The following is a 144,179-nucleotide window of genomic DNA, read 5'->3' as shown; positions in this document are numbered from 1 at the left end:
AAGAGGAGCAATTGTCTCTCCCTGGCGTTCGCCCACATACGTCATTTTAGAGTAACACTACTCCCCTCCCTCCCCTGCACACATACATGAGAGCACTGTTTACAAGAAAACCATTGTTCGTTTGCTTATGCAATAACTGTAACAAATCATAGCACCATCAAATCTGAAAAGAACGTGCCTAGCTTCACAGAGAACAAAGTGAGTGACAAAATGAGCACCTCTCCCATGTGGCCTTTGAAGAGGATGAGGGGCTTTGAGTAATTCTACAAGGCACAGCCGTGACGTGTTGCCCACCCCACTATGGCTGTCTTTAAAGAGCTACACAAAGCATGAGCAATGTCACAATTGCAAATGGCGTGCTTCTTTCTCTTTTCCCATGTCCTGAGACATTTTCAGTAGCATAATTTCAGAGGGACAGCTGAAGCGTCTCTGAACTCCTCAGAGGTAGTCAGGTACATCAGCACCTCAGGAGCTATTGGTCCATTTCCCCCCCACTTTCTGAGTGTATACTTCTGAGGTAAAAAGTGAAGCTCCTCTGCGCTCTCCTCTGTGAGTGGGTTAAGGAGCTAAGGCACACAGAGGTGTAATGGTCCTACGGCTACAAACCATCTCAGAAGGAATGCTCTGAACTCAGTAGAACTTACTTCGTATGCTTTGCTATGCCCGATGCCGATAACCAGCCTTCTCCCCGCATCCCACAATAGCAGGGGAGATTGTTTATCCTCATTACAAAAGCCATAGCCATAGTATATGTACAGAGTGGAGTGGAGGAAAGCCAGACCCTTCTGACCATGAAGCCCACATTTCCATTCAGCCAGTTGTGGTAAAGTACCACTTTGCTTCATCAAACAGCTAGGAGGTGCAGATGGGAGATTTCTATGTGCTTGGTGAATCTGGTGGAACTCCCTAATCCTGCCCTGGCCTGTTTGTGATGCGAATAAGGGATGAAGGATTTTTTTGGGGTGGGGCTCACAGTTTCTAAGGGATCACTTCGTATTTGCTTGGCCCCATGCATTTGAACAGAATGCATCTTCCACTGTGATGGCAGAAGGGCATGGCAAAGGATTGTCTTCACTACAGAGAGAGAAGACCCAGTGACCTACTTCCTGTAGCTGGGTTCCGGTCTTTGAAATTTCCAGAACTTCCCAAAGCAGCAGCAGCAGCTAAGGACCAAGTATCCAACACATGAGTCCATGGGAGATATCCCCTACTTAAGCCAAAATGGTAACTGTAACATGTACGGTGATTGACAAAAACCTTATCTCCCACCTCCCGGCAGATTGTAGCTCTGTGGAAGATGGCTTTCAGGACAGTCAACAATGACTTTTATCTCCTGGCATCTATATCTGTGGGTAGTTCCCTCTTAACACCAATTAGGGCTGACCTTGACCAATATGAGGAATTCCAGAGTGTGGTTTCTGGGACAAGAAGCTAAAACTTATCTAAGCTCCTGTCTTACTCTCTCTTAGTAGTCCATGATATGGTGTAGTCAGATGTCATGATGCTTCAGCAGTCCCATAGAGGATTCCATGAGGCTAGGCTTCCTCCCCACAGCCAGTATCAAGTCACTATTCTAAACAGCACGTGAGTTCTCCATGCTGGAGGCCAACCCTCCAGTCCCGGTTTAGTTTGTGATCTTGACTCACACGTCAGCCAGCCCTCAACTTCTGACCTACAAAACTGTAGGAGATAGATATTTACGGTTGTCTTAACCAGATAATTTTGATAGAAACTTGTTCCAAAGCTAGAATGAATAGGTTATTCTGAATGGTGAGATGGCTCTCAGTAAAGAGATGTGTCTTGCTTACGGTCTGGCCTTTGACTGGTTTTAGGCCACAGAAGCTATGGGATGAGAGAGTTGGCTGACCAAATTAGGACTTTCCTATTCTTGGATGTGTAGCAGTAACTGAAGTAGATATTTGCATCCACAGACCCCTCTGGTTCCTTACCAGACACAAGGATGATGAGAAGAGTGTCTTAGTGTCTGTTAGCCACAGCAAACAAACTTTCCAGGACAAACACCAAATCATGTCTTTTGTTGCTATGTAACTGCGGTGGGCATGTGGGTAATTCCTCCGCATGGTAGGGCAATTCTGATCCCAACAGCTTATGCTGGAGTGCCCCTGTGTCCCCCGACCACACAACAGCTTTCAGAGTTCCCAGACTAATGTGTTTGAGCTCACCATCCTAAATCTTTCACATCCCCAAACGAGTGGAAATGGTGGTGTTTTCACAGGAGCCAATGTTTGAGCAGCAATTCACAGGAAACCTTGTCTGTGGGTACTGCACACCCCGTACTGATATTCAAAACTTGGTGGATGGGCACAAAGGATCTGGGCCCTGAGTCCCCACAGGGTTGTATTTCTGTAACAAAAACCATGTCTCCTCCTTTCCCCCACTGACCTCTGCCATCTCCTCCTCCCAGCCCTACTCATCCACCTCTGTCTGCTACTCCTCCTAGAGTTTTCTAGTCCTCAACAATTGCTTTCATTCTTGACTGCTGTCCCCAGTCATCCTCAGTCCCTGCCTTATTCCTGTCAGAGCTAGAAAGTTTCGACCCTGGCCCCCATCTCAAACAATTTCAGTTTTTGCAGATAACCTTGAATTCTCTGAACCCTGAGTAACCAGAGATTTTTACAGCCCTTTGACATAGTCATCACATAGGAATCTACAAGTTCCTTGGAATGAGACATATCTCTTTGTTGTGCTCAAAGATACCCCATTTGCTATGAAAAAATGAGTGTCTCAGTTTGGGCACTGTAAACTGTGTCCCTTCACTGCTCTAGTGAGAGAATTCCATGCTCCCTGAGGGCTCCTCCTTCTGTGAGATTGGCACAGACCTCCTCTCCTTGTTCAAGAACCTCAAACTTCCTACTGATTACTTTTCACCCCAAGGAGTTTAAACAACAACAACAACCCTTAGTTCTGCTGTGACTGGTCTGCCCTGGATTTTAAAGTTCTAAGACGCACAAATGCATACAGGAGACCCTACCTGAACCTCCCTGGGTTTGAACTAGTTACCACTAGCACAATACAGAGAGTTTACTCTGACCAAGTCTGTTCTGTTCTCTGTTTTTACTTCCTATAACTCCTACCTAAAACTCCACCAAGTCTCGCTATGACAGGGCCAAGAAGAAGACATGGTGACCTTAATCGTCAGGTTACTCCAGTCATCAGGACTGAGGCATTAACGACAGGTTAACAACAGGTCCTCATGCACACACAACACTGGAGCACTTTGACTTGCTAGTCAAGCATTTGCATCCACATGGTCCTTAGACATGTGTCCTTTATAAATCCATGTATATAGAGTCTAATGGCCCAGGCTTTGATCATTGGGGATGCTAGGTGCTGATTTTAAAACTGGGTTGAGGAAGTTCTGGGTAATTTGTATCCTCGGAGTCTTTAAATGGCATTGGATATTTTAACCACTCACCCCTACTTCACTCAGGGTTCTGTTATCACAGCCATTGAGCTCGTCTGAAAAGGTTCTCTAGAGCTTGCTTTTAAGCACAGTGGCGTGCACACCAAGGCTAGTGGCATACGCACGAAGGCAAGCGGCTTACACACTGAGACTAGCCGATTCGCACTTCTCTTTCAACGTTGCTACTGTTTCATCAGATGGGGGTTGACTTGTACACAAAAACTAACTGCCAACCCCCGCCCCCCCATGGCCTTGTCAAAGTTACAAGTTGGGTTCATTAAAATACGTCAAGGAAGAAAGGCTCCAAATTTTGCCTACAACAAAAAGGCACATGAGTCTGTCACCATTTTGATTTACTAGCTTTGCAGCTACATGATTACTGACCTCCTCGGGGGTCTCAAGATTAAAATCCTTCATCCTCTCACCAAGAAAGCTGACAGACTCCCCCCCCCAAACTTCAGAGGTATTCCCCAGTGACAGAACTATGTACTTCAAAGGCAGTACTGTTTGTGTTCTTGGTGTACCATACCCAAACCACATGAACAGCCTCTGTGGCTGCGGAATGCACATAGAAAAATGAAATTTGCTTATTTGGCTCATCCTCCCACAAATCCACAAGCAGAGTGGCCGCTGCTGCGACAGTCTTACCATTCCTTGGTCATTTTACTCTGGAAAGAAAAAGGAGAAGTAGAAGGTAGAGTCCTAGGAACTTCTCCTTTATCTTAACCATCTCTCTTCTCACACTCGAGCGACAGGAACAGAGAGCAGGGATGGAAATGGTGTGATTGATACAGATACAAGATCGCATTCGTGGTTAAGACTTTCAGGGGAAATTTAGACCACAGCCTCGGCTTCTCAGTACTTGCTACCCTTCAGAGTAGTTCTGTTTTTAAAAATCAAAACTCGATTTCGGGGGGCTGGGGAGATGACTCAGTAGGTAAAGTGCTTGTGTGTGAGCACTAGGAGGACCTGAATTTGATCCCCAGATCCCAGGTAAGAAAACTGGGAATCGGGGTCCTTGTTTGTAATCCCAGTGCTGGGAGGCAGAAACAGGCAGGTCCACGGGCTCATTAGCCCTCAACTAAGCCAGCTTGGTGAGTTTATGGCTAGTGAGAGACTATCAGAAAAACAAGGTGGATCTTATTTTAAGGAATACATAGCCCTAGATGACCTCTGACTTCCACGAACACATGTATACATACACCAGTACACATATGTGCGTGTGCATATGCACACACACGCACACACGCACACACACACACACACACACACACACACACACACACACACTACATGCTCCCCTAAATCACAATTTTAGAAGCTTCTGGCAGGATTTATTACAAGAAATTACAATTATTTCTGATTGTTGTTGTTCTTTTTCTCAAGACGTGTTCATTATGTAGCCCTGGCTGTCCTGGAACTCACTCTGTAGACAAGGCTGGCCTTGAACTCAGAGATCTGCCTGCTTCTGCCTACAGAGTGCTAGGATTAAGGGTAGGCACTACCACCATTTCTAATTACCAGCATTTCTCTTAATTAAAAGAGATACTGTGTAACAGAGTTCTGCCTCTAACACAGAGAATTGACAATTCCAAGCTCATGAGTGTCACAGAGAAGAAACTTGAAGAGGCTTGGAACAGCCTTGGGAGTGTGAAACCAATTGTGAATTGTTCTCTGAGATTCGAAGAACCTCTCGAAGACTCCATCCAGCAGCTTAATGAACCATGTGAAGACCCAAAGCCAAACACTGGACAGAGCTTGGGACTCTTGTGGAATAATTGGGGGAAGACTGAGGGACTTGGAGGAGATAGGAACTCCACAGGAAGACCAGTCCTGGACCCTTGGGGGCTCCCAGAGGCTGAACCCCCAACCAAAGAGCAAGCATAGACAGCACCTATGCCCTCCACACTTATGTAGCAGATGTGCAGCTTAACCTTCAACTGGAGCGGGGGCTGTCCCTAAATCTGTTGCCAGCCTGTGGATCCCATTTCCCTAACTGAGCAGCCTTGTCTGGCATCAGCGGAAGCGGATACACCTAGTCCTGCAGTGTCTTGATGTAGAAGGGTGGAGTGATACCCGGGAAGGCCTGCCCTTCTCAGAGGAAAAAGGAAAGGAAGAATGTGAGGAGGACCTGGGTGGGGGGAATGAGTAGGAGGTGGGGGACTTTAACTGGGCTTTAAAGTGAATAAATAAATTAATAAAAAATAAAAAATGTCATCTAGAGTTGCATGCCTAAATCACCTTTAGCTTTTCCTAGTCCACTCTGTGTGACACCTGTCTCCAAACTAATCTTTTAATCCAAACAGCTGCCTCAGAGACATCATTTGTGCCTTGTCTTCTGTGACTGCCCATGGCCTCCAAACACGTCAGTGACACTTTAGCCTATCCTTTCTATTGTGCAGAATCTGACTGCCACGGATGTGTGTACTCACTCAATCTCTCTGGGCCCTCACTGAGAATCTGGTCCATTGGTGGCCACTGTTTGTTCATCTCTACACCCTGACCTGATACACTCAACATGTGTGTGTGTGTGTGTGTGTGTGTGTGTGTGTGTGTGTGTGTGGTGGGGGGCTGGGATATTTTCTTTCTTCTTGGTTGTCCAGTCTTAAGAGTCAATGCACAGAATGGGATTGGGAGTTGGGCAGATCTAAGCTCATTTCCGGCTTTTCTCCCTACCCTTTGCAAGTTGTAACCTAATCATTTTCCTCATTAGTGCAACGAGACTCTCACACCAGACTGATGCTTAGTGAGCATGAAACCCCTCTTCTGTTTCTCAATGACTTCCTTGTATCCTCTTAAGATCCTAAGCCAACGAGCCTCTATCAGGGACCTTAGGACAGTTTGTATGTGAGTATAAAGTTCTGGTATAGTACTCTAGGAAAGATGCCATCAAGGGGTGGCCCAGTTAGGAAGTCACCAGACCTTGGCCAAAGCTCAGAGGCCAGGATACATGGATCCACTCCCTTCCAGAATCAGGCTGAAATTTCAGCGTGAGGGGGGTGGAAGCCAATATAGATTCTTGGAAAAGTGCCAACGGCCTCACAGATGGGAGCAGTGTTGCTGGAACTCACAGTTAAATAAAGAGTTTCTGAATAACATATTTGTATAAATCAGGAGGAATTTCCCCCCAAAAAAATACCAATTAAGAAATTCAGTTCCAGAAGATTAAAACAAAACAAACAAATGCTTTGGACATAAAATGTCTCTGCTTCTTTTAAAGAAATCACCTCATCAGTAGAGCCTTAATTTACTGTGTGATAGGAACCATCTTTGACTGGTGTTAAGGTAGGCACTTGACCAACAGGCAGCCAAAGAGTATCTGTGACATATGAGCTGTTGAAAACAGTGAGGGGAGCCAATCGGATTCCTGTCCTTCAAAAGCGGGAATAAGGAAACAAAAAGGAATGGGCCCTTAGCAACGGGCCTAGAAATGGACTGTGCCATGATATTGTGAAATATGTACTTGTTCTCCAGCCTTGCTTCCTGGTATACAGCTCCTAAGAGCCTGCAATCTTCAAAATGGATGCCTTTTGAATAGATTGGCTCACAGCTTCTAGCAAGCTTCAAGATGAAGATTAGTCATGGATCATACCAAGACAGGGTTGGTACTTTGGGATGCTCAACTCCCATTCCCCAACCCCCAAACTTGGTGGAGTGAAGGTGGGGAGGGCTGACAGTTATCTTGATCACCAAAGGCCAAGCTATATAATAAAGCTTTCCTTAAAACCCCAACCAAAAAGGACTGAATTTTAGAGTTTCTAGATAGCCCAACATGTAGAGAGTCCTGAAGGCTGGTTGCCAGGAGAGGGCTAGAGGCCCAGTGGTCCTTCTCAGCTACCTTATCCTATGTGTCTCCATTCTGCATCCTCCAGGGTACCCTTTACATTCAAACAGTGAACATCAATGTTTCTCTGGGTTCTATAAGCCACCATTAGTCAAGTTCGATGCTGATTTACAGCCAATCGAAAGTGCAGTGCTAACAACGTAAGAGTTTAAAACTGGCATCTAAACCTGGTAGGGGTAGGAGTGGGGGTGGGAGTGCGGGTGGGGGTACTGTCTCACAGGGCTTTAGCCTGGAATCTGATGGCGTGTTCCAGTAGACATCGTCAGGACTGAGCTGGTATGGGCCTCCGTGCTTGGTTGGTTGCAAGGCAATGAACGTCCCATGCCCTTACACATTTGATTAGAGCAGAGGTCTGTGTTGTGGAAGCATAGTAGGGGAAACAGTTTGGCTTGTCCTGTATCCTTATAGGTGCACAGTCGGGGATAAGACAAGGGAAACCTGTGCAAAGCCATAATCCAAGAAGTTTAGAAACCTCTAACAGGCAGCCTCAACCAGGTAGTAGAGAGAGGAAATTGAACCCAAGCAGCAGGGGACACAAGAAACCATGAGAAAGAGACAGGTAGTGGGTCCTGCATTTGACCAGTTCCTTAAGCCCTGAAACTGAGGGTTGGGGATTTAGCTCAGTGGTAGAGCGCTTGCCTAGCAAGCGCAAGGCCCTGGGTTCAGTCCCCAGCTCCGAAAAAAAAAAAAAAAGCCCTGAAACTGTCTCAGTTCCTAAGGCAAAAGCCCCGACTCCAGCAAAGTTACATCAAGTGACCTCCACAAACCCCTCTGCAATGGCGGAGAAGCAGAGATACTTTAGTGCTAGGAAAATACAATGTAACTACTTTGAAAATAATGTATAAGATCACAGAAATCACAAGCCCTCTAGCCCCAAAGGGATGCCTTTTTAGTAACTCAAGGTGACACCACTTTAAAGGACAAACTAATACTTTCTCGGTGATACAGGGAGCAGGGAGCTTCCTTTTATTTTACCTCCATGGACACTTAGAGATGTTTCCAACCATCCCTGGGGGTGAGATTCCAAGAGAGCTAGAAAGAGCCTGCCTTAGCAATAAGGTAACAGACCAAAGAGCCCTGTGATTGGCATGCCCCTTTGATGCCTATGGCCCCAAACAAATAATTTAGACTCCCCGAGAATCAGTTTGTCCTTCGAAATGGCTGTGATTTAAGTGTTTGTGTGTTAGAAGCTTGGTTCTTAGCATGGTGAAGTTAAGAGCCTACTTTAAAAAGGAGGGCCTAGGGAAGGTGCACAGGTAACTGCTAGCATGTCATCAGGGGTGATTACCGTAGCTCTCCTGAGACCCCAAGTTACCTCTAGAAAAAGCAAGCTCTTTGTATGTCCTCCTTGCCCTCTGTTCTCACCGTGTGGTTCCTCTCACCTTTTTTCCTATCCTTGTAAGACAATCTACAATGAGGAGATCAGTTGGGAGTGCCCTCCCCGGAGTTAGCTGTTTGGACTTTTAGTCTTTGAAATTCTGAGCTAAAGAAACCTTAATTTTTTTTTATAAAGTATTCAGCTTTGGGTGTTTTATTATAGGGACTTTGACTAGAGCAGTCACTTCTGGGAAAAACAAACAAACAAATTTCTAAGGAAAGTTCTTCCAATTAGATTAGAAAAGGAGGAAGCCTAGAAAGAGAAAGACTGAGCCAGAGTCACGGATCTTTGGATTGAGCTCTGTCACTCGATCCGGCACAGCAGGCACAGGCACGGCAGGCACAGCCGCTCCCTTACCTATGGGATTAACTCATGGAGCAAGGAGTTTGGTTTATTCTTGTCACAGGAACATTTCCATTACAAATTTTGTGATTCTTTTTTTTCTATTTATTTATTTATTTATTTATTTATTTATTTATTTATTTATTTATTATATATAAGTACACTGTAGCTGTCTTCAGATACACCAGAAGAGGGCATCGGATCTCCTTACAGATGGTTGTGAGCCACCATGTGGTTGCTGGGAATTGAACTCATGACCTCTGGAAGAGCAGTCGAGTGCTCTTAATCGCTGAGCCATCTCTCCAGCCCAAATTTTGTGATTCTTAAGACCTCTGTATGCCTCTCAGTCTATGAGTTCAATGGCCCTTTACATCTGTCCTTAGTATTCTGTATATATATGGAAATGTTACAATAACACCTTTTTCATTTACAAAAATTTAGTATGTGCTGAGAGAAAAGCTTTGCCGCCCAACCCCATGTGTGGTGTTTCCTTCTCTGTGGGGGAGGAGCCATCTGGTCTTTCTTCATGCCCACTTTCCCCCTCACCACCCTTCCTATGTTTCTACCTTCAGGAGCATAGAATGGCTTTTCCCTTGATAAATATGAATAAAATTAGCATATGTGCAAAAGTCTGACCCTGTTTTTATTGCAGGCAGGTTCGCTTGCAGAAAGTGAGATTTTTCTCGAATCCCAAAGTCAGGTTTCCTTCACGGTCAGTGTCTTCTTCTCCCTCACCTGCCATTAAGTCCAAGCCCTATACCGTGAGCCATCTTTATCAGAGATAGAAGTGCCTATTGTGGCTTTCCAGCTGCTCTCATTTAGTCACACAACCTCTGATTGTTCACCAAAGCTAATGCCCCTTCTCCCAGCACTAGGGATTAGCCATCCTGGTTGGTCTGGGACCAAAGGCTTTGCTGGGATGAAGATGGTGTCACATGAGGTCAGACCCACCTGCACCAACATGGGTGGTCACTCTCGTTAGCACAAAGGAAGAAGATAACATCTCTGTTTCCCTTGTAGATGGATGAAACCAGATGACTGAGGTCTATCCAATGGGATGTGGGTAGAAGCAAGGTTCTGTAAGGCCCCCTCTTCCTCCTCCCTGCCCACGTCCCCCTCACTCACATGCCTGAACATTGAAATCTCTAAGGTGGTAGAGCCATGTATTGACAGGAGCCCAAGTCCCTGTATCCCCTGAGGAGGAAAGCCTCCAGACCTGTCTCAGATATGATGAGAAGAGTGACTGAAGCCTGAATTGCATTAAGCCCATCGCCACATTAGCTGGGTATGAGTGGAACAGTCAGTGAGCTGCTCTGAACCTCCGTTGTTACAACAGGGATGCTGTAAGGATGGACTCAAGATATGAAGGTAGAGCTTAGCAGAGAGCCTGCCACTGGCAAGCACCCAATAACTGCCAGAGGGCACTTACTAATGTAACGGGAGTGGACTATAGGACCCTTGTGCTGCCTTTCCCTCAGATTTAGCTCTTGGAAGGCTGAGGTGTGTCCTGAGGCTTTGTAGAGAGTCAGCGGTTCATGCCAGCATCGGGGTAGTGCAGCAGCAAGGTTTATAATGAGCCTCTGTCTTAACTGGCCTTCCATTCTGTCTGCAACAGTCAGGACCTTTTCTCTTTCAAAACCGGAACTGTTTGACCAAGATAAAATGTGTCTAGTAGTAGTTTGTGGCTTGAGTTTTTGTATTTAAACCCAAGTCCCTATAAAACAATTATAGCTCTAGTTTTGACTAAATTTCCACAAGCATATAAATAAACCTTGTTATTAAAAAGGAAAAACTTAAGCTCCGGTGGTTTATATAAGGGAAAGGGCATAGTTATGCAAAGAGTTTAAGGGAAGGTTAAAATGCTCACCCTATTTATTTCTGTCTCAAATAAAGTAGTAAGGTCAACATGATGTGCTCAGGGTGTGAGTTGGGAGAAAGGAGTGAGCTTTCTACATCCTGCCCTAAAACTATATCTGAATCTTTCCCCCATCACAAAAATTGGCAACATATCCCTCAAATTGGTGGACAGTCCACTGCATCCCTATTTCCCAATGTCCACTGGCTTCTGTATGTTAGTTGATCAGAATACTATTTGTATTGAAAACTAGCTTGTGATAACTTGCCCTGGGGACAGGGTACACCTTCTAAGCTGGCCCTAAGCCTGCCTCCACAGGAAGTTGTGATATGCTGGGATAGGCAGTCAGTCGACAACTGTGGGGATGCTAAGTGTGAAGAAAGAGAAGAGGAAGAGGTTGTAGAGAACAGAGAGCACCTCTCCTGTAGGCTAGTGAGGAGGCGTCTCTAAGGAGAACTTGAGGAAGCAGAAGAAGTGAGTCCAGTGAAGAGCCCTAGAAATTAAGTCTCAGGCAGGGGGTGGAGGGAGAGCATGTCAAAGTGCCAAGGCAGGGTGAGCCTGGGACGTAGCAGCTGAGGTATAGGGGCAGTGCCAAGTCCAGGAGGTGGGTGTTAGGGGCTGGGGAGGTGGCCCATAGTGGGAAGATAACAGGTTCAGGGGGAAGTTTAGGATTGGGTCTGATTTACATTCTTAAGTTTATGTGGAGAATATGGATATAGTGGGACCCAATGAAAGCAGGAGACAATCAGGAAACAATGTAGCAGGCCAGAGAAAGAAAGGCAGAGGTGGCTTCACGGAGCTGGGGGCAGCAGAGCTCTCTGGAGGAAAGGTGGGCCAAATCTAGATATACATTAATAAAAAGTCTTGTAGTTAGACCATCATTTTCCAAATCTGAGAAGCAGGTATTTTCGGGGCCACGTTGTTTCCAGGAAACACACTTACTGTAGGATGATAAACAAAGACTCCATCTCCCAGGGATGTGCAGACGGGACAAGCATTTTCCACTGACTCACCACCACATCTGGGCAGAAGACAGGGCCTACCCTAACCCTAAACATAGGAACTCTGAGGCACGGAGCCATTGTCCTGTCAGGAAAATTAGCAGTCTTGGTCACATGACAATAGAATTGTTTGTGGATAGTTGTCTTTAGGCAGATCAGCAGCAGGAAGTGGAAGGAAATTAACATTCTCAGGGTTTTCTTACTAACTTCCTCCTCAGGCATTGGAGGCAGGGGAAAGGTTCTCTCCCAGAGATGTATCAGGTTGTGTGGGGAGGGTGCAGTGAATGAAGCTTACATGGCTATGCCATTAGTGTTTTAAAGCAGCCACTGCTGAAGGATATATTTTCAAAGGAGACTAAAATAATGCCTGTTAGGGAAGAAAACTTATTTTAGTAGTTAAAACCTATTAGTAAATCACTATCCCAGGCCTTCTAAGATGGTTAAAATAGGTGTGGTTAAGTTATTAAGCGGATGCTGATTTAAGAGAGTCAAACATTTAGAAGTATACAGTCAGAAAGTTAATTTCCTTCCCTATTCATCTGACTCTGCCTCCCACTCAAGGTAAATGCTTCTGTGTGCCACTGAAATTATTCCAGATTCTTTTCCAGCAATGGTCAAATGGCATTTAATTAAAAAAAATGTGGATTACTGGGGTCGTATTGTTCTACAAATGACTTTAGAGCGTGGTCATTGTTCTATGTCAGTAATTAAGAAACTACTCTATGCTTTTTAATGAAATTATTAGAGCTTTGGACTTACTTTATCACTCACGATCCCATTGGTAAACACAGAGAAAGTTACCTTCAAACGCACACAGTGTCCATGTAACAGAATTTGCTATTGTAGGTTATTGTCTGAGTCCTCTAAAAAGAATGACGAACCCTTGCAGGAGTCTGTCTCTGCCTGGTGTCTCCCCTATGATCCAGTGAGTGTGCTGGTCCCCTAGGGAAGGACAGGACATTGCGAGGAGGAAGAAGCTTTCTGTGGAGAACATAATGGAAGGAAAAGAGACAGGAAAGTGGCAACCCACAGGGGAAGAGGCAAGAATGAGGGAGTGGGACATTTAACAGGAGGCACCTCTCTCTCATTGGAGGAAGTGACAGGGGCTTGGGGCGCTCAGAGTTCCAAGGAATTCATGAGTTCATGGAGCTCATTTTTTTCCCCTCAAGGGTAATTTGTTGCCAAAATAAAATTTAAAGGCCAAGCCAGAAAGTTTCTAAATAGGAAGGACATTGCAAATGGTGAATAAGTCCTAGTAATGGACTCAGACCAGAGTAAAAAGGCGTGTTGCAAAGAAGTGGGCTGGGCTGGGCCAGGCTGGTTTTCCACAGTCAGACTCTGAGGCCCAGGTGCATTCTACTTCCAAATCTTAGGCGGTTTTCTTCAGCTGGGAGAGCTTAATTTGCATCTGTAATCCTGTATGAAAAGAATCTGAAGGTAATTGTTTTCATTTTAGTAAAGGAGAGACTGGAATCGATACTTAGGGCAAATTCATCAGACCCATATGCTGCGCAGAGCCCAGGGAAGGCCTGTGCAGAACAGACAATTGTGGAAATAGGCTGAGAATGAGATGCAGTTTCATTCCAAGTAAAGGAACCCAAGCAGGACGATACTATCCGTTTGCCACCACCCGTGGGCTTTTGTTGTTGTGTTGGGTCTTTTTGTTTTGTTTTGTTTTGTTTTGTTTTGTATTCTGTGTTTTGTTTGTTTGGGTTTTGTTTTGTGTTGTTTGTTTTTGTTTGTTTGTTTGTTTGTTTGTTTGTCTTTCCCTACTTCAGCTCTTTTCCGAGGTGGATGATTCTCATTACCAAACTAGCCCAGTTCTAAGCTGGCCACATGATGTCTGGGTGGCACTAGGGCAGCTGACAAACATTCCTGACCTGTTACCAACATGAAACCAGAGTCAGTTAATGCCCTCTTTGTGGGAGGAAGTCTATCCATCCAGGTAATTAAGAAGACCCAGACTCTGGTGACAAAGGTTGACCCCAATAAAATTAAAATATGTGTTCTCTTCTTAGCACTTAGCTTTTAATCTTTTAATTGAATGAACAAAGTGGAGCCTTCCTTTGAGTTAAAGAGTTAGCATTTCAAACAGATCTGCCTGGGAAATATTAGAGCCTGAAGACATTGCCTAACGCTGTCAGATTAAAACGGGGCCCTGATGGGAGACAACATATACTTCAAAGTCTGTCTGTAGACTCAGTTGCTCCGTCGTTAGGCGAGGGTAAAAGATGTCAGGCACAAAACAGTGACGGAGTTTCAACACTAGCAACACTAATTATCGTTGCTCATAAATGAATAAACATATTGCAAACTGAGGTGGGCTCACAGGTTCAAACAGCAATCAATAAGGTAAAGACAGAGGCTCTGCAGAGGTGAGACTGTAAAGGTCTTGAACATGTTTAATTTAAACTCTATAAAATGTGTCCATTGCAAATGTCCAATAATCTTTTTAAAATTTATTTTTGTTTATATGTATTCAAGTATGCCTGTGTATATGTGCATGTGTCTGTGTGGGTGTATGTGCACATGTGTCTATGTATATATGCATATGTTCCTGTGTACATATACATGTGCCTGTGTATATGTACACATGTGTCTGTGTACATATGCACATGTGCCTGTGTATATATGCACATGTGCCTGTGTATATGGACACATGTGTTATGTATATATGCATATGTTCCTGTGTATATATACATGTGTCTGTGTACATATGTACATGTGCCTGTGTGTATATGCTCATGTGCCTGTGTGTATGTGCACATGTGCCTGTGTGCATGTGCACATGTGCCTGTGTGTATATGCACATGTGCCTGTGTGTATATGCACATGTGTCTGTGTGTATGTGCACATGTGTCTGTGTGTATGTGCACATGTGTCTGTGTGCATGTGCACATGTGCCTGTGTGTATGTGCACATGTGTCTGTGTGCATGTGCACATGTGCCTGTGTGTATGTGCACATGTGCCTGTGTGTATATGCGCATGTGTGTGTAGGTACCTGAGGATGCCAGACAAGGGTGTTAGATTCCTGGAAGGTGGAGTTACAGGTGGTTGTGACTGATCAGATGTGAGTGTTAAGATCTCAATTCAAGCCCTCTAGAAGAGCAGCAAGCACTATTAACCACGGAACCATCTCTCCAGCCCTTCGATTATTTTATTTTTTAAGACAATGTCTTACTACATAGTCCTGGTTACCCTGGAGCTCCCTACGTTAGCTAGGCCAGCCTTGAACTCACAGAGTGAGCCTCTGCCTCCCGAGGTCTAGGATTAAAGGTGTGCAGCACCAAGTCCAGCTACCTCAATACTTTGGATAAATGCAGGGTCATGCAATGGGCAGCACAGCCTGGCTTTAGAACTTTTCCTCACCTCTAAAAATGGCCTCCCCTCTTTGATAGTAAATCTGTTTGATCCTTAGCTCCAGGCAATTCCTAACCTAGTATCTGTCTCTATAGATGTAAATAGAATAGAATGCCCAGCGGCCTCCTCTGTGACCTGGCTTTTCTCAGTTAGCATCATGGGTGGCTATTAGTAAAAGCACAGTGAGCGCTGCAGACAAGTCCTTGTACTGCAGCTTACTGCTGCTCCTCTGAGGCACTTACTTCAAAAGGGCTGGGGTGTGTTAGTCTGTTTTTAAACTCTCAAGCTGTTTCCCACGTGTCTTACCATGTTTCATCCCTGCCGATGAGGTCTGAACGTGGTCATTTTTCCAAGTCTGGTTCAACACGTGTTTTGGCTTTAGCCATGATGGTGGGAATGAGGAACGTAACTAGTGGACTGAGGGACGACTCAGTGGTTAGCAGCACCTGCTGCTCTCGCAGAGGACCAGGTTCCGTTCCCAGCACCCACATGGTGGGTCACAACCATCCGTAACTCCAGCTCCAGGGGGTCAGCCGTCCTCTTCTGACCCTCACAGGCTTGCAGGCAACGCACAAATCTACAAGCAGGCAAAACACTCGTGCACTCAGAAATAAAGTAAACGTTTTTAAAGAAATAGCCGTGCCTTTAACTTGCATTTTCCCAAGGTGCATGTACTTAGGATTATCCCCGTATCTTATCTAGTGAGATATTTATTTAGATCTGTTGACCACCTTTTGATTAGAGTAGTTTTCTTATTGTTGAGCTGTGAGTTCTTCATATGGTATGGAAACCAGCCCCTTATTAGATGTAAACTTTTCTCCCAGTGTATAAATGTTCCTTTTTCTTAGGAGAATCTCTTAAAATTCAAAAGTCTTCTAAGATGATTGCTGCTTTATGGTTGTGCTCTGGCTGTGGTCAGTTCCCCTCTGCTTCTCCCCTGAGCTGTGGTCTGAAAGCACTCATTCTCCTGTCTTCTTTACTTTGTCACCAAAGCTGTTCCAAAGGATTTTGCTGAAGGAAAACGGTGGCAAACCGTTCAGATGGTCACCGTAAAAGAATTCACTTTGGATAGAGGACTGGGGGAGCTAAAACACAGCACAGAATTGATTATGAGAGGAACGCGGCACCAAACATAAACTTGAATGGATCGCAACAAGGTGAAAATGTAGGAAAGAAGGGCGTGCCTAACTAAGGTCCAGCATCATTGGTTTCTTTCTGGGGATGACTGAAAAACACCAGATGGCCTACAGAGATGCAATCTCCTTGCCTTGACTCTCTCATCCCTTCTCCCCCTCCCCCGCAGGGGTGTGGCATGAGTATGGTTTGTAAATCATAAAAAAGGGAGAAAAACGTGAAGTTTGGTATTATATACAGAAAATAGTGACGTAAGGAAACATCTCTGGTGAGTAACGGTAAAGAATGAGGTTTATCTGGCTGCACATGGTTCTGGAAGTGCAAGGTGAGGAGGTAACATTGAATGTTGGCTTCTCGTTTCCAGTGTCCCAACACGACGCAGCTCCACGTGTTTTTCCTTCTGCTTATAAAGCCACCAAGACTTGATCTCCACTCAACGAACGCACTTAATCACAGTCTTTTCCCAGAAGCCCCATTTTGAAACATCACAGTGAGGTTTAAGTTTCCACCTTCTTAATGCTTCACAGCAGGGATTGGAGTCTTACACACCATTGTTGGGTAACACTGAAACCATACCTGTGGTATGAGAAATATCTCTCACATGTCTATCTATCCCGACACTTCGCTCTTAGTTGCCCACACTAGCTGGGATGGTTATGGAGCCTTTGGAAGATGGAGCCCTGATGGAGTAAGACTTTCACTGTTAGCCTGGCCCCACTTCCTGTTCTCTCTCATCCTGCATGTGGATCAAAGTGTGGTCAGCCAGCTTTCTGCTCGGGGGGGGGGTGGTGCGGGGGGGCGGCGCGTGCTTGCCCTGACTGCGGCTCTGCCTTCCCTGACATTACAGGTTCTCTCCCTCAGGAACTATAGGCTAAAACGAAAACGTAGAAGATAAGCATGCTGAGAGAAATGTGGACAGTAGAGTCTTGGTCTGTAGGTTTCGGAGGGGAAAGCCTCTGTGCGGGATACTCTTATGTCAGCTTGTCATACAAACTAGAGGAGGAAACCTCATTTGATAAAATGTGTCCTCCGTTGTAAGATCCAGTGGTAAGGCATTTTCTTAATTAGTGATCGATGGGGGAGGGCAAAGCCCATGGTAGGTGGTGCCGTCCCTGCACTGGCGGTCCTGGGTTCTGTAAGAAAGCAGTCTGAGCAAGCCAGGGGAAGCAAGCCAGTAAGCAGCACCCCTCTATGGCCTCTGTATCAGCTCCTGCCTCCGGGTTCCTTGTTCTGACTTCCTTCAACAATGAACAGTGCTAAGCCAAATAACCTTTTCCTCCCCAACTCGCTCTTTGGTCATTTTATTTCATCACAACAATAGAAACCCTAACTAAGACGCCCTTTATCATAAACAGAGCTGTAGGACTCTCTGTGATAATTTGACAAAAAGAAATAGGGTGGTATTTTGTCATCTCTGGAGAATTCGTGTGAGGCTGAATTTAAAAGCATTGGGCTAATTTCTTTGTTAGAGGAAATGTTAATACAGCATAACACTTGAGTCTGTGGGGTGGTAGTTACTGATAATGCTTATCTGTTTATATGAAAAAGTGCAACAAGTGGGCAGGGAAAAATGTGCCATCTGGGACAGTAAGGAGCACAGGAAGCTTGGGGTTGCAGACGTCCCAAGAGCAAGACATCACCAAGACAGGCCTCGAACTTGTGAACAGAGAGCCCACCGGATTTTCTGCTCTTAGAAAGCAGCAGCCCAGGGATGTTGTCCACCAGCTCCAGCTTACAGATGCTACTGCTACCGCCCTGGCTGCGACCTGAGAGACAGGGTCTATCCCAACATGGCAACCAAACGTGACAGAGCCGTTCGTACAGTCCTGGCTCCGGAGGCATGAAAGATGCAGGACTGAGGAGGCCATGGGCTCTTTCTCCACTGCGTTGGAGACCAGGCAACACGCAGCAGGGTCGGGCCTCTGCGAGGAAGCCTCAAAAGGTCACAGAATGAAGCTGTGAAGGTGAAGCCTGGATTGCGGCAGAGAGCTCAAGATGTTAGAGATAGCGAAGCCAAGCCAAGGGGAGCTGTACAGAGCCCAAGAGAAACACGAGTATTGTAGGCAGCCAAGCTGGAGTGGCAGGGTCCGCTATGACCTGTGAAACTGAGTCCCTGTGGGCTCTCTGTTCGCAAGTTCGCATGGAGCTACAAACGTGCTACAACCATCTAAGCTTATCCCCGTCTGGCTTACAAATAAGTGAGACTCAGATTCTGGTTATTTTCTTTGGATTTGACAGTTACTGGGGGGTCACCCCAATCTACTTTCCTACCTGCTGGCCTGGCTATTTCCCTAGTGATGCGCCCCAATTACTTGCTGTTTCTCCTGACCACAAGCTCATGGTTCATTTCCCCTAATGGTGGCTTCTTCCTCTCCTCTCATTCCTCCTCCTTCCCTCGAGGTCTCTTCTCGAAACCGGTTAACTCAAAACTCACCAACCTCTCATCCCTCCAGTAATCGGCTGTTGCCAGTTGTATTTAACCAGAAGTTTTAAATTAAGGAACAAGGTTTGCACAACAAAAGCTTGTAAATGTGAGAATTCACTCAGAGGCTTAGATCTTTGGGTACAGAATCTAGCTTTATAATGCATAGCAACGGACCAAACCTCCACATAAATAATTTAGAAATTGCCCAGTTGTGCTTCCAGCAGTATGCCCTTATACATACATACATACATACATACATACATACACATACATACACACGCATATATATACATGCACATACACATACTCATATACATAGTCATTACATATTCACATGCATATTCATATACATATCACATACATGTTCACATATATACACACATACACACATACATATGTATACATGTATGTGTGTATGTATGTGTATATTTAAACAGGGTGCCAGACCTGCCTTGAGTCTCAGAAGAAACTTTGGACTTTTGGACTTTTGAACAGTTAAAGCTGAGGGACTCTCTGAGTTCCGACGGAATCAGGATGTGGTTTGAATGAGAAACACCCCCTCGAGGCTTGTTTGTTTGAAATGTCATACCAGGTGAGCAGAGTTGTTTGGAAAAGCTGTGGGAACTTTAGGCAGTAGCGCTTGCTGGAGGAGGTCTGTCACTATGCGTTGGCTTTGAGTTGTTCATGGCTTGTCCCCACTTCCTGTTAGCTCTTTCTCTGTTTCCTGTGAGTGGATAAAAATGTGATCAACCAGCCCTGTCACCAAACTCTCCCTGTCCGTGGCTCTTTCTCTCCCTCCATGATGGACTTATCGATCCCTCAATCCCTCCGGAACCACTAGCCAGAATGAACCCTTTTTCTTCCCTTTGCTGTTTTTGGTCAGAGTATGTTATCAGAGCAGGATGTGTAGAATTGGCATATTTTCTGATTCTATCCCCAGCTGCCTAAATTATCCCAGGACACATGAGTTCAAAATCTTGCTTCTTTCCCTTTAAAATGAAGCAGTAATTCACTTTACGGTGGACCAGACTGGGAACAGGAGTGGAGATGGGCTTCTGAATGTATCAAGAACGCAGCAGATGCACCCCACAGATTCAGAAAAATTTTGTGCCAGAGTGCCTGCAGATGGAGTTACCGTGTGCTGGCATCTGGTTCCAGAAGCCTGGTGAGAAAATCAATGACCTAGTGAAAAAAAAAAAAGCTTTGCTACTGCCTACCAGCTCCGAGGACCCTGGCACCGAGTGATGCAGGGAGTGTCCGCTAGGGGGCGCTCTGGAGGAGGAAGAGTGGTTTTGCCCCTATCTTAAATTTAGCTAGATTGAGAGATGAATGAAAAGTAGAAGCGTTCAGTTTATATTTGGGGATTATAATTAAGAAAGAAAAAACAGGGAGATTTATATTAGTTAAATGAAGGCACTGGCGGGACCACCGGAGACTCCTTTTTGTTCATGATTCCGCCACAAGAGGGGTTTCATTATACAACTCTACTCACCGGGAGAACGTCTGAAAAAGACTGGAGGGTGGCTAATGAAATACAACGTTGTCCATTCGAGGTTGCCCAAGGCACACTTAGGAGAGAAAGCATTTTGAACGATGTAAGATGACAGGAATAAGGAACTCCCAGCTGAAGACACTGCCAGTGTCTTAAGAACTCCTACTACATTTTTGTTGTTGTTGTTGTTGTTTAGATTTTTTTTTTTTTGAGGCAGAGTCTTTCTTTGTAATCCTAGTTCTGGAACTTGCTGTGTAAAGCAGGCTGGTGTCGACTTTCAGAGATCTATCTGCTTCTGCTTCCTCAGTACTGGGACTAAAGGTATGTATCATACCCAGCTCACATTAAAAAATATTAAAGACAAGATTCGTTATGAAGATAGATTCTGTTTTCACAGAAACCCAGTTGTAAAAACAGACAAACAAACAGAAACCCAATAAAAAGCTGTACGGGGTGGATAACTTTGGATGGCCACATTAGACACAGCAGTGAAGTGTCGAAGGCTTTGAAATCTGTAAGTGGCTTACAGGAATTGGTAAGTGGACTGGGAGGCAGGTCACTTAACCTGGGCTGTCATCTGAGCTTAGAGCAATACCGTGGCCCACACCTGTTAGGATTAAATAAATGCCATTCAAAGAGTATTTCTAGAGACTAGAAGCTTCCTTTCCAACTCTCTAGGCTTACAAATCTAATTGTTTCCCCCCACCAGCTTAGACCCAGCAGGCAGATTTATTTGTGGCATACACCATGGCTGTCAATGAGTTTAAAAAATGCACACTTCAATCCTTGCCCGTGCTCGCATATTAAAAAGCAGCTATTAAAAATCTTAGGCATCCGTGCCTGTGCTGAATCCTCTCGTTCCATCTCTAACACCCACAGTGCTCATCCTAGAAGATGGGCCTGTATAGATGACAGTAGATGAGGTCAACCCATCCACTGGCCTCTGGTTTCCTGTGATGACCCTGACATTCCCACACGTTCGTGAGAGGTATGACCAAAGAACTCTAATTAAATCCATCAGCCTTCAATGAGGACAGGAGTATGGCTTGGTGTGTGTGTGTGTGTGTGTGTGTGTGTGTGTGTGTGTGTGTGTCTACAATAGCATCATTTACAGGTTTTGAAAATGTTTTACTTGTATGAGGAGGGGATGGCAAAGTGGAATTTTCATTAGGGTTTCATCAGCATAACTGCCCATTTGGTTTTTTGTTTGTTTTAAGATTTATTTATAGGGTTGGGGATTTAGCTCAGTGGTAGAGTGCTTGCCTAGCAAGCACAAGGCCCTGGGTTCAGTCCCCAGCTCCGAAAAAAAAGAAAAGAAAAAAAAGATTTATTTATTTTATTTATTTGAGTACACTGTAGCTGTCTTCAGACACACCAGAAGAGGGCATCAGATCCCATTACAGATGGTTGTGAGCCACCATATGGTTGCTGGGATTTGAACTCAGGACCTCTGGAAGAGCAGCCAGTGCTCTTAAACACTGAGCCATCTCACCAGCACCTATTTGCTTCCTTTTGAAGATGGAGTTTCTCGTGATGTTGCCAAAGCTAGTCTCAATCTTGTGGTCTTTCTGCCTCAGCCTCCTGGGTTCTGGAATTTTAAATGTGAATCACCACGCCCAGGTCAAAGTAACATAGCTTATCTTATTTCATAAGAATTTAAATTATTTCTGTACTCATCTTCCAAATGGTAATGGTCACAGGACACACATATATACACACAAGAGAGACAGAGACAGAAAGACAGAGACAGACAGAGAGACTGAGAGAGACAGACTATATCTTGCCCAACTAAAATGAGGAGAAGGGAATAGCATCTAAATAAACCGGATTTGAGGGGTTGGGGATTTAGCTCAGTGGTAGAGCGCTTGCCTAGCAAGCGCAAGGCCCTGGGTTCGGTCCCCAGCTCCGAAAAAAAAGAAAAAAAAAAAAACCGGATTTGACATGGGAATGGATACTCGAAAAAACAGGAAGAAAAAAGGAAAGGAGGTATGGTGGGAAAGATAAAGCAGAGGAAATGCACCCACAGAGAGGAATTCGACTCACTGGGGGGAACCTAAGAAGAGATTCAGTATTACCAAGTTTTAAGAATTGAAACTTCCAGAGAGAAGTAGAGATGCGTGTGGTTCACATCACATGGGACTGTGAGGGCTTCTGCAGGACATGATAGGGTCTCCTGCGGCTGGCAGTGGGATGACGCTCATTGCTGGGTACTCAATTTTAACCACAGCGGGTACCTTCTATCTATCCAGCGCTGGAAAGGAAACAGTGGGATGGGCTGAAAGCAATTGGTAACAAGGAGCTATCAGGCAGACAAGGAAAGGTCCTGGGAACAAGGCTGATACACGATACATTGTAGTTTAATAGTTGCAGGGGGTGATTATGTTTACAGGGCATGGCTAAGAAAGACCGAGGTATTCATCAAGTTCTGCACACAGGGAATTTTTAGTGTTTGGATTTATGAGTACAACTCTTCACAAGTTGTATCTTCTGAGGAGATTTACAACTAGTGCTCCTTCAGATTTCTTCCTCCAGACAACCAAAGCTAAAAGCACTCTAGAACCCATCTAGTCCTGGGATTGGAGCCCTACCTGCATTTGCATGAGAAAAAGAAGACGCCAGAACCCTGCTTAGCTTTCACAGGATTAATTATGGGCTGCAGCCCATTTAGGAAAGACAGAGAAATCTTCTTTAAGGGGAAGTGGGAAAAAAATGAGGAACAAAATGCAAGAAAGAGGTAGAGGAGGGATGTTCATGTTGGCTAACTTTGTGTTATTGGTTTCTCAGTGTGGTTTTTTAAAAAAAAGCAATAGACAGTGAGTGAACAGAAGAGATAAGAGAGGGAAGACTGGCTCCTCGATATTTAACTCCCACTGTTGACACATGGGTTTTAGTCAGGCTTGGAGATGGCTCAGTCAGTATGGTACCACATGCATTCAGACCTGAGTTCAGATCCCCACAACCCCTGGAAAAGCCGGACCTGGCAGTGTAAGCGGTAACCCCAGTGGAGCTTGGGGACACGGGAGACCAGCAAACCTCGAGGCCTGCTGGCCAGCCAGCCTGGCTGAGTCAGTGAGCTCCCCGTCCTGTGACGGACCCTGTTTCAAAAAAAATAAATGGAGAATAATCAAGGAAAGACATCTGATGTTGACCTCCGTGCCCTACATGCTTGCATGCAGATATACACATCTATCTGCAAGCACACATACTAAGAATTGTGTACACCGTACACACACAATACAACACGAACGTGCCACTCCCACCAAACCAAACCAGAACAAACACCAAACCGAACGAATGCTGCTAAACATTGGAAAATCGCCTTTCTTGGGTTAGGTGACCTAAATTTAGGGAGGCCGCTATCCAAGAACTTCCAAATAACCAAAGGGAGACCAGAAGCATGTTGAAGAGGGTATTTTAATGAAAGCAGACTACAGGAAGACACCAGCTAGCTTTGCATGAAGCAGGAGGGCAGGTGAACTAGGAAAACAGCAAAGAACCAACTGCCTATGCTCAGGCTTTTACTGACCTGGGCACGGTCTGTCCACGGATGTGCGATTCTTGAATGCCAAAATTTTGCTCTAGGAAGAAATAATTAACCACACTCTATCGTTTTAGTTTTAACTTTGCTGTTGGCTAATGGCCTTTCTGTGTAGCTCCAAAATGGGATGGGTGTCAGAGCAAGCCCAACCCATTTGCTCCTCTGCATCTGTGGTTAAGCTTGTGGTAGCTTTGTGCCAGGAAGGAATCATTACATCTACCTTGCAATGTCAGTTGACTCCTCAGCTTTGAACCGGCTGCTGATCGTCTCTCAGCTCACAGGTACAGGCCCCGGGCTGCTCTCCCAGTGAGGACGTGTTGTTGAATGCTTAGTGGCTGAAACTTTGGGCTGCCCCATGAGACTCGTCCTCCTTTCTGCCGTCCCAGAACTTTCCAACACTAGGTTTCTATCGCCCCCATTTAAGTATATGAACTAAGGAGCTGGGTATCCAAGAGGATAGAAGCTATCTGTATTGTTTTCTCTGAGTTCTTTTACAGAACACTTTCCTCAATAAAAACGTATTTCAACACCAGGCTAAAACTTCGCTTTGCAAAGTGGTAAGCCAGCCTTTCCCTCTAGTTACCCATTATAAATGGATGCTCACTGAGGGGCAGCAAACACCAGGAATTCAGAGCAAGCATTCCTCACATAAGCAGATAGAGGCCAGTGAATAGGGATGCACACTGTGACGTGCTGGGAAAAACGAGCGGCTTCCTTGCAGTCCTCAGTGGCTTAAATGTACCTAGATTATAAATGGTGAAGACCAGTTGATCTACCGGGCCCAAAGCATGCTCCCTCTCCCTCACTTTAGTTTTGTTTTCCAGTTATTTCGGTGGAGGCTGGCCTTGAACTCCTGAACTCAAGGGATCTTCTCCTCCAAGCCCCTTGAGTAGCTAGGATGGCAGGTACAGGCCACCAAATGGGCCTTTTTGGTGCATCTTACATGATTTAAAAATAAAAGGACCCACTTGCCTTTCAGCCCTTTGAACACCGAGAGCCCTTGCTAGGGTTCTATCTGTTCTAGCCGTGAGGGGCAACAAGACCACAGAAACCCCCAGCAGTCTGATTGCTAGGCCAAGGGGAGGTGAGAAGCAAGGCAGCTGTGGCTGTGGCCATCTCCTACACTCCTCAGTTCCTTCCTCCTCATCCTGCCCTGCCCGTCTTCTCTTCTCACTGTCTTGGAATTCTCTTCCTTTGTCTGCTCTGCTGGCCCCAACTCCTCTTCTCTCATCTTCCTAACCCTAAGCTGTATCTGACCTTGGGCTGTTCTCTCTTCTCCTCCCAGGCCCTGTTCTTAGGTGCAGCCACTTTCATTCAGATTCCCCCTCCCTCCCCTCCAGACTACAATGCTTGACCCCCCAGGACCACTATTATGAGTAAACGTTTCCACTCTGCATTGTAATTGTCAAATCTCCTCTCTCCCATCCCTCCTCTCTCTCTCTCTCTCTCTCTCTCTCTCTCTCTCTCTCTCTCTCTCACACACACACACACACACACACACACAAACACACAGGGGGAGGGGCTGGGACAGTCCTTTGTCTTCCAGTGTTATATACACAGCAGAGAAACCTCTGTGCATGGCCCCAGGGTGGTGCAGAGCCCCTGTGATGAGGGCTCTGTCAGTATTTCCTGAATGAAAGGACGGAGTGGCTGCTTGAATCAGCCATTTAGCCATCGCATGCCAGTTGTTTGTACCTTTTGTCCTACATGTGTCTCCCTTATTTACGACATGCGTCAGATTGGTTTGAGTCTAGACGGAGTTGAAGTTCAGAATGCTGTACAGCAAATTACTGCCGGTCTAGCACTAACTAAAACTCATAGCAACAGAGAAAGCCCTGGCTCACTTCTTGTCGTGCCTTACTGACCGAGAATTCCAATGGCAGATGTGGTCTCGGTTGGCGGGGAAACAGCACGTTTTCAGAGACAGCTTATAAAACTGGCTTTGTTCTTCCCCAGGAGGCAAGCTGTGCTTTGGTTGCCAAATGATTCACGAGTCCTCCGTCCTCCCCGAACATTCACTCCCCACTGGAGACACTCGCAGCAATGGCCTGCGATTCCCGTTTCCGTGATCTTAGGCGTTTTCCCAGAGGCACCTCTGTGCCCTTCACCAGCCTCTCAAACTTGGGCTTCACCTCAGCTCTTCAGTTAGACTTCAGAAACTGGTTTTAATGTCTCTGATTTGACTTAATCACAGTCTGTGAGCACCACGAACTAGCATGTGTTCACAATGTAAAAACAGTCCATTTTTATAGTTATTAGTTCCTCCAAGAAGCCCTTTCTATCCAATTCCAAGGCTCAGTCTAACTTGGAGAAGGAGGGCAAAGTGTGGTTTAGAACCTGGTATATTTCAGTCTAGTGTGGGCAGCCCCATTCAAGCTCCCTTTTCTAAGCACCAGATTGTGTTTCTGAGTTTAGCGGTCACAGCCCCAGGGAGGCTTGTTGTAAATTCTAGGCATGCCAACATCAAGCAAAGTATTCTGTCTCAAGCTGGGTGTAGAAGAGAGAAGCACTATCCCTTTAATAGGCAGTGGGGTTTCCAGTTCAATGCTCAGCTTTAGCTCACGTGATTTTGTCCTCACCGCTTCATGGGTCCAAATGTCCTTAAGTATTAGACCCCTGCTTCCAGTTGTTGAACTCTATGCCAGCTTAAGGATTAATTTTTCCCTTGGCTGGTTTCAGTACACTTGACCACAGGTTATATTTCTCACTCACTCATCCCTTACTCAAAATAAAATTAAAAAAGAAAACTCCACGAAAGCCTGAGGGACACTCTTAGATATATGCTAAGAAAATTTTCAAGAAGCAAATACAGTTCTGGGGTGGGAAGGGCAGAGACAGCATCAGATTAAGTCTTGATTAAATATGGCACTTAGAGGGCAAGCCTAAGAAACAGACAATTATACCAGATGCTTTGTTTATGATTGGGGAGCCATGTGGCTGGCTACTAAGTATTTTGTTTTATTAATTTCAACCTCTGCTTTTCAATTACAGATCCTCGTTTTGGATTTGTCAAAAGCTGAGAGGGGGAGGTGTGTAAATTGCAATTAAATTATTTCCTTTTATAGTATAAATAACCCAACTGGTAGCATGTTGGCTGATGGCCAACCCTACTTATGAAGACGCGAGCCAAGATTCGCTCTTTCCTGGGTTAAGATTTTTCCAGAACCCTGTTTAGGAGCAACTCCTGGCTTCTTCCCTTATAAAGCCTGGAGCTTTACAGGAAAGAAGGGAAAAAGGAAAACCTGTCTGTCAGCAGGATTGCAAAATGTTCCATTCCAGAAAGCCAACTGGCACTCAGTTGGCCATTCAGAGTGGAAAGGCCTTGAGACACCTGGATCAGGTGCACCCTTCCGGAGCTGACAGTCCAGGCATCACGTACTCAGCCTCTACCAACCACCTCCCAAATTCCTCGGCAAATTGCCCTCCAGGCACGGTCAGGTGGTGCCAAGAATAGCTTTTGACGCAAAAATATCCACTCCACTTTCCTGGCTCTCAAGCCCAAAATACCACCATTAAATATTTCCGTATTCATATGGCAGAGTCAAATTCACAAGCCAGAGGTGTGGGACCCTGCTTTGCAATTGTGGCAAGTCGAGTATCCCTTTCTCGTGTATAAAATCTGATTTATGATGTCATTCCTCAGGTCACTGTGAGGATGAAGGGAGATGCCAGTTACTTCCAAGCTCTGTCGAACATTATTTTGTGGGTTTGTTAATGTTGTTAATTATTAGGTTCTCACCAGATGACAGTGTAGAACAGCTTCTTTCGTAAGTGCAAAAAGGCGTTGATACTCAAGTAATTGTTCTTGTTGGGGGACTCCTAGAACGATCAGCATTCTGAGTGGCAAGTGGCTCATCTCATCCATGTAACAGAATACCTGTCGTATTTATGAAGAAGAGAAACTAACTCTGGAAGTTTTGGAGGATTGGGAGGGCTTCCACCTGGTGAAGGCTCTGTGCAGAGGCCAAGACAACAGAAGGCATCAGTGAGACAGAGGAAGCTTAGCAGAGGCCGTTCCTTCTTCTTACAAAGCCATTCTCCTCACAACCATCATTTCAATAATTCAAAATAGAGTATCAATCCATTCACGAGGATGTTGCCAGTTACCTTCAGTAGATCCAGCTCTTCAAATACCTTTAACATATGGCTTCGGGGGTTAAGGTTCTGAAGGACCCTAGTTCTTACTGAAGTCTAAGAGCTATTGAAAGGCTTGGCCTGATAGAAAGTAGGTAGGTTATAGGGACCTTAGGGATTTTTGCCAGCTTTACACCCACTGCCTCAGGTCAAGATTAAGCCAAGTACCAGCTTCCCGCCTTGGGTCAAGGCTAGGCCAAGTTCTATTCTCCACCCACAGTTCTCAGGAGAAGCAGGGACATTCTTGAAAATCCGAAGAATATACTGACATAGTCACCTGACCCTCTGGTCCCAGATAGAGTTAGAATGCATGTCATATGCTTGCTAGCCAATAGATTCAAAGGTCAATATGTTTAGCCACTAAGTTTAAACTGTAACCTTGCTGATGCAACCTGTACCCCTAAAAAGTAAAAAAGCTGCCTGTTATAGCCATTCCAGGTTGCCTTCCAGTCACTCGCCTCGAGGGGCTAACTGAAGGTTGACCCGGACGCACCGGAAAATAAACCTCTTGTGTTTGCATCAAACTCCGTGTCTCACTTGGGAGTCTCCTGGTAGTTAAGACTCACTTCGAGCCTTACAGTTCCACCATGTGAAATTGGAGGAGAAACATCCAGACTGTAGCAGAGTCCATGGCTCACCAGAAAAGAGTGTAGGGCTAAAGGAACAGCCCGTACCCTTGGTACTGTTGCTAATTGTATGAAGTAGGTGCCCATGCCCCCGTTTTACAGTTGAGGAGACTGAAAATGAGGCTGAGGGCAGTTGAGTCTGGCTCAGCATCATTGGTTGATGAAGCTCACAAGTGTCAAGATTAGCTGTGAACCCCGTTTCACAAATGAAGGACCCAAATACCCAAGCTCTTTCCATTTCCTAGAATTCATTTATTGATAAAACATACAGACTCTCTGGTTTTAAAAAAATTGTATTTATGTGTATGGGTATTTTTCCAGCGTGCATGTATGTGCACCACGTATATGCCTGGATGAGGAGGTAAGCAAAGGATCCCCTGGAACTGGAACTATGGATGGTTGTGTGTCAATGTGTGGGCGCTGGGAATCGAACCCTGGTCCTCTGCAAGAGCAGCCAGTTCTCTTTACTGCTGAGCCGCCATCTCACCAGCTCCATTGAACCTTTCTAAGAAAAACTCTTTAGATGTTTTTCAAAGATTAAAGAATTATATAAACAAGAGGGTCTCAAGTATGGTTCCCGTGTCCTTGATATCCTGCCAGAGGCTTGTTAGAAATGATAACTCTTGAGTCCCACCTGAGACCCTCTGGATCATAAACTGGATGTGTGGCTCAGAGATGGGGCCTTAATAAGACCATACCAATGTTTTCAATACATACTCATGTCTGATGACAGCTGCTACAGACATGAGACACTGAGGGTAAGTGTGTGTCCATGTTGTGTGCACAGTGTGTGTGTGTGTGTGTGTGTGTGTGTGTGTGTGTGTGTGTGTTTTCATGGAAAGCAATATGAAGCAGAAGTCACTCTGAGCAGAGAGAAGGTGAATGAAAATGGAGGTGGGCACCTCCAAGTAGGATCGAGGATCAAGTTCTGGTCTATGCATTGCACGATGAGGAATGAAGGATTGTCAAGAGGGATGTTTCTACGCTGTCCAGACTCATTATTCCTTCATTTTAGTCACAGGAGATTTAGTGCGAACCCACCAAGTTGAACCCAAAATCAGAATATCACAGTGAATGGAAACTGTCGCACACTACACACACACACACACACACACACACACACACAGAGAGAGAGAGAGAGAGAGAGAGAGAGAGAGACAGAGACAGAGACAGAGAGAGACAGAGACAGAAACAGAGAGACAGAGACAGAGACAGAGAGACAGAGAGAGACAGAGACACAGAGAGACACAGATAAAGGGGAAAGAGAGGGAAGGAGGAAGAGAGTGGGGGAGAGCATATGCTCTTCTTTCCTTCGTATTTTTTTACCACCCTTTCTCTATTCCTGCATTATCAGGTCAGCACAGGAACTAACCGGCTTCCTTTTCAAATCTAAGAGTTCTTCCCTCAAAAAGTTAATTGAAGTTTAAAAACTGGGAACACAGAGATCAGTGATCAAAGGCAAGAGTGCACTTTAAAGAACATTAAAAGAAAGCCTCAGGAAGGGAGTCACTAAAATGTAAATTTTAAGCTCATCCGCTGAGGAATCAAACTTAATTAATGTGGTAGGAGTCAATTTTTCATTAAAATTCTTAATTTTTAAAAATTATAGATTTGAGCGAGTGGTCATATTTACATAGCTGGAACATTTTTACATTCGGAGAGGGGTACAGGAAACGTCAGCATACCTTGGATCTTCCACACCACATTTCTTACCTATGACACATCTCTCAGTTCATTAAAATGAAGCATCCTATATGAACCCATAAGCCAGTTGTTCACAGATCTTCTAACGGCGTTCTTGGATTAAGACAAATGGGAAAAGGAGCTCTTGGCTCAGCACGGCTCTGTAAGTGTCTAGACTCTGCTGCTCAAGACAAAGGGAACTGAGTGGGCGCCTCTCGGGAATATGCTTTCCAGTGTCTGAACAAGAAGAGGCTGCCACATGCTAGCATCATGTCCACGTTCCCTGAGTTCCTTTCTTCTGGGACTTGGTCCACCTAGTGAGACTCCTAAGGGTAATTTATGCCTATAAATTCCATTTTAAATATTTAATTTTGTATGAGTATGAATGTCTTGCTTGCATGCGTGTCTGTATTCTGGCCTGCATGCTTGGTGCCCGTGAAGCCAGAAGAGGCTATCAGGTCCCCTGGAACTGGGCAGAGTGACAGGTTGTTAAGGCTGCTGGGAATTGAACTGGGGTCCTGTAGGAAAGCAGCTAGCACTCGTAGCTGCCGACTCGTCTCTCCAGCTCCATGTCAGTCCATTTTAAACAAGGCTCAAAACAGTCAGAATCCCTTGTGTGGTCTATCTCTCCAGGTTTCTCTAGAGGAAACCAAACTACTATCTCTAGATAGAGAGGGTTTGGTGAAGATAAATCAAACCCAGAAGCGTTAGTTGACCATGTTATCAGCTCTTGTCATTGAACTACCCTACTTGGGTAGGTAAGGAAATTCTGGCACAGCTAATTTTTTTTAATTATAAAAGTTAGCATTGATGCTTGTTATACACAAACACTGTGCCCTTCTAACCATATCTGGTTTTCATACAGGTGCCGTGAATCAGTCTCAAGACCCATGTCATAAAGAAGCCGGAGCTAAGAAGACTTGAAGTGCTACTGAGTGGTTGTGCGTTCCTGTAATCCCAGTACTAAGGAGGAGGGGACAGGAGGATCAGGGGTTCAAGGTCACGTGGGTTACACGATGAGTCCAAGGCCAGTCTGGGCTGCACAGGCCACTGTCTAAGAACACAAAATGCAGACAGACAACCAGGGAGCTAAACAATCTGCTGAACTTACGTAAAACTCCTAGCTTGCTCTCTTCCCACCCCATCCCCTCGGTAACCTTCTAGCAAATCTTCCTGCAAGTGCATTTGCTGATTCCACAGACAGAAGACTCTCAGAGATCACGGTGTTCCTTCCTAGCAAGCATTCGTGTGTACGCCCAGCATCACCGTGGCTCCTTGGGTACCAGTGATATGGAACAAAGAGCTCTGTTTGGGTGCCCTGGTCTAGTGGTAAAGAAAGATCAATGCACAATGAATGAAGCTTTTATAGAGAAGCTGTGCAAACGTTACCCAAGGATGTCACGAACGCTTCCGGCAGCTACTGTGTCTTACGTGTTTGTGACATGACAGGCAGTAATCTAGGTTCTTATTTTAAACATTTACTCAGTCTTCTGAAAATAATCTCCCCAGGGAGGAGGAGACGGGCAGGAGACAGCAGTCACCGAGAAGCTACATAGCTGGCTTTCAAGGTGCACATCGTAAACTAACGCGTATCTACCAAGTTTTTCTCAGTCCGATTCAGAGAAAAACATGTCTGAGTTTGGTGATGTCTTCTCATGACCTTCATGAGACACATGTGTCATTGTAGTTCATGTTTTATGATGTGCTAGCTAACATGATTTCTGTGGAGAGAGAATGAAATATGAAGGTGTCCCCAAAAAAACTACCTTGGTTTCTTATACATCTGCTAACTCATTTGATTTAGGGAATAGATTTCATTAGGGATAACTTTCTCTGCCTGTGCCAGCTAGATAGCCACTTCCACCAGGGAGAGTCTTCTTTTCCAGGTAACCTGTACACACTGTCAACCAGACTATCCACCACTCTGTAACAGCAGTCACGAAGGAAACCAGTTTGAGTGACTGGCCTTGACTTGTTAGAGAAATAATTCAGAGCAGGATAATCAGCTCTGGTTTCCCAGTGTTGTTTGCACAAAAGGAAAAAAAAAAGCAGCAGCATCTCACGGACCTTAAAGGAGTTCTCTGGAGAACGAGAACTACACAGAAGTGAACTCACGAGTCAGAAGAACAAGAGTTGGAAATTCACACGGGTGAGATTCATGAGGAAGGGAGTCCATGAAACTTTTCAGCAATAGTTGGGCCTGTAAGGGAGTACAGGGGTAGAGAAGGGCAGATGAGAATGGCTTATCTTCAGAGTCAGTTTAAGACCTGTTCTCGGGTTAGGGAGCCAAAGAAAGGATCGAAAGAGTAGAGGTTCCTTCTTAAGATTCGAACATAGACTGTTGTACGCAGGCTTGTGTTTTGAATGCTTGTTCCCTCAGCTGCTGAGGTTGTCTTCGGGTCTATAGAGCTGATGGTGGCATTCTCTGGGGCAGACTTGTGGAAGTTACAAAGTTGGACCCTAATTCCTGGCTGGTGCAGAGCTTCCTGGTCTCCTGGGATATGAACAGTATTTGGCATGAGGTGAACTGCTCCCCATGCCCTACCCACTGCAACGGTCCAAAGCTCTTAGAAACCAGAAGCCAATGTAAATCCTTCCTTCCTTGTTTCTGGCAGGCATTCTAGCCACTTGTGTAAAAACAACCAACACAGAAAATGGACACTGGAGAAACAGTGAGCAAATTTGGTTTGAGGATTTGGAAAAGTCTGGAGAGGTAAAATAGAGAGTCCTTCGGATTCTGTGACCAGAAATTGATCAGAGTTCAGAAGGCCACACTGTCGCCAGGCAGGCAGACAGTAATGAGGGCCATCAGGGGGTTTCAGGTGGGAACTGGAGGCCATTCATGTTACTTTTTGTTAAAAAGAAAATCTACCTTTTGCAGAAATAATAATAACCTTGGGGTGTGGCCTTGGAGGAATTGTGACAAGGGATTGGACTTTTGAGCTTTTAAAAGCCCCCTGTCACCCGCAGCGTGTGCTCTAACTTGCTTGTGGTTTGATATCTGTATACTCAGAGGTTCTTGCTGCTGTGCCTTTCTTCTGCCATTTTGGATTCTAACCCCGGGGAACTATACGCCAAGTCAAACACTTCCTTTCTCAAGTTGCCTGGGGTTTTATCACAGCAACAGAAAAGTGACAAAGATATCTACCATGATGGGCTGTGGCCCCATCCAAACCAATTAAACTCCTCTCGGGTGGTTTCTGTCAGGGGTATTTTGGTCACACTGATACAAAACCAAGAAACTCACCTCTTAGAGAACCATCCCCTTCACGCGCAGGGCCTTCACTTGCCGTGTCACTTGTGTGACTCATGCAACCCTCTTCCTGCTTAGCCGTACTTGACTTATGCAAGAGACCCCTGACATAAATGGAGCCTATAAGGGTTGTCTCTGAGGACTTTTGAAGTTTGAAGTTTGAAGAGAAAAAGACGCGAATTGTCCAGACTACAGAATGAGGTCTAGGGTTGGATTGTTGCTACTGACTGGAGCTATCCTGCGGCTAGCCTTCTTACAGACTGGCCATTCAGATTTTCTTTCACTATCTACTCGTTTATATTTAAGCGAGCCGACTTTGATTTCTATGATTTGAAAGTAGCAGAACCTTATCCAAGACAGCAACACAGCTAGAAATACCTCTCCAGGTTTCAATGGTATGTTCTCAACTCTAAGAAAGATTGACAAGTCAGTTAGTTAGACATTAAGAGGCCGTTAAGATCTAGAACTGCTTGAGAGTGGAAACCATGAGAAATGGCTTGTTCCCTCTCCTTAAATTATTTAAACTGTACTTCAGGGAATAAAATTAGGGTCTAGTTCTGACTGACACCAACTAGGGTCTTGAGAACCCTGCTACCCCATGATCTCCAGGATACCTTACCTGCTGCTAAGCCAGAGGTAGTGCATCGGAATAGCCACCACAGGGCTGGTGAAGCCGCACTGGAAGGATCTCGTGCATTAACTTCTATGACATTATTTAGATAGATTATATTTATAGAGAGGAACAGTCAGGGCAAAATTCCAGTTCTTCAGAAACGATCAAACTATGTCTTAAGCTCCAAAATTCGCCATAGATGCCAGCAGTCGCTCTTCCCAGGGGGACTCTGCTCCCCAAGTCGGTGTCTAAACACATTTCAAACAAGCCATCCATTAACACATGGTGAAGTCAGACTAAATAAAGAGCTCTAAGAAGCCGGTGTAAAGGAAATAGTTTTATGTTCACATGTGACAGTGTGTCAAGGGACAGCGCTTCCCCGTGCTCCCCTTCCCTGGGCTCAGGCTCCGTTAGAGCACAGCATCAGAGGCTTAGCAAATCAAAGGCACAGACTGTTCTGGAGTTCCTGTCACTGGACCTTTATGTGTATTTCACTTCCCGCCATTACTAATGTGATAGCAGTGAGGACATATGGCCACTGTAAGGGGTCAGAGGCATTTTGCTGCTCTGTGGAAGCTTTGAAATATTTTTGAAATATTTTCCACCACCACCCCCCGAGACACACACACACGCACACACACACACACACACACACACACACACACACACACACACACACACACACACAAAGAGGTGAGCAAAGTCTGCCTGGGCGCTTGCTGCTATGGTCAGAGGTAGTTCTGAATTTGGAAGGCCGGCGGGGAGAAGAGCACTTTCTGTGTTAAGCCCAAATGAGGTAAAGTCTGTGTCCATGGATTCGACGAGCTGTGGGTGGAACAGGCTTTTAAAGAAAAGCTTGTGTCTGTACAGGGAAAGTACAGACTTCTCCTTTCTATTGTGCTGTCAACAACGCAGCGTGACAACCACTTATGTGACATTAAGCGTTAAGGATTCTAAGTCTATGGATGAGGCTCAGGAGATGGCTTAGTCAGCAAGCACCAAGAGACAAGTTTGAGTTCCAGAACCCATGCAAAAAACCTCTCTCTCTCTGTCACACACACACACACACACACACACACACACACACACACACACACCAATAATAAATGAATGAATGATTTGAGATGGAGTGTAGGAGACAAAGGAAAAGTTGGAGGTTGGAGAGGGCAGTACTTATGTCTGAAATTCTCAAAAATGGTTGCTCTTTATTCTGATTTGTTTGTTTTTAAAGCCAGGCATGATGGATGTCCTTGTTTTTAACCGCTGAGTGGTATTTCACTGCGGGAATTTGCCAAATTTTCTTTATCCATTCTTCAGTGGAGGAACATCTAGGTTGTTCTCATTTTCTGGCTATTGCAAATAAAGCTGTTATGAGCAAAGTTGAGCAAGTGTCTCTGTGGGATGTTGGAGCATCTTTTTGGTATATGCCCAGGAGGGGTAGAGTTGCTTTCTGAGAAACCACCATATTTATTTCCAAAGTGGTTATACAAGTTTACATTCCTACCAGCGATGGAGAAGTGTTCCTCTTGCTCCACATCCTTGCTAGCATGCGCTGTCCTCTGAGTTTTTGATCTTAGCCACTCTGATAGATATAAGTTTGAATCTCAGAATAGATTTGATTTGCATTTTTGAGATGACTAAGGACACTGAGCATTTAAGTTTTTCTCGGCCATTAGCGATTCCTCTCTTTTGAATTCTTTGTTTAGCTCGGTATCCCATTTTTTAATTTGGTTATTTGGTTTTTTTGGCGTTTAATTTCTTGAGTTCTTTATGCATTTTGGATATTAGCTCTCTATTGGACACAAGGTTGGTAAAGATCTTTTCCCAATCAGTAGGTTGTCATTTTGTCCTATTGCCTTACAGAAGGTTTTCAGTTTCATGAGGTCTCACTTATTAATTATTGATCTTTGTGCCTGAGCTGTTGGTGTTCTGTTCAAGAAGTTGTCTCCTGTACCAATGCATTCAAGGCTACACCCCACTCTCTCTTCTATTAGATTCAGTGTATCCGGTTTTATGTTGAGGTCTTGGATCTACTTGGACTTGAGTTTTGTGCAGAGTGATAAATATGGATCTATTTGCATTTTCTACATTATAGACTGCCAGTTGAAGACGCGTTCCTTTTTGCATTGTGTGATTTTGGCTTTTTTGTCAAAACACAAGTAGCCATGAGTGTGTGGTTTTATTTCTGGATCTTCAACTTGATTCCATTGTCTGTTTTTTATGCCAATATCATGCAGTTTTAACCACTAGTATTCTGTAGCACTGCTTGAAATCAGGCATGCTGAGACCTCCAGAAGTTCTTTTATTGTAGATAGTTTTAGCTATCCTGGGTTTTTTATGTTTCTACATGATATTGTGAACTGTTCTTTCAAGATTTGTATATTTTGGTGGGAATTGCATTGAATCTGTAGATTGCTTTTTGTAAGATGGCCTTTTATTTTTTTTTAAAGATGTATTTATTTTATTTACATAAGAACACTCTAGCAGTCTTCACACACACCAGAAGAGGGCATTCAATCCCATTGCAGATGGTTGTGAGCCACAACGTGGTTGCTGGGAATTGAACTCAGAACCTCTGGAAGAGCAGTCAGTGTTCTTAAACACTGAGCCATCTCTCCAGCCTGAAGATGACCATTTTTACTATGTTAATTCTACAAATCCATAAGCATGGGAGATCTTTCCATCTTCTGATATCTTCAATTTTTTTTTCTTTAGAGATTTGAAGTTTTTGTCATACAGGGTTTTCACTTGCTTGGTTAGAGTTACACCAAGATATTTTATATTATTTGTGCTTATTGTAAAGGGTGTTGCTTTCCTAATTTCTCAGCCAGTTTATCATTTGTATAAAGGAGGGCTACTGATTTCTTCTTTTAGTTAATTTTGTATCCAGCCTCTTTGCTGAAAGTGTTTATCAGCTGGTAGAATTTTGAGGTCACTTATGTATGCTATTGCATCATCTGCAAATAGCAATACTTTTGACTTCTTTCTTTCCAATTTGTATCACCTTGATCTCCTTTAGTTGTCTTATTGCTCTCGCCTGAATGTCAAGTAATATATTGAATAGATATGGAGAGAGGGCCAGCCTCGTCTTGTCCCTGATTTACTAGAATTGCTTTAAGTTTCTCTCCATTTATTTTGATGTTGGCTATCAGTTTGCTGTATATTGCCTTTATTATGTTTAGGTATGTGCCTTGTAACCCTGATTTCTCCAACACTTTTGTTTTGAAGGGGTGTTGAATTATGTCAAAGGCTTTTTTCAGCATCTATTGAGATGATCGTGTGCTTTATTTTGCTTTGTTTTTTTTTTCATTTTGTTTTTATGATGGGTTACCATAGATGGATTTCATATATTGAACATCTCTACATCCCTGGGATGAAGCCTACTTGATTATGGTGGATGATGTCTTCCTGGATTTGGCTTTGCTAGTATTTTATTGAGTATTTTCACATCAGTGTTCATAAGGAAAATTGGTCTGAAATCCTCTTTCTTTGTTGAGTCTTTGTGTGGCTTAAGTAAATATCTGGGTGACTACGATCCCATATAGTGACTTTGGTAAGATTCCTTATGTTTCTATTTTGTGGAATAGTTTAAGGAGTATTGGTATTAGCTCTTCTTTGAAGATCTGGTAGAATTCTGCACTAAAACTATTTGGCCCTGAACTGTTTTTGGTTGGTAGACTTTCAATGACTGCTTCTATTTAATTCCAGGTTATAGGATTATTTAGATTGTTTATCTGATTCTGATTTAACTTTGGTAAGTGCAGTCCATCAAGAAAATTGTCTGTTGCATTTAGATTTTCTAATTTTTTGGAGTACAGGCTTTTGAAATAATACTCAATAATTCTTTGGATTTCCTCAGTGTCTGTTATGTCCCCCTTTTTCTTTTCTTACTTATTAATTTGGATACTGTCTCTCTGCAGTTTAGTTAGTTTGGCTAAGGTTTTGTCTATCTTGTTGATTTTCTCAAGCAACTAGCTCTTGGTTTAATTGATTCTTTGTGTTGTTCTCTTTGTTTCTAATTTTTTTGATTTCAGCCCTGAGTTTGATTTATTTCCTGTCATCTACTAATCTTAGCGTGTTTGTTCTAGAACTTTCAGGTGTGCGTTTAAATTGCTAGTATGAGATCTTTCTAATTCTTTATGATGGTACTTAATGCTATGAACTTTCCTTTTAGTACTGCTCTCATTGTGTCCCATAAGTTTGAGTATGCTGTGCCTTCATTTTCATTGAATTCAAGAAAGTCTTTAATTTCTTTATTTCTTCACTGACCCAGTGGTCATTGAGTAGAAAGTTGTTCAGTTTCCATAAGTTTGTAAGCTTTCTGTTGTTTCTGTTGTTGTTGAAGTCCAGCTTTAATCCATGGTGGTCTGATATGATACAAGGGAATATTTCAATTTTCTTGTATCTGTTAAGGCTTACTTTGTGTCCAAGTATATGGTCAATTTTGGAGAAGGTTCCATCATGTGCTGAGAAGAAGATATATTCTTTTATAGCTATTAGGCCCATTAGAGTCATAAACTCTGTTATTTTCATTATTTTCCTGTTCAGTTTCTGTTTCAGTGACCTGTCAATTGGTGAAAGTGGGGTACTGAAGTTTCCTACTATTAATATGTGTAGGGTTGATATGTGATTTAAGCTTTACTAATGCTTCTTTTAGGAATTTGTGGCATAGATGTTCAGAATTGAGATGTCCTTGGTGGATTTTTCCTTTGATGAGTATAAAGTGTTCTTCTACATCTCTTTTGATTAAATTTGGTTGAGTGTCTATTTTATTAGATATTAGAATCACTAATCCAGGTTGCTTCTTGGGTCCATTTGCTTGGAAAACTTTTTTCCCCAATCCTTTACTCTGAGGTAATGTCTATCTTTATTGCTGAGATGTGTTTCTTGTATGCAGCAGAATGATAGATCCTGTTTTCACATCCATTTGGTTAGCCTGTGTCTTTTATTGGGGAATTGAGTCCATTGATGTTGAGAAATATTAAAGACAAATCATTGTAAATTCCTGTTATTTTGATGGTGGTAGTGGGGTGGGACAGAGAGAGAGAGAGAGAGAGAGAGAGAGAGAGAGAGAGAGAGAGAGAGAGAGAGAGAAGAGAGAGCGCATATGCGTGTGTTTCCCTTCTTTTGGTTTTTCTGGTGTGGAGTTATTTCCTGTGTTTTCTTGGGTATAGTTTGCCATGGAATATCTGGATTTCCCCATCTATATTGAATATAGTAGTCTGGTCTGACATCATGGTCTCTTAGGGCCTGTAAGATATCTCCCCAGGCCCTTTTGGCTTTTAAAGTCACTGTTGAGAATTTGGGTATAATTCTGATAGGTCTTCCTTTGTATGTTACTTGGACTTTTTCCCTTGTAGCTTCTAATATTCTTTCTTTGTTCTGTAGATTTAATGTTTTGATTATTATGTGATGGGAGGATTTTCTTTTCTGGTCCAATCTATTTGGTGTTCTGTAAACTTCTTGTGCATTTATAGGCATTTCTTTCTTTAGGTTAGGAAAATTTTCTTCTATGATTTTGTTGAAAATATTTTCTGGGCCTTGGAGCTGGGCCTTCACCTTCTCCTAATTCCCATTATTCTTAGGAAATAGATCTTTTCATGGTATCCAAGATTTTGTGGATGTTTTATGCCAGGACTTTTTTAGATTTAACATTCTCTTTGAACAATGTATCAATTTCTTCCATTGTATCTTCTACGTCTGCTGTTCTCCTCCCTAGCTTTTTCATCTCCAGGATCCCCTCCATTTGTGTTTTCTTTATTGCTTCTATTTCCATTTTCAGGTCTTGAACTGTTTTATTCATTTCCTTCTTCTGTTTGATTGTATTTTCCTGTACTTCTTTAAGGAATTTATTCAATTCCTTTTTAGAGGTTTCTATCAACATTTTTAGATTGGATTTAAGGTCAGTTTTTGTGCTTTGGCTGTGTTAGGATATCTAGGGCTTGCTTTTGTAGGCTAGTTGGATGCTGGAAATGCCACATTACCCTGGCTCTAATTACTTGTGTTCTTACACTAGCCTTTAGTCATCTGGTTGTCCCTGGCTATTACTCGTGTAGTAGGTCTCAGGCAGGCCAAGTCTGAATGCTTGTGGTGCAGCTGTCTTTGAGTGGGCATCTTCATGCTGGACAGTGCAACTCAGGGGGTAGTGCACATCTCAGGGGAGCTACGCAGGAAACTGAGAGGTGGAAGAAAGGATCTAACCTGGATGTTCCTGGTGCAGCAGGCCTGGTGATGGTGGGTGGAGTTGTGGCAAGACTAATGGTGTTCAGGGGACTGCTTCGGTCATGGTGTCTTAAAGCAGTGGAAAAGTAAGTAAGCTAGCCTCCCAAGCTAGTGGTCTTCAAACTTGAGCATGCATTAGGATTTCAAACATAGACTGATGGGTCTTTTACTCACAGGTCTTAAGGAAGGGGTTGGGCATTGTCATCTCTAACTAGTTACTATGTGATATTGGTGGTGCCAGATAGGACACCACAATTTAAGAACTATGAGGTAGGTGCCAACTGGACTCCCAACTCTGTTTTGGGACAGTGTCTCTCTACATGACCCTGGCTGTCCTGGAACTCACTATGTACACCAGGCCAACCTCAAACCTAAAGAGATCCACCTGCCTCTGCCTCTGCCTCTTGAGAGCTGGGATGGAAGACGTGTGCCACCAAGCCCAGCTTAGATTCTTCTTTGGAATCCAATATTTTAATAGATTCATTTGTTGCATGCTTGCTATCCCAACTCCTTAGAGGCTGGGTGGTCCCTCCCTCATTTAGATCTTCCGGGATGTTTCTGGGCGCTCACTGTGTTGTCAGATGTAGCTGGGAGAACTTTCATCATCACTTGTGTTGTTATCCTCAACATGTTCCTGTTTACTACCCACCTGCCCCAGCTTTCAGATCCTAGGAACTCCCGAAGTATGGTCACGTCACGGCGAGTTCATAGGGTCTGTGGTTCCCACCATGCCCTTGTGCACTGGCAGCCAGTCTGTTCTATAAAACCCATATTTTTCCCTTTCCAGTCTCCCCTGACCTGTCACAATTAAGACATATACTTTTAGGTGACATCAACTTCAAACTTATCCCTGTTCAGATGACCTCTGCTGTCTGCTTTCTGGGATGACAGTCCCCATGTTAGTGTGTGTGGCACTCAGAAACAACCACAGCATTCCACAGGCGGCCTGACCACAATCCATTCAACCACTGTAGTCTTTCTCTGCAACTTTCAGACCATGTGCATGTACCAAACACACACACACACACACACAAACACGCACACACACACGTGCACACACACAAACACACACACACACAAACACGCACACACACGCGTGCACACACACAAACACACACATACACACAAACACACACACACAAACACGCACACACACATACACACACAAACGCGCACACACACATACACACACACAAACACACACACATACACACACGCACACACACAAACACACACATACACACACACAAACACACACACACACACAAACACACACGCACTTGCTATCTCAGCATGGAGACAAAAGGTCAACCTCTCAGGAGGTCAACCTTATGTGTTACTTCTCTAGATGCTGTCCGCCATGTTTTTGTGGCTACAGAATCTGTCCCTGGATTAGAAACTCACTGATTCAGCAGGCAGACTGACTAGTGAGCTCCAGAGAACAAACTGCTTGTCTCTCCCTCCCTAACATGTGGAAGGATTGAACCCAGCTTGTCAGGCATGACTTTGAGTATCTTCACCCCCTGAACCATCTCTCCAGCCATGCTTGACTTTTAAGACATAGGTTCTGGGGCTGGAACTCAGCCTTCAAGCTTGTAAGGCAAGCATTTTCCTGACTCAGCCTGTGATGCACCCATCTGTCCTTTGGAAAGCACTAACTTTGGGCTAAAGGCTTCCAAATAGTCTTCTCAGACACATCATACTTTTCTCTCTTTCATGTTTATGGAAGTACTTTTTTTGCTTAAGCCAGGACTTTACACAAATGGTTTGTTTGTTTGTTTTGAATAATATTTCAACCAGGAGAGGTTTTTTCTTTTAAAACATATCTTTTAAGATAATTTTTGTTGTGAGAGGAATATCTGTTCATTAAAAGTGTTGTAGAGATGAGCAGAAAGAGCATTAGAATTTATGTTAAGCCACCCACACAGTGTTGATCACCATGAACACTTTGTTAGATGTTTATCTTTCCAGAACCTTAATCAATCCCTTTCCAGTAACCCATAAAAGAGCACATTTCTGAATATGAATGACACATAGAGGTGACTTTGTGGCTTGTTTTATATATCCATTGTACAGGCTGCTCCTCCTAGCTCTGAGTCAGCCTTAGAGCGGCTCCAGTATTCTGTGAGAGTTGTTAATAAAACACTGCATGGGGTGGGTAAGAACAGACTCCTGTAGCACAGCCCACCACCCACCCTCCCAGGCTACTGACTCATCCCTCAGCACTTACTGGGTGGGAGTTACCAGACAGTTAGCAATGCATGGAGCCTACTCAGGTACTTCCCACAGTGCTCTGAAGGACAACCCAGGAGGTTCTGCCTGTTTAAATCAGGTCTGTCACTGCAAAGTGTGCAGATATGCTCCCCTCAGTGTTAGAATTCTCCACCCACTAGGCTTGACACCCCATTGATTGTTAACAGACACCAACCCTGATGTTCACCACCCTAACTTTTTTCAGAAACAACCATTTCCCATCTTTACTTTCAGGCACTTGCCCCACTCTTTCTTATTTCCTGAAAACAAACTGCAAGGACTCTGCCATGACTTCGGCTAATTCCCTCAGCACCGTGGGGTGGAATTCATCCAAGTGTGAAGAACGGAACCCTTTACAAGGACATTCTTTTCCTCTCTTGGCCCCTCTTGGACTTCACAATGACTGTTCTACCTAAACAGGTTTGAAGCCTTTCGCTTCCAAAGAACAGACAGAAACTGGGAGCTATAAGAAAGTCCTCCCAACCCCCATACTCAACCATTTGCTTTGAAACCTGAGCCTCAATGCACTTTGGTCCAGTGTGCTTTACCCATACTCAACAAAATATTATTTTAATGCTTCTAGATACTTTGATTTTTCCTCTCTTGGCTTCAGTTTTCCAGGTATGACTTTCCTTCCAGTGCCAGTCTTTCTTTGAATGCTCTGTTCTCTTCCTCCTCTCCGCCCCTGTGTGTGTGTGTGTGTGTGTGTGTGTGTGTGTGTGTGTTCTTTTCTACTCTGATTCCATTGACTTGACCATTATGCCCACAAATTCCTGTCTCTTTTTCTTTACACTATGGTAATTTATAAGATTATTCATTCCTATATTTTCCTCAAGTCTTAATCTATTTCTGCACCTATAGGTTGCAGCAGTATCAGCATACCTAGCACTGGCTAGAACATTTGAACTTTCAGATTAATGTCTCAGGGCTCCCTCATTTTCCTCTTGGCTATCACAACATAGAACACTGTTGGGATTTCATAAGTATGAGTTTACTAGGTCCATAGCATCAGAAATAGAGTGTGGCTGAGTCAAATGGAATTTGCTGGGAAGCTAGCACTGTGATGGCAGCCTCAGAACTGAGCTCCAAAGCAGTAGAACCAGCCTGAACTGGCTCAGTCCACTCAGCTGAAACTATGCTGCCCTTACGCCAATATACCTAAGATTAGAAGTCTTAAGAAAGACAGAGTCTGAATGGTCAAGCTTAGTTCTTTGTCTCTTGATCAGAGAAAAGCAGGGACCTTTTATTTGCATGTACAGTAAGAAGACTTGCGATAGAAGAGAGATTATGTTTCTGGGTGGACTAGGGTAAAATTACTCCTAGTGGGGTGGGTATATGAGAGACTGTAGGGAGCGGCTAAAGATGGCGCCGACATCCGGTGGTCGTTTGTGGTAAACACCTACAGCGCATGTGTTGGCAGACCCCCAGCACCTACAAGGCCAGGGTGATATTCATGCTAAATAGGTATTTCATGCTCCACCAATCCCCAGTGGACAAATTTACAGCCACAGCCTGTCTTGTATTTAAGGCGAGTGCCTTTGTTCCCCGGGGTCCCCGTACTATCAATTAGGTGTTCCTGCAATAAAGGCTGATTGAGAAGGATTCAACGGTGTTGCGTCTTCCTTGCCGGTCGAGGTGGGCGCAACAAGAGACTATTGTAGAACAACAGACATCCACTACAGCTCCCAGGGTTCCTTTTAGGTCCAGTTTACTATTAAATTCTAACTTTTTGTTTAGAATTAAGTTAGTTGTATTGGTTTTATTGATTTGTTTGCTTCTGGGGAAATGTGTTAGTAGAGAAAGGTACCAGATGTTTATGTAGCGCTTTCTTTTAGCAGAAATGAGACTTCCTACAGGTAGCTTATTAGAAGAAATCTCAGGTAGCAGTAACCTCTGAACCTATTTTAAAAACAATTATATAATTCTATTTACCTGAGTATAAATAAGCAATTGGATTTATTTACCTTATACTGACATATTGAATAAGGGGCTGGAGAGATGGCTCAGTGGCTATGAGTATATTACTTTTATAGAGAATCTGGGCTTGTTTTCCAGCCCTTGTGCCCCATCATACAGGTCACAATTGCTTATAACTCCAGTTCCAGGATATCTGACTCTCTTTGCCCCATGTGGTCACCTGTATATGCATGGTACACACAAACTCAAGTAGACACATATACACATAAATAAAACACATCTTAAAAAACATGGAATTGAAAAGGCTAGGCTAACTCCATGGCAGGTTGCAAATTGGCAGTTTAGGAGACTAGGCTTAAGAACTGGGCAAGTCCAAAAAGTCCAGGTAAGTCCGTTACTAGAGAAACACACACACACACACACACACACACACACACACACACACACACAAACAAAAAACAAAAAACAAAAAACAGGCTTCAGGCAGCTAGTCAGAAGCTGCCCTCAGAAGCTGCCCAGACCGCTAGCCTGAGGCAAGGACAATGGGTCAGCAGCAGTCTCCAGACTTCCTCAGCAACAGTTTCCAGACCTCCCCAGCTACAGTTTCCAGCTCCCACATCCCAGTAATGGAATGTCCCTAGAGACGGAGTAAGATAAAGGCCACCTACTCCGGAACCCCCTAATGTGCTTTAATTTAAATCAGGCCTGTGAGCTCACTTATTGTCTCTCTGTCTTATAAAACACTGAGTTTACAGTGTTTTATAAGTCTGGGGTATCATTCTTGGGTGAATCAGGAACCCTTACGGTATCATTTTAACAAGCATGTTTTAGATTATTATTATTATATAGACACCGAGAATAATAAATATTGTTTCTAAACTTATTATTATTTCTTCCTGAAAATTACTGATTTCCTTTTGGAATGGTTACTTGCTCCCTTTGCTCCCATCTGGTTATATGGACCTAATAGTCTTTAATACTTCATCCTGTCAGACGTACTTCATGACATTTGAGTTGATAGTTTTTCCTAGCTCTTTCTTTTTCCACAACATTTCCAAGTTCTTATTTCTCTTTCTCTTATTAGATATGTTTCTCTAAGACCTCATACTTTTTTTAAAAAAGATTTATTTATTTATTATATATATAAGTACACTGTAGCTGTCTTCAGATACACCAGAAGAGGGCATCGGATCTCTTTACAGATGGTTGTGAGCCACCATGTGGTTGCTGGGAATTGAACTCATGACCTCTGGAAGAGCAGTCGGGTGCTCTTAACCGCTGAGCCATCTCTCTAGCCCAGACCTCATACTTTTGACTTCCGCCAGAAACTTACCCTAAGCTATGATAGTTTAGCCCTGTATCCAACCACTTTCCTCTCATGGTCCTTTAAATGCAGATGTCAACAAGAAGGATTAAAACGTATATCCAATGGTGTCTTGTCTTTAAACTTCCTAGTTAGAGTTGAAAGCAAATGTGCTTCTCTCGACCTCTCTTTTGTTCCCACATGAGCACACAGACTTGCAGTGACTCACTTAGGTCAGGCTCTGCTTTCTGAACAGCTCCAAACAGATATTCTAAAGTGGCCAGGTCGACTGCAGGTATCATCATCATGGATAATAATATTCTCCAAAAAAACACAGTATCCACATATAACATCAGCGCACACATACTATTGGGGGAGTTAAACGAATGATTAGAACCATCGATTCAAAATCAATAAGACTTTGGGGAAATGCTGGTAGGAAGCCAGGGACTGACACAGATCAAAGTTTGTTTGTTTATTCGTTTGTTTGTTTTGAGACAAGGTTTCTCTGCACATTCCTGGCTGTCCTGAAACTTGCTTTGTAGACCAGGCTGGTCTTGAACACAGATACCTATCTGACTATGTCTCCTGAGTGCTTCGATTATAGGCACCACTGTTCTGATTTCAACTTTCTTTCTTTTTTTTTTTCTTTAAATTTTATGTGTAAGGGAGTTTTGCCTGCAAGTGTGTCTGCATATCATGTTAGTATCTGGTGTCAACAGATACCAGAAGAGGGTGGTACTGTTTTGAAGATGAGGCAGAGCACACAAACAATTCCAAATGTCATATGCTGGGGTCTTCAGCCCCAGGAAGGCTAAGGCACAGTGCCAAGGTGAGTGGAGTCCCCACTGGGATTTGACAATGGGATTCATCACTGGAGTGGCTTTTTAGTTTCAAAGTCATCTTATGTGGACACTTGAGACTTGCTTGTCATTTAGCTTTCATTGTAGCCATCTATAATAAGACCTGACCCTGGTGAAGCAGGCAGCCACTGAAGGGGTTCCAGGCTTTGACTACACACAGCAGTTTTCTAACTGTGAGGCTAGTGCTATGCAGAGATCTGGGGGTAAGGTACAGTTTAAGAGAGAATGTCGAGTGTCAGTGTCTGGAAAACATGCCACTTCTGCCGTGAACAAGCCTGGGGGACTTCAGCACCCTCTTATATGAACAGCTGCCTGCATCATGGCTAGGTGAGCCCATGTTAAGGGCACCAGGTCATTTCCATAAGAGCCACTGTGTCCAAACAAAGAAATAGTTCTCATTTGCTTTACCTGAAGCAAAGTAAAACTCAAGAGCCTCTGGAACCCCAGTGAGCAGTGCACCCAAGAGCAGGAGGGAAGTCAGTACTGTGGTCTTCCCTAAGGTATACCCAAACCCATGGCCATCTTTGGCATTTTTTATGGGTGGTACTAGGATAACAAATCTTGTGGGGGGCTCATTTAAAAGTAGATTTAGATGGGCTGTGCACTATTTTAATGGGGTCTGACACTTGCTAGAAATTGGACCAGATGACCAGAGAGAGACTAGGGCTTCTAACCCTTTTTTGTACAATGAAATTCTTTACTTTCACAATAGAATTCTTTGCTTCAACCATGACTATGGCAGGAAAGATGTAGAGAAGGCCTGTGGAAAGGTGCTTTTTTAGGGGCATGGGTACCTGGATGGTGAGGGGGGGCTGGAACACATGAATCTGCCACCATGGTACCTGGCCCCTGTTAATATATAAAATAGACACAAATTATTCCCAAGAGCTGTATTTGTAAGACTCGAGAAGCCCCCTGAGCCCTACATCCAGGATGTCCCACTCACAGAGACACAGAGACAGAGATCGATGCAATAAGCAAGAGGTTTAATGATCCAGTGCACTGGGGTGGCCCTGTAATCAGGACAGGGGTGACCCCCAGTAACAAAAGCACACATCTTTTATACACTTGTGGAGGAAAGCCTTTGGCAACAGCATGAATTGGTCCTTGATGACACACATTGACCCTTACATTCATCAATGGGGAGATGTCTTTGGCACATGGATAGGGGACTGCTAAGGGCATTTCCTGGAACAGGGTGTTTTCCTAAATTCTTTGGACAGTGTGTTAAAGTCCCAGGCACCTGGTGTTTCCCTAAGGAGGCCTTTGTCCTTAGAGTGTGAATCTTACACATTCCATCTCCAGGCTACATGTCTACCTTTATTCATGCCCATAGACGCTAATGGGGAGAACGTTGAAGAGAAACACTAGAATAGAAACAAGATCACCCCACCTTACTAAGGAGAAGAGAGAGGAACTAATCGCTGTGTTCTTCCAAAAGAGATACTGGGGAAAGAGTGCTAAGCTCATTCTCCCTGGTCAGAGGGGAATTAAAGTTCAGACTTTGTGCACCTGCAGAATTGCTGAGGGAAAGCAGGCTACAGCCATCCTGCGAGGGAGATGATAGAGCAGGGTCATAGACTCTCCTTTCCTGGGGCTGATCTAAGATGGCCCTGTGGGAGCTTTGCCCATCTGCTGCCCTCTGGCCTCCGGCATCATACATACAGTCATCCATCTTCACCAGGGAAACAGGAGTGTTTCACTGTGTCCTTCCATAGTCTACCTGCTGTGGTGGGAACAGACCCAGGGGGCTTCTTAACCAGAATGACTCAAGACCATAAGACCATCTGCTCTGCAGTCCGTGACCCACAGGAGACTAACTATTGCCTATTGTGGTGGCATTTTACACAGCCATCAGGAAATGACATGATGCCCCTGGGACAGAAGGGGAAGAAGCAGTTTGGACAGATGTGTGGTGATTTGAATAAGAATGGAATCCACAGGCTGCTTAGTCACCAGGGAGTAGCATTATCTGAAAGGATTAGATGTGGCCCCATTGGAGGAAGGGTGCCACAAATGGTGATTTTTGAGGTCTCAAAAGCCCAAGCCAGGCCCAGTGGCTCTCTTCCTGTCACCTTCAGAGATAAAACTCTCGACTACCATGTCTGCCTCTAAGCCATCATGATCTCTGACACGAGAATAATGGACTAAACTCTGAAAACTGTAAGCCAGCCCCAGTTAAATGCTTCTTTTTATAAGAATTGCTGTTATCATGGTTTCTCTTCTTATCGATAGGACACTGACTAAGCAAAGAGTCTATTCCCTATGGGCACAGCAAGCATGTCTTTATTGTTTTCTCCATGGGCTGTCCCACACACCATACAGTAGGGAGTTGTACTGGCTGGATTTGTGTGTCAAGTTGACACAAGGTAGAGTCATCAGAGAGGAAGGAATATTAGTTGAGAAAATGCCTTCATGAGATCTAGCTGTAAGGCATTTCTTCAATTAGTGATCAGTAGGGGAGGGCCCAGCCCATTGTGGGTGGTGCCATCCTGGGCTGGTGGTCCTGGGTTCTATAAGAAAGCAGGCTGAGAAAGTCATGGGAAACAGCCAGTAAGCAGCACCCCTCCATTGCCTTTGTACGAGGTCTTGCCTCCAGATTCCAGCCCTGTTTGAGTTCCTGTCCTGACTTCCTCCAAAGAAGGACTATTATCTGGAAGTGTAGCCAAATGAACCCTTTCCTCCCCAACTTGCTTTTTGGTCATGGTGAGTTATCACAGCAAGAGAAACCCTGACTAGGACAGGACTGTTTCACTGCCTGGAGTGTTCAGCTTCCTTTCTCTAACAACTTCCGGAGACCATCAACATCTAAGAGCAAGAGACACTTTGTCTCATTATTCTGGAGCTTCCCTTCCCAGGCTGATTGGCACTATTGTTCTTGAGCCTGTGGTAAGGCAGCACTGGATAGTGGCAACACACTGCAAATTATTTACCTCACAGCTAGGATGCAAAAGAGAGAAACAAGAGAGGTTTGGAGTCCTGTCATGCCCTTCCATGACCTAAGTCATCCCCCTAAGTTCCATCATTTGAGAGTTCTCCCATTTCCTAGGAGCTGCTCAGCCCAGGACCAAACCTTTTACCTGTGGGCCTCATGGAGAACTTATTCTTCATAGTCTCTTCATTCCAGATCTAAACTGGAACACATCATATTTCATTTAGATGTTTCCTTGTGGATGGACATTTAGATTACTTTAATATTTCAAAGTATGCTTTAAAGTACACATCTGTGTGCTGGCGTATCTGAAAGCATTCAAGAAGATACAAAAGATACAAAAAGATACAAAGTACACATCTGCAGGCCAATGCATCTTAGAGTATTCAAGAAGATCTTAGAATTAGAGTTGCAGATAGATAGCATGCTCTCCATCCCTGATTTCCCATGAGTCACCACATCTTTCACCAAGACTCTACCCACCACTGCTTCTCACCTAAATCCTGAAACTTCATTACTAACTTCCTGCAAACTTCCCTGTATTCACTGAACAGAAGCAGGGGGACTACACCTGAAGACGGCCCATGTAAGTTAGGTAAGCTAGAATAGTCGCATTTCAGCATTCTGTCACTGTGTCCCACATAGACATTGTGTTAACAGAAGCTCCCACTTACCGTGAGAAGGCACAGAGATAACCAAGGAAGGAAAAGTCTGCCATTCACTCTTCAGGAGCTGAGAACAAACCCACTACTTGGGATGCCGGAGAGCTGAGTCTGTTATCTAGCTTTTCTCCCTGCCTGGCGTGGTTCCAGTTATCAGAAGAGAAACTGTCAGAGCCCCTTGAGGTAGACATCGTGGTCAGCTCTGCCCACCCTTTGTGCAGTGAGGTAGAACTGCAAACATGAGCAGAAGCCATGGACTGAGAAACGGGTTTCTCTTATCGTCGTATACACTCCTCCAATCCCGAGTGGGCTTCGTTTGCCTCGATAAGAAATGCTGAATGTGTATTTATCTGTTTAGGTGACTTTCAAACTACTTTGACCGCAGCTAACAATAAGAAAAACTTGGACAACGTAATTCATCTCCACCCCCATATATCAAAATCAAACCTCATCAAGAGCACTTGGCTTTACTGCAAATGACATTTTTCTGGCATTTTCTACCGCAGTCTATTTTGTTTTGCAGAAACATTGCTCACGGCCCACTTGATTTTATGGTCCGTTAACGAGTCACAGATTGTTTCAAAAACATTGCTATTTATGCCACCCACAGGCCTGACAGCTCATCCAGGTGCTTGCCTGTGTAATAAAAACCTTAAAAGCCTTCGCTCTCTGCCTGCTATATTTGCTCTTCCTTTAAGAGTTAAGAGTTCCTCTGCCCAAAGTGTACCAAAAGCATCGGAAACAACATCTACCTGAGGCTTTCTCCCTCAGAGCTGCAACAATGTGCTATCATTGGGTGGGTGCTGGGGTATCTTATCGGAAGTGCACCTGGCAATGCCATTCTACTTGATGGTCTGCCACAGCTGGGGAGGCTTTCCCCACCGAGGCCCTTTGATGCAGCATGAAGGAAAGGAAGGAATGCAAATCCTAGCCAGCAATTGCATCCTGCACAGCTGACTGGGCTCATGACAGAAGGAGGCTTATGTCACTGTCACTCAGACGAGTGATCTGCTTCAGGGAGAGGTCTGGGGGCATGAAGTCAAAAGAGAAGGCAAGAAAGATCCAGACAGACCAGTGTGGATTCTCCCTTCTCTATGCTGTCGCCACAAGGGATCCCACACTTAGGGTTAAGTAAGTAAGGACCTAAGTGTCCATCAACACATAAGTGAATGAGCAAAAGATGGTATGCACATAGGTTGGAACATTCTTCAGCCGTGAAGAGTGAAAGGAAGTTGTGGCTTAGGCTACCTACCACACAGGTGATCCTTAAAAGTACTATGCTAAGTAAAACATGCCAGACACAAAGATCGTGTCATGTGAATCATATTAGCTGGTAAAATTTAGAGTTAGAAATAGAATGATGGGGTTGGGGATTTAGCTCAGTGGTAGAGCGCTTGCCTAGCAAGCACAAGGCCCTGGGTTCGGTCCTCAGCTCCGGGAAAAAAAAAAAGAAATAGAATAGACTAGAATAACCAGTATGCCAAGGGGAAGGAGACCAGGACTTACTGTTAGCCTTGTGCACTGTCATGGTTGTCTTCACTGTCAATTTGATGGGGCTTAGAATCATGTCTTCTGAATCCTCCCATTCTAGAGGAATGGGCTTTTGTAGCAAACCTCCTCCAGCAAGCCAGATGGTACTCAAGGTATCAATGGCAGATGGGGACAGTGTCCGGAGCCTTTGGCAGACTTCCAAATATGGATCACAGTGGAGACCTGTGGCTTTTGGATAAAGGCCCTGCTGTCATCTGCAGGCAATTATCGCCCTTTGAGAAACAGACCTTGGCCTTCCATTGGGCATTAGCAGGAACTGGATGCTTGGCAACATGCTACCAAATTACTATGCAACCCGAGCGGCCAGTCACAAGCTAGGTGTTATTTGACACACCGCATGCACAGCAGCAATCTTCGTAAGATGGACGTGGTCTGTGTGGGTCAAGAAAGGGGTTTCAGTGTCTGTGCTGTTGATTGATCCAGACGGGGGTGGGGAGCATTGAACTGCTTTCCTGTGATGGACATGGGAAGAGTACCAAAGATCCTGTAGGACCTGGATCAGTTATCGTTCTCATTTCTATGACAAAACACCTGGTAAAGAGCAATTTAACGGAGAAAGGGATTATTTCGGTTCATGGCTTAAAGGTACAGCGAGTAGGGCGTGGTGGAGAAGGTGTGACAGTGGAAGTGGAGGCTGGTCACATTGTGTCCATAGTCAGGTCAAAGACAGAGATGGATGCTGGCAATTGGCTGCTTTTTTTCTTTTTTCTTTTTTTTCCTTTTCATTCAGACCTAGACCCAAGGTGGTGACACCCACGGTGTTGGCCTTACAGCCTCTGGGAAACCTCATCAAAAGCAGCCTCATTTCACAGACAAAGCTGGAAAGACTGGGTCCAGGGTGATTTTAAATATAGTCAAGTTGGCAATGAAGATTAGTCATCACGCCCTTCAGTTGAAGTCATTGGAAACCACAGAGTTTCTATCTAGGTAGGATGACAAAAGGCCAAGGCCCTTCAGGAAGGAAGGTGAGGGTCGCCCCTCAGGGTAAACAGTGATGCTGCTAAGATACTTGGTGGGGGTAAGATAATGTGGAGTGGGTAGTAAAGAGTCATTATAAATGCTCATTAAGGACACAGGACCAGCAACAGAAACAAGAAATGTAATTGTCATGTTTCTTATTTGTCTCCCAATGGCACCCATTTCCCACCCCACAGAGACAGGGGAAGTGGATGGGCCAGTTTTGCCTGGCACTTAGAGTACCAATAAACTAGGTAAGATGGGAGCCAGTGAGGTCAGCTTCTTCCTGTTGATCTAGGCCAATGTCTGGCTTATAATATAGTTTTTCTTTATGAAACTGGGAGATGAGACCTATCAGGTGGCTTATTGGAATTGTCTTCTATAATATTAAAATGATAGGTGGGAATCAGACAGCCCTCCTTCATTCATCAGGCCAAAAACTATCTCTTATATTGTTCTAAGACCTCTGGCCAGTCACCAGATTTTGACATTTGCAAAGTTTTGCCTGTTTTATTTGCTGTCTGAGCAGCACCAGTGTCTCTATATTCCTCATACCTCTCTATTCTAGAACTTTCCCCAATCCCGCAGAGTTTGAATTCACAATGTTGAGGGGCTAAGGATGTATTGCTCCGATGGAGAGTGTCGTACTTACTTAGCCCTGGAGTTGATCTTAGTTTCACATAACTTGGGGATGGTAAAGCATGTCTGTAAGTGCCAGCACTCATGGGGTACAGATAGGAGGATCAGGAGTCTAAGGTCATCCTTGAAAGGCCCACTTGAACTACCATAGATCCTGCCTCAAACATTATCATACTGGAAGGATGTATATTTTTGAGTAGCAGCATTTTGTGTGGTCCTCCTGAGGTCTTCCAGGTAAGTTCATATACCAACCTTACTATCTTCTAAAAATACCCTGAAGAGGATCAGAGACAGTGGCTGTGGCCAACATCTAGTTGCTCTAAAACCTGGCCCAGCTCTTTGCCCAGTGAGCTCATAGTTGGAGTAAAGCAAAACTTGAGACCAAACGTATAAAGCTCCTGTAGTTACGCAAGGAGATGACCAGTGCCAGACACCCAAGCCCCCGACAATCCAGGAAACTGTCTGCATCTTCAGGTGGGGGCTTAGGGTTCTGCTAAGAGGCTTAGATTCTGGCCTCTGTGGTCACCAGAGACATGCATCATTGCTTGGTGAATGTTTATCAAACATCCCCTAGGGAGTGACATTGCCACAAATCGTTTTTGAAGTTCTGCCTAACCTTGCCTTGATTTTTGCTTTTTCTTCCCATGGGAGTGTTTCACAGCCAGAGAATTTATATTTCTTTCTCTTTTTTTTCAATTGGTTTCTAAAGTGTAAGAAAAGGCAATTGGCTCAACTCTGTATGGATACCATCTTGCAAAATGACAGCTGAGTGTTTTACATATTATCCTGACTTGAATAACCAGCTACTCTAAGTGCAGCTGCTTACTTTGCTAGACTTGCTACAGGTTGGAAGGTAAGCTATCCAGATATCATAATAGGTAATGGTGATTGACTCTGCGAGTCTAGAATGATTAATTGGTTTCTACCTCAGCCGGCCCCTCATCCCACACAAGGTTAGAGATAGTTTTACTGTTACCACTTTCTAGAAGAAGAAACAAAGTTATTTGCCCCCTTAATCTATCAGGGAACCTAGGAACAATAGTTCTGAGATTCCTCCGTATGCCTTTTAATACACCCATCTATTTTCCTTCCAAAGACCATTCATTTATTAAGAGCCACCCTGGAAAGAGACTTACTACACAGGCCAAGCATCAGTTAAAAAGGATTCTACGTGTGATACCAGAACAGAGCCCCTTCCCCGCCACGGTCTCTATCATTTTATGGATGATTTGTCCCACCCCTCATCCCGTCACCTGCCTTGTCAAAGGGCACTGAAGAGGCAGCCCTTCAGCTTGAATGTGTTGTTCCAGTTTTTCTTGTGTTTCTTTCATCGGGGGAAACTGATGGAAGGTAGCGGTTGGGAGAGGTGTTACAGATGAAGGACAGATAAAGATCTTTGATTTGAGGTCCCGGACCCTACTTCTTCCCTGACATAAAAATCCTATTTGTCCCATGCTTCCCCATGCAGATCACTTCAGTAGAGCATGACAAAGCAGCAGACACACAAGGACTTTTCCCACATCTTACTCCAAACACAGCCACTCTCCAGGGAACATCAGAGAAACTCTTGGGCTCCCACTTCCCCTCCATTTGTTTGAAGGATCAAGAGAACACAGCCCTCTTTCAACAAAAATTAAAAAAGGAAAATCATGAAAGGAGCCAGCCTCTTTTTTCCTCTCCTTCTCCTTAATATATTGTTGCATCAGGGAAGAGGAAGCCGTGAGGGCCACTGATACTGAGCCCCCAGGGATCCCATAAGGGTCACACCCCAGCTACCACAGGGGCTTGTCTTCCTCCATTTGCACAGGGAATTTATAGTGCTGGGTGTGGAAGTTGCTTTTGGCTCCGCACTGATGTGAAACAAAGAAAAAAAAAAGAAAGAAGAAAGGAAAACGTGTATGTGTGTTTGTGTATGTGTGTTTGTGATGTGTCTATATATATGTGCAGTGTGTGTGTATGTGGTGTGTGATATATACATGTGTGTGTGTTGAGTGTATGCATGTGTGTGTGGTGTGTGTCTGTGAGAGAGAGCGAGAGGGAAAGAGCGAGGGTGAGAGAGAGCAAGTGAGAGGGGGCGGGGGGGGGGACTTCCAACAAAGCAGGCTATGAACACACCTAGGTTTCCTGGGTCAGAAAGTTCTTAGATGCTAGGCTCTGAGGAAAGGAGACTTGGACAATCTTTAGCTGTGCCCTGCTGGTCTCCACAGTCTGGCTTAGAACTATGTGTTCCTTAAGGGCGGAGACAAATTCCTTCCACATGTTTTTGTTTTTGGTTTCTTCCTAAAGTGCTATCAGGGTGTCCAGGAACAATTGTCTCTGTGGCCTGTGACATAACAACACTGTGTTTATTCCGCACCTCCCTAAGTGCACTGAACCAAAGTTTTTGCATAGCTAGACTTTTGAGAACTATTTTTTTTTTAGTGAAAATGTATTTGGGCCGTGAATTCTCTTTTAAGAATGAAAGTGTTTTTCATGTACTTGCTTTATTGGTGAGCCGGGGGAGATAAAGGGCTTTTCCCAGCATCATATGGTCTAGCCTCTCAAGCTCTGTGCTCTGCCTTCTCTTCCCACCACCTGTGCCTGTGCAGATCTTGCCTGCTTCCCTTTTTTTCACTGATATCTAGGAGAAAACAGAGAGAACAGATGGACTTAATTTTGTACTTAGGAAGTGTGCCATACAGTCACCAAGCAGAGAGCAGAGCATGGGCACCCTGGGAGCCACAGACTCTAACTGATCCCTTTAGTCATTATGACAGGAGATGGACTTCACATCAAGGACTGAGAAAAGTATGCGTTTTGTTTTACTTGTGTGTATGTGTGTGTGTGTGTGTGCGCGCGCGCGCGCGCACGCATGCATGTGTGCATACACACACTTGTGTTTATTTGTGCACATGTGTGAAGGCTATTCATCAGTAGGTGCTAGCCACCTTGGTTTTTGAGACAGGGTTTGCTATTAGTCTGGCTTGGAGTTTACCAAGTTGCCTCATCTGGCTGGCCAGCAAGCACAGGGGATCTACCCCTCCCCACCTCTTCTGCTATGGGATTGCAAACCCTACTACATCCAGATCCTGTCCCAGCCCTGACCCATAAATGGGCTCTGAACAATTGAACTCAGGTCTTCATGTTTGCAAGACAGACAATTTTACCAACTGACACATCCTCCCAGCACACTTTTGGTTTTTGCTATTACATTTTTCCTTGAGTACAACTCAAAGGAGGATCAGAGAGAGAGAGAGAGAGAGAGAGAGAGAGAGAGAGAGAGAGAGAGAGAGAGAGAAAGGAGGAGAGAAAGACTTTCAGATATCTGTTTATGTAGCTCAGGTTGCCATTGAACTCTCTTCATCTTGCCCTAGCCTCCTGAGTTCTGAAATTACAGATATGTGCAATTGTACCCATTTTACAGATATGCTCAATTATACCCATTTTTAGATTCTTTGTTACCATGTTATCCTAATATTGTCTCTGATAGGATATTAAAGCTGACTCTTGAGTATCTCCCAGCATCCTTCTGGCTACCTTCCAAGCCATCTCTCTTGTGATAACTAAAACAAGTTTCAAAAATGTGAATATTATGTTCTTTGTTCGATGACTTTTTATATCATCCTCACACTGTATTACCATCCCTGTCCTCTGGCCATGACCTCCTCTACCATGCTTCTTTATACTACTAGACCTTTGTCCATGTCATAGACCCTACCTAGAAAGCCCTTTGTCTTCATTAGGGTTTTACTGTTGTGAACAGACACCATGACCAAGGCAAGTCTTATAAAGAACAACATTTAATTGGGGCTGGCTTACAGGTTCAGAGGTTCAGTCTGTTATCGTCAAGGTGGGAACATGGCAGCATCCAGGCAGGCATGGTGCAGGAGGAGCTGAGAGTTCTACATCTTCATCTGAAGAATGCTAGTAGAAAACTGACTTCCAGGCAGCTAGGGCGAGGTTCTTAAAGCCCATGCCCACAGTGACACACCTATTCTGACAAGGCTACACCTCCTAATTGTGCCACTCCCTGGGATAAGCACATACAAACCATAACTTTCTACTCCCTGGCTCCCATAGACTTGTTCAAACACATGCGTCTATGGGGGCCATATCTAGCCACAGCATAACAAAAAGTACATTTAGTCCAACTTCCAAAGTCCATCAATGTTAAAAGTTCAAAGTTCAAAGTCTCTTCTGAGATCCATGCAATCACTTAAGTGTAATCCCCAAAGCAAGACAGGAAACCAGCTGGGCAAACTCCAAACTCTGCTTCTCCATGTTTGACGTCAAAACAGTCTTCAGACCTCCAGCTCCTTTTTCATCTTTGTTGACTGCAACAAACTTCTTTTCCTGGGCTGGTTCTACTCCCTGTTAGCAGCATTCCTGTGGCTCTGGCATCTTGAAAATCTTGGGGTCTCCAAGGCAGATTCAATGTTAAAGCTTCTTGTTTCAATGTCTGGGATCCACACATGAACTTCTGGGCTCCTCCAAAGGTCTGGCGTCACTTCTCCAGCTCTGCCCTCTATCACACTCTAAGCTCAGGTGGATCCACTTCACTGAGGCTGCTGCTCTTGGTGATCCTCCTATGGTACTGGCATCTCCAATATACTGGGGCCTTCTGCTGCAAATAGGCTTCACCAATAGCCTTTCATAGGCTTTGCTCATGGTGACAAATCCTTTGCATGACCCCTTCAATCCTGGGCCATCAAGTACAACTGCACCTTCACCAGTGGTCTCCCATGGTCTCTCACAGTGCTAAGCCTCAGCTGTTCTTCATGACCCTTTTCAAAGCCACAGTACCACATGGGTGACTCTTACACACTACCCAGTACAGCTGCAGCACTAGGTACAATCTTGACTGTCTCTGGAGCACAGCTTCTTTGTGCTCTCAGCAAACACTTCCCAGAAGATTTCACCTCAGTGAAATCACCACTAATTTCTTAGCTCCAGCTAACCAGCATCAATTGTCCCAGTCATCTCCTTCTCCTCTTAACTATAAAGCCAGACACACATGGTCAAAGCTGCTGAGTTCTGCTGCTTGCAGGAGCTGGAACATGGCCCCCCTTGTTCTATTACATTATCACCAGCTTTCTGTTTTCCAACTCCTTCACTGCCTAAGCTTGAGTGTCCTGGAACTTACTCCATAGACTGACTTTGAACTCAGAGATCTGCATGCCTGTTTCAAAAGCAATGGGATTTAAAGGTATAGACCACCAAACCTGGATTTCAGTTTTTCTTCACCTAGAACTTGCTCTGTTCTAGGCTGGCATTGAACTCAGAGATCTGCTTGCCTTTGCCTACTGTGATTAAAGGCTTATTCTACCATGCCTAGATCTAAATTTAGCTGGGTGGAATCTTGCCACAAGGTCATTACTCCCTTAATTCAATTTAATATCGTTGAACACAGGATTCAGCTCCATTTCACTTCCTGGTGTCCCTTTAATACTCAAACCATATATTTTATATTTCCCCTTTCTCAGTTTGCTATGTTTGTTTAAAATGCTCTTCATGAGACTTAACCAGAGAACAAAGTCTATGATGGGTGATTCTGAGACTTCCTTTGTCAATGCAATTAATCAGTGTCTCTTCATCTTAGCCTCAGGCAGACTCTTCAGACAATGGCAAAAAGTAGCCCCATTATTTACCAAAACAATCTCTAGGCCACATATTGAAATTTTGCACTGAAACCTCTTGGATCAGGTCTGCATAATTCAAATCATTCTCAGTAAGGACATCTTCTATATCCCTAACAGGATAGCCCATTAAGCCCAACTTAAAGCATTTCATTGCTTTCCAAAGTCCCCCAAATCCACATTCCTCCAAACAAAAGCATGGCCATGCCTATCACAGCAATACCCAACTCCTGGTACCAACTTCTATCTTAGGTTTTCACTGCTGTGAACACCATGACCAAGGCAAGTCTTATAAGGACATTTAATTGGAGCTGGCTTACAGATTCAGAGGTTCAGTCTAGTATCAATAAGGCAAGAATATGGCGGCATCCAGGCAGGCATGGTGCAGGAGGAGCTGAGAGCTCTACATCTTCATCTGAAGGATGGTAATTGAAGAATGACTTTCAGGCAGCTAGGATGAGGGTCTTAAAGCCCACACCCGTAGTGACATGCCTATTCCAACGAAGCCACACCTCCTAATAATTGCCACTCCCTGAGCCAAGCATATACAAAACATCACACCCTTCCTTCCTTATTCCCAAGGGTGACTTTCTGTCCTTCAGAACAGAACTTCATTTCAAGTTAAATGTCATTTATTCAGAAGAGCAGTGTCTGATTTAATACTGATTATCTGTGATTTCATCACATGGCAGACATGGAACTGTGAGCCAAAGTAGACCATCTTGTCCTTAAGGTGCTTGGTCACTGCAGTGGTTTCATTAAGAATGGCCTCCATAGGCTCTTAGATTTGAATGCTTAGTCACTGGAGAGTAGCCCTGTTTGAAAGGATCAGACACACTGCAAGTAAAGGAGCTGGAATTTGTTTTCACCTCCCTCTTTTAAGATTCTGAAAAGCCTACCAGAAACTTCCAGAAGAGGCCCATGGATCTCTATAAAGTGGTGTAGAATGATGCCAGAGGTAACATCACTAAAAGATACAGTTTTCTTCCAAGGAAGGAGAAGTAGCTGCTTAGAGAGAGCAGGTAGCAGCCAGCCCCCAGACACGTACCCTGTAAGGTCAGTAGGAGCTGGGGTGTGCTCTTCTCAGGGCAGCCCACCTCTGGTGCTGAGTGCAGGCTCAGAGTAGCTGGAGTACCCGTGGTAGGAGACACCTAGATGTTCCTGCCCAATCTGGTACAGCCATACTGGCTGGAAGGTCTTTGCCCCAGCTTGCCCTTCCAAGACTAACTGGGGCTTAGAACTACGCTGGAACCTTTTTCTGTCCTTGCTAGGCCTTTCATCTCTTCTTTCCACTTGTGTTAATCATAAATAAGTGTCTTACAACAAGTTGTCTTAGCATCTGCTTCCTGGAGAACAAACCTGCACCAGGTTTTGTGCTTTGAAGTAAGAAAAAACCTTAGCAACTATGTATTTTGGCAGCTTCCTTTTCAGTTTTCAAGTATTCTCAAATAAGTAACACGGTTCTTTCAACTTTTTTTTTATTTACTTAAATTAACAAAACACAGGTTACATGCCATTTCAAGGTAAACTGTCTGGAAACAGGAAGTAACATTCACAACTTGGGTTGCTAGACACTCCGAGTTTTAGTTTTTCTATTGGCAATCCCAAATTCTGTATAAAAAGCAACATTTGGTGTAATGTTGTCCAATTATGTGAAGGATTTTAAATGTTAGCTTGGTTACATTTTGTTTCAGCAAAGCAGATAAAGATCACAATTCAAAACATAATGTTAATATTTTATTGAATGTCTTGGGGGCTCAATAAATACAGAATGCACAACAGTCGAGCTTTCTTCTGCAACTACTTACATCCAGATATACATTCACCCATTAGCTCCTTTTGGCTTGGGAAAGATTGGCTTCAGTGTCATGGCCAAAGGGACATCCAAGTTTTAAAACATAAAAGAATGAAAGAGAGATACAAATAAACTAAGGAGGACCACTGCAGGCCTGAATATAAAGGACAGGAGGCAAATATGTCACTAGGCTGGATGGTTAGGAGGTTCAAAGTGATGATGGTCCAAAGCCTGGGAAGTCAATGTGATGATGATTCAAAGGCTGTAAGTCAACATGGTGATGGTCCAAAGGCTGGAAGTCAATGTGATAGTGGCCCAAAGGCTGGAAGTCAACATGGTGATGGTCCAAAGCCTGGGAAGCCAATCTAATGATGATTCAAAGGCTGTAAGTCAACATAGTGATGGTCCAAAGACTGGAAGTCAATGTGATGGTGGTCCAAAGGCTGGAAGTCAACATGGTGATGGTCCAAAGGTTGGAAGTCAATGTGATGGTGGTCCATTTGGGTCTGACCTCTTTTCAGAATTCTATACTGCCATGAAGGGTGTGTGTGGCTTTGGGGGGCTGGTGCATCCTGGGTGACTTTATTCTTTGGTTTGCTGAGGTGGGCTCCATGAGATCTACTTCAGATTTGTATCTGGTTAATCTTATCAAGGTTGGCCACACCTTTTCCAGTGTCCAGAATCTGATCTCATACCTTGGGATGCTTTTGAGAAGCCAAGGGACAATACTCATGGCTGCGTTGGGGTAACACGTGTGAATGAGGGCTGCTGTCTCCTCCACACATGAAACCTGGGGCTGGCTTTACTTTCAGGTGAGTGTTGGGTTGGTTTCCAGGTTCTAGCCTACTAAGTCTTTCATACTGGGAAGTAAAAGCCAGAGCCAAGCTTGGGGCATACCCCACACTACATTGCAGTTCTTCCTCCATGAAATCTCACTGAGGATGCTAACCCATGTGTAGTGGCACAGAAGAAGCCTGCTGCTTGCAGTGAAATGGGCCCAGGAGCTGGATATCTCCTTTTTTACCAGCTCTGTGATGGACATCTAACTCTTCAAACATGCTCGCAAACCACCATCCTAGATCATTCTCTTTCTGACACAACTGAATTCAATCATGCCTCAATTTTGGATTCATGGATGAAGCTTCCTGGACACTTTTATCTAAGACACCAAAAAAGCTCCATTCACAGTGAATAGAAGGGATCTTGCCCATCTGAAGACCTTCAACAATTCTTTGTCCTGAGCAGTGATTGTGACTGTAGAAACCCAGGGAAATCTCCCCACCATCCACCATCTTTGCAGGTGTTATGACCTAGACATGTACACAGCTGGAACTGGAAACACACAAGCCCTTTGTCCTTCACAGGAGTAGTCACGACAGAGAAAAGAATTTTAGGATGTTGGTAAGAGAAATGGCTGAGAGGCTTGTCCATGTGCATAGGTGAATGGTGGGAACTGGATGAGCCTCGTGGAGAAGTAGATTGGTTGATAAGAAAAGCAGCAACTAATAGTTAGCAGAGCTAGACTGGGTCTTTTAGATGAATGGGGGAATTTTGGGAGAAGAGGAAGCAAGGCAGTCCCCAGAACCGTGGCTTTACCAAGAATGTTGACACTCTCAACTGAAAGGCAGGTTTTATAGAAACACAGTCTAGAACCTACCATGAGTCAGTGACATGAACGTAGCCCCATGCAGCACTGCTTTTCATGGTGGCAGGGTCTAAGAAGGTCAGCCCAATAGGCCCAGCATATCCATCATAATCCTCACAGTACACTGCAATAGCAGTTCACACATCTGGGCAAGAGTAAGAGTCATCATAGGCCAGCCATGCATGAATCTTTCAATGCACTAGATGGCTACAAACATCACGGGTGTTATCTTCTAGTTTACACACACACACACACACACACACACACACATGTATATTTACAATGTGTGGATGTGTGTGTAAGAGAGAGTGAGAAAGTATGTGTGAGTGTGTGTATATGTGGTATGTGTGATGTGTGATATGTGTGAGTGTGTGGTGTGGGTAGTATATGTGTATGTGGTGTGTGTATGGTATGGGTGATATGTATGGTATGGTGTATGTGTTCATGCTGTGTGTATGTGTGTTGTGTGCGTGTGGTGTACATATGTGGTGTGTGTGTCTGTCTGTGGTGTGATACATGGTATATGTGTTATGTATGGTATGGTATATGTGTGTGGGGTATATTATGGTGTATGGTGTGTATAGTGTGTATGTTGTGTATGGTGTGTATGTTGTGTATGGTGTGTATGGTGTGTGTGTGTGTGTGTGTGTGTGTGTGTGTGTGTGTGTGTGTGTTGTATCCTGGGGAGGATGACAGAACAAGAACGAAGACCCAAGTCAGCATTGTGCTTGCAGGTCTCCTGTCTGCCACCTCAGTGCATCTAAAGACAGGGTCAGAACTATGTGTGAACAGTGGGAACTCCCAGGAGACAGTTGGGTCAGGACTGCGTGAGACCAGCGCTCTCTTTTTCCCAAGAGGCACCTGGAGGTGCTTTGGAAATTCCCAAAGCTGGACCTACTCCAGGTGGATTCACCAAGAACCTTACAGGGTTTCGCTTACTTCCACCTTTTTTCTTTGAGAGAAGGTTTGACCTCATAATCCCCCTCAGCCTCCCAAGTGCTGGGATTACAGTTGTGAGATACCATGCCCAGCTACATCAGTGCCTTCTGAAGGATCTACTGAATGATTCCTACATGTAGCCAGCTCTCAGAGGATACCTCAGGTCTTGCTTATAGCGAGGGGCGGGTGATCATTCCTCTACCCAGATAAAAGTTTGTTTTAGGGAGCAGTCCTAAACCCCATTCCATAGCCCAAGCTCCACTGCTCACTCTGAAAGGCAACTCTCCCTTCAGTTGCTTCATGGGGCATGGGGCCTCAGAGCAAGGGGAAGGAGCTCTTCTTGTGAGGGGTTTGATCTGAAGAACTGGGACCCCCAAGCTTATCCAGATGTCTCCAGGGGTGTCTCAAATGTCCCACTGACCAGAAAAGCTGAAGTAGGGGAGGACTCAACCAGATATTTAAGCATCATCTGGTTCAGTCTTAGAAAAAACGATTTTCCTTCTCCTGAAACCCAACCTCACGTCTGCAGGAACCACTCGAACCTTCCCAACAGTTGGTCTCTTGCATCATTTCCTGTGTTTCTGTTATTTCATAGAGGCTATATTTTTATATATACAACTACTAATATTTTCATCTATGATACTGTAGCCTTCATAAATGCGGCTAACTAGTTACTAAGTAAGATAACTCGAGCACCGCAGTCTTGCAACTAGAAAGATGTTTGCGCCACTGAATGTTAGGAGAAAACAGTGTCTAAAAGCACCTCGAGGTCCAGCTTGCAGTTAGGTATCTAGAAGGAGGCACAGTTCATCATGCGGGTGATGTGTAAAATAACACCAAAGGGTCTAGTGCCCAAGGAAGGACCTGAGAAGTGTGCGTGTTACCCACGCATTCAGTCTGAGCCATTGGTGAAGATTGGCGCCTCTCTCCCCTTTGCAGCAAATGACAGTTTGCACGAAAAGCTATAGTTGAACTGCCTCGATCTCCTTTTCCAAATGTAACTTTAAAGCCGTTTTACTTAGATACCCAAAAGGACTGCTTGCTTTTCCATTTTCCTCTCCAGTAATTCTTTTAAACCCTCATCTCTGTGCTTGAAGTATAAGTAATCAGAAAACGAGGGGCCCTGCCCGCCGCTTTGCAACAGCCTGCTGCTCAGTCGCTCGTCTCTGACTTCACAGTCTATGTCTCTACTCTCATGGTCCTCGCTACTGTCCTCCTGCGGCTCTTCTGGAGTGTCCTGATCCTGGCATCCTTCTCCAGGGCCTTTCGGGGCCTGCTCTTGCTTGGTGGACAGATCCTCAGGCGCACAGAGCTGCTGGCTCTCCAAGGCCAGGGTGGGGCTATAGGGCTCCACGTCATAGCACTTGTCCTCTTCATCTGCCTCCTCCTCCTCTTCCTCCTCCTCCTCTGGGTAGAGGCAGCCCTGCGTGCTGTCCATGTCGGACTGGAACATTGGCCCCTTTGCACTGCGCTTTTGGGAGAGGTCAAACGGCTCCTCCTGCTCCAGATTCCTCAGCGCACCAGTGGACTGTGCCAGGACGAGTCGTCCCCTACCCAGACCTACGGGAGCAGAGCAGAATTTATGTCTGAGAAAAGTTATGCCGGAGGCCCCTTAGGCATTTTGCTTGTTCATTTTAAAAACAGGGATGGGGTTGGGGGCCGGGGAGGGGGGAGGGGGGAATAGTTCCCATTAAGGACTCTGGCGTGGGGAGCTTGTGATCCATAGCACTCTGTAAGGCAAACCTGGCACCTTGTGCCCCAACTTAGCGTCTCTCTACTGAGAATTTAAAATATGAAAAAGTAAGGGAGGAGGGACACGGAGTATGTGCGAAACACTTTTTTTTTATTATACTACATGTGAAAAAATAGTATCTAAATTTTGGTTTAAACACATAAATGGAACTACACAATGAACTGTGTCTGGCTGATTAAAAATGCCTACATACATGAGAATCCATACACATATTCTCTGTGTATTCTAAATTAAAATCTCTCCCTCCCTCCCTCCCCTTCCCCACTTATGTCTCTTCCCCTTTTTCCTTATCAGAACTGTGTGGAAGGATAAAGAATCAGATCTCAAAACTCTGAAGTGGCTACTGGACTTTCTCTTCACTTCTCAAGTATTTCTCATTTTCTTTTCACAGAGAACATGTAGACCTTAATAAATATTGAGGTCTCAAGACCTCAAACAAATAAAGCCACAGCAAAGACAAACACACTTAGGCAACTCCACAGCCTGTGGTCCCTATGCACAAAGTAGAGGTTCTCTGAGGAGCTCCCAAGTCCCCGATCTGGATCCAATGTCCCTGCAATGGACAGGGTGACATGGGGGAGGGTCCCTTTCACTTTTTGCTAGAAGCACAGGCTTAGGGTTTAGAACTGGGCACAGACTGCAGCTCATTTCAAGGCCTCTGCCTTCCATGACCCAAACCAGACCGTCAGACACAGCAGGGACACTGAGGGTTTGAGAAACAGGAAGGGAGGTGTCCAGGATACAGCAGGTGGCAGGCTGGAGTGGGAGGAAAGAAAGGAAGGGTCGGGGCTTTGAGGCACAATGATGCCTGCTGTCCATAGCTTTAATCTTGTCAGGGGCCAAGAGGAATCTTTTCATCTTTCTAATGATTTTTTTTTTTGAGCCACAAGAAAAATTACCATGTATAGATAAAGCCACCAGAATTGTTGAAAAACCAGTAATTGTTTTTCAAAGCAATCCTCTGTTACGTAGTGATGCTCTCCTTGCCCCACAGTGACAGAGCCACAATATGTCTATTCGGATATGAGTTTCCCTGCGGGGTAATTCACAATGACCACATAAGGCTTCTAGTGGATGGCTTCTTCTTCTTGCTATAACTGTTTCCCACCCAAGTGATGAAACAAACTCTACTTTTAGAAAAATCCATGTCTTGCCTTGAAGGGGCTTGGCGGACCAGAGTCAATAAATGAGTAAAGAGAAAGGGCATCCCAAGGAAAAGAGAAACATTCTCTTTTTAACCAGTACTTTTAAAAGGTTTTTGCATAAACTCACTTGTAGTGACCATAGTTGCCTGTGAGCCCCGGGGTCACCATAAACTCAGAGCCGTTGTAAAATCTCCCCAGTCTATGCTTATTTTGGTTTTTGTTGTTTGCTCAGACATGGGTTTTTATCAGTGTTTGCACCTTACTTCATAAGCAGTAAAGACAAACAAGTCAGCCATGGTTTTGCCTGGGATGGTGAGCGAATGGAGGCTTGACATCAGTCCCAGCTCTGCCTGCAAACTTCTGCCGGCCACAGGAAGTTTATGTGGCACCTGCAAGTTCTCCTCAGACACAAGATGAGGACAGGCTCTCTCACGGACTTGAAGAGGTGACTGAGGAGGCTGCTGCTAAGTCTTACCCTCAGTTGTCACCGTTTTTCTGGTCAAAAACTGTTGATGTAATTTTATGAACACTATGTGTGACTGTCTTCGATCTTCACACAGACCTAGAGGGCCCAGGTGCTCCCTCTCTCATTCTCCATACTTTGTCCCTGCATCCGCTTGGTATATGTGTGTGTGGTGGTGGTGGGGGTTGCACTTATTGTCTGGCTTTGTTTGTTTGTTTTGTTTTTGTAGGGCTGGCTGGTGAGGTGACTAAGTAGCGTGCTGCACTCAAGGGACCTGGAACATAAAGTCTTCCCCAACAAGGGTCTGGAGCTAAGGAGATTAAATAAACAAGAGCTTTTCATTCGTTCAGTCAAGAGACACAAACCCCTGCTCATGTAGGAGCTGGGGCAATGGGAAAGCTGCCCTTGTGTGGACAGAAAGGGTAGCAAACATCTCTGCGGCCGGATGGGATGCAGACCCATCATTTGTTTTGAAAATGGAAGAAAAACCCCGAGTTGTCTATCTGTGTGAAAAGTACGGGTAATAATATAATAATGACTATATATAATAAAGTTGAAATGCAATCAAGATAGAATAACTTTGGGAGTCTCAGATTTCCAACCTGCGAAATGGGGACAACAGAGGCACTCTAGCTGGGGGTGACTGAAGATTTAAAGAGATGGAGCATACCACGCATGGCCTGAGACAAAGGAGACGGGACCACTGCCATCATAACTGTGCTCCAGAGTTGCTCTGTGACCCTTTCACTCTTGCCTGCTCTGCTGCTCTGCTGTGGTCATTAAAATACACCCCCATTCTGGGCAAGGATAATCCCACCCCCCCAAGAAGTGCCCCCATAAAAGCACACTGCTCTTCCCTGTGCACCCCCCCGGGTGTGGTGGACAGGGCTTCCAGCCACAGTGGAGGGAGTGAGTACCTTGAGAGTGAAGGCCTCGCTCCATCACGCCATGCTTGACCTTCATATGGCGGGTCAGGTTCCCCTTCAGCGTGAACTTACTGGGACAGTAGAGACACTTGAAGGGCTTGCTGTCCGAGTGCAGGTGCAGGTGGCCCATCAGGTTGTGCATCCTGTTGAATTCCTTCCCGCACAGCTGTTGGAGACAGAGACCGGGGCACAGTGATCTTGCCAGAGAGAACCCATGCTCTAGTGGTGCGGGGCTGGAGAGCCCTGGCCACACCTGCTTGGTGCAATTATTACTACTTCCAAGGACAATGTCCTCCTGACAGGCAGGGAGGGGCCAGGCACTACCTGGGGGTCAGACATGGAGCAGGCAGAGTGGACTGTGAGATACAGGTGTCTGGACTCTCTAAACTCAAAGCCCAGATTGCAAAGCTTGCAATTTCAAAATCTGTTTTTGTTGAGTGGCAAGGTCTCATGTCTTCCGGGCTAACCTCAAGCTTACTACGTAGCTAGTTAAAAGAGACAGAAATAGGGGCTGGAGAGATGGCTCAGGGGTTAAGAGCACTGACTGCTCTTCCAGAGGTCCTGAGTTTAATTCCCAGCAACCACATGGTGGCTCACAACCATCTGTAACAGATCCTGGTGTATCTCAAGACAGCTACTCATATACATTAAATAAATAAAATATTTTTTTAAAAAAAGAGACAGAAATATAAGGAAGGAGCCATCTTTTCTCTGGGTAGAGATCTAAAGAAATGAGAAAAGTGTCTGAATATATATATATATATATATATATATATATATATATATATATATATGCAAACTTTTAGAAATGCATGCATCTGTGTGTATGTCTATGTCTATGTATGTGTACCTATGTGGGCCTATGTGCACGAAGGTGACCAAACGGCTGTGACCACCCAGTGTGGGTGCATACACGATAGATCTCAAGAGTGGTTCTGATACCTCTCCACAGAAGAAAGTGCACAATGGTGACTCTGTGGTATATTTTTTGTCCCCGTGCCTCAGGAGAGCAGTGTTTGGGAGCTTCTGCTTTTCCTTGGTTGTGCACTGAGGAAGACAAAGCAGGAATCTGTGTCTGTGCTTAGACCAGCTGTTCAGTAGTGGCAGATGATTCTTCTCTGGCCTCAGTCCCTGAGGGGACTGGTGGGTGCAATTTGTGGTGAGAGAAACTACAGGAAGGATGTGAGGTAAGGCATCCCCTGGGGCTTATATCAGCTTTCCTTCTCCCCAACAGAGGTCTTCCAGGCTAATGTCAAGATTCTAGATTGAATTTCTATTACCAAAGACACTGTTTTCTTTAGGGACGGACAAAGGAGCTGACCTTGGAGGAATGGGCAGAGTGACAAGATTGATCTTGGGAGGCAAGGCAAAAGACTGTTGGGTGTATTAGGGGCCATCCTGGGGCCTCACAGCAGACCCAAACAATCCACGCAGACTGTGAGTGGCTGGCTCTGACTGATTTGAGGATTTGAGTACATTTTCCACCTCTGATTCCTTGCCAGCACGAATGACTTTTTGATCGTAGGCAGAGTTCTTCTTAGCTCAGAGTAACTGTACACCATATACATTAGAAGACAGTGACTCGAAGCCTGGCAATGTGGCTCAGAGGTACAGTGCCTGCACATCATGTGTGAGCACTAGGTTTGAATCCCACCATGGATCGGGGAGGAACAACAAAAAAATGACAGCTTAAGAGGAGGAAAGGACGGGAAAGCTGATCCGATTCCAACTTCCACAAGAGAAGCCTTATGTAGCATGGATATTTCCTTTATTCCCACTAGTCACAATTCATGAAGATGCTTGCTAATCTCTGTTTTGCACACAGCTAAAAATTGTTTTCTTTTTAAAGCCGTGAGAGCTTAGCTTTCCGGCTTCTCTATCATAGCTAAGGAGCAAAACCTAAGATCTAAAGATACATGTTAGGCATTTCTAGCCCAAGAACATTTTAAGGAAAAGAAGCACAGCTCACAGGTTTTACGGGGTGATCCCTGGGTATCTAGAGGTGTGTTGCCATTGCCGTTACTGAGATCAGTGCTGAATCTATACCGGTAATGTGTTTTCCACTCCGCAGACTGAGTCTGTGCAGGCTCTGCCTGCCTTTGGATTGCAATTTGCCTTGTGGTGCTTGACACAGGGCAGGTCCTGTATTATTAGGTGGGGCATGTTACAGTAGGAGAACTTAAAGAGGAGAAAGCCCCAAGTGGGAGAGCAGAAGGTATGTAGGGAGAAAGAAGTCGAGGGCTGACAGATGACTTCAATCATCAAGCGAGTGCAGCCACGGAGAGGGTCAGATGCTCCCCTGTAATGCAGACAGCTGTCACTGAAAGGGAAGCGAGCAGGCCTCTGAGCTGGCTTCCGTGGTGGGGGACATTCCTCTTCAAGTAATTCTCATGCTGCTCAGGTATTAGACTCTAGATTGAACTGAAAGACGCTTCATTAAAGAGATAGACCTGGGACAACAGCTTAGTTGGTAGAGTGCTTACTGTGTGAGCCTGAGGAGCCAAGTCGGACTCCCAGCACCTGTATAGAACTCTGAGTGTGGTGATAAGCTTTTGCAACCCTAGTGCTGAGACAGTGGAGATGGGCAGGTACCTGGGGTTCACTAGACATCTGGCCTAACTGATAATACTTGGGGGGGGGGCAGCGGCAGAGAACCTGATGGCTTCTAAAGAAGGACTTTTGAGGTTGACCTTCGGCCTCCACATGAACACAGACCAAACACACACACATGCGATATCTCTCTCTCTCTCTCTCTCTCTCTCTCTCTCTCTCTCTCTCTCTCTCTCTCTCTCTCTCTCTCTCTCTCTCGTGCGCCCATGCACGCCTTACAGGTAGTTCATCCCCTACTTGAAGAAAGTGTGGTATGTCCTTTACTTTTGATACGACACAGTGTGAATTGTCTTTGTTAACATTTATAGACACGTCAGTCTGCCTTACACTGAGGTGAGCCACTGCCGTTGTGAAAAGGGTTAACTGCTTATAGTGCCATACCCGTTATAACTGGGACTTGGGGTTTAGGAGAGATCCCGCAACTCATCTACCCCAAGGTTCCACCCATCAATCTTCAATTTCTTTCACCATAAATCAGCCCTCAGAGTTCTGTGTTTGTCATAATGGCCACCTCAGGGTATCTGGGTATCTTGCAAGGTTCCTCTTCGGCCTCAGACAGGTGTGCTGTCTAGTTTTATGTCAACTTGTCACCAGCTAGAGTTATCTGAAGGGGGGAACCTCGATTAAGAAAATGCCTCTGTAAGATCCAACATTTTCTTAGTTGGGAATTGATGTGGAGTGCTTAGCCCATCATGGATGAGCCATCCCTGGGGTGATGACCCTGGAGTCTATAATAGAGCAGGCTGGGCAAGCCATGGTGAGCAAGTCAGTAAGCAGCATCCCTCCATGGCCTCTGCATCAGCTCCTGCCTCCAGGTTCCTGCCCTGACTTCCCTCAGTAATGGACTGTTATCTAGAATTATAAGCTGAAAAACGAAACCTTTTCTCCCCCTCGTTCTTTGGTTATAGTATTTCAACACAGCAATAGTAACCCTAACTTGGGTTACTTGGGTTCCTTTCTGAGAGCCCGGTGAATTAATTGTTCACTGCTACAGATTTTCTAGCTCAATTCACTCAACATGAAGGTTCTTGGGACATTTTGGTGGTATATGGGAACATTATGGCTTTAAGATTATATTATTAGATCTGTGAATTCAATGCAAGCATGGTGTACTTAATGAATTCCAGGAGAGCGTCACAGAGGAATGCTACCTTGTAAAACCAAAATGACAAAAGAGATATTATATCATACTGATTGGTAAAGGAAACTAGTTTCTGTGCTGTTGGCAAGTTTAATTTTTTTTTTAATAATAAGAGTTGCTCTGCATAACTGTTGGGTATAACAATGGAGAGATACCACAGTGGTCAGTAGAGGCCCATCAACTCTAATAGGTGACTGAAGTCCAAAACAAGGCCCAGACAGTCACCTCTATTTTCTTGTAACCGACCTCTGTTTCAGGGCTGCTTAACAGGAGTAGTTAAGCATTAGGCTAAGAGAATATGTAAGCAGGTCAGGAAAATAGCATCATCTCTCCAAAAATCTTAAACTACAGCCATGACTGGTTCTCCTCATTTCCCCAATCGCCTGCACGCACACCAGTTTGTAAACTAAGACCCTGACTGGCAGAAGGCTGCAGTCAGATGTGAAGGACCTGAAGCACTTGGGCCTCATTCGCATATCAGCAGTAGCTACTCAGTGCCATCCTCCATCTCTGACCCCCTCGGGGTCCTCTGGCTCTCACTCAGAACACTTTCTTCTTCACAGTTCCCAGAAGAGTGACCTCACGTGACAATGCCCAAGAGTAGAGAGGTTTGATTTGGTTTGGTTTTTGTCTGTGGAAACACAGAGCCATCCCTGTCAGACCATGACAGGGGACACAGAGAGAGGCCGGGATCCGCTACCAACAAAGTCCTGGGATGTCAGCTCTAAGCAGAGTCCCTACAGCTGGGGACAGAGGCAAGAGTACAGAGGGAACAGCAAAACTCATGTCTTCTCTGGGGGGAAAAATCAGCAGCTAAAGGCAAGACTTCCTGAATTGAAAATGCAAGCACAGCCCCAAGCCACGACTGGATTGAAGGATCCTGTCAAGGTCTGCATCGAAGTAAGAGAGACACTAGTGGAGGCTTGGAGACTCAGTTTCCTTCTTACCAGATCTGAGCCACTGCACCCCAGCAAGGGTGCTGTGCTTTTCAAACATCAAAGGAACTGAAAGGAATCTTCTGGCTGAACCCCTGCCAGGTGACCTGGGACTGAAGAGAAGCCCAGCCCCAGGATTTGTGAGTGGAAAGCAGAGATTCACTATAGATCACAGGCTTTTGGAAAACCTACCACCCATCGTCTCTCTGATGTCCAGGATGCCCTTGAAACAGCCCGCACATGTCCTCTTTGCTTTGCCCTCCTTGTTCTGGCCTCCTGGTGCCCTTCCCAACCTCCACCTGCCCGGAAATACAGGGCCTGAAGTTGCTTGTTTCCCATGAGCCCCTGAGGCAGCCACTGCCACAGAGAGATGGTCAGTGGGCAAGAGATGGAGCAATGACAGCTGCCCCTTAGCTGAGTCCAGAGGCTTAGAAGGCCAAGCAGCACTAGACCTGGCTACCACCGCCTGAGGTGAGCTTCAGAGCCAAGATGCACCAGGAAGCTATGTTTTCCTATCCAGAGAGGAGAGGTCAAAGAGCTGCAGCCAGCCCAAGAGAATGGCCTCTGCACAGCCGCCCCTCCCTCACATTCTTCTCCCTCTCTCCTCTTTAATAAGAAGGGTGTTCCTTTCCTCAAAGGGAGAGGGAGGGAGGGAGGGAGGGAGAGAGAGTGTAAACTGTCCAAAAGGACCGTGAGAAAACAGGAAGCTTTGAAAAGTACAAGAGAAAGCAAGATGAAATCTATTTGCAGGCGGGCCCCTGGGGACATGTGAAGCATTGTTAAACGGGCAGTTATATCCTTCCTTCTGCCTAGGAAGAGGGCTTTGCTGCCAAAAGGCTGCTATCTGGTCACTGCCTTAACCCCCTCCACACCAACCTGGAAACTCTCACCAGGGGCACTGAATTCCTATAAACCACCCAATCCTATCTCTCTCCTTTCCGTGTACCAAACAGCCCACAACACATTTGGTGCATGAAGTTGAACCCCTTTTTCAAGGCAACTAACTTCCCCCATCCGTCCTCCTCGCAGGCCTCCCCTCAGCCCTCTGCTGTAGAAAAGGCTATAGATGACCTGGTGATTCATAACTTAGGCAGCTCTGGGCTTCACCCATCTCAACAGAGAATTTGTCCCGGAAATTCTAGATGGAAGCTTTTCCTGGATAGGTTTTCCAAAGACGGCAGCTGGTTCTCGGCTATTACGGGGCGCCGCCACTGCAGACAGTATCCGAATCGAGAGCTGCGTGCTCACGCCAAATCTGGGAAGCATATCTACGAAATGGAGCTTAAGCCTACAGGCTGGGTCTCTGGACAGACTCTGGCTGGCTGCCAGGAGCAAGGAGTCTAGAAGTCGAGCCAATAGCAAGAGTCCAGAAGGGCAGTCATTTCATACATACATGCATACATACATACATGCATGCATACATACATACATATGAAAGGAAAGAACATAGAAGGGAAAACTTCCTTCTTGTTAACATCCTGTTGTTAATACTTAATTCTACAGCTAGTGAACATTGCTGCTCACTGGGGACAGCTGTTTCCACTGAGAACTGTTTCACGCTGCCATAGCGGGGTTTATGCTGGGGAGGGGATTTTAATGGCAAAAATCCCAAGAAATCAGAATCTGCTGCTGGAAGAAGCTTTCTTGTCACAAATTGCTTGGGGCTACAGCAAGCCTTTTGTCTTTTGGTTTTTTGTTTGTTCGGTTGGTTTTTTGTTTTTTGTTTTTTGGGTTTTTTTTTTTTTTTTGCCTGTCCTGTCAATCGTGAGGAGGAAGAACTATCCCCGTTATGACTCCCAAACTTGGATGTGATTGGTTAGGCTTGATTCCTACCATGGCTATGTGGCTGGCTAGGCATTTGTCTCAGTTGGCCCTGGAGTGCATAGCAATGAAGGAGTGACCTCCATCTCTCCTCCAACCTTCCAATACCCTACAACCTTCATCCAGGGACAGCTTTCTATCCAGCTCAACATGGATAGGAAGCAAGGCCCACGGGATATCCCATGACCACACTGCTCTTCTGAGAGACGTGAACCAGGGCCTGGGGCTTCACGAATCTCTCTCTACCCTGTGGTTTTCAGGTTCCCGAAGAAACCTGTTTGACACAGCACCTCACAGTTCAACAGACAGTGATGATGCCATAGGCTAGCTCAAAGGGTGCCACTGTGAGGGAGTGGTGACAAGGAGGGAAAGAACCTGACAGCATGCTTCCGGAGCACTCAGGAAGAAAGGGCTCCATCACGGTGACCTACATGGATTGCTATTTCAGAAATGTCTAAGTATTGGAGAAGGGCCAGCTATGTTTGATGAGAATGTCTTTTATCTTCCAAATTGCTTTTCCCAATAACAGACAATGCTCTAGGTGAAGAGCTATATTCTGGCCTTCTGAGAGAAGCCCTGTAGGTGAGCAGTCCAGCTCCTCTTCCCCACGTTCGGGGTAAACCGTCTCTCCGGTCAAAGCTGGGGTTGTACTTTCTTGTGGGATCTGGGAATGTGGGCCAGACACCAAGAGCGTTAAGGAAGGTAAAACAGAGTTTCTGAGCCACACAGCTCACTGCCCCATGCTCTTGGCACCATGTATGGTGCACAGTCATCAGGGTGGAGAAGGACATACATGTCTGTGAATGGAGGCCAAACACACTCATCCAGGATGGCCCACTGAAGCATTAGGCCCAGTGCATACTACTCCAAGCAGCTTTTGTGCCTTGGTCCTATAGAGAACTTTCTAGATACTAATGTACTCTCAGGTCCAAGAAATCTTGTAGGTCTTTGAGGATAGGGAAACAGAACTGTTCTAGGAAGGGCCCCAGATCACACACTGCTCAGACTGGCTTTGTCCTGACCTCCATCTTAGGGGTTCCCCCACCCCCCAGACTGTGTTGCCTCTGACCTACCCCTCCACCTCAGGGTCAATATTTCTACAGAGAGATCTGAATAAATAAATACAGAAGGGAGATTGCTGGGGTGTTCATTTCTTCGGAGAATTAACTAAGAGGTGTCTCCCTTTATATAATAACAGTTGTACTGCAGTCAACCAGTTGGCGAGGTAATTGATGCGGTTCACGCTTGACGTTCAAGTATAGGAGAACCTGCTGGCACCTCCACTCCTGGAGACAGTGAATCTCTGCGGGCAGAGCAACTGTCAATGGTCAATCACTGAGGAGGGGTTGATGGAGTGAGAAGGAAAATAGAGGGGTGTCTGAGATGAGAAGGAAGGGGTGTTTGTGGAGACCCGAGTGCTGGGGCTGCTCACAGGTTTCTTTGTCTGGGGGGTCCTGAGTCTGAGTTAGAGCTTTATTTGCCCTTGAAGCTGCTTATGCCCTCTGAAGGAGCCTTGCCTTTCCGTTCCACACTGGGCCCTGATGCAGACCTATCCCCCACACTGCTTTCCCCTCCTTTAGCTCACATGTTCAAGATGGGCATAACTCGGGCCTTCAAACCACTGAAAGGTTGGAGAGAAGAAGGGGAAACAGAAGCGGGTGGCAGGAAAGGAGTCAGGGAGAAGGCCCCTCCTCAGACAATGTCCACACAGCCTGGGGAAGCTCTGGTTCCTGACCTCTCACCCTGTGAAGAAGCTGCCAACACAGGAAAAAAGTCCACTTCACAGGGATTCCTTCAAGTGGGGGCCACACTGCGGAGGGGTTAGGGCCACAACCCCTCCTAGAAGAAGGAATCCAATTGCAGGGACGCAGATTTGCAAAGCGAGTCACCCACAGGCCCAACAACATGCAGTAGCAGAAAAGGAAAATTTAGATCTCACACAGATACACTCCACTGTCTGAACGAAGTATTTCCTCTCTCCCCTCTGCTCTCTCTTCCAGACCGAGATGATACCTACCCCTGAGGTCCCCCAACTACCCAGGCAGGCCTAAGCAACTCTCCCGGAAACAGCCATGGAGCAGGGCAGCCTCAGAGAGCCATAGTCTTGTAAGATCTCGAGCTTACACACCCTCTCAGCTGATAAAACAAGAATAAACCAAAGTAAAAGTCAGCCGACACAGCTGCTCTAACAACAGAGCGTAGGCCCTGGGCCGGGTGGTACTCCGCTATAAAGAGAAAGCTCTGTAGAGGCTGAGTTCTCATATACTCCCCATCCCACACAAGCATTTCTGGGGTCCTTTAGGGGGGACTAGCTTTGAATCCCTTTCTACCTCTTCAGAATGTTTTGGATTGGCACATAGAAACTATTCATATATGCAGGGTATATTTAGATTAATGTGTAGAACACGTGGTGAGCAGGTCAGGGTTGTCAGTACCCCATCACTAATAGGTCTTGATGTTCCGGGTGCTCAAAATCTTTCTTTCAGGGAAATATTCGATAAAACCTTAATAGCAAGTCACCCTGCTGTACTGTGGAACACTAGACCATATTCCTCCCACCTAACTATATTTCTGCAGCCTAACCAACCTCTGTCCCCTCTCCTTCCTCCCCTGTCCAAGCCCTAGTAACCACTCTTCTCAACTCTACTGCTATGATGCTCAACTTAGCTTTCATGTATGAGATAGGACATGCAATATTTGTCTCTCCATGCCTGGTTTATTTCTCTTAACATCGTGTCCTCCAATATGGTCTCCATTCATGTTTGACATAGATCCAGGGTTTTGTTCCTTTTATAGCTGAATAGCAGCACTCCGTTGTGTACATGAACCAGCTCCTCTTCTACTGACCATCCTCTGATGTGCCCATAGCTTGGCTATGGTGAATATCATTGCAACCATCTTAAGAACTAGCAATCTGACCATTGAAACTATCCAGAATGAAGTCGGCATGCCAGATTCCTCTTGGGGAGGTCTGCTCTCACAGTATTAGATTCAGCCCAAGGAAATGTGTTAGATTTTCAGGTTCCCTTTTATGTCTAGTCACTGACTTATAAGAGAAACAGGGCCAGCATGGTTTCTCCTCTGTAGACCAGCGGTGCCTCCCACCCTGCCCTCCAAGCCATACTATAACGAGCTTCCTACACTCAGTTTTCATGACTGGCTGCCCACTCCCCACCCACCACCCAAGCAGTAAGGTCACAGCCATGTGAATAGGGAACCAGGGAAGGACTGTGGCAGAAACAGGGTCAGAGTTGAGAAGCGACTTGGACTGGACCACAGATCTACTCTGAGCCTCAGTGGTACTACTGAAGAAATCTAGCAGAAGGTTTCCCAGGGTCTTGCCTGTCAGACATTCGCATAGCCCCTGGAGTCCTCCTTTCTTCCCACCTTGCATTTGAAAGGCTTCACATCAGAGTGGACGATCATGTGTGCCTTGAGGGTCTGCTTCTGCACGAAGCTCTTGTAGCACAGGTGACACTGGTAGGCACGGATGTTGGTGTGGATCAGCACGTGTCTCTTCATGTTGGCCAGCAGGGTGAACTCACGCCCACAGATCCCGCACTTGTGCTCTTTCACACCCTGTGCAGAAGGCAAGATTCACAACCAGTGAGTGCTGAATGCTAACCAGGCTGCCAAGAGTGTTACAGACTGTTCCTCCCTGACACATGAACCCGCAAGAAGTGCGGAGACCAAAGTGAAGTCTTCAATGACACAGCTTTAGCCGTGTTAAATTATGATTTCCTTGGAAGTGTTGATCGCGTAACCTACCGTTTTCTTTTGAACAATGTAAACTAGCTGACCACTAGAATAAAAGAAGCCCTCTATTCTTCCCGCTGCTGCAGGGTTAATTCTACAGCAATGGGACGAGAGGATTAATATGATTTTGGTAAGAGCACTGTAAAACGATATGTGAAGTGAGTCCATAATCGGGCTTTCATGAGGATGAAGACAGAATCTAAACTGATCATGAGGGATCTAAACTTTCCCAGAGGGAAGCCAGTTCTCACCAGCTCTCACCAATGGACTCAAAAAAACCCCCAAAGAGCCACGCATCCTTGCCTCAATCAATTACAGTAGATAATCTCCCTCTCCAGTTTTTCCTCTGGGTTCCCACAGACCATGCTGACCCATGGGCCATAACTCCAGAGCCTCCTGTGGTCCAGCTGCTTCTGTTGTGGAAAATTGGCATGGATAACCTTCTAAATCGGAAAATAGAACAGAAGGTCGGCTGGCTTCCTCACTGTCTAGAGACCAGTGTTTAAAGGCTTGAGTCCTGAGGCCTTCAGTTCAGAGCCTTTCTAGGGACGCATAGACAGAATGTTAGTAATCTCAACAACCATCACTTCCCAGACAAGGCCTTGGCAAAATGTCTCCATCCACAGTGACTTAAGAAGAATGTCAGGTTTGTTTATTTTATGCGTATGAATGCTTGTACGTATGTACGTATGTGTGTATGCATGTATACCGCTTACATGACTAGTACCCGAAGATGTCAGAATATGGAATCAGATCTCCTGGAACTGGAGTTACAGATAGCTTTGAACCACCATGTGGATGCTGGGAAACGTAGTTAGGTCCTCTGCAAGAGCAACAAGTGCTCTTATCCACTGAGCATCTCTCTAGACCCCCAGTGACTTTTCAATCCAGGGCTTCACTGTGTCGCTGAGGCTTAGTGTTGAATTCCTGGATTGAGGTAATCCTCCTGCTCCAGCCTCCTGAGTAGCTGGGACTACAGGTGTAGACTGCTGTCCCAGGCAAGAATGACTTAAAAGGAAGATTCAAAGAACCTTGGCACTAAGATGAGGATTAGAACACATTATCAAATTATCACCTTAAGGATCCATACTGCCTAGTATCGGTAAGTCGTCTGAGGAAGGAGGAGTTTCAGGTTAGCTCTGACTTTAGCCATATCGTCACGTATTTAAGTTGGGAGCACGGTAAGAGATTAGCAGCCTTTAGTTTGATAAACTCAAAGCACTAAGGGGTGGGTTCATGTCTCTGTCCAATCATCTACTGATTATAAAACCTTAAAGTTATTCAGTGCACTTAAAAATCATGAAATCAACAATTAATTTTCTTGAAGGACTTTCAAATTTACTACAGCAGCATTTGCCTTCTGACCTGCTGTTCTGTGGGACTGAGGTCAGCTCGGGTCTTGCATGCCTAAATCCATGGGTTCAATGGATATGTAGTGTAGGGGACAAAGGAGAAAAACAAAGAGATTTCTTTTCTCTGGCCTTGGGTAAGATCCAGTTGTCCTTGGACTACAGAGAAGGTATTTATCATGGTTTGGGAAATACTTTAGAGAGTTTCGTTTCCAAACTAGGACTCAGTGGCATGGAAGACAAGAGAAGAAGAGCTGTGTCCACTGTGGACCTTAGGGGGAAACTACTGGCTCTCTGAAAGTCCCAATGAAACCGTACAGAGGAAGGAACCTGTGACAGTAGTTAGAGCCAGGGGACAGAAGGGGGAGTATGGATAATATGATGTTTAAGAATTTGGTGTTGGTTGGGCTGTAGTGGCACATGCCTTTAATTCCCACCCTCAAGAGGCAGAGGCACGTAGCTCACTGTGAGTTCAAGGCCAGCCTGGTCTACAGAGGGAATTCCAGGACAGCCCGGACTACACCGAAAAATTCCATCTTAAAAACCAGTAAAACAAAACAAAAAAAAAAAACAAAGAATTCAATGTCGGGTCTAGAGAGTTAGCACAGTGGGTAAAATGCCCAGGGGGCAAGCTCGTAGAAAAAGCCATGCACAGAGGGGTGTCTGGAAACCTAGCACTAGGAGGCAGAGTTAGCCAGAGGCTCACTGGCCAGACTCTCAAGCCAGTTGATGAACTTGGCTCGGTGAGAGCATCTATCTCAAAAACATTACATGGGGAGTAAGAGCAGACACCTGAAGTTGGCCTCTGGCCTCTGTGTGCACACATGAGCATTTTGCACACTTAAGCAAACATGCACAAAATAAAAAAAAACCAACTAAATAAATAAAACAAACAAACAAAGCTCTGGGTGCTGGAGCTGCTGTTCTGAGAGACTGGATCATATCTCGGTGTTTTCACTTTCAGTCAGCTGCAGACCCCAGCACCCTTGAGAATCAGTAACACTGAGTTGCGAACCACCACAAAGCAAGCATCTGGTGTCTGCCCAGGTGTCCACCAAAAGCACACTTGTTTAATTAACTATTTGAGGAAAACAACAGGTTCTTTTTCCCATTGGAACTTCATTTTCCGTTACCTTGCCAAATCCATAAGGTCTAAAATCAGTAACCTTTGACCTCCATCCCCATACATACACAGGAACCCCCTGAACTAAGCCAGCAGTGCCTTTGTGGCCAAATCTGAGTCCAAGTCCTCTGTCGATGGTTCCCGCACTTGTCGGCCAGTCCCACCCCCCCAACCCCCATTCCCCTTAGATGTTCTATGAGTGCCTTTTGTCCATCAGGAAGTACATCTCTGCTACAGAGCCAGAGAGCACTGTGTTTTGTCCTGACTGAATGAAGGAAAGCCAGCAGAGTGGGGCTGCAGCTGGCCTCAGCTGGCCAGCCCTCTGATGACCCATGGAAATAAAGGATGTTTTAAAGACTCTGCTCTGCTCTTGCCAAGAAAACTACTGAGGTCAAGGGTAAGACCAGAGGTCAGTAGAGGCAAAAGTCCTCTCTTGGCAGGTCACAGCAGACCTAAGTAAAAGCTTATTTGAGTAAGATCTCAAGATGCAGCTCTGGGCTCGCCCTATTCCTGTGGTGCACTCCACATCGCTAGTTACAAAGAATCTTGTATTTGCATTGCTCCCGGAAGATCTGAGCCCAGAGAAGTTAAAACCCAGCAGAGAAGGGTGCTTCCTCCCGCTTCCCACAAAGATACCACAGACTAGTGAACCCAAGCGGACAGGGAAGAGCAGGCCCCGGAGACTACGCTAAACTCTGCTCCAACTTATAGCCACCCGAAGGAAGCAAGTGTCACAGCAGGGCCAGCCAACGAACCAGAAATAGGCCCTGCTGCTGCTGCTGGAAAGGGCTCTTAGAGAATTCTCTAGAAAGAGGGTTTCTTTGGTATAGCCCAGGCACGGTGAATGATGATCTGTGTCTGATCACATGCGTTTTGTTGTTGTCGTTTTTGTTTTTCACTAGTGCCCTAAAAGAAGTTTCTGGAAACAAAATGCTAGGGCTCTTGAGGGCTAAGCAGAAATATCACAGCACCCAGCTGCTTCCTTCATCCTTCCTCACTGTCCTCTCCAAGAGTCTGCATTGGTAATTTCCAGTCCCACCTTAGGCGCTAACTCTATTCTGGGAAAGGGCTTAATTGATTGCGTACTGGCACATCTTTCACTGTTTGTTCCGTGAGGTGGGAAAGGGCTTTGGGGGCTCAGGTTAGGCGAGCATATTAGCCAGTCACAGAGCTCTCTGCATTTTAGATAGGAACAGGATCATAGACCCACCCCAACCAGCTCTGTTCCTTTCCTGGTGACACAGCAGACCACCCCTGGTTGCCACCCCGTTTCCCCCTCCTCCACTTCCCATACCTTGTGGGTGAGTGAATGTTGCTTGAGGTGATGGGGTTGCACGAACTCCATGCCGCACTCGGAGCAGATGTAGGGACGGATGTCCTTATGCTTCATCATGTGATTCTGAAGCTGGCTTGGGTACTGGAAGGTCTTGTCGCACTCTGAGCAGTTGTACTGGATGGGGCCCCGATGCGTAGTGAGGTGCCTTTTCAGCTGAGCCAGGGTGGGGAAGTCGAGGCCGCACTCCACGCAAATGTTCTCGCGCCCGCTGGCGTGTTTGGCCTCGTGGGCCTTGAGCTCGCTGGGGTAGGCAAAGCCCCGACTGCAAACGCGACAGTTGTGCGGCTTCACCTCGCTGTGCTGCATCATGTGACGCTTCAGGTGGCTGGTCTGGGTGAAGGCCTTGTGGCACACCTGGCATTTGTGGGGCCGAGTGCCCTGGTGTGTCAGCATGTGGGTGTGCAGATGGCTGAGCTGCTTGAAGAGCTTCCCACAACGGGAGCACGCGTGCGGCTTGATCCCACTGTGGCCAAGGATGTGGGTCACCAGGTTATACTTGGAAGTGTAGGACTTGTCACAGGTGGGGCACTGCCAGCGCTTCTGAGCCCCGCCCACATCCACGTAGTAGCTGTCATCAATCTGGACGTTCACATCCACCCTCTCCACCTTCTGTTTGGTCTCCTCGCTCTCCAGGGGCTCCACTTTGCGGGGTAACACTGGCTCGGGGGGCTGCTTAGGCAGAAAGGTGTGCCTGCTGAAGGGGAAGGGTGAGGACGAGGGCATGAAGAAGGGAAACATGAGTCCAGGGTGGACTTTGGGGTAGTAGGGGTAAGGCGCAGGCAGGAAGGCAGGAGGCGTGGGCTGGGGCCACATGGCGCTGGGTTTCACCGGCTCCTGCTTGACTGGTTTGCCCCCCAGGTGCTCCAGGGTGCGATAGAACTGCAAGCCCACATTGCACAGGTCGATCATCTGGGAGTCACACTTGGGATGCTGTGGCTGCGGAAAAAGCAGAGCGAGGTTTGGAGGACCCAAGCTCTTGCTCTCCTGAGCGATGGTGGCTTCTTCTGCAGAGTGATTGTAAGGCACCTTGGTGGGCATGCTCTTCCGTTTCCGGGACCCTCCTCCCTCGAAGACCTCCGGGAATCCATCAAGGTCTCCTGGAGAAGGTTCATACCGAAACTGTGAAAAGGGGCCCCGGAGGGCTTCCGGGAAGGGGTGTCTTTGGGGAGCCTTCCCTCGGGAAGCCTCGGGCTGTAGGCAGTGGGGAAAGGAAGGGATGCTTTTCGCAGCAGCGTTGAGGGGGCCATCCTCGTCTTTGACCATCTTCATCACCTTCTGCATCCTCTGCAGCTTCTCTTTAAAGAGAAAGAAAACTTTTGTGAGGTTTTGCTTTGCCTTGTTTCTGATCTTCTTTTCTGAACTTAAAGAGGTTTTGGATAGGGATCAGTACTAACTTATAAAAAGTATTATTATATTGACCCTCTGAGTTCTTTTAAATTCACCTGCTAATGTGGTGCTACCCATCTGAGGGCCTATTGTGAACTACAGAGCCATAGAATTTCAGTATCATAGGGGCTGGGAGTGGGTTTGTTCTGACAGAAACCTGAAAGTTTATCTGTCCCTCGTGTATCTCCCTCTCCTTCCTTCTGTTTAAAGCGAGGGTCCTAAGGCCCCTGAGGATGAAATGATGTGTTCATACAGCACAGCTACTCAGTGGGGGGTGGGGGTGGAGGTGGGGGTGGGGGTGGGGGGTCAGAACCAGGATGCAGACTGCAGCAGTTCTCATCTGAGTTGGAATTACCACTCATTGGTGTTTTAAATGTCTTGTTGCTGAATTTCTTGGCGTATGAAAACCAGTTTCTACCGCTTGTTCTGAGCCTGTGCTGCCCCCCAGATAAGAATATTCTAATACTGTGAAAGAGAGAGACTTTAACACTGAGCTCGGATATGATGTGGACGAGCAAGGTAAGCTGCTAGGTACATCAAGTAGAGGAGGCTGACACGAGGAGAAAACACGGGCATTTTCATGTTCCCGAGTCACGCTGTCATGACGTTCATACATCCTAAATCCTCAGTCAGAAGCAATGTCAAGGCTGGTGGGCTTTGGGGAAGGGTATTCCAAGGTTATGGATCTCTAAACCTATGCTTGTGTCTCTCCCTTCACATGGATGTTCAAGTTAAGGGAGGCCTGTGGAGTCTGTCCATCCTTTGTGTATGGGCTTGGTAACCAAATATTAAATACACATTATTTAAGGATCTTCAGCGAATCGATCTGAGAACAATAATAATAAATATAATATTTAATATACTCTATCATGCACTATAAGACTATAATAATATTATTATGGTAATAATAAATAATGCCTAGCAACATTTATCCTTCATTCAGTGAGTAGGTATGTCCCTGGTTTGTAGGAAGTGATGGGGTTGGGAGAGAGACCTTGCTTGGCGTCTCCAAGAACATGTGGGTGGGCATTAAACAAAAGTTGGGCACTGTTGCTGCCAGAAGACCCAGACCAGAGGTGGGGACAGCAGAGGCTCTTTGGTGTGCTTCCATTTTTGCTACGTGGGCATCGGGCTCTGATCTCTAGATTCACAGTTGTAGAAGTGCAATTCGGACCCAGGGTTTTCTCGATTGGCCGGCATTGGCAATAGTGATTCTCCGGAGTTGACTAGTCCTGCCCTTTAGAGATAGATTCCCTTTGGCAAAGAGGCTGTTGAGACTGAAAGGGATTCTTGGAAGCTGTTAGTGCCCTTCACTGTCTGAAGAGCCTACCCCATGCCAAAGTGGTTTTATATTTACTCCAATACAGTTAAAATAAGCACTTATTCCTAGATCACGCCAGAGAGCTTGATGGGAGAATGTGTCTCTAAGGGGCATGCCAGAACACAATGACTTTTTGTTTTTGCTTTTGCTTTTGTTATTAAGAAGGTATTTAAAAGGTTGTGGCTGGCGATAGGAGGCCCTTCTGTCACATACTCTGTCTTATATATGGGGAGTCTTGGACAGGAACATCATCACAGATTTTGAAACTGAAGATGTTTTAGTTTTTTCCCCACTGTTATTTTCCTGTTTAATATTTTTTATTTAGTTTGACATTATGGATTGGCTGACAGATATAGATATAGATATAGATATAGATATAGATATAGATATAGATATAGATATAGATATAGATATAGATATAGATATAGATATAGACATAGACATAGACATAGACATAGATATAGATATAGATATAGATATACATATAGATATAGATATACATATAGATATAGACATAGACATAGATATAGATATAGATATAGATATAGATATAGATGTAGATGTAGATATAGATATAGATATAGATATAGATGTAGATGTAGATATAGATATAGAGATAGAGATAGAGATATAGATATAGATATAGATATAGATATAGATATAGATATAGATATAGATAGATATTTTATAGATATTAACAGTGGCACTCCTAACATAAAACTAACCTCAAAAGAACATTTGCCTTTTCAGGTTATCACCAATAATCTGGGAACTTGAAGAATTTTGAGCAAAGATTTTTATTTTAAATACAAGCTCCACCATTATGTTCCCAAAGGTAGAGATCTTATATGTGTATATCCTCATATTTTACTTAGTTCAACACCTGAAAATTAATTTCCAACTGTGTAGGCTTTCTGTCCTCTCATTCCTAAAAGAGTATTTACTTTATGTGCCCTAGAATAAAGTCAGTGGCCCTAGGAAGTATTAAAGAGCAGGGGATCCGGGGTTGGGGATTTAGCTCAGTGGTAGAGCACTTGCCTAGCAAGCGCAAGGCCCTGGGTTCGGTCCCCAGCTCTGGAAAAAAAAAGAATTAAAAAAAAAAAAAAGCAGGGGATCCACCCATGGACGTTTAAAAACAGCAGGCCCCTTCTACCGAAGTATCTTAGGAAACATGGCCAACCCCTACAGAGGGAGGTCAAGGAGAATTAGCCTCTCTTCCCCCTTGGCCTTCTTGGAGAGCAACCAACTGAGGCCGCTGCTAGCTACCAATGCCCCTGTGTTTGAGGGTCAGGTGCTAGGAGCCGCCCTTGGGAGTCGAAGAACAACAACAGAACTCAGAAGGGAAGCAATACTGGGGAGGGGCAGAGCTCAAGGTCAGGCTCACCTTAGAGGAAATCCAGCTTGAACTTAACTGAGTTAAAATTCTGGGTGTCCTCAGCAGAAAATATTATTAATAGACCCTAGAACCCTTCAAATAGGTACCGCCCACACGCCCTCCTTCAATTCTAAAAATACACCCACAGGCATCCAGGCAGCTGCAGGATTCCAGTGCCGGAGGCAAGAGAGACTTGGGGACAAGTGATTGACTGGGAGTCCTATATCTAAGAACAGCAGAAACCCTCAGCTTGGTGGGCATTGCAGGCTGCTTCCTGAACCCTGAAGAAACCCAGCAGGCTGTAAGGCAGTTTCCCACCTGTTATGTACGTGTCGAAACAGCACACAGAAAGAAAGAACTGAAATTTTCAAGTGGACAGCTGCGGGATTACGGAAGGGACATCACTTTGGAGCCTGGGGAATCTGGGCTTGAACCCTGGGTCATTGGTGACTGAGGAAGATTGGGCAGGTTAGGTTTGAGGTCTGCTGTTCTCATCTGTCAAATGGGAGCTTGGATGCCCTCATAGGTTTACAGGCTTAAAGTGGAGCGTGCCCTTGAGGAATGGGAGACTAGATAGGACGGGAGGGCTGGGGTTCATGATCAGAGGACGGATACTGGCAGTCACACTTCTATTTTCCAAACAGACACTGTTGATTACCACTGATGGGCATCTAAGCCTCTGCTCTACAAGTTCAAGCCCAAGGCTTTAACCCTTTTAGGCTGTGTTGGTCTTGTCACAGGGCAAAGGCATACATACTCAAAGAGCCAATGAGTTTACTACTAATTGCATGTAGTGATAGCTTTCGAGTTTAAGAAGACTTCCCCACCCTCCCCCATGCTTCTTTTCCTGTGTTGAAGATGCTCTCCTGTGTACATTTATACCAGACTGCTTAGGGAAGCAGAGAGTTGAAGGATGGGAAGCTCGTAGGCACTACATTAGCTTGTGTAAGAGATTGAAAGACTGTCCTTAACTAACACTGGAGGTCACTTGTCTGGGAAAGTACAAATTCTGTACAAAGGTACAGATGCTAGGACAGTGCTGGATCAATATTGACAGACCAGTGCTTGCACTGATTGGGGATTGACCGAGCCTCTCACAGGGGTCACCTAAGACCCTCGAGAAACATAAACGATTACATTACTACTCATAACAGTAACAGATATAGTTAGGTTGTAGCGACAAAAATGATTTTACGGTTGGGGGGGTCACCACAACACGAGAAAGTGTGTATTAAAGGGTCACAGCCTTAGGGAGGTTGAGAACCACTGTTCTCGACTGTGGGAGTAAGAACCCACTTTTTTTTTGTATTGTCCGATGCTGTGTCTCTAGATTCTACCACATGCTTGGCTCAAAGTAGCTGTCCAGGAAGATGCTTTGAGAGAAGAAACAATTAGTTCTTGTATGTAAAGCCTCCATATGAAGCCTATATGTGTGTACTTTTGTCTTACATGATCCAGGTTATGGCGACTTTTGGTATGTGATGAACGTGATTGGTAGAATCCTCACAAGTTCTAGGGAAGACCCTAGGCCTCCTATCCTATCTACTTCTTACCCCTCAAGGGCACACTACACAGCTAGCTACCACAGGAGGTACTCCGCACACAATCCCTTGTGAGTGGTTGGTCTCTGGCTAACCTTCAGATACAGTTACACTGATGCCATCCTCCAAGTATCATGAAGTTCTCCAACCCAGACAGGGAACAGATTCCTGAAATTCCAAAGAGCTTCATGGAAAGACTCCTGCACTAGGAACAGGCTGCACGCTCACTCCCCACTCTTACCCTTAGGAAGTTAACTTTGTATCAACAGGAGAGAAGATGACCGAATAACTACAGGCTTATTTCTTTGAGCAGAGAACAATGTGCTCTTAACACCATGCACTCAGTCCCGGACTCAGCCGGCACTAAATCAGGAAGCACGGTTTGAGGAGGAAGGTATTGGGCTGATTTGTCTTAAAGTGACCTGGAACTTCTATCTTCTCTGAGAGATTACAGCCGTGAGAGTCAGTTATGATGAAATAGGCAGTGGGTGAATTTAAAAAAAATAGTTTTTCCTTCCTGCAGACCAATTTATAAGCATGAAGCACAGAGATGAGACTGTGGAATTTGGAGGGAAATGCTTGTAATAATGCCCTTTCATTAGGAATTCACCTACTGTACCAAAATATAAATATTCCCCCAAATAAAATTACTGGTATTTTGTGGTTCTCATTTGAATTGAAGGTCACTCTGGTAAGTGATATTAGAAGAGTCAGAGTGAGTCAGCATGCCAGGGACAGAGTTAGCTTCACTCTTCTGCTCTGACTTCTGTCCATCCTGCAACAGAGCGAAGAATATTCACGCTCACAGGAAAGAGAGGAACCGCGAAGCTCGCCAACGTTTTGTGACAAGACGCTACATGTTAAGAAGCCCTGCGGTTTGCTCCTGTGGTTTATCCTTGAGCTCCGTTCTCAACAGGGGTGAGGCAAGGAGGGGATGAAGGTCAGGAAAAGTGTGAGCATGAGAAGCAGCACCAAGGGAACAGGGGGAGGGGTGTATGTGGGAGAACAACAGGAAGGCAGAACAGGGTAGGACAGGCTGACTGTCCTCTCCTTATTCATAAAAGGGACCTCGTTAATGGTCCCTCTGGAGCGAGGCTTTTATGGTTTTCCTGTTCTTTCTGAACTGAGATGGAGATGTTGAGACTGAAAATGCAGTTTCTAGTTGCCCAACCAAATGAAGCAGGAGTCTGCTGAGATTTCCAGTGCAGGTGACGGTGAACAGAGGTCCGGCCTCGTGTCCTGGGGCTGGCAGGAAGTGTGGGGTCTCCACATACATCCTGTGGGGGAGCAAGCAGTGTGTTCTCGAAGGAAAGAATGTCTACCTTATCATGCCCTATGTCAGCAGTAAGGACAAAAAGAGGTGACCAGATACCTAGTAACCAGACCCCAGCACCCCTCCACACGCCCTTCTGGTTCTCTCTTATCCTACGAACTTCATTTCTCCCACCCGTTTAAAAGAAATAGTCTTGTCTGCAGATAGTGGCCAAATTACAATATTTGGTTGTAAGACTTGGTCACATATGAAACAGTTGATTGGATCTTCAGTGCGGGTCTGACAAGATGGCTCAGTGGTTAAGACACTAGCTGTTCTCCCAGATGACCTGAGTTCAATTCCCAGCACCTACATGGGGGCTCACAATTGTCTATCAGTGCCCAGGGAGTCAGAGACATCAGGCATGCATACACACATTCTGGCCTCTGCAGGCCCCAGGTCAGACACATTCATGGTACACAGACATATATGCAGGCAAAACACTAATACATATAAAATAAAATAAAGATTTTTGCCATGAGTAACGGCACACATCTTCAATCCCGGCACTAGGGAGGCAGAGGCAGGCAGATTTCTGAGAATTTCATGCCAGCCTGGTCTATATAGCGAGCTCCAGGACAGCTGGGGCTATGTAGAGAGATCTTGTCTTGAAAAATCAAAATCAGAACCATCAAGAGACAACTGGAGTTTTGAATTGCTTGAAATCTCCAGAGCCAGCATGGATAGATACTATTTTATAAATGTGCAAGAAAGTCTTAGAATGGTTTTACATTAGTTCTTGTGTGCATGTGTTGCACAAGCACACAAGTGCATGTGTGGATTCGTGCCACAGTGCACACACAGAGGGCAGAATACAAATCTATCGAGTTGGTTCTCTGCTTCTTCCACTTGGGCCTCAGGGATCCACTTCAGGTCATTAGGCTTGGCTGCAAGTGCCTTTACCCTATAAGCCACCATGCCAGGCCCCATCTTAAAGAAAGCCATCAGTAAAACAAAACCAGACTAAACAAACAAAAAACTTTAGTGATGAATTTAGACACTAACTCGCACAGTCAAAATGGGTGTAGGTTTTAGATGTCTGTGTGGGGGCTACTCTCTGAGCAGGGTGACGTGTGGCTTGGGTGCTTGGGAGTTTAGGGTTATCTTTGTGTATGTAGCTTGTTTAAAGGAAGGAAATGACTTGAAGAAATGGCTTAGCAGTTTTCTTCCCCAGCCTTCAGAGTTAGTGTATCACATTTGGATGGAACTTGTCTCCAACTCTCCGGGGGAAAGATGTCCTTAGGACATTTTCTGTCTGACTTTTTGTTTTGCTTTATGTTCACTGATCAAAGGAGCTTAAAAGACTCACTTGTGGGTAAGCAAACATGGGCATGCGTGTCAGAAAGATTAATTCTCCCCATTGGCAAGCATGGCAGCATGTTGTAGGCAAGGTTAGAAAATATGACCTTCTGAGTGACAACCAACTGTTGTTGGCTCTGTTTAGAAAAACTGAATTTTGAAAATGTCATTCAACACAGTATTTCTCTGGCAGGGAGATGGTGCAATGCTTTGCATTTTGATTGTGGAGTTACACAACTCTGTAATTGTCAAAGCATGTAGAGCTCATGTAAGAAATTATCCTCAGGTAATTAGGAATACACACACATAATATACATATAAATATATAAAGCAATTAATTAGAGAACTAATATAACAAATAATTGAAGAAAAAGAGGCTATGAATTTGAGAGCAAGGGGTTTATATGAGATGGATTGGAGGGAGGGAATATAAGGAAGGAAGTGATGTAATTATGGTTTCAAAATATAAAAAATTATGTTTATATAAATGTCAAATAAGTTTTACAGCGCAAGAGAAATATACACAAAATACTACTTTATGTCTGATTACTAAATGAGTAACAAAAGATATTTGTCAAACGTCCAACAGTAGTCATGGTGACAAAGGCTTCTTTAAGAAATTCTTAGCGTTGGAATGTGTCTAATAATTTGCATATGGCTTGTAGAAATGAATGTGGACTGGGTCATAATTGAACAGTATTAATTCCTCTTTAGTTCAAAGGCAGAACTTTAGACATGACATATACTAGCAGCGTATGTGCCTGTGTATGGATGTATACATGTGTGTGTGTGTGTGTGTGTGTGTGTGTGTGTGTGTGTGTGTATCCAATTCAATGAGAATATTATAAGACAGAGATGATGAACTTTACAGAAGGGTGTCTAACCTCTGGACCCTGATTGCATGCTCAGTAAGCAATCTTCTCAATTGCTCCAAGGGTCTTTGAAATGCAGAGTAATCTGCATCCAGTGCGCAAGATCATTTTAGTCATTAGAAGATATACTTGTCACCTTGTAAATAACCTGACTCATACTATTCAGGTCCACCAATCGCTCTCCTTCAATATTCTTTGAGTTGGATTAACTAAGTTCTATCATAAGACTGGACCTCATATATCTACAAACCCATAGGCCACATGCTGAGCCCATAGTCCTCGCCAGGCCCTGTTGTCCCACACAGCTAAACGGAGCAGCCATCTGCCCTAGTGTCTTAAGGCCTTGCACCTGAAATATCGAGTTTCTGCAACATTCTGGGCTGGATAGAGAGAAACCCTCCTCCTGGAGACTTCATGGGAACTAAGAAGTTAAACCTTTCTTCCCACAATCCCTCTCATCTGTGAATTCTGTCACAGATAATTCCCCCCAAGCCCTCTCATTCTCAGTCTCCTCCCTCTGCCCCTGTGTGCATGTGCATGTGTGTGTGTGTGTGCATGTGTGTGTGTGTGTGTGTGTGTGTGCATGTGCACTTATGTTTAAAAAACACACATGCACATCTTCTCAGGTACATGTATGTATATGAGCCCATCCGGGGAAGGAAATACAAAAGCCTGTTTCTCTGAGGAGGGCTGAGTGTCTAGGAAGGGGTAGGCTTGGAAGCTAAGAGCAGAGTTACTGATGTTAGAAGGAGCTGCTCCAATCAGGGCTCACAGGAACGAGGCCCCGCAGTTGAGCAGTTCCCTGGGTGGAATTATTTGTGCACTTCTCCCACCAACACTTTTATACACTGGCAATGGCTTAGCTCTTCAAACACGTAGGCATACAGTGCAAATTCATATTGACTATCCCGCATCAAACATCTAGACAAAGTTAGATATAGCAACCCCTTCATATCTCAGAAGATTCCCCTCAAAGCACTCTTTCAGACAGTTTAATTTATCTCTGATTTCCTTCCCTGGGTCTTTGGTTATGATGATAGAGTTCACCCTGCCCTATTTTGTGGTGTGCAGTATTTTGACCAAGGCTCAAACCATTAGGGAGATAAGTACAAATCACCACTGAGATTCAGACTGTGAGGAACTCTTCATAGGAAGCAACTTTGAGATTCTTCTATGCTTGCCCTAGGGTAGGTGCCAGGAACACAATGTCCTATCGGCCAAACATGAGTTCCTGAGGAACTCCATCCACAGCAGATGGGAGAACAGATGACAGCCAGATGTGGAAACATGTTGTAGGAGTTATGGTGGAACCATCTTGACCTGAAAGCCTGATTTTTTTTTTAATACAACAGAACTGGAAGCAGAACTCTGTGACTTCGACTCATTCAATGAATCATTTTTTTCCCCAAATGTCCCCTTCTTTAAGCATGAAATGTCAGAACACCTCATCAAGGATGGAGGGTATCTGAAGATGTGAGAGGAAAGAGAAAACTTCCTTCTTCCCCACCCAGTGGTCCAGCCTCACTATCTGTGGATTCCAGACAATAGAGGAAGGTCTGCTCTATGGGGCTGCCCTTGTGAAGCCATGTTTGTATAAGGAGAAAGACAAACAGCACTGAACCCTGAGCATTCAGACAGATGAGTGCAGTCATCTGGTCTCACCTGGTCAGGGCCTAATTACGTACTAATCCAATTTCTCCATCACACTCCTCCTGTAACTTCTCCTTAGCAGAGAGAACTCTGGAGTACTAGGGTGACCCCCTCGGATCTCTCACCATGTCAGGTCCTTTCCCAGGGCTCTCATATCCCCAAGATGAAACTTCTTTCAGGCTAATATTTCCAAACTATCTGTGCAGCTACAGAACAACTAAATGTTAAAGTGCAGAATGTGCTTCAACCCTCAGCTGGGTTAGTTCCTCCTTACATCAGCTTCCATGGTCTGTGCTCTCTGGCTGAGGGAACTTCTGCATTGGCACTGGGATATGCTGCCTCCCCGTGACCCTGGGTCTCCTTTTAGCCTATCTGGATCTACCCTCTCTAGTGCTATGGTTGGTAATTTTTTACGTGATATGTTTTCACAGTCCAATCATTTTCTAGCCTTAAACTTGTATTCTATTCTTTTATAATTAACTAGTAAATAAAACTACAAAGGAGGAGGAGGAGGAAGAGGAGGAGGAGGAGGAGGAGGAGAAGGAGAAGAAGAAGAAGAAGAAGAAGAAGAAGAAGAAGAAGAAGAAGAAGAAGAAGAAGAAGAGGAAGAGGAAGAGGAAGAGGAAGAGGAAGAAGAAGAAGAAGAAGAAGAAGAAGAAGAAGAAGAAGAAGAAGAAGAAGAAGGAGAAGGAGAAGGAGAAGGAGAAGGAGAAGGAGAAGGAGAAGGAGAAGGAGAAGGAGAAGGAGAAGGAGAAGGAGAAGGAGAAGGAGAAGGAGAAGGAGAAGGAGAAGGAGAAGGAGAAGGAGAAGGAGAAGAAGGCGGCCTCTGGGATTCCTTTCTTCCGTTCCCTCTTTCCTTTGGCTCTGACCTGATTCCTGCTGATAGGCCCAGTGCTTTCTTTGTTCTGAATGATTAGTCATGGAAAGGAAGGTGCATTGTTTTTCCAGACCTGACTCTTCTTAAGCACAGCTTAGTTTCCAAGAGGGAGGATTCCTGTAGAATCCCCTCTTTTGGGCTCAGTCATCCTTTTTCTGCCTCTCAGATGTTTTCTGTGTTAAAACACAGTAATACTCCAGGGCTTGCTGCTGTTGCAATGGTTCTAATTCTAGAGTTTTCTTTACCAGCTTCTTCCTTCCAGTAAGTCCTTTCCTATCCTGTCTCCAAATGTTGGCTTCGTGGATAGAGTGAAAACAGTGAGTCAAAAAGTCAATTTATCAACATCATTCATCTTGTCTATGGCTGGGCAGTTATCACAAAATCATGGGATCGTTCTTGGGAAACAGATGACAGTTTGCCTCTCTTGGTATCATCAAACTAGTCCAAATGTCCACTTCATGTCCAGCTTGCTCTCAATAGTTTATAAGCATCCTCCTGGGTATGCTTCTCTTGCCTTCCATGTCCCTTTTGTACAATGTCCAAATCCACTCAAAAATATGTTGTTACTTTTTCTAGTCAACTCTTCTGCTCAGAAACCTATATGATAGCCAATTGGGATGGTTAGACATTGTGTGTGGAAGTGGTTGGTTGTGCTTTGATATCCATTTAATCTTTTCCTTGAGAAATAGAACCCTGATTTTTCCCTTGGTGACAATGTGTCTGGGAGAAACACCGGCCTTTCCTACCATCCCTTCAGTCACGATCCCCACCCCACCACCCGGACCATGTAGAGAACCCCTGTGAATGCTTTCATCTTGTACTTCCCATGGCAGATGCTTTCCTCTTTCCTGTTTTCCTTCTGTCTAGAATGTGAAGAGAGGTTGGGGGCAGGACAGCCACACTGTAACCATAAACTGCTTCTGGACAACTAAGGTAGAGGAGGGAGGGGAAGAGGCCATGTGGAGCTCTTTTACCCAGGTGAAGCTGGCACCCCACCCTTGATGAAAAATGAGCCCCGTTCTGTGTTGAGCAAAAGCATTCCTCTAAGAACTTGTTCATGAGCAAATCAGGTACAAGCTTCCCATCCTGGCTTTTAGGGGAGAAGGAGGCTCTTCTCTCTCACTTTAGGTAAGCTAATCCAGGCAGTCACCATCTTACCCCTTCCATTAGCATAGGCTAGAAAATCACTCAGGATTTTGTAGTTCTGATTGACTCACTGCATTCTGTCAAGATGATCAAAAGCCTTTGCCTAATAATGTCTCCTTTCTTCCAAATCCTATTGAAAACCCTCCATCTCTCTCTCTCTCTCTCTCTCTCTCTCTCTCTCTCTCTCTCTCTCTCTCTCTCTCTCTCACACACACACACACACACACACACACACACACACACTAAGCCCAATATTAAACACAGGATTTCCCATATATTGCACTCTGATCGATGGACAGACAAGCTTTGCTTTTCAACTGTTAAGTTCCCAGCACCCTGAAACCCCTGAGTTTTGATCTCCCCCTTGCTCCCTTCCCTATGCTGGTCACAAGGACAATTTTGCTGCTTGACTCCTATGGTCTTACTCTGTGCCTTAGAGCAGATTTGTCTGTGGCTGTGGGAACCTAATGAACACAGATGAATTGCAAGTTATTTCTCCCCCTGATGAGTGGATATTTGCATTGATGGACAGTTCGTAGTTAGGATGAATTAATTCGCCATGTGTAGAAGTCTGCAACAGCCAACGTTACCATAACATTGTGTTTATCGCCATAAGAAGTATGTTGGAATTTGCATATTGTTTGTAGGGTAGGTCTGGATGTTGAAAATAGACCTCTAACTCCTTAAATCTGGGTTTTGTTTTGTTTTTAACACACCAAGAGGAAGTGAGATCAATACTATGGGATCTTGACATTAAAAACAAAAACTAAAAAGGACAGGGACTGGAAAGATGGCTCAGTGGTTAAGAGCATTGGCTGCTCTTCCAGAGGACCAGTGTTCGATTCCCAGCACCCACATGGCAGCTCACATCTGTCTGTAACTCCAGTTCTAGAAGACTGGCATCTTCATACAGACATACATGCCGTAAAAACACCAATGCATGTAAAAATAAATCAACAAACAAAATCCTTTTAAAGGACTCTCACTACCTGGTTCCTGTGTGGGACTGTCACAAGACCAGCTTGCTGAGCCATCAACTCCAAGTGCTAGATTTCCCCTCTTATGCAATGACCAGAGAAGAGGAAAGAGGGGACAAGACCCCAAACCTCTCAGTTTAAGCTCTGCAAACTGAAATTATCACAAACCTGCCATCTTACAGGATATCCCTTTGTCCCTTGGGATATTATAACTTCTTAGTTTTCTGGTTTTCCTTTCCTTTTCTTTTTTTAAATGAGATATCCTCATAGTCACACCCTTACTTTCTTTCCCTTTCTCAAATACGCACACACACACATGTACACATACACACATACATATACACTCACACACACTCACATACTCACACACACACACACTCTCACTCATACACATACATACTCACACATACATAGACACACATACACATACATCTTAGGAAAAACACATTTTATATAACCTGCCATATTGTTTGTGTTAAATTAACAAAATTTACTATTCCCTTTGAAGATAAGAAAACCTTGCCTGAACTTCTCTCTGCATGGAATCTCTTATCACCTAAAAGGCAGAGCACACTTGCTTGAAATCCGCCTTATTGAATAACAATCCCTAACCTAAGGAAGACAGTGATGCTATTGTGTGTTTTAATCTTGTTTTTTTTTTTTTTAAAGGGAAAAAGTAGAGAAAAAAAGTTTGCAAGGAAGAAATTTCTTTAGGAATTTTCTTTCTAGGGAGCAAGCACACAGAGTTTTTTATACATGCCTGGGAGGTATTTGGGGGTTGGGGGCTCTTTTTGGACTCTTGATGTTGCCTGCTGAGGACTGTCCTGGGAATCTTGAGGAGAAAGTGAGGAATTGCCATCTTTGCTCATACATGGGACACCAGAGCCTCAGGTGTGGCCATCAAAGTTATGTGGCCTTCATCATACAAGTGAGGCTGCTAACATGTAGGAATATAGCCAAAACGTGTACGTCAGATGCTTCTCTGGGGGGCTTCTGCCTAGATGGGGAAAATGGTGAGAGATCAAAGGACCACAGGTCCTTTGAAGAGATGGAAAAGGTCTGAAAAGCTAAACAAAGTTTCAAGCTCCCGTGTGAGTCTGGTTTCCGTATTGGCCAGATGGGGCTTATTCTGTTCATCTGAGTGGTAGTTGAGCTGAGCTAATTGTTGTATAGCCTGGTCACATGATCACACATGATAAATAGCAAGACAGAAAATTGTATCCCATAAATGTTGTCAACAGGACATTTCTTCAGAGGGTGGTCAAAGAAGTTTGCATTCATGGAAGAAACAAGTCAAAATCACTTAAAAAAAAAAAGAAACAGAATAGTTCAAGGTGTCCCCAAGTTCCCTAGGTGAAAAGGTAAAGGGGTGAGGCATCCTAGGGCCAAGGTGACATGGCTTACAGGTGAGTGTCCCTGCCAGCATTCATAAAGCTATGACAACTGGGCTAAGGATGCTGGGCCAGGAGCATGGTCTCACAGCCAGTCTTGAACGTTAAAAGAGCTCACCAAGCAAAGAAGCAAATTTTGAACCAAGAACAGTCCAAGCAAAACTACAAAATAGCCTTACCCCACTCTGTGTGTGTGAGTATGTGTGAGAGTGTGTGTGTATGTGTGTGAGTCTGTATGTGTGTGTATATGTGTGTGAGTGTGTGTGAGTGTGTGTGTGTGAGTGTGTGTGTGTGTGTGTGTGTGTGTGTGTGTGTGTTGCATTATCAGAGGAGAGTATCTTGGCCATTCGCTTATTTGTTATCTGTCTTGTTCCACTAGATCAGTGTTCTCTGTTTCATTCCCCTAGAAAAGACCAGCGCATAGTAGGTCTCAATGCATTATAACCACTTGGAAAGTTTTAAACATACACTATTCCTTGTCCTTTTTTCCTCCATAGAGTCAATGACCTGAGGGCCTTTGGACAAAGGCTTAGGCATCCTTGTCTTTAGAATTAACTGACTCCCATTGGCACCCAGCGCTGGGAACTGCTGAAGGGAAGTGCTCACTAAGCCCGCCCCCTCCCCTCCCTCGATGAAAATGGCAGAGTCTAGGCCAGCTGACTGTGCTTCAGGTGAGACACTCTGAGTAAGAAAGCCCTGAGACTTTGTACCATTCCTGTCCTCCCACGTCCCACTTAGACCACTGAAGACTGAGCTTTTTTCTAATCTGCAAAGGTTGACAAGGAAGGAGGAAGGTTTCTTTCTGCATGACTACAACACTTCTGAAAGGTTGGGCTGTGGGCTTCTGTTTTCTTTTCACTTCTCTCTTGGAAATCACCCCTGTGTGTGATGGGACTTCAGGATGAGGCGCGCTCTTTTCGTTGAACAAGCGTTTCCCACTGTGCCTAGGAGGCAAATGGAGGCTGCTGGGTTTTTTCAGCTCCCTACATAGCTTTCGGTGCTAGTTTGTGAAGAGGATGATTTTCTTCTAAAATTTAAACCCCCCACCCCCACCCCCAACAACAGCAAGTGAATTCAAACTCTTCTCTCCTCATACTTTGATTGATGGTCACACCTTTTAGAATATCTAGCTCTTTTTTCGGGAAAGAAGCAGCTGGCAGCCTTGACATTTAATTCTAACAGACTGCCTTACTCAAGGCCTCTTCCCCGGATAGGATGCACAGACTATGAGGAAATATTCAGTGACACCCATCCAAATGTCTGCACGGCGTGTGGAGGAACGGGACAGTATGCTGAGCTGATAGCATTGAGATGTCTGATCTTAAGGAGTCACACTAGTGGAAGGGGGAGGGGACTATTTTAGTTGCAATGGTAACTGCTGGGGGTGGGGGTGGGGGACTTTGAAAACCGGGCTAGGGTATTTTACCCAGAAAGATTTGCTGTCAATCAGTGGTACCAACAATATTTGCGACAGCTGTTGAGAGCTGGGGAGGTTAGCACATGTGAATCTCTTTACATGAGCCAACCAATTTAAACAGTATACCTCTGCTTCATTCATTCATTCATTCATTCATTCATTGTTTATACAAGATCTTGCTATGTAGCTCAGTCTGGCCTCTAACCCACCAGGTAGCCAAGGTTGGCTTGAACGTGCTCTGCCCTTTGAGGACTTGGATTATAGGTGTGAGTTAGCACATTCAGCCCATCTTTTTTTTTATCCACTAAGACTCAAAGGCACTGTGAGTATAAATACTATGTAAGGCCATGTAGCCTGGTAGTAACAGGCCTTTGCCAGAGCCTGGCAAATTTTGCTGTAAAAGGACAGATGGTAAAGACTTTTTGGTCTTATGAGACACGCAAAACTGAGGTCTCACCTGAATTCTGTAAGAGATGTGCCACTGTCCCATTCTGTAGGCGAGAGGTAAAAGCACAGAGCAGAAGCTACCTGCCTCAGGTCAGGGTGCACACGGTTGAACCACGCGTTTGCTGTGTGGCTTCCCTTAGGGCACTCAGGCTGCTCACCTTGCTTTACCCCTCAAATTAATCACCACCACATGAGCTCAGAAAGCCAGTTAAAGTCGGAAGTCTCTTCCTTTCTAGCCTCTACAAAGAACAGGAAGTCCCGGGGTGCCCTATGCCCTTTCCATGGTTGCTAGAACAATCAAAGCCTGGCAGTGAAGGGGGAATCTTCATGCACGTGTTAAGTGGGGGATCTGCAGGGAATTGGCCTTAGAACCCAGGCCAACCTTTGCTTCCTCATTATGTTGCTGGCCCCAAAAAGGATTTACCCATTCGCCCCAAGAAATCCCACCACTGAATCATTCAGTCTGGGGAGAAGTTGTCCCTTTAAACTATCCAAACCCTTGGGGCTGGATAAAGGTTAGAGGACAGTCATTCAATTTCTAGTCACCTGACTTTCTAAGTCATGGAGTACACATGCACTCCTTACAGGCCTCTTATCCCCCCAGAGGCCACTTCTCACTTCTGTTCTTCCTGCTTCAGAGGGTTCTGCCTCCCTGGGATGAGTGTACCACTGACCTCTTCTCCCAGACGCATTGCCTGCTTCGGTGTTGAATAACAGTAACCCTCGGTAGAACACCTACCAGCTTCGTCCACTTGGACTCTCTGCTCACTAGAAAACAGAACACTGGGGTCTCGGCCTCAAGCCTACAATCTCTTAAACCCTTAACTAAAACATGAATACATAAAAAAAATCACATAAGCCCCCAAAGCACATAAACTTAGTAAGAGAATAACTGATGAAAAGATGTGTACATCATTTGACAAATGTGATAACATACGGATGCTTAGGTCAGGAAAGGACCTTCTGTTAGTTCTAAAAGACTGTATTGTCTGCTGAAATTGTAGCCATTGAGGCTGTGTAAGCACACTCTGTGATGTATGCAGACGATGAAACTGACAACCAACACCTTTTCCAGAAAACATGCCCATCGTTAAGGGACACATGACGGCAATGTCCAACATCTAACAGTGTACACAAATGAATTACAACTAAGCTGGAAAACTGGATAAAATGAATCAAATGGCAAGACAATAGAACAGTATCAATGACTCGTTAAAAAAAAAAAAAACCTTTTGAATCATATCTAGTGGTACCAACCCGCAATCCCGTTGACTCAAAAAAGTGACAGACAAGATGGACGCCTCAAAGCCTGCCTAGCTACAGAGCAAGTTCAAGGCCTGGTTGGGGCTGCAGTTTGGAGACAGAGAGCCTGGGTTAGATCCCCAGCATTGGAAACAATAACAAAACATTAGACATTCTCTTATACAACACACACACACACACACACACACACACACACACACACACACACACACACAGGGGAAAATGGAGGATTCTGGTGCTTTCTTATGAAAACAGTCGATCTGTGGTAGAAGTAGCAGGCATAGCTATTGGCCCAACACTCGGGAGACTAGGGGTTCTAGGTCAGCCTGTACTGCGTGAGATTCCACACCAAAACCGAAACAGAACACTCACAAGAAAATGAAAACAAATAGCTACACCTTCCTGAGGCTGAGGCAGGAGGATAGCCATGAAATCAAGGCCAGCATGAATTTAAAAAATAAAAGATAAAGGAAGAAAGGAAGGAAGGAAGGAAAGAAGGAAGAAAGAAAAAAGCAAAGGAGACATAGAGGTATCCATTTGGAGCTTTTTTTTGTTAATAATAAAATAGATTCCTAGCTTACAGCATTTTCTGAAACTTCTGACCTTCTCATTATAAAGAGCTATTTATATATTTATATTTCAATGAGGAATCCAATACGAGTGTAGAGCGTTTCCACTTTAGAACTTCAGGGGAGAACTGAGCAAACCGAATCTTCCCATGACTGTTCCATGGGGCAGGCTACCCTGAACAAACAGGTGATGAGCTAATTAATATCAAGTGGCCATCGTGGCGGGAATTGGTAAGTAGGAAATAGAGGGGAGAAACACAATACAGATGCCCTAAAACCAACAGGCAACTCCGCTCTCCCGGTGTTAGAAAGCTGCTGGAAAAAAAAAACAAACCAAACCAGACCAAACACAAAACAAAGAAGGACAACAACAAAAGCAAAGCTGTGTCTCAGAGATGCAGACCGAATCCTTCCCCACCCAGAATGATGGCAAACGGGAAAGGCAGCCATTCAGTTGAGATGCCCCAGCTATTGATCATGACTTATTAAAACCCAGAGTGCATTGGCAACTGCATTTGATTATGGTAAAGGATTCCACATAATTTGCTTTTAATGACCTTTAAATAATATAAATCCATTACCACTGTAAAATTTAATACTGAAGAAGAAAATTAAAGTAATCAATAACCTCAAAGTAGCGATGTTAATATTTTGGTCCTTTCCTTTTACTATGCATGGATATTTTTTTTCTGACGGCACTATTTAATCTAAATCTCTATGCAGTATACAAATAAATATACAAAATAAACAACTTCATTCATAAATCTCTGTTGAATATCATTTCCTCAGACTAGACTCCTTAGAACTAGAGTTATGGAGAAAAAGTCTATGAGTTTCTGAGTCTTGGTACACAGTGCTAAATTGTTTTTGAGATCAATCTAATTCATATTATTTCTTTTCTCCTCAGATGCCTCTCTCTATTTTTTATGGCTACATCCATCATCTACCTGAGATCAAGAAACCACCCAAATGTAACCCAATATTGAGATCGTGGTGGTGTGAGCTTTTTCTCAGCATGTTCGACCTGTCACGGCCACAGTAACATCTGGTCCTCACAAATCTTCCTGAGAAGAAGGTTCTTGTAGATGGTTCAGGGCATAGGAAAGCGTTTCTGATACCACCTTGTTCAGATTTAATGGCCGTTTCCATAAGACAAAGGCATAAAGAAGATATGAAATTTCTAATATTCTAGAAGTCAGCTTTAAGAATTTCCGCTCACTCATTACTTTACGCTAGATCAGTCATTCTCAACCTGTGGGTCGAGGTCCTTTTGGGGGTCACATATCAGATATCCTACATATTAGATATTTCTATTGCAATTCATAACAGTAGTGAAATTACAGTTATGAAGTAGCAATGAAATAACTTTATGGTCCGGAGTCACCACAACACAAGGAACTGCATTAAAGGGTCGCAGCATTGAGAAGGCTGAAAACCACTGACCTAGACAACTGTGGCTCTACCTTGGTCCCTGTGAAACCCTGTGGCATTCACCATTCCTTCCTCCCCATACTGACTAACACACCCACCAGGAAATACATGACTAGATTTCTTTCTGTGGTTCAGGTTGAAGCTCAGTGTAGAGAGCTTGCCCAACCAGTGTGAGACTTCTCCCTCTGTGACAGGAATAAGAAAGAAACTTGTCATCTGGAATCAGTCATAGAAGTCCAACACCCCTGAAATGAAACTTAGCATGGTGTCGCTGATTTCCCAGGAAGATCCCCCAAGAGCACCCAGATGAACATAAGTCAGCAACAGTGAGGAGAGTCAGCTCTGAACTCAATGTGAACTCGGTAAAAACACAAGCTACTCAAGGGAATTTTGGAAGAACACGTGCAGTTTCAGGCCTGATGTGTTGGAGTGCTAGACAGCTGACCACAGGGACTACTAACTGTTGGGTTTGTGAGACAAGGGAAGTTCTTGCCTCTGGCTCATTCTCACCTGATTGCCCAAACTATGCAGCACAAATGAGTTCTTTCAGTAGTCATGGGATGTGTTGAAACTGTCTAGATCCTTCCCCCTCAAAGTTCTGAACCCTGGTTCTATCCAGAGTTGTAGGTCACCATCTAAATAATTAATGATAAGATTAAAGCCTACGACTTTAAATCCGAGCAGCACAATGCTGACGGTGGACGTTCAGCCAGTGATCCATCCTGAACTCTCGTCATCAGCTGCCTCATTTGGTCTTAAGGGTCAAATTCCTTTCATTTAGAAGCATCACAGTAGCACATCCATGTTTTGTGTGAGTGTGTGTGTGTGTGTGTGTGTGTGTGTGTGTGTGTGTGTGTGTGTGTATGTTCGTGTTCGGTTCTAAATTCAGAGAAATCATTTCTGAAGATGTCTGACATTTAAGAAAATCTGGCACCGCATTGCTCCCCATGGAGCCAAGTGTCCTGTGCATGGAAAGCAACACAGTTCAGTGTGATGATTGTGCCAAAATACACTTACCATCAATACTTGTGCCATATGCTGGTACCCTAAACTCAATACTCCTTTGACTGAAATACAGAAGGATCACATTCAAACTGAGTCCTGTTCTCTTTCTGTGTAGATCCTGTTCTAAAGACACCGACAATGGTGTCTTTTTCCTTCAGAAAAATGAGGGTCAGGCACAAAGGTATGCGGACCACAGAAAGTCTAGGTTCACCAGCCAGGTTGCCCGAGATATCTGCCTGGACATATTGTTCTCTGTTCCTAATTCACTGCCGTAGTTCCTCAGCAGGTCTTGGGTCCCTTGGAGGCAGAGGCCAGCCTCCTCATCCCCTACCATGGCATTGACTGACAGGGTGGTGGAGTATTTTCACTGAAACTCACCAGTAGCTTCATGCCAGATCCTCAGACAATGCACAGGCAACCAGGATGAAAAGAACCCTTTGTGCGTTCTCTCTGGTCACCAAGGTCTGGTCCTCTGAGAGAAGACTCTGAGCTCACATTCCTTCTGAGTTCTTTGCTCGGTAGATTCTGCCCATCTCTGTAGCATGCTGCCTCCAAAATACATGGTGGAAGGAGCAGGCTAGTGCCATCTACGTGCCAGTCAGTGTCTTCCTCAGTGTAGCTGCTTTGCCCACGTCAGTACTATACTGCCATGTCTCCTGGGCTCCTGTGTGCCTCTGGTGTCTGGGGCTCTCCTTGAATCACAGGAGGATAGCCTTCTACTTTAAATATTCATCTCAAGAGGTTTCAAAGGGAAGGACAATGAGGGTTAAACTGGTGCTCTCACTAAAACTAGCAGAGATCTTTAACCTGTGATTGGAGCCGTATGCCTGGGGTTCATTGCATGGCATTAAGGACTGTGCATTCCTGGTGGTGTTGTGGCTTTTCCTGCGGTACCATGAGGTATAACAACATTGAAGGAGATCAGTTGAACTCCAACAGGTAGTAAAACCAACCTGCAAAAGCCCAAAGAGTCTGATTTTTTTTTTAAAAAAGTATATTTTATTGGGAAAAAATTAACCTGTGAAAGCAGAGAGAGAAGTATAACAAATACTTGGGTCTCCCATGCAGTTTTAATCCATGACCAATTTTGTTTGACTCCTACCTACCCTCTCTGCCTTCCAATTAAATATAAAATTTGGAAGTGCATCCGCGGCATAGTATCAGTTCACCCGTAAATACAGTCGCCCCTAAGTATCCAGAGATTAGTGGCAAAAGTTTCCCAGTTATCGAAATTCCCTTCTATAAAACGACACAGTCGAGTGGGCGTGGTGGGCCACGTCTTCAATCCCGGCACCCATGAGGCTGAGGCAGGAGGATCTCTATGGGGTCAAGGCCAATCTTGTCTAGAAAGTGAGCTCCCGGCCAAAGGCTACTTAGTGAGAGCATTTATCAAAAACAAATGAATGAATTAAAGCTACTTAGTGAGAGCATACCTCAAAAACGAACGAATGAGTTGAATTGGCATACTGTTTGCATATAACCTACACATATCCTCCCATAAACATAATCTCTAGATTGCTTATCCTTAGTACAATGCACATGATATGGAAACTGTTACGTTATCTAAGAAAGGATGGTGGGAAGCTCATCTGCGTGCGCTCAAAACAGGTGCAATTTGAAAACTTTCTTTTTTCTACCCAAGGTTGGTTGATCTGCAGAGGCAGAACCTGAAGCTGTGAAATCTGCTTCTATTTTAATCAAAGTTTTTAATCTGAAAATTTTGCCACAGTACTCTAATACAAACCCAAACCAAACCAAACAAAACAAGATCCCAATCGCTTTATTGATCACTGAAGTACCTAGAGAGTATTCAAAGTTCCCTTCACAAAACCCTTCTGTTGTTATTTTCTTTTGTTGGGTGTGAAAAGTCTCCCAGAGGCTCTGTCACTTCTGCATGAAGAGGCCATTCCCCACTTTCCAGTTGTTGCAAAGCAGTCTACAATGAAAGATCAGGACAAACCCAAAGCAAACTAGGAAGGAAAAGCCACTGGAACTTTCTTACCCTAGAATAGAGGTTCTCAACCTGGGGGGTCCAATGAGGACAGGCTCCCCTAAGTACCATTCTACAAATCATATATTTGCATTACAACTCATAACAGCAGCAATGAAAATAATATTATGGTTGGGGGTCACCATGACATGAGGACCTGTGTTAAAGGGTTGCAACAGTCGGGAGGTTGAGAACCGATGGTCTAGAGTCAGTGGTGAGAACCTTTCTTATGGAAAACTGAAGCACAGAGCCTAACATTTACACCCACAAACCCCACAGCTCATCGATGGCAAGGTGCTCAATGTTAAAATGTAAGAGGTACGGCTATTTAGGATATGACTTACTTTCTAAATTGCTAGGGTGGGGCCTGCACTTCTGCTACTTTGAAAATGGAGTCCAGATTCTGTGACGTCTGTGAGTATGGGCATTGCTGTCCAGACCAGGCCTCTGGCCACTTGTACCTTTCGAGAATCCCAAATCGGGGCATTTCATTACCAAGACGTGCAATGCTCGTGAAGTACACCCTAGATTGCCAAGACTTGGGAAAGAGAAGTAAAAAATCTCTGGTTCTTGATTATTCTATGATGATATCCTGAAATAATACTTCTGATTTATCGGGCTCAATAAGATAGATTACTTGAGTTGGTTTTGCCTGATTCCTTTTCACTGGGTAGTACTGCTGCAGGGACATGCTAGTTAAATCAGGGCTCGAGTAAGACAGGTGGCAGCACCTGGGGTGTATATGGGGTTGGACGCAACGTTCTATGACATCATCTCACAAACATGCTGTCGGGTCCGAGAGGGCCAGAGTTGCCCATCTGCCTCACTCCTCTAAGTAAGGCTGAACACCATACCACCTGAGAGTCTGTTTTTCTTTTAAATACTGGTAAAAAAAGATATTTCAATCCTCCCCATGGTTAGCCTAATGCAAGTTCTACATGTAGGGGAGGAGCCGCAGACACGGTTGTGCTCTGGGAATTATCCCTCTTGTCAAACCTCATGGCCAATCTAAAAGTGACAAGTGACTTATCTTTAGACAAGCAGGACCCTGCCTTTCCCCAGGCCACAACAGCTTCTTGCTCATCCAGAGATATAGTTCAAAAATCCATCTAAGACTCTGCAATTCTAGCACTAGTGGCTGAAGTAACACAATGTCTTTGTGGTTTCGAGGCCAGTCTGGTCTATATAGTGAATTCTAGGCTAACCTGGGCTAGTATTTTATTAAAATAATTCCTTTCAATGATAACCTATAAGTCCACCTGGTCTGGCACCCATATTATCTTATTCCCTGATCCCTAAATCCACTCAGGGCATCTCCAATCTCAGTTCCCCTCATGTTCTGTTCCCACTCCTTCAGAACCTTTGTAACATCCTCCATCCCCACTGTCTGCAGCACCGTCCCCACCTCACCAGCTCCCTAGACTGGGATGACACTTATATGTTCATGTTGGAGGTTGGTCTGCTGCTGCTTGTATCCAAAGACTAAATTCTGTACCCCAAGACCTGGTTGCTCCAAGGCAAGTAGATCCTTGTGGGTACCAGACTTTGTTGTGTGAACCTTGCTCCCCAAGTTAATTGGTCAATAAAAGTCTAAAGCCTGTGATTGGGCAATATATAGAGGTAGGCGGGTATTCAGTTACCCAGCTGAGGGTGACAGGATGAGAGAGGAGGAGGAAGACAGGAAGAGGCCACCATGAGAGGAGATGGACCAAGAGCACATGGCCAGGAGAAACAGCAAGTAGCAAGGGACATGTGGCTGGGATATGTTATAACAGCTCCAGAACCACCCAGTCTAGGTTTATAGCTTGTAAATAAAAATACCTGGATTGTGTGCCTTTTTGATGGTCTAGCTAGAATATTTAATTTATTTTATATGTTTGGATACTAGTTCGAGCATCCCTTCCTCCTGAACCCCCAGCCAGGACGGACGCTCAGGTGCTGATGCTTGCACACCACAATGGTGTCGCAACATTTATTTGGGGGTCTTGGGGAGATTGTTCAGTTAACATCTGGCTCTCCCAGTAGACTGTTTGCTCCACGGGGGTAAGGATCTTGTCAGTTCAGGGTCATTTGCTGTCTGATACATAACTGACTCTCAATGAGTAGAGATGAACCAAGGAATGAAGAAGAGACATTGTCCCCTGTAACTAATGTGCCTTCTTCCTATATTCTTCCAGTGCAGAGGGGCAGACAGCACTGGGCATTTATCCACAGGTCCTTAACCAGATCCTGGTCAGAGTACCTGAGGTCCTGTGTCTATAGGTCAGCAAAGCTCTGCTAAATGTAGGTTCCATGAGCATGTAGACATTGATTTTATTCCCTGCTTCACTGTGAGCTAAGCCTCCCATCCTAGACACACAGAATGGGCCTGTGTCTTCAGGGAGACCCACTTCAGGAAATTTGGTAGCTTCCTAATCTCAGAATGGTTGCCTAATCCCCCAGCACTGCACCGTGCTAATTTCATTCCAGTCAGACTATAAAAGACTCCTCCCCCACATCCTCCCGGGCTCCCTTTCCTCTTCCAACCTCACACAAACACATCACACAACTCCCTTCTTTCCCAAGGACACAACTCAAGCAATTTCTAAAACGGAGGTTCTGATCCAAAACAGTAGCCAACACTCAGTGAATCTCTCTGTTCACAGGAAGACAGGGGCCTCTGAGCAATTTCCTGATCCTAGGTTTTTCCATTCCAGTAAGTGAAGCCCTTCTTCAGCTCAGGAATCCGTCTCTGGATGCAGCCAATGTGTTAATGTAGCGTGTCAATTGTTACAACCCGCCTGGTGTCTTTGTTCTTTTTTTTTTTTTTCCATTTTTAGTGAACAACAACTGGATCTTCTGCCCTGGAGCTTGTTGATGACTCGTTAGGGCAATGGAATGTGACTGGAGAGTTTCCTTCCTAAGAAGACATTTTTGTTTAATAATACATGATGCTTAAATCGAACCCTTCACCTTGAGAGAATTTGGTGCTTCTCTGCTTCATTAGGTTGAGCAGCCCCTGAGTTATGGATCGGACAAAGCAAGGTTAAACAATTTGCCTCAACCCACAGCTTGCTCCGCTTCTAACAAAGCACTTTGTCTTTTTTAAATTACAGAGGAAATAAAATGAATTTTTTAAAAAAAAATGTAGTGCTCTAATGACTGTGTTAATCAGTAAATTGGTTCCAAACTATTTTCATGTGCTTTCCTTAGCAATGTGTGGTGCTCTCTCCTTTTCTGCACTGGCTCCATTTTGTCTCCTGATGTCATTTAATAGTCCTTTTCCTCCTTCTCCTATTCTTTCTCCTGGTCCTCCTGATCCTCCTCTTGGTCCTACTGGCCTTCCTCCTCCTCCTCCTCTTCCTCCTCTTCCTCCTCCTCTTCCTCCTCCTCTTCCTCCTCCTCCTCCTCCTCTTCCTCCTCCTCTTCCTCCTATTTTTCTTTTCCTGACACCCCTACTTCTACATTTATTCCTACACCCTGCCTTCTAGGGTGCTGTAGCCGCTGAGGGGTACATCCATGTCCCACAAACCTGACAGCAATTCTTATGTTACTCAGGGACCCCACTTTCAGATGAGTATGATGTCACTGCTGAGATGCTGGGGAAGGGGTGGTAGAACCCACAGAACCCCGTAGTCTGTAGTTGATTAACCTGAAACCTTTCCATTGTGAGTTCCAGTATATTACAGAACAGAACATAGGAAACACAGACACTTTAAAGTCAAATTTACCAGTTACAGACAACTCAGGATTTTTTTTTCTCCAGGATTTCACTTCCATCAGGGATGCTTGGAAGAGAAAAGTTAGAGATGAGTTGTAACTGAGCACTTCCTCTGCGCCCCAGGGAGACGGGACACTGGGGTGGATCCTCCAAGAGCTGGTCTTGTTGTTTTATTGTTCCTTTGAGCAAGGGTTGTTTCCCTCTAGGAATTTTTCTGATGAGCATAACTTAAGACTGGCCCCCTTTCTTCTGTCTCTTAAAGATCTACCAGGCAAAAACCTTGCCGAACTGAGGAGAAAGTGGTCTCATTTCTGAGCATGCCAAAGCAGTAATCAAAGAGACCAAAGGCACACAAAGACTAGCATTTGAGACAAAAGAGAAGCATGGTATGTTTTTAAAACTTAAGATTCTGTTACACAGTGGTTTTATATCAGATGTGCTGAAGACCTTGACAGAGACCTAAAATGCAGAATAGTATAGTAGCAGGATTGCAATGATTTTGAGTTAACTTTAACCCTGACATTCTTAAGTACACGTGCACATGCCGGCAAACCCCATGATTACTGTCTGAGCAACAGCATACGGATGTAGACCAGGCGCCATGTCTGCATTGCTCTGTGGAAGGCACCCACCACAGACGAGCAAAGAGTTCAGGAGACAAGATTACAAAATCTGGCTTTGAAAACCAGCTCTACCATCTATACCTTCCTGCACTGAGTAAACAAGAATCTTAACTCCCGATACTGATTCCCTAGGTGTTTGGGTTGGTCTTCCTTATCCCCATTATAAGTAGGCGTTAACACACCTTTTGCTTTGGCCAATGCAACAGAAACACAAATAGCATTGACCATTTCTTTAGTGTTTGAGAAGTAGTTTATGATTCCACATAATTTTCTCTCCCCCTACCATGGTGACATGAAACATTTTCAATGACAGTCGTTATTTTGGTCTAGGGCTCAAAGTTAAGATGCCAAGGTCAAAGTCATGGTTTATTCATTTAATGGATGGATAGTGAAGCGAAGAATAAACTTTTGGTTTTCTCTCTCTTTCCCAGTGGAGAACTGGGACTTTTCTTTTTGTATTGAAGCATAGTCTAGTCTATCCTAACAAATACACTTTGGATCTGCAGAAAAATTAAAGTGAGATACTCAATAGTTACTATGCATGGTAGATGAGGGCTAAATAAATGTTAGAGCTTTTTTCTGTTAGCAAATGTGGCCCTTGCCTGCCTGTGCTTACTGGCCACAAGCTAGGCTACCCATCAGTGTGCTTCCAGTTTATGAAGAATGAAAATGAACTCTAAGGCCAGTGAAAGTATTTCATGAAACTTCTTTATCATAATGAATGAATCTTAATGGAAAGGGGTTGGGCATTCCTACCCTGTGAAGAGAATCTTTTTTCCTTGAAGTTTCCAAGGGCATTGGAGCTATGGGTCTTCTCGAGAGGTTGCTCAGTGGGTAAGATTCGGATTCATGAATGCTGAAGGTACCACAGGGTACTTACTGTGACGCACCGTGCTCTGTAGCACTGAGATCAGGGGATGAGCATCTCAGGGGACAGTTCTGCCGCTTCCCTGATAGCTCATCTGCCCTGTGGGAAGCTGGTGTCCTTGGCTGGCTTAACATCTGTATTCCTGAGAGTGAAGACTGCCAGACCTCAGTCTTCATTATTTCCCGGTCTCCTCACAGGAAGAGCCAGCAGGGTCACTGGCTTTGGCTGCAACACTTAGCAATCATAGACTCATGGACTTATTCACTGGTCAATACACTCACTTAAGCAATCCATCCAAAACATTTTAGAGCACTTAAATCTACTTTGGAGAAGAAAAAAAAAACCTCATACCTAGAATTGCCAAGTCATGTCTTTGATCTGTACTGAAAAGGGTAATCTTAGCTGATCAGTTTAGAGGACTGTGGAGGGACAATGTACTCAGCATGGCAGGACAATGCCCAGAAGGCACCAACCTTCTCAAGGGAGCTTGTTTTTCACCATGCCAGAGGATGGAGTGCATGGCAAAAATGTAACACCGTTGCCCACCACTAATGACCATGTGTCAAGAGTATGTCATTATGATGACCAAAAAGCATGGTTCGTACTTCTATGTGCCTCCTGGGACGCTACATTGCTCCCAGTTGAGAACTGTGAGCCTTGAGTACGAGAGTTGTTGAAAGTGACGTAACAGAAAGTTCTCAGCAGGTCACAAAGGACCCTACTGAGGAAGAAGAGCCAAGGAAAAGCCCACCCTAAGACACCTATGGAGTCAAGGACCAAGTTCGACTGCATGTGGTGGGGGAATAAAATGACTTGAAAAGAGAAAAGGACAAGTGTACGTTGGGGGTGGGGGTGTTTAGAATGAATACTCTGATGTCAGAAACCAGCTGGTCTAACATCTGATGCAGGGAACCTTGTAGGCTGACCTACTGCTGCAGAAGAGGCTTGGGCCAGTCAAAGTATCACTTCAGCATCCCTGGCATCTGCCCCCTGGGGACCTGCCACACCTTTTGGGAACTCTCTTCCTGTGTTGTAGGTTGTTGTGATTATTTGAGGAGAAGAGGACAGACAGATCCAAGAAAGAGGAAATAGCACTTAAGGAGTGCCTGGTATGGCCAGACAGGGTTCTCAGTATGTTCAGATGTCGTATACCATGAAGGTTGATAAATAAAGAAGAAACATGCATTTAGAAGGCAGGGGCCTTAGGCCTGAACTCTGTTTTCTTACCAACTACAACAAATCGTTTAATCTCTGAGCCTCAGGGCATTTTTCTTAATGCAGAAAAAAATGAGTATTGGTAAGAACAATAACTCATGCTCTGGGTGATTGTATTTTATAAAGTAAGAAAGATAAAGGATATCAAACAAGGGAGTAGTTTCACTAGTATTTGATCTTCCTAATGCTGATTGGGTATTCTCAGGGCTGTGCTGATGAGGGAAGGAGCCTGGAGATAAGGTAAGCTCTGGAGATTAGAAAACAGAGCTAAGTCTGTGATTCTCACTCCAAGCTTCTCCAGTGCTTTCCACCTGGGCTGATAAAGAGACAACCACAGTTGCTCTTACCTTGAAAATGGGCCAAGGATGCTTGACTCTGCCCCTCATTGGCTAAAACCATGAGAATGACAAGGGGTTGGAAATGTTCTGGGTCAGACACAATGGACAGGACATGTCCGGGAATGCAATTTGCTGGTAGAAAGATGGGGAGCTACCCTCTAAGGACATGACTGAGGTCACCTGTAAGTTATGGAATCATGCTAGAAGCCTGGACACTTGGGTACCTTATGTTTAAATAGTTGAAGAGATGACACTTAGAAAGAATACACGGCAGTGGGCAGAAACAGGGCTGGCAGGAGAGTTCATTTGAATTCAATTCCATATAGTTCCTAATATTCTGGAAGCTTTGAGTTTGGTCTTATTTATTTATGGTCTGTAGCACCAGCAGCACCAGCAGCACCAGCATAGAGCGTCCCCAATGCGGCGTGGCCAAGAACAGTGGCTACCATGATGAGAATGATGGTTCTCAGTACTCAGAAATAATTCTTAGAAAAGTGATTGATTCTCAGAAACTTATCGTTTCTTCATTAGCTGACTTGCCTGCAATTCTGTTTTTAAAATACGATGTCAGCCTGTACCAAACTCAGGAGAGGGTGGTCCACTTTTAAACTCTGACAGAAGGCTCTTTTCTCTCAGAGTCAGAGGCCTCGAGTCACGACGTGACACCCTATTAATAATATGTGTGATTTTTACGTATCAATTAAATAAACTTAATTAACAATTTAACCTCCACCATTGCAAACGCTGTAACACTCAAGCCAACGGTTTCCACTAAAGCCAGAAGCTTACTGACATAAGAAACTAAGTATCTAACCGTAGGATGACCTGGAAGTGAAATTATCAGCTGGCTAAATGTCGAGTCTGCTGTGGAAAGGAAGGTCGCTTGAGCTTCCCTTTGACCCTCTGGTACTGTGGCCCTCAGCATTTGGTTTGGGTCAAGAAAGCACCATTCTGCTTCTCTCTTCCAGTTCAGGAGGAGTCCATGGGGCCGGCCATGGGCTTGTTTCCGTTCACAGCCACTGGCGATGGAGAGAAAGGTAGGCCGCAAACCGGCTCCAGCGCCCAAGCTGCGGGTCCCTCGCATGTGGAGTTCGATGCAACAAATACAAAGGGACATGAACTTGGAAAGTCAGCTGAGCCTGAAGGTCCAGAACCATGTCTGTCCTGTGGCCCGAGCTTCCCCCAAACACTCCTCAAAGGGAGCGAGCATCCGCACAAAGCCGGTCTCGATGCCTGGGTGGGTTAAAGGCACCGTGGGTGAGGAGATGCGCATCCCCAGCTGCCCTGCTTCCTGATCCGCGTTCTCTCTCATTAACTCCATGTCAGAAAGTCTATTCAGCCTTGTCCATGTGTCAAAAGCAGTGACAAGCAGAGCCTAAGCAGTATTTGCTGAGCGTTTCCTGTGTGACAAGACCATGGTAAGGCTACCACGCGTGCTCGGTCACGTGACTGTCACAGCTTCTTCGTTCTTCAGTGAGGGAGCTAAAGCTCAAGCAGAGCGGGAAGATTGCCCAAGGTCATACGGACAGTGAAAGAAAAAAGCCATGACTTTGGAGATGGCTTGTAGTTAAAGGAATAGAGCAAATATTTCCAAATGCTTTGGTCAAACACACAGATTGGAAAAGCTCACAGTTATCAAAATCCTGCCCCCAAAGCAGACCTTCCATGTGTCAGGGAACTCCAGGTTTAGTCCCAGGAATGGATCCCAGGCTTCTCAGCACGAGGAAACTTCATAAATTTTGAATAATAAATCTTTTACAAATCCCTAAGGAGTCTGAAAAAATACAAAATAAATGAAAGCTATTTTGAATTCAGTAACGTCTTTGCATTAAAACACCTGGTTTGTAGATGCTGGGGAGCTGAGTCCTAAAGATACTCTGTGGTAACTCCACATCCTGAGATCCACTATGCGGACCTCTGCTGAGGTATTTGTCCTCTCTGAGCCTCGGTCTCTCCAACTCTAAAGTAGGGATGATATGAGATGTTGTTTTAAGCCTCTCACAGAATTTGTGTGACAGCATCATGAATCTGGAAGGCTTCTGTCTAGGGCAGTATAAAAATGGTTCACCATACAGTTGCTGGCCTGTCTAGTTCTCATGTGGTTAGGGAAAATAGACAGTCTTTAGAGAATGGGCTTACAGAACAAAGCCCCAAAAGTGCCTTTTAAGTTCTAGTTCAGGAATAAGACCTGATGACAGATCGAGTCTGTGTCAAAGGGGCTAACTGCAGTCTCACAGGCACACAGGGAACATTGACCTCACTTAAAAGGCATCAGAAATATTCCCGTAGCAAGGGGTATGTGTGGGGCAGGCTGCTGTGTACGGCAAGATGCTTGAAGTCACAGGGATCCAGAGAGAACCACCCAGATTTAGACAGTCTCCTCTCTGTGAACTAAAACTGCAGTTGAAACCGGAGGTGTTCGCCTCATGGCGATAGGGGATTTTGGGTTCGATTCCGTTTGATTTGAAAACATAACTTAGCCTTGCTGGTGACTACCGTGGAGAGGAGGTTTCACATGGCCCTGATACTAGTGTTTGATTGCATTGCATGCTGGTATAATTTAAGGCACATTCAGCTTGCAAACTGAAACTCATGGTAACCTAACTGCCTCAAGCCTCTGCACAATGTCACAATCTCAAAGCTCCTAGTCACACCCAACTCAGTTCCAGGCTGTCACTGACTCCAGGAGACAGGATCCTAGAAGGCGGTTCCCCTCAGTATCACCAGCTTGAGTTCAGCAGAACGTATTGCAGCCTCTCCCTTTGAGTTGTGGGAATGCAAGAAAAACAAAAAATTAAGTCACCGCATCTACCCAAGGAGTTCTAATTTGCAAAGCTAACTGGTCCTCAGATTGAACTTGAGGTCTCTCTTTCCTCTGCCCTCAGCAAAGCAGCCATTTTACGGACAAGGACAGTTCCACTTTATAATCAATATAGTACTCAGATGTAAGGCCTTAACTGTACTAAGCGATCACAAGAACTGGCACTCCCACTTGTCACCTAAAGAGCATTGTGCCATCCAATTCCTGCCATTCGAGATACCTAAGAGGTGAACAGTCTGTGGTTACAGTGCTGGTAAGCAAGATGGCGGTGATTTATCTCAAGCAGCTAGCCTTAGGATGTGTGTGGGATCCTTCCTGTCTTGCGGCTGTGCTTGGCTTCCTAGGCTTCCAGCTTACCCAGACTTTGCACGCCAAGAGGCCAGGAACCAATAGAGTAGGAGGCTTTGCCTGCTTTAGTTACATTTTGTTACATTTTACATTTGGTTACATTTAGCTGCATTTTGTTGCAAGTTTGTGACACGAGGAAAAGAAAACCAGGAGGTCATTCTTAAAGAATGGAGGGAATTAAAGCCAGATGCATCCTTAGATATTATTGGTCTAACCTGGTCATTTTTCAGCTGAGGCACAACAGCTGTATCACTTGGCTAAGGTCCCAGAGTTAGTGACCTGGCACCCCTGATGTGGGAATGAAGACTACCTCTCTCCAGTTTCTTTCCAAAGCCAAATTCTATTAGTAAGTCTACCATATCTTTCTAGAAAAATCCTCTGCAAGTGAAAACTAGACTTTGGTTTTGGTTTGCTTACAGAAACGATCCATTCTATATGACATCATGGCCTTCTTCTGAACCATACAGGTTGGAGACTGCTCCTTCAGGAGGACATGAGATTTGTATAATTCTCCTTCCCCTTGTTATGTATTCGGCTTCATTGAGGTATAATTTACACACTATAAAGCTAAGTGTTTTTAACTACTCAGTGTGCTGCATTTCAGAGAGCTCAACCATTGCTAAAATGCAGCTTTAGAATGATGTCATCAGCCTCAGACATTCCTTTATACCGTCTATACTCCCAACTCCAGCTCCAGAAAAGCACGAATTGGATTTCTGTCTCTTTTTGTGCTTCTAGAAAATTCATATGAATATAAGCCGTCAGCATTTCTTGTAGGTTGATATCCTCCAGTACTATTATTCCTGGATCTTTTGATTCTGAGGATGATTCTAAGATTCACTTACAGTCTATGGGCTATATCAGAAGCCATTTCCAAAGCTTGACTGGTATTCCACTGCAGAAACATGGCAGGTTCTACAAACCAACGGATGGCCCGTTGGATTATTGTCAGCATGGAATTCTTATAAGCAATTCTCTTGTGATTAGGCCAACTTTTCATTTAAGCATACTATTTTGGAAGCGACATCGAGTTCTGTGGTGGATATACATCTTACACTGTTCCCAAGGTGTCAGTGTCCCTTTATGTCCCTGCCATCGCTGTACAGTGAGAGTCCAAGCTGCACACCCTTGCCAGCCTTTATCCATCCTCTTGGCTTGGAACATTTAACTGAGTGCACAAAAGTACCACAGTCTGACTCAAGTCTGCATTCTTATAATGGAGCAAGTATTCTCCCATTTCTGTATTGCCTCTTTAAGTGCAGATTCAGAAAATTTCAGCCATTGTTACTGGGGTTGGTGTATCATTATTAAGTTCAAACAATGCTTTTGTTTTCTTTTGTGTTTTTGAGACATGCATTCTCTGTGTAGCCCTGGAGGTCCTGAAACATGCTCTGTAGATCAGGCTGGCCTTAAACTCACACAGATCCCCCTGACTCTGCCTCCCATGTGCTGGCATTAAAGGTGTGCACCACCACCTCCTGGTTCAAGCAGTTCTTTATACATTCTAGAAACACCGTCTTCACTGTCTAGTAACAGTTTGAAAATATTTTCCCCTATTTTGTCGCATTTCATTTTCTTAATGCTATCTTTTTCTTTAAGGACAAACATTTTTAGTTTTTGCTAAATCCCAACTTGCCCATTATTTCTTGTGATGTTCTTTTGTGTCATAATAAGACATCTTTTTCCAACAAGGATTACAAACATTTTTTTTTATTTTAGAAATCTGATATTTTTAGGTCACAGCAGAGCTCAGACACAAGTGTGCTCAAGTGTTATCTGTGTCTGTCGTGTGGATGGAAACTGACATCTGGGTTTCTATTCTCCTCTTATGAAATGGGTTGTGTATTGTTCATTTTTTTACATGTTTACAAGTCAGCTACATTTCGTTTTATGTGAAGTGTGTGTTTTGTGCTATTTCCTCCTGTTTCTGTTTCCGTAAAGCATTCTGTGATACACGCTGCAAATGTTCCCACAGGTTTCTGGTTGTTTGTTTATTGAGTTTAGGACTGAAGTCTTTTGTCATGGTGCAATAAAATGTATAATAAACACCCAGGCTTCCTCTGGGTCAAACTGGAAAGAGCTTCCCTAATCTTGGATTCAAAACCATATATCTCTAATTTGTTCTAATGTTTTGTGCTTTCATATAATGGAAAAAATGGTTTTGGATACAAGGTCTTATTATGTGGTCCTCGCTGGTCTGAAACTCAATAGGTAGTCCAGGCTGGCCTTGAACTCACAGAGATCTGTCTACTTGTGCTTCCCAAGAGCTGGGATTAAAAGCATCATACTCTGCTTTAAAAAAAAAAAAGTGTGTGTGTGTGTGTGTGTGTGTGTGTGTGTGTGTGTGTGTGTGTTTATCCACTAGAGTGCAGTATCCGTGGAGACCAGAAATACCCAATTCCCTGGTGTTAGAATTACAGGCAGTTATGAGCCATCCGGCATGGGTAGCTGAGATCCTCTGGAAGAGCAGCAAAAACCCTTCCTTACCCATTAAGCTACCTTCGCACTCCCTGTTCTTACAGTTTTAAAAGACATGTTAATGTAGTTTTAGAGTCATAGTATGTTTTCGTTTTAACATTTTATGTCTCTGGTCTATTTGGCATTTATTTTAATTTGAGAAGTACCGCATGATGTGAGTTTGTTTTTCCCAAATAGCTGCCTGACTCTTACTCTGTTCTTGGCTGCACACACTAGGGCAGATGAAACACTTTATGAATTGTCTACAGGAACCCTTAGCTTATCGCTGGTCTTCTCCCTGGTGCCTCGACCTAACAGAATTCAAATGCTAGCAAACATGAAACCAAGGAAACTGCGTGAAGACATTAAAGTTGGTGTATAGAGGACTAAGAATCGGTCCTTCTTCTCAGCTATGATGTTTTCAAGTCAAATAAGTAATTTAGAGTTAATCTTTGGGCCCGTGGTCTTCTGTGAAGGCTGGAGATTTTGTATAGGCATGTGCTCATAAAGACGTGTGCAAGACTGCGGCAGGTTCATATGTAGCAGCAGTAAACTAGATCTCCCTTCCGAGACAGCCAAGGGAATCGCAGAACAAATACATTAAGTCCTTTACAAAATGTCCTCCCCAAAGGCATATTCTACAGATGTCACACTAAGACATTCCTCTATCAGGAATACACCAGAAGGAATAAGGGGGTTAGTATAAGTCACGTTGCACTGCCCTGTGGTATGGAAAGGTTTGGAGACAAGTGGAACGGATTCGTTTTCCTCCAAACAATGTGTTAGGCAGGGCCTTCTTTCCTAAAAGCTAGGCTCAACCTGCAAGCTCAGACCTGGGGCTTAGGCTGCAACAGGGAGTCTCTGTATCGACAGTTCTCTGCCCCATTAGCAGATGCAGGAGATGCACGAGAAACAGCTGGTGTACCACGATGGCTATGGCCACATGGGAAGAGACGCCCAACTGCATGTGCATTACCAGTGTTCTCTAGGGGGCTGAAAAGGTGATACCCACAGTAGGGGATTGGGTCTTGTAAAACCTCCCAAGGAAGTCTTAGGACTTCACCCATTCTTCTGGCCCGACAAAGTTCCGTCCCAGTATCCAGTATTTCAGGAACTTCATCTCAACAGACTAAGCACAGAACTCCAGAGTATTCAAAATGGGTCAATATTTTTTTTTATCTTAATGCTAGCAGATTCCGCTGTGTCGTCCCCCCCCCACCCCCCCGCCATGAGAACGGCATAGTAGAGAGAGACGACAGAACTAAAGACTGGTCATCAAGAAACATAGTAGCGGGCCCTGCTGCAACAGCTGCCCCACAAGAGAGCTGAAACCCCCAAAGTTCCTCTGCTCCCCGCGGTGCTGTGCAAGGGCGCCAGTGAAGGAGGCAGCGGCCCTCTTGGGTCCCAGCTGCAGCGAGCAGAGGCTTTTCCTGTCCTCTCCCTTGCTCTTTCCGCTGCTTCCTTTCCCCACCCCTCCAACAATAGCCCCTTCTTGACTTCTGTTCTGAGAGAGAACGGTGAGTCCCCAGCAAAAAGGAAACTCTAAGGATTCTTTCCGCAGGCTTTTCTAGATGAGGGGAGTGAGGTATGCGTCCTGGCGTCCCCACTTTGGCTCCAATGCTGGACACAGAATCCAGAGACACTGGTCTGACACTGGGGATTTGTTGCCTCATGCTGGAGATTTCAAGAAGACCCTAGCAGAGCTCTCTCCCTCTCCCTCTCTCTGTCCTCCCTTTCTCTCCATCCTTTCTTCTTCCTTCCCCCTTCCCCCTCTCATTTTTAGATGTCTTTTTCCATGCTGGAAATTAAACAGTATTATTTAATTGGTTCGCAGGCTGCTGTGAAGGCAGAACTCCTTTTTAGAGCATTGCGTCCCCAGATTGTCAACACTGTCAGGCCTTTGGGTTTCTCCTTCCTGGGTTGTTTTGCTTCCCCACCCCAGATTTCTGTTGTCTTCCAGAACTAGGGATCTGCCCAGGGTGACTCTAATTTTTGTCAGCTAAGACACACTAGAAAACAATATCCTGGACTGGTGGACCCCGAGGACTGGGATCTTTGGGAAGGCATCTTTTTGCGTGTCAGTACCACAATGTGCACGGCAAAGGTTGCTCCAAGCTGAAGAGATGAGAAACCGATCTAGGAACGCTGCTGTAAAACACAGTCCTATCGTTTTAGATGGGGTCGCAGTTAGCAGATGGTTTTATAATGCTGAAACTGGGGGCTGCACCACTCTGTATACCGCAGTGACCCCCATACCCTTGGTGCTGTCTGTATTGGACTGCGTAACAGAATTGTGTGGAACTGTGATTTGGGGTTTGATGGATAAAAGAGAGCAGCAGGTCTGGGATGGGGCCTGAGGTTCCCCATTCCTAACAGGCTCTCAGGTGATACTCTGCTGAGGGTCTTTGGGCCACACTTGTAGGGTCCTGCCTGAAGGAGTGTTCCAGGTTTATCAGCTGCAGATGCCCTTCCCTTCTTACTGAGGGAGCTGAATGCTAGTGACATCGCTTTGGGGAAACTCCAGATTGAAGATGAAAGAAAAAGAGATCTGCCACTTACGGCAGGGTTCTCTGATGCACGGGGAGCACTGAACAGGTCCCAAACCTGGTCAGGACTCTGCCACAAATACGATCTATGGTTACGTCAGTTCCTGACTTGTATCCACAGACACAGGGAAGGAGGTCAACATGGGGCCACAATATATAAAGGAAAACAGGTGTGTGGACCAGAAGAGCCTTTGTGTGTGGCCCTGGGTCTAAAGAGACAGGGTTCATCGACCCAGAAAGATAGAGCTCTTTTTTTTTCCAGGCCCCGTTACAATATAGAAACCCTGGACACCACTGTCAAATGTAATGAATATCACCCCCAATCCCAACTTGCTGTTAGGCATTTGTATTTTCCACTCTAAATTTGCCAAATACCGGTGAGACTAGAAGCGGTCATTTTTGCCTGTCCCGACAGGCTTTGATGGAGGGAAATGCATTCAGCAAGGGTCTTCCATTTCTCTCCTGAATTCGCCCCCATGGTGTGCTGTGCTCTGCCAACCTCGGCCCTCCTTTAATTTGCATGCACAGCTCTGCCTTTCATATTCACAGGGGCGCTGCGCTCATTCCCTCAAGACCGAATCCTGGCTCAAAGCTCTTCAGTCAAGGGAAAACAAATAGTCATTCTTTCTCTTGCCAAAAACAATTTGCTAACCCATCATCTGCCCAGAAGACAAACGGAAAATAAAAGACAACCGGTAGGCTCTCGGGGCATCTCTCTGATAAGTATTTATCTCCCGTGAGCAAGTAGGTGGCTTACCTGTCAGCGTGACCCTTTAATACACGTGCAGCGGCCCCATACAGTGACAAATCCATAGAAGAAACCCATAGAATTCCAGTCAACTCAGCGTGGAGCTGCCAAGACAGCACCGTGGGGTAAGATAGACCTTCTCTTGGCCCAAAGCTTGACCTGTCTTTCCCTCCTTTTACTAATTAATTGCTTAATTTGTCATTACATAAAGAGCTCATTCCACTGGACACCCCACTCGTTTATAATTCACTTATTCACCAGATATTTGTTTTGCATCATTTTATGCTATGTGCTGTTCTAGGCCCTGATATGACAACCGACAGAGGCCAGTCCCTCTCTGTGATTCTCACCTACCCTCATCATTGACTTTATCCAGCCCTGTTACCTCCACACAGAAAACAGAGGTCCAAGCAAGTGAAGAAGTCTGATAAGGTATCGGGCAGGGAGTAGCAGAGACTGCACCAGAGCTTATGTGTTCTGGCTTCTGATCTGGCCTTTTTCTCCAGCACTACCCCACAATGAAAGGCACCTTGTGCACAGTGGGGTGGGGTGCCCAGCCGGAATTTGTTCTCCTTAGGTTAGTTTCCAAATCAGTCTCCATGGTATCAGAGCCGTTACTCTAATCAAAGAGTCTCCAGAACTCGGGCTCTGGGTGGTAAAGTCCGGCTCGTTTCAGTGTTACTTGTTTTGTTTTTGGAAAGTGGAGGGAAGTGGAGCTAAATAAAAGTATCATTTTTACTCGATGACCTAACAGACTTGTTGCTGGTAAAGTTTAAAGAGAAAGAGAAACAATAGTGATTCACACGGGCCTCCTCCCCGGCTCAGTACACAGACCCAGTGCTGGCTGACACCTTTCTATTGATGAATCTGTGAGGGCTTGCAGCTAGATGGTTAGCACGAGGGAACAGCACCCTGTGTCACTTCCACTCGCTCTTCTCCCCTCTAAGTTGTGGCATGGCCACCATCGACTTCAGAATGACTGTCTGCAGTTTTGCACAGCCAGGGAAAAGGTCACGGCAGTGAAAACCATGAGCATGGGGAAGTGGGTGGAAGGAAGTACAAATGTCTGCAGCATCTTTCAGCTCTCTTCCCACGTGCATCTAAGTGCAGAAGTTTGGTCCCAAAGGAAGCCTTTCCCAACAGTGGAGGCTGGAGTGCAGCTGTCACTACATGCAGCTAAGGTCCACTGCACTTCTGCCTTCAAGACAGACGGACATTAGCATGTCCAACAATACCAGCCTCTTGTGTCGTGTGATTTCAAGGTTAGGAATATGTGTACTCGGTGTGTGCCCGACTTGAAAACTTTAAGGAATAATCTCTTCTGACGGATCTTTGGTACAGTCTCAGAGCAAGAATAAATACCCAACAGGGATTTAATCTCTCAATTTGTCAAAGCGTGGGCCACCTAAGCATTAATAAATGACTGTGAAAAAGATCACAGCCAACAGTGGCTGTCTCCTGCGAGTTCCCAAGTATTGTGTTAACTGCTTCCTAGCCATAGTTTCCACTTAACCCTCAGAATATATTGCATTAATTCAGCTTTACATTTGAGGGACACAGACTTAGGTTAGAGCCCTGATCCAAACCCCTCTCTCCGTCAGTAAATGACAAATTTGAAACTCAAGCTCAGGTTGTTTGGCTGTGTCCTGTCTTTCACACTCTGCTTGCTCTGACTTGAGTCGTGCATGCACACATAGCCCCATGGGATACAAACCGTGCTGTGATCTAAGCAGTATTTAACTGAGCGTGGGGCAGGGGCTAGTGGAAGAACATGTGCATAACAACATACACCCTAAGTTCAATCCTTCACACCCCCCAAATGCAGATGACACACTGGTAATTTAGCTATTGGTACCATTTTGGCAAACAAATTAATTAGCGAACTATTGTATGAGTTAGATTCTGGATCGTTCCAAACTGGAATTTCCCATTCTATCAAAAAGGAGCCTATGATGTCCCTAAAGAAGAATCACTCTGGAAATTTCCACAAACGTCAACTCATTCTTTGGAGTTGAGAAGATAGATTGAGTAGTGGTGACCCAGGCTGATGTTGCTGAAGGATTTTTCCTGAACCCCACCCCCACTCCCACCGTACCCAGCAGCAATCCTGGCAATGACTTCACGACTCCCAGCTCCTTAGTCTTGGCTCCCAGGAAGGAACACAACAAGCACAGGCTCCCCACTTTTGCCTGGCTTGTCTTTCAATAGAGTGACCCCGAAGCTGTTTGTCCCCCCATCGCATGCCACCAGGCATGGCATTAATAACATCAGGAGAAATGAAACCGAAAGGAGCCAAGCAGGATTGCATGCTGCCCTGCATTTCTCCTGGGGTCACAATTGGCGAGTACTGATACAAAAATGCCCAAGAAGATCAGTCTTGGAAGCTGTTGCCTTGAGATGCATGAGGGTGTGGTGGCTGGGGCAGGTGGTGGGAGAGCTGGGCACCATGGGGAGATCTGGGCACCGCCAGATGAGCTGGGCACCTCTAGGAGAGCTGGGCACTGCTGGCTACTATGGTTTCACTGGTTTGCATCCTTAAGGAGCAAATGCTATTCTGTTTCTTTCTTTTAACTTGTTTTATGGGGATTCTAGGAAAAGTTTCTTTTTCAAAACAAAGTATCTATGAATGGAACAAACCCTACATTAACCATCCAGTTCTTCTAGACTGTCTCATCTTCATTCAGGTGACAGCTCCGTTTCAAATAAAGATTAATTACGCGATTGTGATTAAAGCACAATCTGGCCTAATTAATTTTAAAATGTCGAGTTTACTATGCTGTCTATACTCTGAGCATTTCAACCCATGTATACCATAGGAATGGAGGGTTTGAGATGGATGCATGGCCACTGCCTTCTACCCATCCAGCACCTCACTGGATTAAATTATTAATAGCAGCCATGCCACAATCTTGGCTTGACCTTGCTAACCTATTTTTGACAGCGTGATGCTGGCTCCCTCTTGGCTTGCCACGGTAAGTTTTTGGTAACATTATCCTCTCTGACGAACGCAATGGAGGCAGCTTAGGCATTTAACCGCTGGTGGCACAGTGTGTGCAAGCCTGACTACCTTGCTGTGTTCTATTTGGCGCTTTAGAAGAGCAGGCTCTGGGTGACTATTTCTCAGTCACATCCGTGGCTAAGCTTTTCACTCTTCCTGACACGAGCAATCAATCTAAATCTTCCCGCTCCAGTCACACACTGATTTCCAAAACTACAGTTCCGTGCCCTCAAATCCCTGCCTTCTTTTGGGTGGTACATGACACTCCACATTGACAGTGACAGTACATTAACATCTAACCCACATGGGGCATCTGTCTCCTGAGTCTCCCATACACAGCAGCATTATTCCAGAGAGGTATCCCTTCCTTTCCCTCCTACTGCAGGGGCAGAGTGACAGTCATACATTAACAGTTCTCTTTGGGGAGATGGACTACAGAATGAGAAGTAAAAAAGCAGGAGAAGGAAACCTCAAGTCAGACAATATGCCAAAGCCCCTCGGCGAATCACAGTTCTCAACAGACACCCCGAGAGGGTTCCCAGGATGCAGTCCTGGGAGCAGTGACCCCTCCAGTGGGGCACACCACATGTCCCAGTGGTTCCTAGTTAACCCAAGTTGCCTGTTCCAAAACAACTCAGGTTTAACACAGCGACCTCCTCAGCCCCAATACAACTCCATCTCCGCTCCTGCCAAGCCTCAGCCCTGCAAAACATTAATATTCTCTTCAGCAAAGAGACTTGAGCCTACACTCTAGGCCACCCATCAGTCACACCTTTTGATTAAAGAGCAGACCAGGGAGGTGATTTCTGTGGAAGATGCCAGGTCAGCCCCCATCGCAAGGACATCGAAATGAAGAAAGAAAGGAGTATGTGGTCACTTACCAGCTCCTGAGGGCTGAGTGGCTGCAGCCTCACCGCTTTACCTGGTCTCTGGCTGTCTCTGTCTTTCCCTCTCTCTCTCCCTCTTTCTCTTGTGTACCGATTGCAGGGAACTTAAAGAACTCGCAGGGACAGTGTTTCAAATGACTTAAGAAGGAGAACAGGAACAGTACTCCGTTCTCTTTTTCTCAGATGAGTACCTTCGGGAAGAAGGAAGGAAGGGAGGGGAGAGGGCGGAAGTCAACAACCGTTCGCTTTCCTGAAAAAAAATAAGGAAACAGAAGATAGACATCTCATTTTCTCTTAAACAAAATGTTGGAAGGGGAGGGGGGAGAAAGAAAGAAAATCTTTACAAAAGTGAATTCCTCAAATATGCTCTCTACCCTGGGAGCGCTCATGACACGAAAACTCCTGAGTGGCCCTGTCCTGTCCAAACAAACGCAGGCTCTCCTGGTCGCAGTCTCTGGTATCTGGCTTGCAGAACTGACACAGCCCAAAAGGAGCGAATCATGCCCTGTCAACTCTGACTCTCAGCTGGGGAAAGTTTAGGCTGCTGTGCTAACCAAGAGGGAACCTGCGGCCTTTACCAAAGGGCACAGTGACTGGCCACCCAGGCCTCTTGACTTTTCCTAGGTGCTTTGAGACACCAGTGTTGCTACAGTCCCTTGGCTGGCTCTAGATTCTTCAAGTTCCTCACAGTCAAACAGCAGATTTATGCAGTGCCCACTGAGCCCTGTGTACCTGGCCAAGTCCATTTCCATCTTCGCTAGTGGACGAAAAAGGAAAAGAAGCCACTTTGGCACGGTGTTGCCAGCCATGGCTAAATCCGACTATTGTTTACACTGTCCTGTCCTTCTTGGATGTAGTCACTTCTGGAGGACTGGAAGGAGGGTGTTAATTTGTTTTGAAAATGCTGTGAAACAGCTGGGGTCTTAGATAAATCGATCTCTGTTTTTGAAAGAGGAGGATAAAGCTGAGTGGGAGCAGAAAAGTGGGGTGAGCATCCTTTACTGAAGATGGCTCTGGGGTTCAGTGGGCAGGCCTGGGTTCTGTGAGCGATGATTTCACTGACAGAGGGAGCTGGGGCCAACTTATCTAATTATCTTTGTGAGTCTTGTACCCTCCATTCATTCATTTAAGACCATAGCCACTACAAACAGGATCCAGCAGTCGTGTGGTTCTTTGTGGTGGCACAAGAAACATTGGTCATAAGCCGCTTCCTCGATTTCCTTGATGGTGAAAAAAATGGGGTGGAGGTTATACCTCATGGGTTGCCATGGGAAAGGTGGGTTCACAGCAAGAGAGGGCTTGGTTCAAAGTCCATTATATGCTTTAACTGGGTATTATGGGCTACAATATGGAGTGCTTGTCCCACATTTTCTGAGTATATCTCCATGTCTCTCTATCTGCCTGCCTGTGTGCCTGTCTGCCTGAACATGTGCAAGAGCAGAGAAACCATGTAAGAAGGTTGTTCTGAATGTTTATAAGAATGGGGCATACTTCTTCCCGACACTGACACACATCCAACTCTGGCATCGAGACTTCCATCACGGGTGAACCTGTCCCCAGAGGCGAGTGCACCGACAGCCAGCAAAACTAGCTCTGCCCTTCAGCCAGACTCACACAAAGCAGTGCAAAGCAAGCACTCATCTGCCTCCTGGGCCCGCTCCTGTGCTCTTGCCCTCTGCTGGCCTTCCTCTGCATCCTGCCTCTGCAGGGAGGGAAGAGAAGGAAACTGGGAAGCCAGGGAAGCCAGAGCAGGACACCAGAGAAGGAAGGTGGCCAGAATTGCAGAGGCCTTCAGAGGGGAGGCAACAGGGGCAACCTGGGAGGAAGCCTGAGGCTTCAGAGCATGGAAGCATACCATACTAGGTGGGTCGTGGGAGAGAGGTGAGTGGGGAGCCATAGGGAGAGGGTGGGCATCTGTCATCGCACAACAGAGGGATGGGAAGAGACAAGAGTCCCCACAGTCGAGAAACCTCCATCACCTGAGCATCCAGTCACAGCCATGGCCCTTCCAGTTTGCTATTCTTCATGCAGACCCAGGCCAAGCCAGGCTGAGCCCACCCCAGGAGTCCAGTTCCAAGCCAAACGACTTCCCTTTCAAGTCTTCAGAATGTGGGGACTGTCACGTTGGACCGGATTGTTTTCTCAAAGCTAACTGACCCACCCAAGAGATCATGAACGGGGACAAGTACATTCAGTCCGCCGGGCTTTGATTCTAGCCATCGGCCTCTATTGAGCTTCAGGGTCGCCCATGGGGCTCCCTGAGGTTGCTCCGTGCAGACACCGAACCGTAACCTGGCTGCTAGAGGCAGAAAGACTTCTTCCTCTTTCCCTGCACTGCCAGTCATATAGAAAGTCACCTATGATTCTCATCCAATCCCCCACTGGGTCTCAGAAACTGAAAATTCCTCAGTCCCTCCCATTAGGCCTCCCGAGAGAGATCTGAGCTGGTCCCTAAGCTCTTCTGAATCCTATGAGGAAGAAGGAAATGGTCACTTGTGCCAAGCCAATGTGAAGATGCATATGTGGCGTGGATGTAACTTGGGGATAGACCCCCTGCATAATCTCCACATAGATTGTTATAAAGATCCCTGGAGCTGGCCAGAAAGGGCTTCAGGCCCATGGACCTGGGAGAGAAATAACGATGGGGCACAAGTAGTAACCTAGCAACCCATACGCCCAACCTGCTCTCTCCTCATGTGCACACAGATCATCACAGTTCCCCAATTCTACACCATCCCAACTTGGGCATCTCCAGCTATCGTGACAAGAACTCCGGGGCTTTCTGTTCACTCTGGTAGTGATTTAGTTCGGGAGATGGTGAGCTAGTATTAAAACAGAGAGTATATTATGAAAAGTATACCAAATGCTTCATGTACTGGCCAGAGAAAATTCAGAAATCCATCTGTCTGAGTGGTCAGTGTTCACAGCCAGAAGCAGGGCTTTCCTGTTCCTTCGACCACACCCATCTAACAACAGGTCTGCATCACTTTTGAAGTTGCATAAAATATGAAGGTGGCTTTTGTTTATCTACTCGGGGGTTTCTCAGCCTTGACGTATGCATGATTCCTCCCCAGCGTTGAGTGTGTGCACAGTTCATTCCCATCCCACTGCTGCCTGGTACTTCAAGTTGGGACTACACCACAATTTACATGTCTGCTTTCCTGCAGATAGACTTTTGAGTCATTTTCTAAGTTACAGTATAACATCTGTCCCTAGCATATGTCTTCTGAAAGGTCAGAGGTGGGACTCATTTCTCTCTGGGAAGACATTCTGCTCCAGTGACTCAATATTTTGTTGGTTAATGGTTGGTTGATCTCCCTTGGTATCCAGTTCCTCACGCATGGGATATGTGATAGTCAGGGTTTCTTTTTTTTTTTTTCGGAACTGGGGACCGAACCCAGGGCCTTAGGGTTTCTTTTTTAATCATATCGATTTGTTTTGAGGACATGAGGATACTTTGGAGATGTTTGCAGGGTGCCTGAGAAGCTTGAACAAGATATCAGGGTGCTGTTGTTATGTCCTGTAGGATCCTGGAGAAGGTGGTTCTAATCTCCAGCCCCATGGCGTGGACCTAATATCCTCTTGGGGTTCTGCGGATAGTGAGCCTCTCTTGACATTTGGGTTCTGTGTAAATATGCAGAGTTCTGCCATTTTAAAGTGCTGATGGGTTGGTCGGATGCCCAGCCTGGAACTACCTTGAGCCATCCAATGTCTCATTGGCTTATTGTCTTTCTCTTGCCAAGCCATGGTGTTTTTTTCAAAACCCAACTCCCAAAACAACTAAAACATCCATTTCTTTCTTCCTTTCTTAGTTTTAGTTTTTTGTTTTGTTTGCTGGAAAAGTGATATGAAGGACTCGTTTGAACAAGTTATTGGGGGAGGAAGTCTATCATATGCATCCAACACTGACCATGCACCAGGGGATAGCACTGTTGGCTTTTTGCAGTCAAGCCCTGTAACATAGGCACTGCTGCTGTCCATCCCTCTGTGTTTGAGAGCATGTGATTCTCAACCAGTAACATCTCAGACCCCATGAATTCTGACTCAGAGTTCCAGTTTTAAGCCATGGAACCCAACAGTTTGACCCTCTACACAAGCAATGCCTATCAAGTAGCACAAACACAACACATGGTCCCTAAAATTGAGGAAATTATGGTCTGTAGTACACAAGCAAAAAAAAATGCACAGCTCAGACGCTCACTAGGTGTTTGTCTAGTGAGCAAGTGTGAGCTCCAGAAGGCTCCAGGCTGTGAGTGACTAATGGGCTTCTGGGTTTTGTTAGTCTGGTAGAGGAGAGAGATACATTAAGCAAATTAAACAAGTCGTGCCTGGATGCCTAATCAACGGTCATTCCTTAGACAGAGAGTCTTTTCCAAGGAAATCTGCTTGCCAACAGAGGCCCCAAAAACAAGCAAAGTTGATGAGGTGAAACTCTTAGCGGGGCAGCATGGTGGGTCCAAGTGCAGACTTTGTACTTCATCGCAAGAAGGATGGAGCACCGTCAAAGCCGTCACAGGAGAGATGGAATTGCCACACAGGAATTTCCGAAATACTAGCTTGGTCACTGTGCAAAGGTGGGTTGTGGAGGGGCAAGAGCGGATGTAGATGGGCAGGTGTATAGGCTACGTCGATGGTCCTGGTGAGGACTAGGAGAAATCAAGATGGGCGTGCTAAATCTGGACACAGGAGAATCATGACAGCTTAGAGATGGCTTGGTAGGATGTAAGACAAGAGAAAGGAGTTAGGCCATGTGTGGTGCAAATGTAAGAATCTTATGAATGCCTGTCAAATAAGGACATCCACCATAACTCTAATTCCATTCCCTGTTCTCAAAACAGATACTTAGCCTGCCTATGTTCTGCTCCAACCTCCCACCTGCTTGCTGTCTTAACCGCCTCGATATGTATTCTTATGCCTGGGCTTATCAATCCCCACCCAGTGCTGTCCTCAGAAAGCAATGAAGCATTCGGAAAGGTGGTGAGTTTGAGTGATGCATTGAAAGTTGGTGATCCATGTTAGAACCAAGGTTGACATTTTCTAAGCAGACTCTGACCCATTGTTTAGAACTGGAGATACATAGATACTGTAAAAATATTTGAGACTAAGAAAACAAACAAACACACAAACAAAAAAACAAAACAAACCAACCAACAAAAACAAGCTCAGCTTCCCTGACCTCCCAAATTACTTACTAGCTCCTCAGGAATTAGGAGCCAACACTAGTGGCTCACACCTTTAACCCAGCACTCGAGAGCCAAAGGCAGGCAGATCTCTGTGGGTTTGAGGCTGACTTGGCCTCCAGAGCTAGTTCCAGGACAGCCAAGGCTACACAAAAAAGCCTAGTCTGGGGAAACCAAACCTCCCTGCCAGGCCCAAATCCACAAAGAAGCATGGGGGTGGGGGAATGTTTCCCTACACACCGAGCAAACTGCATCAGACAGCAGTGCCCTCTGATTCACTTAAATCCTGACACTGTCTGCACAGAGAAAACATTTAGTCCCCCGAGTTGTGAGCCCAGTCCCGCATTCTAGGTACCAGTTAATTGCAAAGCGGAGGGTTGTTCTTGTACGTCTTTAAACAATTGACTATAAACTGGGTTTCTCACAGCCCTTTCCTCGGCTTAAATAATTTGACAGAGCAGCCTTCGGAACTCAGAAAAGCACCAAGCTCTGTCTGTCTACTGCTTTGCTATGGAGGATGTTACAGAGGATTCGTATGAAGCCAGACGGAGACGAGTAGGAAGGGATTCGTAAGAATGAAATAACGTTTCCACCCACTCTGGGCACACCGTCGTCTAGGAACCTCCATGGGAGGCTACCTGGGAGCTCTCAAACCCCACAGGAGCTCATTTATATGACTATGGTTAAATTATTGGCCACTGGTGAACAACTGGGTCTTCAAGAAGAATTTTAGGGTATACACTCAGGAAACTGGAGAAGATATATGTACACACACACACACACACACACACACACACACACACACACCTAGTACGAGCAATATGAGCTAACATGTCCCTATCTGCATCCTACAGTCACTGTGTGTACTTTCAAGCCAGAGGTTAGTGTTCATGCCCTCCAGTATTCACACGTGTAATTCAGAAGAGCCAACCCCAAGGTCTTCTTCCAAGGTCTCGAGGCCTGTCCTCTCCTTACAGGCTTTCTGTGAGCATCCCCAGATCTTCTACATCTATGCCACACCAGAAACAAGAAAAAGCTTCTTTCCCAGACACTAAATCACCTGACGGCCCTGTGTCGCTGTCTTTCCATCCATTCCATAGTCTCTATTTAGTTGTTCCAGACAGAAGGCACAGAGGGAATTAGAATTGAACCCTGGCAGGATCCGGGCCTCGAAAGCTGCCTGGCTTGTTTGCAGCTCTGAGCTCTCATCATCAAGCCTTGTCATAGCAACACCTATTTGGAATTTCAAGACCTATGAACTAACCCCAGAACCTTGTCCCCAGAGAAAGACCCAAGGTCACTGATACTCTGATAAGACTCAACTCCCGGCTGAGTTTCTCTTCTCAGTCTTCTGAGACTCAGCTCACAAGGGCCAGGTTCCTCTCTTCCTCAAGCCTATCGTGTGGCCTCATTAGCTCTAGACTCTATTTGAATGAGATGCAAATACTTGAATGAGTCGAGCAGCTAACACAAATGTGTAAAATAGCACTCATGTGTAATAGGAGAGGGTATGATGGGCGCGAGGTCAACTGAAGGACCGTGATTCACCAAAGATGTTCTGTGGAGGACACACCCTGGGGGGAGGAGACCTTGCTATTTAAAAACCGAAAGACAGAAACAAGAACTTCTCCGTGGCGTCTCTTCCAAACTGTCGACCGCAAGTAATTTCTTTAAATATTATGAAGCTATCACTCATTTTTTATAGGTGATAATAATGAGAAGGTGGTTTCGATTTTAAAAATATGCATTAGAATACTAACAGATAGAATGCTATTTGGGGCTGCTGTGTAGATCGCTCAGCGGTGACGAGGATTTTCGCTTGCAGAAGGCCCCGTGTTCAGGTCCCAGCGCTTACACAGCAACTCACTACCATCCACAATTCCAGTTCCAAGGGACCTGACACCTTCTTCACTTGACTTCTGTGAACACCAGGCATGTGCACATACATACATGCAGACAAAATACCCATCCACATAAATAAATAAATCTTGTTTTAAATAAAAATGCTACTGTGCCTGTAGTGTGTTAAAAACTCTCTAAGAAAAAATAAATTCTACGTGTAAATGAACCTAAGGATAGTCTTGTAATATGCCTATAATTTTTTGATACTATTTTATTTGCTCGAGAACGCCTGATTCCCCATCCTTTCCCTGTGGCAGTACTCTGTGGTTATTTTTTTTTCTTAATGAAAAAGAATTAGGTTAAAGTGACAGTGAGTGACTTAGGGGACAAGGTCATTAAAGGCACCAGGGTGTCTCCTGTCCTATTGCTTGCTCTGGGGAATTGGCTGCTTGTCATAACACCCGAGCTCTGTGGAGCACGTGGAGGACAGTAGAGGCCATCTGCTAGCTGCCCTAGTGCCTTCAGGTGTCAGCAACCCTTCCAGCCCCTGCCATGCCCACCGTACCCTCATGAGAGATTCCGAGACAAAACAGCCACACATTTTAAATGCCTAATCGACAGAATCTAAAAGATAACAATTACTTATTATCCCCATCCACTTGCTGCTGCTGTGTGTAAGAAGAAGTTCATTTAGTTCAGTTCTACTGACTCTAAGTGGGAGCCTAGGCAGCTGTAGTTGGCAATGACCTTTCTCTGGCCTGACAGAGGAGCGAAAGGACAAGCAGGACACTTGTAGGGGAGACAGAACACTGGTGACGTCTCAGTTCGTAACGGCCCAATCTTGAGGTGGCTGATGCAGTCCTGTGAGAACAGCATTAGTCGATTCATGAAGGCGGGCACCCCATGACCTCGTCACTCCTAAAGGCCCCATCACCTGTTATTGTCACCACACTCAGGACTAAGTCTCCAACACGTGAGTTGAGGGAATATATCCAGGTCACAGCACCGTTGTTTTGCTTTCCTTGCTGTTGCTTTTAAGCACCAAGTTTCCATTCAATTCGCTACACAGCAGAAGATAAACTAATACAGTAAGTACCCAGGAGGCTTCTGGCTTAGAGCTTTCAGCTCTGCCTTCTTAAACCAAATATCCCGGCTGGGTCTCTTCATCGGCTCCTCTCGAAGTCTGACTTTGACACTAAGCAGAACGGCTAAGCCATTGCATCCTGAACGCCAACCAAGGCAAGTGGAGCTCAACCTCTTCAGAGTTTTCAAATACACGACCTATGAGACGACAGTTAGACGCAGTGGGGGGACCCTTGGAAGGTGACAGTCCACCATTCCTATCGCCTTCCCGCTGCTTTGCCTTCCCTCCCTGCCTCTGTGGGGTTGGGGAGGGTGGAGGAGACGGCTAGGAGAGTTATTTTCAAGCGTCTTTTCTTGGTAGGTTCTACATTGTGACAGAATTATTAATCTGCCTCATAACAGTACAAAACACACACCTGTCCCATGTACACCAGTTAATATGCAGAAAGTTAGACATCAGGAATCTGTCATTTTGTAAGTTGGGGAGCAATCTGCAGAGACCTTTGTCCAAGGGCTCACGTTACCATATTACTTAAAAGCGAACAGAGACAGCAGAATGTTAAGTTTCGTGGGAGTTGAACTGGGTCCTCTGTCCGCTGCCAGGAAGTCACTTCTGGTCACAAGCTGCTCCATAGCCATTTGTTGAGTGATTGACTGGATCAAAAATTAAAATGACACCAGAGAGAGGAGCTGAAGTGGAGCTCTGTCCTCCAGCCGTTTTCCCCGACTTCCATAGATCCCACTCCTGAGGTGTCACTGGTGCCGAGCCACCTGTGTGGCAGGCTGAGCCTCCTCTAGAAACAGTGTTAGGTCAAGGAGTGGGGAGAACTAGACTAGACACGCTCAGATCTGCCTCTGCCCCCGTCTTTCCTGCTCTGGCCATGAGGCCCCAGCAGAAGACACCACTATTCTTCCGTTCTTATTTCTTCTTCTTCCAGCCTTAATATCACAGGTTTTGTAACTCTGGCCCAGGCTTCCTGCAGAAGGCAAGTTGCCACTTGTGCAGGACTTTGAAGCTAACAAACGGGAGCCCTCGGAGCTATGTGACTAGAGGCACATAGCTTGGCAGGTGACCCGCTATGACTGATGTTCAAAGTACCTGTCAGTGAATGGGAGGTGGCCCGCACAACGGAGCCAGCCAAAAATAACGCCAAGAGGTGAAGAGAGAAACAAGAAGAAGAAAGAGTCAGCCACAGCAGGGCAGCCTCTGGGGTCACTGTGTCTCCTCCGGTCTAACCTCCTCCCTCCCTTCCTCCACCCAGTCCTCAAACGACCCCTTTCTTCCTCCTCCAAAAGAAAAGTTGAAAGCTTTCTTTTGGGAACAGAGAGGATTGCCCAGACTTCTGCTGTTTACCTTTGGTAGGACAGCCATTGGTGGCAAGTTCAAACACAGGAAAAGACCTCTGGTTACAGGAAGAGCTGAGACGGGCTGGGAGGCTGCTCTTGGCTATGCTGGGTCCTTAGTCTCCAAGGTAGTGTTCAACTCTGGGATCTGACAGCAGTCCCTTGTCTTGATTGACACCAGACACCCAGTATACAACAATTCCTTGGATTATTTCCTTCCCTTAGGGTTACTGCTAAAAGATAATGCTACTGAGAACTGGAGAGGTGGGATTGGGGTAAGGATGAAGACAGTCTTACAGTACAAACAAAAACAACATTATCTTTCCATGTGTGTGTGTGTGTGTGTGTGTGTGTGTGTGTGTGTGTGTGTGTGTGTGTAGTGTAGTGTAGTGTAATGTGGTAGGGTCCCAAGTCATGCTTCTGTAGCAAATGCCTTTGCCACCGCCATCTCTCCAGACTTTCCCGATCTCATTGAAAATGTCATCACAAAAAAATAACAAATTTGGGAGTTAGAGTTGACAGCATGCTATTTCTTTTCAATCACTCAAATGGGACTCCATTTACTAAGGAGGCCACAGTCATCAAAACGGGTGACAACCCAGGGAAACTGACTTCTCTGTAGCTCCCCCCCCCCCCAGAGCTGTGATTTGTTAGAGAAAGGTAGGGAGGTTCTGCCTTCCAGCAGATCAAAGCCCCTGCTCAGGAAGCCTCCCCAGACAGAGGAGGGATGCAGCAAGCTGCAGAGGAGGGAAGGGAGCCGACTGAGAGACAAATGCTGTGAAGTAATCAGAACCTTCTGGACTTTCCCCACCCCGCCCCAATTTCTTTCCTCTGATTCCATTTCAAAAAACCCCCTGGCTCCAAGAAGCACAAGACTTTCTGGATAGGTCATTTTCAAGCCAATCACGAGGATCTCACTTCTCTTTCCCTAGCCCCTCTCTTCCTCCCTTTCTCTCTCTCTCTCTCTCTCTCCCTCCTTTTCTCTCTCTCTCTCCCTCCTTCTCTCTCTCTCTCCCTCCTTCTCTCTCTCTCTCTCCCTCCTTCTCTCTCTCTCCCTCCTTCTCTCTCTCTCCCTCCCTCTCTCCCTCCCTCTCTCTCTCTCTCCCTCTCTCTCTCTCTCCCTCCCTCCCTCCCCCCCCCCCTCTCTCTCTCTCCAAGGTTTCTCTATGTGGCCCAGACATACCCCCAACTCACACTCCTCCTGACTCAGCTTCTCAGATGGTGGGAATCACCGGCCTTTCTGATTCTGAATTTAATTAATCATTACTCTGTCTTCCAACCAGCCTCACAGCTTCCTGTCATCCCAAGAAGGCATTCCTCCACCAGAATAGAAGTGAAGAGCTGTGACTCTCCTCCCCGACCATGCTTACCTGATGCCCATCTGACCCCGCACCATTGGTGTTATAAGAAGCAGTGATTTATTTCCATTGACCCATTCAGAAAACGTGTGCAGTATTTCGTTCGAGGTGGAGGACTCCTATATTGCTTTAGACTTTTGCCTTAGCTTGTATTTTAGCAGTTCACTCCAGATATCTCCCCTTTCTCCCACTTTGCTTGGGATTTTTCTCTCCTTTAAGACAATTTTTTAAAGATTTTATTTGATGTCAATGAGTATCTTACCTGAATGTGTCTGTGACCACTGTGTACAGTGTCCTTGGAGGTCAGGCAAGGGCATCAGTGTCCTTGGAGGTCAGGCAAGGGCATCAGTGTCCTTGGAGGTCAGGCAAGGGCATCAGAGTCCTTGGAACTGGAGTTACAGACAGTTGTGAACAGCCATGTGGATGCTGGGAATCAAACCCATGTCCTCTGGGAGAGCAATCAGTGCTCTTAATCACTGAGACCTCACTTCAGGGCCCTCTCCTTGTGTTGCTAAGGGCATCTTTCTCTACATGTGGATATTTTCCATTTCAAGTCAGATGAATGCTCCAAGAGCACTTGAGCTCTTCCCTGGAAGCAGGCACAATGTCATGTCTGCAGTGTCGTGCTTTGAATACGCTGTCCCAATTGGCTTCTCACTTCCCCCTGCTTTGGAAACCTGTGGAACCTTCTGGAAAGTGGGGCTTCAGTGAAGGAAATGGGTTGTGTGGGTCTTGGGAATCATGGTCCAGCTCTGCTTCCTGCTCTACAGGGATCTGCTTCCTGCTCTACGGAGATGCAGCAAGTTGAGAACTCCAAGACTGGGGGCTACTCTCACCTCCATGCTTTCTCCACTACGATAAACTGTGCTCTCAAACCATGAGCCACAATAAACCCTTCCTCTCCCGAGTTATTTCTCGTACTTTAAATTCTTTGTGCACGAGCAATGGTTGAGAAAAGCTGAAAAGTTCACAGTCGTGGTGTGAGAATGAAAAACCAAGAAGGCTTTCCTTGAAGTCTATCTGTAGAAACCTCAGTTTCTCATCATTGAAGACGAGGAAACCTTGGCAAGTCTCACATGAAAGGTACCCAAAGAAATGGATGAAAAGACCTTTCTTAAAGCAGTGAAATATTAACAAGATAGTGAGGGTTTACAAAATGAGAAGCTAGATGTGGAAAAGCCAGAAAACAAGACTAGCATTCAAACTGGATTTCACCCTATGGGCATTTACCATTCTTACAAATCTGGTTAGTAACTCAACTGTACTTCTGTGGGATGTGGGTGCTAGTGAGAAAAAGCCAAGACCCACTATCCACCAAAGGTGAGGACTCTATTCAGCCACCAGACTTAACGCTGTCATTCCAGAATGGCAGTTTCTTCAGACAACATGAATTGTACATAGGCAAATTCCTGAAAAGAATGTCTGTCCTGATTTATATTACAGAGGTGGCCCAGAGACCCACTAACCTTGGCCTTGGTTTGATCTGTAATTGGAATGCCTCAAGAATTTGTTGGAAGAAAAGGAAAATCCTCTTGGGGAAAAGAAGCTATCGTGCTCACAAGTACTTTAAAACACGAGTGTCAGGAATAACCATTCAAACACAGATACAGACGCAGTGAGAAAAATAAAACACAACAGAAATAGCAGGCAACACGAACAGACCCAAGAGCGCTGGAAAGGGCAGTTACTGGGATTGTTAGTCACCAACTGTAAGTTAATATAAAAACTGATGAAAGTCATAAACCCATAGATCAGGAACACTAACATGTCCACACACAGCCCTCCCAGATACAACATAGTGAAGCCACAGGAACTGATAGTGTGTGTCACACTAGGGAGACCATGTTGCCTTCGAAAGTGTAAAGTAGCTCATTTTTCAAAGTCAACAATGGAGGTTAAAAGGCAGCAAAACTATGTAAGCTGCACAGTGAAAGAAAACATGTGCCCACCTACAATCCTAAAATTCTAGCATCAGAAATTCTATTGGAAGTTCTGAACTTAAGAGAGAAATGAAAGGACCCAGAGGAAAGGCCCAAAGTACAGGGCCCAAGATGCGAAAAGAAATAAAAGAAAAACAAAATGAAAGGATCTTGTACAACTTTTTAAAAAATGCATGTACGTTGACAAATAGCAAATTAGTTGAGATATAAGTGAACGGTGTTTAAAGTTTCAATATTACTAAACCTCACAGAACAGTGTTAAGATTGATATCTGGGGGTTGGGGATTTAGCTCAGTGGTAGAGCGCTTGCCTAGGAAGTGCAAGGCCCTGGGTTCGGTCCCCAGCTCCGAAAAAAAGAAAAAAAAAAAAAGAACCAAAAAAAAAAAAAAAAAGATTGATATCTGCTTAACATTTGGGTAAGTTGATGCAAGGTTAAGATAAAGTATTAGAAACTATAATTTTAGACTAGCTACCAAAACCAGATAATTCTAAAATAATAAAATTTCTAAAAAAAAATTAAATAAATAGAAGAGAAAAAATAATACTTTAAAAATTTAGCCAATCCAGAATGAGTCAAGAAGAGAGGCAGGGAGGGGGGATGGTAGATGAGGAAGCACATTCGGAATCCCCAAATAATATGACGAACTCAACCTCCAAGACACAAGTAATTATATTAGATGTAAGTGGGCTACGAGTACTCCTCTTCCTTAGTAAATGCACAGTTGGGGGCTGTGGGTAACCACGAGGGTGTCCCTTGGGTTAATGGTAGGTGGTGTAAATTCCAGTCCTCAGCTAAGCATCAATAGAATATGGGATTCTGAGCAGTACCCACCCAGGAAATGATGTCATTAGGTTGGATAGTGAGTGGGCCTCAGCCCATTCTTTCCCATTTCGAAACTGTTCTTAATGACCTCTTTTAGAAGGTCTTGGTCTCCTGCGAGCAGGAGTTGGTTATGTTCCCAGAAGGAAAGGGCGCCCTCTGCTGAGAGAAGATGGAATTATTTTAACTTCAGAGAAAGCACACGGGATGGAGTTTGGGAGAGGGGGCGGGGAGAAACATTGCAAAGACACCATCCCTTCTGAGAGAGGTGAAGAAAGGCGATCTTCGCGTGGTTTTATTTCCCCTGGACATGGACCACATCTGGATGTGACCCTTAAAACGGTCCAGTCCACTGACTTTGAGTTGTGCTGGATGAGAACAGAGTGGGAACATGACAAGAATGTATGAGGACACACCGAGATGCCATGGCGATAACCTGCACTTCAAATCTTGGACACCTCACATCTTTATTCTTTATACTACTCTGAGTGGAGATTACGTCTTATGGACTGGAAACCTGCTACCTGATGTTACCTGCTTCCAAGTGACCTACAGTGAGAGAGAGGGTCACCTAGTCCAGTGACGATGGATACCAACAAACCTGAATGATACATATGCGTTCAAGTGTTTTAAGTGACCACATTAGAAAGATATTAATTTCAATTAAATATTTTATTCAATACAGCGTATGTTAAAATATCACCATTTAGACATCAATCAGCACAAATCTTGAAGAGAAGCTTTACAACCATTTTTGCCTTAACACTTCAACATCATTACCTTTAACACACATCTCGATTCAGACTAGCCAGCTATCAGGCACTTAAAAGCTGTGTGTGGCTAGTGGTTGCCCATCTAGACGGTTCTCCGCAGGCCCAAATGGCATAGCAGTTGCCCTGGACACTGCTGCATCCAGGGTTAGCAGTGAATGAGCAGGGTGCAGTTTGCCTAGTCAGCCTTGCATGCCTGGGAAGCTGGGCTGTGCTCACATTTCAGCCACGTCAGAACTTCTCCCAGAAACACCCAGGGTTGGGAGTGTGCCCAAGTCACTTGGCAGGCCTCTTCTCTGGCAGTGGATTATTCTGGAGCGACTGTGTCTTGTCCTGCCCACAAGCTGCAGTCATGACTATACTTGTAATCATAAGTAGAAACAATCTTGCCTCTCCGTTCATTGTCAGTTTATGTGGTTTTAAAGTGGCCTGGGAGAAAACAAGCCTTTTAGAGCGTGTTTGAGCATGTTGCCAGGACACTGTCAGAGCACAAACAGAGCTAGGAAAACCAACCTTGAATATGGGTAGCGCTGTCCTATGGGCTAGGATCTCAGACTGAATAAAAGAACAGAGAAAACAAGCAAAGTGCCCACACTCAACTGCTTCCTACGGCAGAGGCAGTGTGGCCAGCTGCCTCACACATCTGTGACCATGCCTTACCATCATGATGAGCCAAATCCCTTCTTTTATGCATATCTATGCACATTATTAAGTAGACATTAATTTCTTTAAAACATTATTCTCTCACAGTTTGAAATGTATATAGCTATTTCGATTATATTCACCACTGGTTTCCCCTCCCACTGAACCCCTTCTTCCCAACAGGGCCTCCTCTCACTTCCGTGTCCTTTTTTTTTTTTTTTTTTTTTTTTTTTTTTTTTTTTTTTGCTGCCCACTGTGTTTAATTACGGTTGCATGGGTCAGGGGTTGTTTATTTGAACAAAGAAAACTTACACCACTAAGGAATGTGACTCTACCTCTATTCACTCATTAGCCTGTAGCCCTTCAGGTAGGAGAGAGTTTTATAAGCCCCTCTCCCATTCATAACAGAATGCTAATGGTTCCCATTAATGCAATTCCGGTGTAGACAGTCGCACGTGCTGTGTACGCATGGGTCTCACAGCCATGTCAGGTCCACAGGATAGCCACTGCTTCTCATCTCCAGGCTCGCACATTCTTCCCACCTCCTTTCGGGGGTGGCACTGATGTCCTTCTTAAGGGCTGAGTGCTCAGCACTCACTTATTCTCTTCCCTTGGACCAATCATGAGTCTGCGTGAACTACTTCCGGTGCAAACGGAAGCTTCACAGGCCGAGACTGGCAGCAGCACTGACATGGGTATAAACATAAATATTTAGAAGGAAATTGTATACATTGTATTTCAGCAAAGCAACAGTAGCGTATTACTATCTAGGGCCTATCCCTTCTCCGCCGGACTCTTGGAAAGGTTTGCAGGACCAGGCACAAATCCCTCCTGTGAAGCAGGCTCAGAGCCAATCAGGAGTTGGTTACCGCACAAGGGTCATTCCGCCACTGCACTGTGGGTATCCCTTGCCCGACAGATTGATATATTGTAGTCTTCAACGTTCACATCTGGAAACAATCTCTAGTGCTGTTTCTCCTCCAACAGCCTGCATAGCGCCTTCCGGCACTGTGAAAGCCAGCATCTGGCAACCAAAATGTGTCATACCTTCAGCAGTGGAGAATTGTCACCTAGTCCTAGTGGACAATGGAGAATGATGCCATCGGGCTGTGTTGTTCTGGAGGTCTCTGGGAGGTCCCATGTGGAGCATTGAGATTTCCATGTAGTAACACACCACTTCTAAGAACAGCATTGTCCACGTATGCGGGGTACCTTCCTTCAAAGTCACCCCCTCTTCTTTCTCTTCACTATTGTCTTCTTCTCCTTCTAATGTATTTTTAATTAGGTTATCAAGTAAGTTTCCATATATCTTAGTTTTGATTTGCTTGTCCCCTCCAGCTCCCCGTCTCTCCCAGTCTTCACCCCATGCCCATTTAAACTTCGAATTTCCAATACCCTTGTCTTGTTCATGAAACGTGTTCTGCTTTCCTCTGTCTCTTAGGGTCCCTCTCCCCCTCCACTCCCTCTCCCCCTCCCTCTCCCCCTTCCCTCTCTTCCCCTTCTCCACCTCCCCCTCCCCCTCCCCAATCCCCCCTTCCCTCTCTCCTCCTGGCTCCCTTCTGGCACCCTTGCCTCTACAGACCCTCCAAGTGAAACACACATACATCTGAAAATTCAAAGACAGGCTCTACATTTGAGGGAAGACGTTTGTCTCCGTGGATGCCAGTTCCATAACCCAGTCACGATATTTCCCATTTCGATCCATTCCTGCAGATTAAATGATTTTCTTTTTCTTTACAGTTAGATAAAATCCCATGGGGTTGGTATACTACATTTTCGTTATCTATCTGTTGATGGATGTCTGGGTTGATTTTATATCCTAGCTATTGTGACTAGAATAACAATGAACACTGACGTGCAGGGATCCCTGTAACAGGTTAGAGAGCTCCTTTGGGGGTATCTCGAGAACAGTGGAGCTGGGTTATATGGTAGCTCTGGTGTTGCAGTTATTGGTGATGGGGGGGGGGGCTTGCATGCTCCACTGCATATGTGGCAGTCAGTAAATAAGTTTCATGAGCCAGTTCTCTCATTCCACCTTGTTAAGACGGAGTCTCTGCTGCTATTCTTGTCATGCTGTGCACTCCAAACTCGCTGGCCCACAAGCTTCCAGATGTCTCCGCCTTGCATCTGGCGGGACAAGGGCTGGGTTACAGTAGCATGTCAGTACATCGGACTCCGTTTTTCCTTTCTTTCTTTCTCTTTCCTTCTTTCTTCCTTTTTTTCTTCCTTTCTTTCTTTCTTTCGTGCTCTCTTTTTCTTTCTTTCTTCCTTGCTCTTTCTTTTTTTGTATTTTGAGAGTCAACATTCATTTCTACTTTTTACCTTATTATTTTCTTGATTCGTTTCAGTTCTTTGAATATTCTAGTTACCAATGAATGCTCTGACAGATAAATAGCTGGCCAGTGTTTTCTCCCTTTCTTTAGGTAGTGTCTTCACTCGCTTGTCTGCTTCCTTTGCTGTACAGAGGTTGTTAGTTCCATGAGCTCCCAGATGTCCGTTGCTCATTTTGAGAAGCTGGAGGGAAACATGAAGACAATTACAACAGCTGGAGAGTGAGGAAAGAAATTCTTGGAAGAAACATCGCAGAGGGAGCATCTCGAAATCTGCTTAGAGGCTCAGCCCAGCCTCCATCTGCCCCCGGATCACTCATGTGCACAGACTCAGAGCAACCTGATTAGCGCTCAAGCTGACCTGATATTTAATACGGTTGCTTCTATCTGCTTTAAAGAAAATCAATATTCTTTGGAGGAACACGACAAAATCAAATATCTCAATGATGTGTTTTTCATGGTGCTGAGGATTCAATAAAAATTATTAGATATACAAAGGAAGAAGAAAATGGAACATGAGTCAAGAGAAAAATAAGTTAAGGGAAGCCGGGTAGGGGAGCCCAGATGAAACGTGAAGACAAGGGCTTTAAAACCGCCAGCAAACAATGCCTGACAACGTAAGGAAACAGTGCTCCCACACGGAAAAACAGCCAACTTTGGTAGATCTGTGGACTGGGGAAAATCTGAAGGTGGTTAAAATATTCGAGGTCATAACGAACCAAAAATGTCCTATTGAAGAACCCTATTTTCCTAACGTTTACCAACTTTTTACTCGTCTTGAAAAATCTTAATCAAGCTGATAATTCAGCTGTTCACATGAATCTATTTGGGGATGATATGGTTTGAGGAAAAACAAGAAAGCCAGAGCTTCTGAAGAGACAAAGGAAGAGGGTCAGGTAGAGGAAGTGAGTGGCAAGGGTGCCATAGGGCAGGAAACTGCTTTGTGTGCCGAAGCCCCTGGGAAGGGGCCAGCTGGCCAGAGCAGGGGCATCGTTTGTAAGATGAAATGCGCCCAACGGGAGAAGCAAGCGTGGCGAGCAGCAAGGAGGCCTGCTCTGCTTGGTTGCTAGGTTGTTGCCAGTGGCAACACAGAACTGTACAACTATTCACTGTCTTCCTACAAAGGCATCCGCGGGTGTTGCTCATGGCCACATAAAGAATCTCAGCAAATGCTCATGGGTGTCTACACAACTCAGAACACACAGTAACCCAACTTCACATCAGTCAGACGTTGGCGAAGGCACACGAGTGTGATGGAATAATACAGAACAACAGAAGTGACAAACTAAGGAGCACATATTAAAAAGAGATATTTATGGGCTGGGGATTTAGCTCAGTGGTAGAGCGCTTACCTAGGAAGCGCAAGGCCCTGGGTTCGGTCCCCAGCTCCGAAAAAAAAGAACCAAAAAAAAAAAAAGAGAGATATTTATAGTGAGCATAGTTACGTATGTAGAAAAAATACTGAAAGTTCTAAAAATTAATGCATATTTCACATGCTTTAAAGATAAAAATCATTTGTATTTCAGAGACTAAAAGAAAATAGGGAGTAGTAAAAATTTCAAAATGATTCCAAAGTATTCAGTCTAGTAATTGAATTTGTATTAAAAATTATTATTCTCTTTATAGCGATCTCTAAAAATATGAAATACTTTTGGGTCAGCTTAACATAGCATATACATAGCTATATATAATATGCATAACATACCTATACATACCATACATAGCATACCTATACATTCCATATGTAACATACCCATACATACCATACCTATGTATACCATATATGACATACCTATATATATATACATCATACATAACATACCTATACATACCATACCTATGTATACCATATATGACATACCTATATATATACATCATACATAACATACCTATACATACCATACATAGCATGCCTATACATTCCATATGTAACATACCCATACATACCATACATGACATACCTATATATATACATCATACATAACATACCTATACATACCATACCTATGCATAACATACCTATACATAACATATAACATACATATACACACCATACATAACACACCCATACATACCATACCTATGCATAACATTATGACATGTATATATATCATACATAGCTTACCTATACATACCATATATAACATACATGCATAACATACCATATATAACATATACCATACATAACATATATAACATATCTATATATACCATATATAACATACTTATACATACCATACGCAACATACCCATACATACCATACCTATGCATATCATATATGACATACACACACATAT

At 45.0% G+C, this 144,179-nt stretch overlaps 1 protein-coding gene and 1 long non-coding RNA gene across 2 annotated transcripts; one reads left to right on the top strand and one right to left on the bottom strand.

The window, feature by feature from the left end:
• Positions 1–60,732: 60,732 nt before the first annotated feature.
• Zfp366 (zinc finger protein 366) lies at positions 60,733–125,017 on the bottom strand. Its single transcript, XM_039103477.2, has 5 exons — positions 124,567–125,017; positions 81,713–83,049; positions 77,578–77,769; positions 67,675–67,849; positions 60,733–64,956 (listed from the first exon to the last, which is right to left on the bottom strand). Exons 2-5 carry the CDS (start codon positions 83,033–83,035, stop codon positions 64,415–64,417), a joined length of 2,232 nt encoding a protein of 743 aa, XP_038959405.1. The 5' UTR covers positions 83,036–83,049; positions 124,567–125,017; the 3' UTR covers positions 60,733–64,414.
• On the top strand, positions 88,157–102,408 carry LOC134485827 (uncharacterized). Its single transcript, XR_010064052.1, has 3 exons — positions 88,157–88,295; positions 97,399–97,572; positions 101,505–102,408. It is a non-coding gene; the product is annotated as an uncharacterized LOC134485827 (long non-coding RNA).
• Positions 125,018–144,179: the final 19,162 nt, after the last annotated feature.

This window comes from Rattus norvegicus, chromosome 2 (assembly GCF_036323735.1).
Source record: "Rattus norvegicus strain BN/NHsdMcwi chromosome 2, GRCr8, whole genome shotgun sequence".
Taxonomy (NCBI): Eukaryota; Metazoa; Chordata; class Mammalia; order Rodentia; family Muridae; genus Rattus; species Rattus norvegicus.
This window is presented reverse-complemented; position numbering and strand designations above follow the sequence as displayed.

Excerpts from the sequence above, each read along its gene's own strand:
- Zfp366 (XM_039103477.2), bottom strand. The coding sequence starts at position 83,035 with ATGCAGAAGGTGATGAAGATGGTCAAAGACGAGGATGGCCCCCTCAAC. Across the intron at positions 77,770-81,712 it reads AACATTCACTCACCCACAAG|GGTGTGAAAGAGCACAAGTG; the intron begins GTATGGGAAGTG and ends CCTTCTGCACAG. Across the intron at positions 64,957-67,674 it reads GCGAGGCCTTCACTCTCAAG|GTCTGGGTAGGGGACGACTC; the intron begins GTACTCACTCCC and ends CTGCTCCCGTAG.